The sequence below is a fragment of the Bufo gargarizans genome, chromosome 2 (assembly GCF_014858855.1).
Source record: "Bufo gargarizans isolate SCDJY-AF-19 chromosome 2, ASM1485885v1, whole genome shotgun sequence".
Classification (NCBI taxonomy): Eukaryota; Metazoa; Chordata; class Amphibia; order Anura; family Bufonidae; genus Bufo; species Bufo gargarizans.
In genome coordinates this window covers 714,116,849-714,238,744 of record NC_058081.1, presented here as the reverse complement: position 1 = coordinate 714,238,744, position 121,896 = coordinate 714,116,849, and the positions used below count along the sequence as shown (strand labels likewise).

Here is a 121,896-nt window from a genome sequence, read left to right as displayed (position 1 = left end):
TACAACTCCCACCATGCCCTGCTGTAGGTTGATAGCTGTAGGCTGTCAGTGCATGCTGGGAGTTGTAGCTTTTCAACAGCTGGAGGGCCGCAGTTTGAGGATGCCTGCTCTAAAGGAACAACGTTTAGTAAATGAGGCAGTGGAAAAATGGCGGGGTTTAGGCGGAAACCCTTCTGTCCTGTGTGGGGGCCCTGGTTTGACCCTTGCTATGGGGCCCTTACTTCTCTGTGTACGTCACTGCTGCCATGGTGATGAAGGAGGTCATCAAGAAAACGGGCCTGACCGCCAAAAGACAATGGCGCAAGTCTAGTCATTCTAACCTCACCCATGGCTTGGACCGACACCTATCATAGGTTGTCATGGCACATACTGGACCTCCGGGGGGTCCAATCCCACTGATTCAACCACTGCAGCCATATCATAACAAGGGATTGGGGGGACGGGGACTGAGAGCTCAAAAGGGATTGAATATTTTTGCAAACCGCCCGCCATGCTGGTTGAGTTTCGTCCTTGTCTCGCTTTTTAGCATCTGACTGACATTCTTTGTTTCCCCACAAACCAGTTTGACTTCAGCTTCTCTGTAAACATCGCACTGACCCCAACAGTAGAGGAAAACCAGTCTGGAGCCGGGGAACTGGTGCACAGGTGGAGGAGTGGGGAGGGAAGACGCGGCAGCTCCTGTCTCCTCCTTCCTGTGTCTTCTGCACCCCATAAGACACAAGACCTGAGTGGACCCACCTCAGATGTAAGCAGTGCTGCCTGCGCTCCACACACCTGACGCTGGGCTGTGGCTGCAGGTGAGTACATCCCACAGTCCTTTCATGGTTGAGGGCTCTATTACGTGGGCAAAGCCGGTACTTTTTTATTATGCCTATTTTATCTTTTTTTGTGTTTTTTTGGGCTTGTGAAACTACAACTCCCAATGTGTGGTCATTTACAGGTTCTAAAATTCTCAACACTATGGGTTGCAGACCAGTCAACGGGGGTCATTAACGAAGCGTGCAACACCTGTTACACGCGTAACAAAAAAGGTTGCCTGCTCCTTTTTTGCAGCTTTTTAAATGCTTGTACAATATTTTGCGCCGTATTCATCATTTGGGTGTGGTAAGGGAGTGACAGGGGCCGGAACGTTTTCCTGACACATTCACTAAAAACGGGCATAAAACGACTCCTCTTAGGGCTCGTGCACACGGACGTATTTTCTTTCTGCTTCAGTTTCGTGTGTGTTTTTTTTTTTTTTTTATATATTTTTTTTTTTTTTTTTTTGCGGACCGTATGCAGAACCATTCACTTCAATGGGGCTGTAGAAACTGCGGAAGTTACTGTGTGCATTCCTTTTCCATATGGCCGTTCTGCAAAAAAGTAGCGCATGTCCTATTATTGTCCACAAATCACGGTCCGAGGCCCCATTCAAGTCAATGGGTCCTCAAAAAATACGGAACGCACACGGAACATATCAGTATTTTGCGGATCCATACTGTAGAAATGCCCAGCCCATAATGCTCATGTGTTTGGTGATGAATAAGTTACTGTTTCCGATCCGCAAAAAAAAGGATCAAATACGGAAGCCATACGGATATGTTCTGTGCAATAACGGAACGGAGGAGGACTTAAATCAGAGGGGAAAAAAAGCCTCAGAAACAGAACAACGGATCAGTGAAAAAACGGACCGCAAAACAACAACAGCCGTGTGCATGAGCCCTTAGGGAGTGGAGTAGTTTATACTCCTGGCGTCCGACGCTGCAGATCCGCCTGATTTATGACGAAGCGCTCACTACAACAGCGCAGAGGGGTAACAAAAAGCGGTAAAAAAAGCTGTTGTTTTCGTAAATAACCTCCAATATTTGTGCGGTGCAGCCCCCCATGTCTGCAGCAACTATTAGCGCTGTCTGGGTGTATGCCGCGGCTGCTGTGTTCACCTGTTGAACTGATTATTTGACAGACACGCAGATGGAAGGGTTGGCGCAGTGCGGCACCTTACAGTGAGCTGCGGGTGTCACAGGGCGAAGACTGATCTCTTTAATCAATGGATGTAAACCAATATTCGAGGCAGATAATGGCGGTGCAGCAAATATTCGCATTAGGGCTTGTTCACACGAACGTGCCGTATTTTGCGGGGCCACGGAACGGAGCAACGTGTGCTGTCCGCATTGAAGTGAATGGGTCCGTACCCAAGGCGCAAAAAAAAATTTGGCTCGGATGCGGAACCAAACCTCGGTCGTGTGAATGAGCCCTTATCTGGATGAACGCCATGGCAACTGCAATCGCCTGTCGACTGGCTGATGGTCTGCAGCTCATGAGATGAACACGCAGGTGCACTGTGCATCCATTACATGACCAGGGAAGATTGGTAGCCGCCTGAAGCAAACGGTGAAGGTTCCTGTTCTATGACAGCAAGCAGAGCTCTTGTGATCGCATTTCTACAGAAAGTACTGGGGAATTGTATAACCATTGTATGTTATGATTTGCGGCCTGTTGCCGGAGAGCAGTTTTCTTATTGTGGGCTCATTTACAAGCGGCGATCGTTCTTACGGATTCTCGTTATCCGTCGGATTTGAATGGTTGTTGCCTTGTGTAATAGAAGGTTTGGCATTAAGGCAGGGTGAGGCTATTAAGGTAGTGCTGGGACTTGTAGTTCACAAGAGCATATCATTTACATGAGCGTCTGGTTAGATTCCGCTCTGTGGGCGATGGGGTTTTGCTAGGATCTGCTCTCTTCTCATGTAGCAGAGCTGAATTTGTCATTTAACTCTTTGACGCTAGACCGACTGCAGTAGATAACAGTTATCTGTATTAACTCTCTGAGTACAGATCATGTAGTAGATGTCACCTGCAGTCCTATGTAACACCACAGATAACAGTGATAACCTTGTGTACAGATAATGTAGTAGATGTTACCTGCAGTCCTATGTAACACCACAGATAACACAGTGATAACCTTGTGTACAGATAATGTCGCTGGTCCTGTGTGATAAGTTCAGCTCTGCTATATCTGTACCTGAGTGGAATCTTGTTGGGTCTGTTTGTCAGGAAGCCTAGTCTTACATTAGTATGTGAGGGCCACACCCGGCTGGAGCGGAGTATCCGTATTGTGTTCTTTGTAATACTGCACAATACTGTTTTGATGCGCGTTGTAGGCCACGTTCACATTCGCGCCTCCATTTATTCCTAGGTAGATTTTGCCACAATTACATGCAGCACAATTTGAAATCTGCGGTCGTGGATACGTTGCAGAATTTGGCTAGGTCTACACGACGACATTTGTTGCGCAACATTTTTTTATAATAATGGTCTATTGTGTCGCACTGCGACATACTGCGACGAGATGGATTTTTCTGCAACTGTCGCATCGCAGCACGACACCATAGACTATAATTATAAAATTTGTCGCGCGACATTGGTGCGACAAATTGTTGCGGTGTAGTTGTGCCCTCATTGCGGAGCCTACGTGTTCTCGGGTTTGCTACAGGTTTCCAGTGGATTTGTGTATTCGGACAGAACGGGGAAAACAGAGAGGCAAAAAAAAAAAAAAATGCAGTTTTGATGAATCTAGAAAAACTGGTGCGACCTGACTGAGGACCTTGTTTTTTATACAGTTTTAACTGCGCCACCTGAACACACCTAAGGCTACTCTCACACTGGCGTTTTGGCTTTCCGTTTCTGAGATCCGTTCAGGGATCTCACAAGCGTCCAAAACGGATAAGTTTTGCCCTAATGCATTCTGAATGGATAAGGATCCGCTCAGAATGCGTCAGTTTGCCTCCGTTCAGTCTCCGTTCCGCTCTGGAGGCCGCCTGCAGCGTTTTGCTGTCCGCCTGATGAAGCGGAGCCAATCGGCACACAATGTAAGTCAATAGGGACGGATCCGTTTTCTCTGACACAATAAAAAATGGATCCGTCCCCCACTGACTTTCAATGGTGTTCAAGACGGATCCGTCATGGCTGTAGAAGACCTAATGCAACTGGATCCATTCATGACGGATGCATGCGGTTGTATTATTATAACGGAGGCGTTTTTGCAGATCCATGACTGATCCGCAAAAAAACGCTAATGTGAAAGTAGCCTAAGTCTGAACAAAGCCTTCTGGAATGTATTTAACCTACTCATAGTGACCTCATCCGTGCAGAAAAAAGTGCGAGCTGACAGTGCGTACATACACAGGGCCGGTCACCACCAGCAGTGATTTGTTACAATGTATCAGTCATTTATTTCACAGATGATTGTTTAATCTGAATACAAATGTAACAAGCTCTTGGCCTCGGGCGGGTAACATACATAAAATGGGGATTGGTGAAGATGGATCAAAACTGGTGCAAAAAAATAAAAAATTGGAAACCGATCTTAGCTGCAATCAGACAATTTCACATATCTCCCTATCGTGGTGTTAGATGAAAGGTAGAAGACTTTGTGGCATTAGGTTTTTAAGTGAATCCTGGGCTGATACAGTGTTCAACATATTTCTATCTCACTTCCTGATACAAACCTCCGAATCCCCTGAATAGACCTAAAATGACATGATGGGCTTCTGCCTGCCTGCAGCCACCACTAGAGGGAGCTCTGGAGCTTATTGCATACTGAACTTAGTAATGCAGGAAGCTCCCCCTAGTGGTGGCTGCAGGCAGAGAGAATTCAGAATCCGTAGACAAAATGGGGCAGATTTACTGACATTGGGAGCCGTTTATCTGCCCCCCCCCTGTGGTGCCAGAGGATTCACCTAATTTGTGAATCATAAATTAGCTGTGTCCTCCGCCAGTCTCTGCGCCTGGAGTGAAAAATACTGGACTGGAGTAGTTTTTTGTCATCATTTATGCTTGTTTTCAGGTGTTGGTGAATTTGCCAGGGTCTATATTCTGACCCTGGCCTAGCCCTTGCCACCCCCCGATGGCGTAGAAACTCCCATGCGATAAAATTTTTGTTTTACAGGCGTTTAAAAAGTCACAAAACGGGGTCTTGTGACTTTTTTTTTATAGCCTTCTGTGTAAATGACTTCATTATGGTTCAGAAAGGCGCCAAATTGTTCCTGATCCTGACAAAAGACAAACTAATGTAATCGGTTGTATCTATTACAGGTGACGTCCCAAGATGTCAGGCAAGGGTAGCAGTGGCCTTGTGCCAGTCATCATCTTTGGCAATGTCGTGATTTTGGTGAGTAGAGGCCTAGTGAGAAGGTTTGGCATAGATATATTCAGAATCTCCTGCAGGTTAACTGGAGCATGAGGGTCTTTTAAACAGCCCGAAGCACCACCACCATCATCATCATTACTGATGAGACAGATGGGGGTAATAATCTTTATGCTGTGAGGTTAAGACATGGTCTTCAGCTGCAGAGACAAATCCTTTATGCCCATGTACCACCTTCATTCTTTGCTGAAATAACGCTTGTACTATTAAAAGGGTGCTACACCTTTATAGAGTTACAAGAAAAAGTATGTGAACCCTTTGGAATAATATGGATTTCTGCACAAATTGGTCATAAAATGTGACCTGATCTTCATCTAAGTCACAACAATAGACAATCACAGTCTGCTTAACTAATAACACAAAGAATTAAATGTTACCATGTTTTTATTGCACACACCATGTAAACATTCACAGTGCAGGTGGAAAAAGTATGTGAACCCCTAGACTAATGACATCTCCAAGAGCTAATTGGAGTGAGGTGTCAGCCAACTGGAGTCCAATCAATGAGATGAGATTGGAGGTGTTGGTTACATGCTGCCCTGCCCTATAAAAACACACACCAGTTCTGGGTTTGCTTTTCACAAGAAGCATTGCCTGATGTGAATGATGCCTCCCACAAAAGAGCTCTCAGAAGACCTACGATTATGAATTGTTGACTTGCATAAAGCTGGAAAGGGTTATAAAAGTATCTCCAAAAGCCTTGCTGTTCATCAGTCCACGGTAAGACAAATTGTCTATAAATGGAGAAAGTTCAGCACTGCTGCTACTCTCCCTAGGAGAGGCCGTCCTGTAAAGATGACTGCAAGAGCACAGCGCAGACTGCTCAATGAGGTGAAGAAAAATCCTAGAGTGTCAGCTAAAGACTCACAAAAGTCTCTGGCATATGCTAACATCCCTGTCAGCGAATCTACGATACGTAAAACACTAAACAAGAATGGATTTCATGGGAGGATACCACAGAGGAAGCCACTTCTGTCCAAAAAAAACATTGCTGCACGTTTACAGTTTGCACAAGAGCACCTGGATGTTCCACAGCAGTACTGGCAAAATATTCTGTGGACAGATGAAACCAAAGTTGAGTTGTTTGGAAGAAACGCACAACACTGTGTGGAGAAAAAGAGGCACAGCACACCAACATCAAAACCTCATCCCAACTGTGAAGTATGGTGGGGGGGGCATCATGGTTTGGGGCTGCTTTGCTGCGTCAGGGCCTGGACGGATTGCTATCATCGAAGGAAAAAAGAATTCCCAAGTTTATCAAGACATTTTGCAGGAGAACTTAAGGCCATCTGTCCACCAGCTGAAGCTCAACAGAAGATGGGTGTTGCAACAGGACAACGACCCAAAGCATAGAAGTAAATCAACAACAGAATGTCTTAAACAGAAGAAAATACGCCTTCTGGAGTGGCCCAGTCAGAGTCCTGACCTCAACCCGATTGAGATGCTGTGGCATGACCTCAAGAAAGCGATTCACACCAGACATCCCAAGAATATTGCTGAACTGAAACAGTTCTGTAAAGAGGAATGGTCAAGAATTACTCCTGACCGTTGTGCACATCTGATCTGCAACTACAGGAAACGTTTACATGGGGTGTTCAATAAAAACATGGTAACATTTAATTATTTGTGTTATTAGTTTAAGCCAGGCATGCTCAACCTGTGGCCCTCCAGCTGTTGTAAAACTACAACTCCCACTATGCCCTTCAGTAGGATGATAGCTGTAGGCTGTCAGGGAATGATGGGAGTTGTAGTTTTGCAACAGCTGGAGGGTCGCAGGTGGAGCATGCCTGGTTTAAGCAGACTGTGATTATCTATTGTTGTGACTTAGATGAAGATCAGATCACACTTTATGACCAATTTGTGCAGAAATCCATATCATTCCAAAGGGTTCACATACTTTTTCTTGCAACTGTATATCCATTTCTATAAACCCTGCAACCTGCACCATTCGGAGCCCCAGAAATAAATGTGGAATGTTGCTTTACTGGTGAGTCCAAGCTCGTAGAGATGCATGGGAGCGGCCAGACCTGAATGTTTGTTTTTAATGTAGGAAACCTTCAAGAATACAATTTCCCCCCCTCCCCCTTTTAGCAAAATATCTGACATATTTCTGACATCTGGCATATTTCTTCAGCATTTGTCTTTCACTTTTATACTGCTTCCTATGTACAAGAATATATCTACTATAATACTGCCTCCTATGTACAAGAATATAACTACTATAATACTGCTCCTATGTACAAGAATATTACTACTATAATACTGCTCCTATATACAAGAATATAACTGCTATAATACTGCCTCCTATGTACAAGAATATATGTACTATAATACTGCCTCCTATGTACAAGAATATAACTACTATAATACTGCTCCTATGTACAAGAATATAACTACTATAATACTGCTCCTATGTACAAGAATATAACTACTATAATACTGCCCCCTATGTACAAGAATATAACTACTATAATACTGCCTCCTATGTACAAGAATATAACTACTATAATACTGCTCCTATGTACAAGAATATAACTACTATAACACTGCTCCTATGTACAAGAATATAACTACTATAATACTGCCCCCTATGTACAAGAATATAACTACTATAATACTGCCTCCTATGTACAAGAATATAACTACTATAATACTGCTCCTATGTACAAGAATATAACTACTATAACACTGCTCCTATGTACAAGAATATAACTACTATAATACTGCCTCCTATGTACAAGAATATAACTACTATAATGCTATTTCCAGTGAGCGTGCTCCTACCAGTTCATAGGTTTTTCTCTGTATTTATTCCATTGCTGTGCTATTTATTTCTTGCCCTGAGTCTAGATGTGATCTTGACCTTGTCCTCCATTTGTATGCAGCTCTGTGGCTTGGCCCTGTTTGCTGAAACCATCTGGGCCACCACTGATCCTTACTACGTTTATCCAGTTTTGGGGGTAACAGGAAAAGATGACGTCTTTGCTGGGGGCTGGATCGGAATATTTTGCGGATTCTCCTTCTTTCTTCTGGGAAGTTACGGAATCATGGCTGCAGTGAAGGGCAGTCGGACAATGTTCATGGTGGTAAGCTCAAGGTCTATGGAGGTGGTGGCAATATAAGGAATAGCCAGGTTATGGTGGGAGAAGAAGAAAGGGCGGTGGGGTGGGCATTTACCTGTACTGACTGATGTCCAACAGAGATCATCCTCCTGGTTAAGAAACCATTTCTGCTCCACTCTGTGGAAGGCATTGTTCTAGCTGTGTTGGAGGCCCCGCACTGCTGCAAAGCATCATGATCTCAGATTTTAAGACCATTATAAAAGGCATTTTGGGTATAAAATACATAAAAAAAAAAAAAAAAGGATATAAATACCTGGATTCTAAAGGGCCTCCGTACGTGTGGATATGTAGGGGACATTGATGTGGAGAAGGAGACTAGGTGATCAGATTCTCTCAGTAGTGCAGCCTCATGCTTTGGGCCTTTTACTACAGCCAATCAGATCTCTGCATGATGCTGGTTTGATCTCTTTATCTCCTCCCCCGCAGTACCTGGTGCTGATGATGATCGTGTACATTTTCGAATGTGCTTCTTGTATTACATCGTTCACACATCGGGATTACGTAAGTTGCAGGAATCCTATTTGCGGCCATTTCTATGTTGTTAGATTTCCAACCATAATTTATGATTTCCCCCCCCCCCCCCCCCCCCCATGCAGATGATAAACTCCAATGTCATCAAGAACCAAATGTTGGCCAATTTTGCGGGCAACACCTCCCAAGGCATCGAGATCACCAACTTTTGGAAAAGAATCATGATGGAAGTAAGTGTAAAAACAGCCCTATTTTAAAGGGGCCCTCTGCTTTGAACCCCTTTATTTCACTCATGATGACATGCAGTGTAGTTGTCCGTACTATAAGCCCCCGATGTGAACTGTGCACAGTATGGCAGACCTATGATTCAGTGATCTAGTGCACCCAGGGTCGGCAGCCCCACCTGGGTCCTGGCCATAAAGGGGCTCCACTAGGCAAAATACCACACGCAACCACTCTTACTGATTGGTGGCAGAACTCCTGGTCCCCGGTCTCCAATTTGACCAAAGTCTGGTGAAAATTGTGACACATGGTGGGTTTTTATTTTAAAATATTTATTATTATTATTATTATTATTATTATTATTATATTATTCCACCTGCCACTTAAAAAAATAAATGGGTGGAGGTGAGGCCTCCCATGCACTGGCGGATTTAGCATAGTTTAATTTAACACCAAAAACTGCCCTTGTGCTTCTTAATCAGAAGTGTGCTGGTACCAGATTTTAAGAACACTAATGTATCCATCCTTAATAAATTGGTCAATAAATTGGCTCCATCATTCTGGGCGTGAGGAGAAGAGTCCGCTGTGTAGCTCTTCCCACCCTGCTTGGTTTGATTGACAGGTCTCTACCTATATGCAAAGAAGGGTTAAGAGCAGTCCCGCAGCGGACTCTTCTGCTCATGCCCAGCCTGTTTTTGAAACATATATTTTTTTGGTGTTTCAAATTTTAGATCTTGATAAATGTTGTGCATCTTACTCCAGCACACATGTGACTGACGTATGAAGCGCTAGTCTTAGTAAATCCTTTCCAATTTTTTACCAATGGGTTGGGTACGGGGAGAAGAGTCCAGGCTTGGAGAGAAGAGTCCTCTGTGTAGGTTCTCTCCATTCTTGTTATCTTGATTTGAAGAGACTTCTTAATCGAGCCTAGCAGGGTGGGGACAGCAACAGAGTGGACTCCTCATGCCTGGACTCTTCCCCTCATAAGCTTGTGTTTACAATGATGGAGGTAATTAATTAAGAACAGTTACATTAGTTACCGCCATTGTTTTAAAAGCAAGCTGGGCACGAGGAGAAGTATTGCTCTCCCCGTGTTGCTTGGGTTGACTGACCAGTCTCTTTCTATATTCAAACAGGGAGAGACTAGTCAATCAAGCCACAAAGGGTGGGAAGAGGGCAGAGGACTCTTCCTCTTGTACCCGGAGTCTTCTGCCTGTATCCACCTTGTTTTAAAAATATTGGAAGGAATTTATTAAGGCTTACATTTGGTATGTCCGTCTTAATCAAAAGTGCCCTGGAGTAAGATCAGAAATGGTAGTTTAAAAAAAACAAGCTGGTCGTGGTGAGAAGAGTCCAGGCTTGGAGAGAAGAGTCCTCTGTGTGTCTGTCTTTCTGTCCTTCTTGGCTTGATTGTCAAGTCTCTCTCTGTTTGCATAAAAGGGAGAGACCTGTCGATCAAGAACAACACAGGACTCTTCACCCTGTGCCTGGACTCTTCTCCCTGTGTCCGGTTGGTTTTTTAAGGGCTATGCTACATTTCAGAGTAAACTACCAGCTCTCGTTGATGAGGGAATCCATGGGGAGATGTCATGCTGGCTGTGGTTCAGACCGGATACACCGGAAGACAAGTTCCCTTTTAAGATGATATTCTTCAGTATTAAAACTCGACTTGTCTTTGGCAGAGGCAGTGCTGCGGAGTGGACGGACCCCTGGACTGGATTAATTACCACTCCGTTTTTCGCGACCAATATAAAGAGGGTGTTTACCCGTGGCCGTTATGGTGCTGTAAAAGGGACAGCAATTTCCAGATCCTGAACCAGAATGGCTGCCGCGTTGGACTGCCAGACTACTTGAATACTGAGGTAATGGGATCACAATTGGGCTGTGGGATTTCAGCATGCCCAATCCTTTTCTTTTAGATGGTTCAGAGCGGCTTATTCTCATCTTCCCATCCCAAACACATGCCCACTTGGCTGGCCCGAGAATGCATAATATGGGGGTTCGGCGGGAATGGCTACCTGGGTATACATACTCTTGTCAAGCCGAGGGTTTTCTAGACTCTGACTATTGTCCAAGGTCCCACGTACAAATGGCACCGGTGGCTTTGACGTGTAGTCTGCTCCTATTGGGTATAGGAGCTTAGTCCAGTATAGATATGATGGACCCAATAACGCCTAAGAGGCATAAGCTAAGTCCATCATTTAAGAGCTGAAGAATTCCAAATAGTGGCATGCAGAATTGTAAATGCAGCTCTGGATGTGACTGGTGTAGTGTACCAGCAGATGTTGTGATCTTGATATGTAACGGTTGCCCTATTAATATTTCAGGGGTGCTTTCAGCACATTGGGCATGCGATCGACAGCTACACGTGGGGAATCTCCTGGTTTGGATTTGCTATTCTCATGTGGACGGTAAGCTGAACTGTGGAGGAAAGTTTGGATGGATGATTTAAAGGTGTAGAAAATGGATCTTTGCCTATAGATTTTTTTTTTTTTTTTTTTAAACCATGCAGTTTTCACATTGGCCACTAGATGGCAGCGCGATAGTTAACCACTCCTAGGGGACTTTCAACAACAAGTCCTCAAACTTGCTTTACAGCCTACTGTAAACTTTTGTCACCTTTTCTCCATGAATTCTAAGAGTACCTCAATAAAAAAATTGCGCAATGGCTGTGCTTCTGTGAACCATCATGACTGTGAGGGAACAAGTGTTGACAGTATGATGACCTCGTCTACATTTCCGGCGCCATCTGCTGCCTTATAACCGCCCTTGTCTCTCCACAGATGCTGGTCATGTTTGCGACGATGTATCACTACTTTACCATGTGAGCCGGATCCAGAAACTGCAGCAGCAAGAACACAGGAGGATTACCACAGGGATTTGGGTCATGAAGATACACGCGACTTGGTCATTTCCTGCGAATCGCAGCTTGTAACCGTTTCCTCCATTGTGGGTGATTCTGTATTAAAGTATTATTGCCCATCAGATATGTACAGTTAATATTAGAGAATGGGTGTGGCCTCCATTTTATTATACGGGTCATCTAATTCACTTTTTTTTTTTTTTTTTTTTTTTATGTAAATTGATCACGTGATGTTTCATATACTCCCCCCTTGTACAGATGACTTGGACTCCGGCTGAGAACGGACAATTTAATGAAGCCAACCTTCTTGCTCTATAATTTTTTTTATTATTTTTTTGTTATATTATGAATAAAGCTGAATGTTTATTCAAAAAAATTTAGGGTCAGGTGACTTGGCTTTTGTGATGAAGGGTTAAATGTATGCATAGTGTGTCTGAACAAGCTTGTGCCAATTTGAACAAGCAGAGCTGCAGTAAAAAGCATGGAGGATGGTCAGAGCACTTCTGGCCTGTCTGGGATGGATATAGACCTTGGCTTTTTTACCTTGTGTTTTAAAGTTAGTCGGACATTGTATCCATATGGTTCTCTTTCTCTGGGAGATACCTCTTTGAATACTTCTTTCTTTTGGCTGGATATACGGTAGTTTGCCCAAGCAAACAAAATTGCAATTGTAATGCACAGTAGTAGTACCACTTCTCCTGTATACTGGGTGTAATCCTCAGTATCTGCCCTTAGGCCTCGTGCACACGACCGTTGTGTGCATCCGTGGCCGTTGTGCCGTTTTCCGTTTTTTTTTTTCACGGACCCATTGACTTTCAATGGGTCCGTGGAAAAATCGGAAAATGCACGGTTTGGCAGCCGCATCCGTGATCTGTTTTTCCTGGCCGTGAAAAAAATACGACCTGTCCTATTTTTTTCACGGCCAACGGTTCACGGACCCATTCAAGTCAATGGGTCCGTGAAAAAACAAGGATGCACACAAGATTGTCATCCGTGTCCGTTTTTTCCTATCATTTCAATGACAAACGTGACTTAGATATTTTTTTTTTTTCATTTTTCATGTCCGTGGATCCTCCAAAAATCAAGACCCACGGATAAAAAAACGGTTGTGTGCATGAGGCCTTATTCTGTATATATGGACACTGCACAGTACCACTTCTCCTGTCCTGTATACTGGGTGTAATTCTCAGTGTGCAGGAGTCAGTGGTCGGGTGTGGTTGTGTCTGGAGGAGCTCCTGCTGATTGCAATTAGACTTCCAGGGATTGTTCCATCTATCCCAACCCAGGCCCTGCCTCTCTCTCCCCAGGGAGGTGGTGGGGTCCTGGGCTATGAAGCGACTCAAGACCCAGGATCCTTCTTCCCGGGGTAGGCCGGCGGGAGGTAGGGGAGGTGAGCTACCGGCCTCAGTTCCATCTTCCGCCCCGGGGGTCAGAAGATCCAGCAGGAGTCGTGGTGCAGCGGCCCCTGCAGCCCCCGGAGGTGAAGCCGTGTCCATCGCCGGCGGTTCCAGGAGGGCAGACAGTAGCCCTCCAAGAGGTACGCGGAGTGCTCCTGGGGATGGGCCGGTTCCGGTTGAGGCTGACTGGGGCAACATGAAGCCCCGGGAACTAATCGCCGTTTACAGCTCCCGGATCACGGCCTACCTCCGGGAGTTCGAGGAGGCGAATAGGACCCTCAAGATGGTGAGGGAGAAACTAAGGCTTGAGAGGGGGAAGGTGGACAAAGCGGCCAGAAAAAACAGGCCGGAAATATCAAGAAAAATAAAAAGCTTAAAAGAAATTGTTAAAGAGCTGCAGGAAAGAATGGGGGCCATTCTGGAAAACAGTGGCCCCTTTAAGGAAAAGCTCATGAACGATCAAAGGTTTAATGAAATGGCTGGAAACCAGAAACAGCAGGAAGATGACTCCTCTAGTGAGGAGGAAGAGTCGGACATGGGGGGGGCAACCTGCGGAAACTGGCATCACCGCAGAGCAGGTATGCCTGCCCCCCACTAGTTCCGATGAAGAAATAGACTTCACTGAGAGCAGCGGAGTTGGGGGGCAGCTTATGGCTGAAATACGCCACCTGGAGTCCCCCAAAATTTGTGACGACATTTGTTTTGGTGACGAACTACCTGAAGATGAGCCGGTGGGAAAGAAAAGAAAAACAAAGACATTAAAGCCAGAGGTGAGGTATGTCTATGTGACCCTCCCTGCGTGCCCTGGGCCAGCTGCAAAGCCAGCTCAGGGCACGAACCCCACCATCCTCCCTGGCCCGGTCTCTGCTGTGGGACCGGTGCGTAGGAGTGGGGAGACAGACGTGGTAAAGATGGTGCAGGACGCCGTCCCTGTTTGCGGTAACAGGGGCGGTGAGGAGAAGCAGGAGGGGCCAGACAGGAAGGCTCCCGGGGCGAGTGGCGAGGGGGGCATGGTTGGTGGTCGGAATGGCTCCGCCCGCCTCTGCTGGGGCACTGGACAGGTGCCGGGTGGAGGTGCGGCGGGGCGATGTGGCTGCCACTGCCCCCCTTGCAGAGGTCGTTGCCGGGATCCCTGTCCTGGGGTCTGCGTCCTCTGCCCCGGTCTGCTTCGCCGCTCCCGTGCGCCCTGCAGTCCCCCCTGTTGGTTTTGGCATGACGGAGGGGGGCAGGGGTGGTGGGGGTGGCTGTGGGTGGAGGGGGTGCGGCCGCGGGTACAGCGGTGTCCCGATCCGGAGTTGCAGGGGGAGGGTGCGAGGTGGCTGCCTCCGCCCCTCCCAAGTTGTGTGCCCAAGTCCTTGCCGGGGTTCCAGTCTGCTCTGCTTCGGTCCCTTCCGCTGGTATTGTTGTGGCGGCAGGGACTGGAGGCACAGTGGGAGTGGTCAGGGGTGGAGGGGGTGGGGCTTCGGCTATCCACAAAGGGGCTCAGAGCAGCGTGTGTGTAGGCAGAGAGGAAGGGGGCGGTCCTGGTGCGAGTGTGGTGCGCACCGCCCCTCCCTCCTGTGCTGTCCGTCAAGTGGATAAGGCCGGCGTGGCTGGGACCAGTGGTTCTACAGCCCGCCGGCCTGAAAAAACAGGAAAGACTGTTAACAATGTGTCCAGCAAGGAAATGATGGACAAAACAAATAAAGTGACCTCTGTCCCCTCTGGCCCAGCAGTGTGTGTGGGGGGAGGGGAGAGTGCGGTAGTGGCCACTGAAGAAGTGGTCACTTGTGTGAATACGGTTTATGTTAGTGGTGTTGCCCCGGGCCCTGATGGAGGGGTGAATGTTGGAGGTCGGCCGGCCACTGTACAAGTGGCCGGTGCGCCTCATGTAGCCCATTCAGAGGGGTCTGGAGTGGCACCTGCTGTAGATAGGTCTGGGGGGGTGGGGGTGGGGATGGGCCCGGTCCGGTTGCCCCTCCTGCGTCGGTTACGCCTGGCAGAAGTTATGCTGGTGTGGTCGCCGGCGCAGGGGGGGAGGGGCGGTCCCCATTGTCCTCCCCATTACCAATGTCTGGTGACGGTAACTTGCAGCGGCAACTTCTAGAGGCTCTTAGGAGAGGGGAGAATTCCATTACAGTAGGGGGGCAGCAGGTGGATCTATCCTTCTGTATAGACAGGCATGGCCTGCGTGCCTTCCGAGAGCAAGGCGGGGGCGAGACCACCTGGTCCTCACCCACAACCGGCCCTGGGTCAGCCAGACGGAATGTTGTCTGTCTGAAATGGAGAGGCAATGAAGCGTGCCCTACCAGGAAGAGGGTGGCAGAGCTTCTTTTTCAGATGGGCATCAGGGCATGTGACATCTTTGCCCTGATACATCCGTATGGCACCCGGGAGTTTGATGTCAGTTTTGCCCGGCCAGAGGGTCTTGAACTTTTCTGGTCTGGGTATGAGCTGGCAAAAGACCAGCCGGACTGGCAGGGGTTTTTTGTGCAAGCGATAACCCGCCAGAATGAGGTCAAGAAAGTGACCGTTCTGACCCGTAATGAGTCACTTTCTTGTGTTGACATCTTGACCTGGTTGAGCAGGTACGGGGACGTCCAGGGTCTTCCTAGCAAGAACCTGGATGAGTTTGGCATCTGGTCGGGTGCCTGGACGTTTCAGATTAAGTTGAAACATTCAGGGATAGGATCATGGTGTTCTACAGGGGGCAGCCTAAGCCGTGTTACAAGTGCGGCAGCCCTTCGCACTTCAGCGCCAGCTGCCGAGTGCAGAGGTGCGCGTTGTGCGGGGGTGAAGGCCATCTAGCTGCATCTTGTGGGCAGATTAGATGCAACCTGTGTGGTGAGCTAGGGCACCCGTTCAGTCGTTGCCCTCGCTCTGTCGCCAACGTGGCTCGTGCACGCGCAGAGGCGAGCCGGGAGGCCCCCACTGCCGAGGCGAATGCTGGCGAAGGCGACAGGGCAGTGGGGTCGATGAAGAGAAAAGAAAGCCCGTCCCAGCAGAGACTGAGGGAGAGGCGTCAAATGGAGAGGGGGCAGGTGGAACCCCCTCCTGGGGTGATGCCTGTGCCCTCCCAAGAGAATGCTCCTCCTAGAGATGAGACCCTGGGGGATATCGAGGTGAATGAGGAACTCAGGAGACTAGACCGTTCCAAGGTGACTCTGTCCTCTTGCTACGAGAGTGCAACAGAGGAGAGTGAGACAGAGTCTAAAAGAACAAGAAGGAAACGTCTGACCAAAAAAAAATCTAGCCCGGCTAGAGTGCCTGTGGAAGGCAAAGCCAGCTCCCCCCTGGACCTCTCTAATCCTGACTCTCTTCCCCTGGATCTTTCCAACCGGTACCTCACCTTGGATGAGATCTCTTCTTCCGGGGAGGAGGTTGAAGGTGGGGAGCCGGAGGGGCAAGAGAAGGAGCCTCTGGAAGGGCCCGCGCCTCCCTCCGGTGAGGATGCAAGGTCCTCGGGAGGTGGGGCGGGTCCAGACGCTGGTAATGGGAATGACAAGGGTGGTGCGAAGGGGGAGGCGGTGGTGACTAATGAGATGGACACCACTGTCTCTCTCAAAAGAGATCGTGCCACCTTAGGGGGTAGCCCCAAGAGGGGTAAGAAAAAGAACAAGAAGGGGAAGGGAAGGAAGAAGGCCGTCTAACTTAATCACTCTGTATGGCGGCACTCACTCCGTTGACGCTGGCGACCATTAATGTCGCCAGTATTAAAGGGACTCTGTCACCAGTTTCTAACCCCCCCCTTTTAAAACTATTGTTCTCTCCATGGTGCCCTTGTCATTACAAAGCTGTTGTTATAAGATAAATCCGCCGTGTAGTTTTGATAAAAATCGCTTTTATCTAACCTGTCAATCTTCTGGATAAGGTGCCCAGGGCGTTTCTGAAGGTCTGAATCTGCCGCTCTCCGCCGCCGCCGTTGGTACCCAGCTCCTCCCATGATCCTTTCAGCGCCACCTCGATGTAATGAAATCCGCCTCCGGCTCTCCTCAGTGCCCCCTCCTGCTTTTCAAAGATCCCGCGCGTGCGCACAGGCCTGTGCCTGATGCGCCCGTGCGGACTTTTAGATTCTGCCTCGCACTTCGCTCAACGAGGCAGAATCTAAAAGTCCGCACGGGCGCATCAGGCACAGGCCTGTGCGCACACGCGGGATCTTTGAAAAGGAGGAGGGGGCACTGAGGAGAGCCGGAGGCGGATTTCATTACATCGAGGTGGCGCTGAAAGGATCATGGGAGGAGCTGGGCACCAACGGCGGCGGCGGTGAGCGGCAGATTCAGACCTTCAGAAAGGGCACCTTATCCAGAAGATTGACAGGTTAGATAAAAGCGATTTTTATCAAAACTACACGGCGGATTTATCTTATAACAACAGCTTTGTAATGACAAGGGCACCATGGAGAGAACAATAGTTTTAAAAGGGGGGGTTAGAAACTGGTGACAGAGTCCCTTTAAATTGGATGCGGCTAGCCTTTGATTTTCTCAGCCGGGTTGAAGCTGACATTTTATTTTTGCAAGAGACCAGGCTGCCAGATTTGGCGGCTGTGTATAAAGCAAAAAAGGAGTGGAGGCGTGGTCCATCATATTGGTCTCTTGCGGCTGAGCCGTATAGCGGAGTGGCGGTTCTTTTTACCGCACCAGTAGAAAGCCGACGAGTGATTGAGTTAGAAATGGGGAGGTGTTTGATTTTAGATGTCCTCATGAAGGGTCAAGAGCTTCGCCTGATAAACATCTATGGTCCCCAAACCAGGTGGGATCGGAAGCGTCTCTTTATGAGGATCAAACCTTTCCTTTTTAAGAGTTGGCAGGTGGTCTTTGGAGGGGACTTTAATACAGTCACAAGGTCCCAAGACCGGGGAGGCGCCAGAAATCGGCTGGCTTATGATAGTGTATCCCTGAATAGCATAGCTAGCGAGGCTCGCCTAGTGGATGTCCACATTAGTCACACCCCAGGCCACGGTGGTTTCACTTATTATAGAGGTAGTCAGATTAGGTCTAGAATAGACAGGTTTTATTTAAAGGAGGAGACTACTTTTTCACCTTTAGAGGTGGAATTCTCTGATCACTGTATGATTATGTTCTCTTTGAATGTTGCAGAATCCCCCAAATGGGAAGAGGCTATTGGAAGCTAAATTCGGCCCTCGTGGAGGAAGCAGAGGTGAGACAATCCTTTAAGGACTTCCTTCAGAGTCGGGTAGAGTTGCTGGATCTTTGTGACACTAAGTCTGAGTGGTGGGAGATATTCAAAGATTAGGTGGCAAAATTCTTCCGCCAGCTCTCGAGCCTCAGGTCCCTGGACAGGTACCGCTTGTATCAGGGTCTGAGGAGGAAACTCGAACAACTGGTCTCGACTGGAGGTAGCCGATAGGATATCTCCAGGGTGAAATCTTTGCTTAAGAGGTGCCAGTACGATAGGCACGCATCTTTGGTTTTTGAGAGGGATTTCGGGAAGTACCGCTCGCCCGACCCTTACAGAAACTGTAAGATATCAGTGAAAAGTAAGTTGGTGACGGGACTGGTCGATGGTATGGGATCTCTGGATAGGTCCAGATCAGGGATCTTGGAAATCGTCAAGTCCTTCTACTCGTGCCTCTTGAGGAAGAAGGATCTGAATCGGGACAGGATTTCGGCTTTCCTGGCTGAAACCATCCCTGAGTCAAGAGTAGACCTCTCTCTTGGCGTTTTGATAGAAGAAATCAGAGAAGAGGAAGTCAGCCTGGCGATCGAAGGGCTTGCCCTAAAGAAGTCGCCAGGCCCGGATGGCTTAACATCCGAGTTTTATAAGACCTTTAAGGACTCCTTGGTTCCCCTCTTGACTAAGGTATTCAATGAGTGCCTTTCCTCGGGTGCTCTGCCGAAGTCAATGAGGAGGTCAGCTCTGATCCTTATATCAAAGGGTAAAGATCCGAGCCGTATTGAAAATTGGCGTCCCATAGCGCTTCTCAATACGGACAGAAAGATCCTGGCCAAGATACTGTTTAAACGGTTGGTGCAGTTTGCGCCCCGGCTCCTTTCGGAGACCCAACATTGCTCAGTTCCAGGCCGAAGCACGTTTAGTGCTGTGCTCGGTGTCCGAGAGGCAGTGGAGCAGAGTAGGGTGGGTAACTGGAAGGGGTACATGCTGGCTTTAGATCAGGCAAAGGCTTTTGATCGGGTTGACCACGAGTACCTCTGGGCAGTCCTTCTGAAATATGGCCTGCCGGGGGGGGTTTGTCGATTGGTTAAAGATCTTGTATGCAGGGGCAGAGAGTTTCCCGCTGGTGAACGGTTGGTCTGGCAGCCCTTTTGAGGTCGGGTCTGGAGTCCGCCAGGGTTGTCCATTGAGCCCGCTCTTATACGTGTTTGCGATTGATCCTTTTATTAGGAGGATTGATCGGGGACCGTTGGCGGGAGTCAGGATGATCCATCTTTCGGTCTCCCGGACACCCTCCCAGAGCCCCAGTCGTCAGCCAAAGTCCTAGGCGTTCACTTCGGCCATGGGGATTATCCCACCCAAAATTGGGACAGCAGGCTCACGATCGCCGCTCAGAAGGTTGACCAGTGGAAGGGTTGGTCTTTGACCCTCAGGGAAAGGGTGAACCTGATCAAGACTTACCTTCTCCCTTTGCTTATCTATTTGGCCAGTGTATGTGTCTTGCCAGAACCTCTCTGGACTCGGGTTTACAGTCTGTTCTTTCAACTGTTATGGGGGAATAGGCTGAACCTAGTCAAGAGAGAGGTGACTTACCGTACGAGGAGATTAGGGGGGTTGGGTATGGTCAACCCAGTGGTGTTCCTCGTGAACACCTTTGTTAATATCAACCTGGCAAACCTCTGGAAAGAGAGGGCTCCTCCGTGGGTAGTCTCTTGCAGGGGTTGGTTTCGGCCTTTCTTCCAGGAGTGGGAGACAACAGAATTTGCGTACACCTCACGGATATCTTCCGGCTTATGTCACCCCGATTCTGAAGGTGATCCACCGGTGGGGTTTGGGAGTGAGGGAAATCAAGACCCAGTCAAGGAGATCCCTTGACGAGAGGGTCTTGTTGACCCACTTCCAAAAGCCCCTGGCCCTTAGGGATTGCCCAAGCCGGGATCTAGACAGGGGTTTACAGTTGTTAAATTCGGCAAGGATCCCCTTGAAGTTTTGGGACTTGGCTTGGCGCTGCTTTCACGGGAAGCTGTATGTAAGGGGCAACTTGAGGTATAGGAACTCTGATGAAAGGGGTTGTCCCCGGGAGGAGTGTGGCGACATACTGGAAAGTATGGAGCACTTCCTGCTTCAGTATCCCTTTAATACAGAGGTATACAAATGGGTGGGCGCATCCATTGGCTGGCCTAGGCTAGCCAACCTCTCCTATGTGGAATGGGCTTATGCAGCATTTAAAGGTTTGGGAAGAAGGGACCCATGCACAGCTTTTGTAGTTAACATAGTGGTCAGGTACTTCACATGGAACGCACGGTGTTTAGTTTCAACACAGCAGAAAGTCCTCCCTGTGGAAGAGGTGTGTAGGAACATTCTAGGTGACCTGGCGAAGGTTCGCTCTCTTGAGTGCGAGAAGGTGGGTACGGATGGGGTCTCTTACCTCTGGAGAGGCTTCACCTTTGATGTGCCTTAGCCTCAGTAGCACTTTTCCTGGTGTTGGGCTGAGGCTTTCACATTAGGTTTTTGTTTTGTATTTAAGATGAGTTTTTGAAGAAAGGTTTGCAAATGACTGAACTTGGGCCTTCGGGTGGATTTTAATATTGGTTTGTATAGATTGATATGGTTGTTATAAGATGTATATATTGTATGATAGGGTAAGTGGGGTGTAGTTAGGTTGGGTGGGATGGGGGGGGGGGGGGGGGGGGGTTCATATTCTTTTTTCGTGTGGGGAGGCCTGCATCCAGCCCTGGACTATGCGGACATAGGAGGACATGAGGCGAGGGGCTGGGTGTGGGTGGTGGAGGAAGGGCTGGCCTCATGGAGGGACAAGAGGCGGAGGTTGGCCCTGGGTGAAGGTGATGGGATAGATAGATTAGTAGGGTTAGTATAGGTTTGTTTCTTGTGACAAGTTGTCATTTTCTGTTAGAAACAATTTGTATAAATTTGCATATAGTCAGGGTTCAGCCGGATCAGATGTTTACGTTAGGCTAGGTTTCATTTTCTCTTTTTAGTAGGTATGAATGAGATAGTATGCATGTAGCTGGGCCAGTAGGGTAAGTGTATATACTGTTTTATATCTTGTTTGGAAATTTTATGGCAACCTTTTTGTATTTTTGTATAAAATTAAAAAGAGTTCCTCAGTATCTGATCCTATTCTGTATATATGGACACTGCACAGTACCACTTCTCCTGTCCTGTATACTGGGTGTAATCCTCAGTATCTTCTCTTATTCTGTATATACGGACACTGCACAGTACCACTTCTCCTGTCCTGTATACTGGGTGTAATCCTCAGTATCTGATCCTATTCTGTATATATGGACACGGCACAGTACCACTTATTACCCAATTTTCCCTCCATATTGATATCACTTTCACAAATCCTTTATTATCTTAAGTTAATATTTATTGATGGTGAGAGTTGAAAATACAGCAAAATTGTATCATCGTGATTATATTCAGCAGTCGTCATGTCACACTGGCGAACGTAGTGGCCCCTATGTTCACCCTGAATACACAACGGTGACCCTGCCAGGCGCACTGGGCCCTATGTTCCAAACCTAGTTCAGGCAACAGCCTATAGTGGTGGTTCAATGCATCCAATCAGATCACTTCTTTCATTTTCAATCCTGCCCTAGAAACATGAGACCTACAATCCCATTGGATACTGCCTCTTCACTCAGATTACTGCCTTTTTCCCCCACACTGAAAAACGAAACAAGTAATCTGATTGGTTGCTAGGGAACTTCTGCTCCAATCAGATTTCAACTTACATTTTCAAGGGCAGCCGAAGACAATAAAATGAACTAGCTGATTGGTTGCCCCTAGGTTTTGACTCATTGAGGCCCTCTGCTCCTGGTCATTGACATGTTAACGAGCACAGTAATTAACATGCACTGATTAGGATTTACAGGCCTCGACTTTTCACTTTGGAAATTTCCATGACTGTATTTACAAGAACCATTTACCGCACGTGCTTTGTAAGATGGCGAGCAAATGATCCCTCCTGTTTTGGCGGCTTGCAATGCGCCTGCCGTACGGAATAGCTCTATCGCGCTTTCGTCTCACTTTTTTACGGTGGTCGATGGGCATGGGGCAGATCGATCGGGTCGCTAGTTGCGAATTCTACAATATACATGACGCTCGTAGCGTTAGGGACAGGATTAGGAAGCAAAATCATTAACTGCGACCCTAGGCCTGATCCACACGGGTGATTTTACAAATGGCGTGATCATGATGCCGAAACTCCTAGATCAACTGCGTTTTTTAGGACTTGTCTACGTTGGATAGTTTATGCCGAAATTTTGCACTACTAATTCAGTTCCAAACGGATTCGGTAGCGAAATAACATTACTGGAAGTCGCCTGTTCTTAAAGGGGTTGTCCATTTTTCTTATTTTTTTTAGGCAACTATACCTACCTGCTGCTAGTTTCCGACTCCTTCACTGCACTTCTGGCACGTAAATATTCAGTATGGACGGGATCACATGTGCCATTACAGCTAATGACTGGCATCAGTGTTGACGTTCTCAAGCAGGACACCACTGCTGAGGCCAGTCATTGGCTGCAGTGGCGCATGTGACCCTGTCCATACAGGAAGTTTAAATGCGGGGACTGGAAGTGGATTGAAGGGATCCTGGGACCCAAAAATTTGGGACAGTGTAGGGGAGCGGGTAAGTATAGTTACCTTTTACAAGTCCCGCTGGCTGGGGGAATTAATAAAATATTGTGGGCCTGACTTGGCTGACTTCTATGAAAAATACAATGGGAAATGTTTTTGGTGTAGTGACCACTGGTACGTGAGCTGACAGGCGTTCCCCTAATGCCTATGGTTAATGTCTAGAGTCACGCGGTTAAGAACGTAGTCAGATGCAAATTTTTACAACACTGACAACTAAAATCTAGTCTCGTAAAGTAGTCGTATCATGGGAAAGGCGTAGATGGAGCCAGAATGAAAACAAACAAAAAAAGGGCTAAAATGCGTATGTACAGATGTATATACAACACCTATCTCCACACTCTAAGACACGTGGCCAGATGGGAGCGTAATAAACTAAATCGGGCAGAAAGTGGCCTATAGGAAAAGGGGGGGCCACTGCCTATGGTAGAGGCAGCCATTTTGATCTCGTGACCAACAGGGGGCCAGTGGTTGAATCCACTCCTAGGCTTTCCTAAAATTTAAAGGGGAACTCCATCATACATGCATTGATCATCACGGCTGGCACATTTGTAACTGCAGAAGCAAACAATGCTGTTTTCTAGAGTTATCTTTTAATGGTGGCCCCCCATTCATCTCACCTATAGCTATGTAGAACTGAAGTACTAGTTGTGGGCGTGTCTGTGACCACCTCCAGAAATGTAGTGGTCACTGACGTTCCAAACATTTTGACAACACGGGGAGCTGACAGAAAAACATCCATGCCGTATGTAGGGACACTGATTACTGCTGCAACTACCAGTAGACTGCTTCCTTTTTATGGAGTTGCCCTTTAAATGCAAATTAATTATTGATAAAAAAAAATAAAAAATGATTAAAGTCTTGAAACACTGGACCATCAGTCAATGGGAAAAAGGGGTTGTGGTCAATACATGGATAATTATTACCTGTGGCGGGTTGCTATGATATTGGCGTGCAAGGACCCCACCGCGGACGTGTCGAAAGTAAATAAATTATAGAGGGGGGGATGTTGTGAAACAGCTGGACGCCGATGAACCACACTGACCCCTGGGGTTTGCTGCAATGCAATGCTGGTCTCTGCGATGGATATTAGGGCTGGGGGGGGGGAGGAGGAGGGCGCTATAGCTGAGATGTCTCCCACAACCATAGGTTAATGCTGAACAGTCTCTTTTCCCTTCTCAGTCATAAATAATTTAAGTGCATTTACAGGGGCGAGAGACGAGAACGTTAACCTGTTGTGCTCAACGCGTTACCGGACGGAATTCGGGTGGACGGTTCTCCTATCTTGCAACATCGTTCTTGGGGGGAGGAACAGGTAATCCGCCGTTTCAGTCGCTCCCAATTTAGTAATTATTCCCTGTATACCCGTGTCCCCCACCTCACCCCCAATAGTACCTCCCCTAAAGTAAAGCCCCCTCCCCCTTGCCCCAAAATAATAAAACCCAGCCTGGACGCTCAGTTGTTCTCTTCAAGGTATCTGTAGGTTGGGTTTTCGTAACCTTGGTTCTGCATCTTGCTCAGGTGCTTGTCTTCTGGGGTCCTGGAAGCTTCCACCTGGGGCAGGAAACGGTAACACAAAAAGTTGCATCAATTCACATTTATAAGAGTCTTTAGGCTGCCCCCCATCTTCCCACGAAAACAGCAGCAAAACCTCTCCAGCTGCTGCGGAACTACAACTTCCAGCATGCCCTGCAGACGCCAGACCTTACTGAGAGCTGTAGTTTTGCAACAACTGGAGAGTGACGGACCACTGAAATTGCAATACCGCCGGTGACCACTAGGAGCAGGGTCATTCCTGGCAATGTAAGGCCTCTTGCACACGAAAGTTTTTTATTTATTTTTTTCCGTTCCGTATACGGAACCATTCACTTCAATAGATCTACAAAAAAAAAAACGGAAGGTACTTGGTATGCCTTCCATTTCCGTTCAAAGATAGAACATGTCCTATTATTGACTGCATAACGGACAAGGATAGTGCTGTTCTATCTGGGGCCAGCTTTTCCGTTCTGCAAAAAAAGGAATGCACACAGATGTCATCCGTTTTTTTTGCAGATCGTTTTTTTGTGGAACGCAAAATACTGAAAAAGCCATACGGTCGTGTGCAAGAGGCCTAATTTGTATATAGTTTATTAACCCCTCGTGGGCTGTCCTAGTGTGTAATAATATAATACTGTTCTGCTCCATTGACTAAGGGCTCACTTTTTGTCCGTGTCCGCTCCGTTTTTTTTTTTTTTGCGGCCCCATTAAAATGAATGGTTTCGCAAAAAAAAAAAAACACGGAACAGTATTAGGCTACTTTCACACTTGCGTTCGGGGCTCCGCTTGTGAGTTCCGTTTAAAGGCTCTCACAAGCGGCCCCGAACGGATCCGTCCAGCCCTAATGCATTCTGAGTGGATACGGATCCGCTCAGAATGCATCAGTCTGGCACCGTTTGTCCTCCGCTCCGCTCAGCAGGCGGAGACACCTGATCGCTGCTTGCAGCGTTCGGGTGTCCGCCTGGCCGTGCGGAGGCAGTGCGGATCCGTCCAGACTTACAATGTAGGTCAATGGGGACGGATCCGTTTGAAGTTGACACTATATGGCTCAATTTTCAAACGGATCCGTCCCCCATTGACTTTCAGTGTAAAGTCTGGACGGATCCGTCTGCGGCTACTTTCACACTTAGAATTTTTTCTACAATATAATGCAGACGGATCCGTTCTGAACGGATCCCATCGTCTGCATTATATGAGTGGATCCGTCTGGGCGGATCCGCTCTGAACGCAAGTGTGAAAGTAGCCTTATATTATTACACACTAGGACAGCCCACGAGGGGTTAATAAACTATATACCATTCATTTTAATGGGGCCGCAATAAAAACGGAAATTACTCTGTGTGCATTTCGTATCCGTATGGCCTCATGGGTCCGCAATTCCGAAGATACGGAACGGAACACCGGAAGCACTACGGAGTGCTTCCGTGGTGTTTCTTTCAATTGTTCCTCACCACAAATAAATATGACATGTCATATTTTTTTGCGGTGCGGACAGACCACGGACCCATTTAAATGGAATGTGTCCGGTCCGTGCATTGGGGACCTCAATTGCGGTCCCCAATGCATGGAACGGCCGACACAACAGGCGTGTGCATGCTGCCTCTGTCCGCAAGTCTGTTCTGCAAAAAAATGGAACATGTTCTATTCTTGTCCGTTTTGCGCACAAGGACAGGCATTGTTATAATGGATCCACAAAAAAAACAATGTAACTCGGATTTCATCAAAAAAAAATTGGGGCGGATCTGTGTTTTGCAGAGACCTCCGGCTGTCACCACATGTCACAAGATGACCGGGACAGTGTCCATCGTACTCCACTCCGCCTTACCTCTATAATCCCGTGGCTGATGGTCCCGTAGGGCTTGCGTCTGATAAGAAGTAGGCTGATAATTATAACCATCGCCACGGCAACCGCCACCACCAACAGACCAATCAGAGCTCCTCGGTTAAACGTGACCAGGGTGTCTGGTTCCTGCAGGATAAATCTTTACTTAATTACTGGTAAACTAATGAGCATAGTGTCTCTATGGCGACGGGAATGTTGTCAGCGCCTGCTTTCAATTAAACTCTATTGGTACACATCTCCCTTACACAGCATCTGTCAGCAGTTTTGTACCTATGACCCTGGCTGACCTGTTACATGTGCGCTTGGCAGCCTTAAGGCATCTGTGTTGGTCCCATGTTCCTATGTGCCCGCATTGCTGAGAAACATGATGTTTTAATACATGCAAATTAGCCTCTAAGAGCAATGGGGGTGTTACCATTACACCTAGAGGCTCTGCTCTCTCTGCAACTGCTGAACCCTCTGCACTTTGATTGACAGGGTCAGGTGTAATGACTTTCTCACTTCTGACCGTGTCAAATAAAATGCAGAGGGCTCAGCAGTTGCAGAGAGAGCAGAGCCTCTAGGTGTAATGACAACGCCCCTGTTGCTCCTAGAGACTCATTTGCATATAGATAACATAATTTTTTTCAGCAATGTGGGCACATATGAACATGGGACCATTACAGATGCCTTCAGCTGCCAAGTGCACATGTAACAGGTCAGCCAGTTTCAAAGGGAAAAAACTGCTGACAGATGCCCTTTAAATCAGGCCGGATTATCCAACATTCTAGAATCTAGATGATCAGACAATTAACCTGTTCGCTACCAGTGCCGTACGTATACAGCGCTGGAGAGATGTGTGAACATGGCGTCCGCTCGCATGTGCAGCGGGCGTCATGGCCGGCAGATCTCTGCTGTTTCAAACAGCAGAGACCTGAGGCTAATTACTGTGACTGGCAATAATGCCGATCACGGTATTTAAATGCTTTAGATGCTGTGACCAAGTGACGTCACTGCATCTAAATTCGCAAAAACCTGGAAGCTTGCGCTTCCCGGCTTGCTTCCGATGCCCCTGGTGGCCAAAGGGTGCATCGATAGTTGCGCTAAATACTTTTAGCCTTGCTGACGAGGCTGAAAGTATTCATGCTGCAATTTTTATTTTGGCCACCAGATGGCAGGCCAGGATAAGAATTTAAAAATCCCTGCTAGAAGAAAATCGAAAATTAAAAAACATAATTTTGAAGCTATTATATGAGCCTATAAATGAGGGTACTTTCACACTTGCGTTTTTCTTTTCCGGCATAGAGTTCCGTCACAGCGGCTCTATGCCGGAAGAATCCTGATCAGTTTTATCCCCATGCATTCTGAATGGAGAGTAATCCGTTCAGGATGCATCAAGATGTCTTCAGTTCAGTCGTTTTGACTGATCAGGCAAAAGAGAAAACCGTAGCATGCTACGGTTTTCTCTCCGGCGAAAAAAACTGAAGACATGCCTGAACGCCGGATCCGGCATTTTTTCCCATAGGAATGTATTAGCGCCGGATCCGGCATTCAGAATACCGTCGTTCCGGCATGCGGATCCGTCGTTCCGGCATGCGCATACGCAGATCGGTAAAAATGAGAAAAATGTACAAGACGGATCAGTCGGTCCGCATGACAAGTGGAGAGACGGCAGATTCAGTCAGCGGCAGATCGGTGGATCCGGCGGCCAGTTCCGACGACGGAACTGCCCGCCGGATCACACTGCCGCAAGTGTGAAAGTAGCCTGATCACACAAAAAAATAAATAAAAAAAAATATTAAAGTTTAAATCACCCCCCTTTCCGTATAATAAAAAAATAAATAACAATAAATATAAACATAATGGGTATCATCGCGACCGAAAATGCCCATACTATTAAAATATTTAAAAAAATTGGGAAAAAAGGGTCAAAATGGCCAATTTGCCATTTTTTTATTGCTTCTCTTACCCACATTTTTTCTATAAAATGTGATCACGCACACTACAAAATGGTATCAATAAAAACGACAGATTGTTCCGCAAAAAATGAGCCCCTAAACAGCTCAGTAGACATAAGTATAAAAACGTTATGGGGGTCTGAATATGGTGATGTGAAAACAAACTACACATATGGGGTATTGTTGTAATCGTACTGACCCAGAGAATGAAGGGCATGGGTCAGTTTTCCCATAAATAAAACGCTGTGGAAGCAAAACCCATAAAATGGTGGAGGAATTGCGTTTTTTTGCCAATTCCACCCTATTTGGATTTTTTTTTACCTCTTCCCACTACATTTTATGCTATAATTAATGGTGGCATTGGAAAGTACAACCTGTCCCGCAAAAAAGCCCTCATACAGCTATGTGACCGGAAATATAAAAAAGTTACGGCTTACGGTAATAGGGAAGAAAAATAAAAAAGGCAAAAACCTCCGGTATCCTAAGGGTTAAAGGGCAGCTCGGTATAAACACTAGTCCGGACCTGCAGTAAATGAAAGGGCTTCAGTGCTGAGGCTGGAAATCTCCTACCATATCTAGGCAAGGAACAGATGGTGGACTGCTGGAATTCCTGAATGATCTCATTTTTCATCATTGTCAAAAGCCCCACTTGCTGTCAGTGAATAGAAACATTCTTGAGTTATATCCAGAGGCTGAAAACTCATTCTGACTTAATGCTCTTCACAGCTGAGGGTTTGTTACCATTGTACCCAGCCTAGACAACTCTCTCCTGGTCCTGATGGTTTGTTACACTTCAGGCCTCATGCACACGACCGTATGTATTTTGCGGTCCGCAAAAAATATGGATGACATCTGTGTGCATTCCGTATTTTGCAGAATGGAACAGTTCTATCCTTGTCCGTAATGCGGACAATAATAGGACATGTTCTATTTTTTTGCGGAACGGAAATACGGACATACGGAAACGGAATGCACGCGGAGTACCTTCTGTTTTTTTGCGGACCCATTGAAATGGATGGTTCTATATACGGTCCGCATAAAAAAACGGAACGGACACGGAATGAAAATATGTTTGAATGCATGAGGCCTCACTCTCACCGATACATTGTGCCAGGCTGGAGTGCACCGAGGATTCACAGTCTGGATACAGCTGTATCTAACCCTCCGCTGTGGGTATTAGGTCGGGACAGGTTTCTAGCTTCTGGATAGAATCTGTTGCTGTCACTCACTGACAGGAAGTAGAGATCTTTGAAATATCAAGGAACTGAGTGACTATGGGGAGGGATTGTATCAGTGATGTACACACATTTTTTTAAAGTATATAAATGTAAAGTTTTTTTAGGCAGGCTGCACCTTGTTTAAAAAATTTGCAACTTTTTGGGGGGGATTTTCAGCTGTTTACGTCACCTTTCAAAAAATCTACATGAGGATTAGCATATCATCCAAATTTATCATAATTTACTCAAGAAAATTTGTGAAAATTACAGCTTAAATTAATGCCAGCCCACATTGTTGTGGACGGACAACCCAAGATGTAACAAATTTATTAAAGGGGTTTTCCGGGACTAATACTAATGGTCGAGCCACAGAATAGGTCATCAACATGGGATCGATGGAGCTTTTTGCAGCCGCTGATATTGGCAACTATACAGTGGACGGAAGGCTCCACCCACGAGGAGCTGAGCTGTGGTACTTGGCACGGCCACTATACAGGGGACAGAACCTTATGCTCCTGGCTCCGTCCACTGTATAGTCTCCGATGCCAGCAGCTGCCCAAAACAGCTGATGTGGGGGTGGGGGGGAGGGGGGTGCTGGGTGTCAGATACCCACCAATAAAATATTGATGACCTATCCTGAGGATAGGCCATCAATATCTAAGTACAGGAAAACCCCTTTAAGGGTATTCTGGTTAGATTAAGTTAATCTTTATCCACAGGATTATTAGGGTCTGAACGCTGGGACCTCCACCGATCACAAGAATGGGGGCCTCTACCTCTGAAATGAATGGGGCAGCATTCCATTCCATTTAATCTCTACAGGACGAGTACAAGCGCTTGGTTATTTCCAGCTGTCCGCTAGAAATGAATGGCGCAACATGTGCGGTATGGAGGGGTATGGAGCAGTCAGATCTAATAGTGATCCCCTGATGTGTGGATAGGAGATAGCTTCATCCTATCGGAATACCCCTTTAATAAATTTGCTGCATCTAAGTAAATCTGCTCTAACTAGAATGACTGATACCTAAAACTAGAATTTTTTCCCAGTGCAAGTCCGACTGCAGATTTCACGTCAGATTTGTAAAATCTCATCCCCAAGGCTACTATAGTGCAGTCGGACTTCGGATAATGGTGCAATCCAAGAAGTAAAACCCATCGTAATTCCGTCCCATGTGGACCTGCCCTGTAAGGATACGAGCTGACGTTATACTCAGACCCGCCAGCAGGGGGAGAGCGTGTGTTCTACTCACCAGTTCATCACGCTGGATGTCTTCGGGATTGGTAGTGGACCTGCTTTACCGATCCGTTATCCTAAATATGAGGGGGGGGACACACCTTTAGTCATACCCCGTGGCCACACATATTCACCCTAAAGATATATACTGTCGGGGTGCCTCACCTTCTGTCCTGGGAAAGTAATAGTCCGCTCACTAGGGGGGAAATCTGAGTACATGTCCCAGACCGCTGAGCCTACGGGAAACACAGGAAGACCCCGTCATGAGGGGACACACGGAATATAGGGGGTCACATACTAAAAACACTGCTAATAGGAACAGCGCTGTGGCTCATAGCAACCAATGGAAATTTATTTTGTTTGATAGCAGCCATTTTGAATTCATTAGGACTGGGTGGACTTGTGAAAAGGAGCAGCAGGACTGAGTGGGGTGTATCCAAAATCTTTTTTGAGGTGGGAGGGAACGAGGCAGGAGAAACCTGTGGGAGCCGTAATGGCGGCCATGTTGGTTGTAGCCCAGCTTTCAGCAGGATCGAAGCAATTTTTGAGCATGAATCTGATTGGTTGCCATGGGCGACACTACTGTTTTCACTTTCTAAAGTATACCCAACGGGCAGCAGGCGGAAGAGATTTAAAGAGACAGACGCACGACCCAAGCACTGACCTTTCCGTTCTATCTGCTGGGAATCTGATGAGGCGTCCCCCAAAAGGCAAAAAGTAACAAGGAGACAAAGCAAGCGGAGAAGACAAAGAGAGAAAGGAAGACAATGTTCATAAGAGACAACACAGACTCAAGATTTAAAGAGAGAGCCGAGAAAAGGGGAAGGGGACGGGAAGACTGGCAGACAGGGCTTCGGCCTCCTCCTCACCCTCTCCTTGAGACGTCTCGGCGGAGTTTTGGGAGGGCACTCTCATCTCGGGGTAGTCGCTGTCTTCGCTCAGCTTCTTCTGCGTTGAGCTCAGGAGATCGCTAGCTCCAACCCATTCTGTGCGCAGCCAGCTCTCTGCCAAAAATGCCATAATGAAACAGTTTTAAGATCTCTGCTGGCTGTCAGTGAATACCACCATTCTTGTTAACATCCAGAGGCTGAAAACCTGTACTCACCTAGCCTAAACAAACATTAAGAACTCATGCACATGAACGTGTCTCCAATGCACGGGCACCGTCCGCGGGCTGGCATAGACGGATGCATACCCATTGAATGGGTTCGTGATCTGTCCGCACCGCAAAAAACATGTTCTATTTTTTTGCGTATGCACCGACAGAAAACCACGGAAGCGCTCTGTAGTGCTTCAGTGGGGGTCAAGTTAATGGGTCCGCATCCGTGATGCAGTGCACAAACGGCCGGTGCCCGTATATTGCGGACCAACTGTTTGCGGGCCACAATAGAGGCCCAGCTGGCACCCGTTCGTGTGCATGAGCCCTAACTTGCTAAACATGCTGATACATTTTAGCTGCACTGATACATTGTAACAAGCTATCAGGGCAAGAGAGAGATTTGTGCTATAGATGCCTTTAAATAACAGACTGGATGCATTGGTGGCACATTTATGAAACTCGCCTTTTTTTGGAGTAAAAAAGAACAGGTGTATTGGCAACGCATGTCGCTAATTTGAGGCTCAGGTTTTTCTTTTTCGGTTTAGGTCTGACCTCTAGTCGGTTGTGTTCTTGTAAGACGGGTTCATATTCACTTAGACTTGTCTCATTGGTTTACGCAAGTGACTAGAAAAAAGTTGCATGTTTATCTCTTTCAATGTAAAAAATTGTGCAAGTTCCCCCTTAAAACAGGTGGGAAAATAAGCCTGGTCAGGAGTGGAGTAGAAATAAGACAGGCGCAAAAAAGGCGCACCTACATACATAGGTCAGAAAAAAGTCACAAAGGTCTGAAAACTTCTGAATTAGTCTTAAAACTAAAAATAAGTGAACGAGGTGCAAAAGCCTCCAAAACAGGCGCAAAATCAGTTGATAAATGAGACTTAGCATTTAGACAGTCGGAAACAGGCACAGACACTATAGTAAATGTGCCCCATTGTGTCATGGCCTCAGCTGTGAGCAGGGCTAGGTGTGTACAGGCTCTGGACCAGTGGACAACATGCCTTTCCGTCTTCTCTTATGCTGATTATTTCCTCTCTGGGAGAAGGAATTCACTACATTATGGGTTCTGTACGGGTGGCATGAAAGTGCCATATAAGTAGTGTGTGGGTGTCATATGTGTATGATGAGGGTGCTGTATGTATACAGTGTATGTGTGGTATGAGGGTGCTGTATGTATACAGTGTATGTGTGGTATGAGGGTGCTGTATAGGTACTATGCGGGACATTTATGAAGACCCATGTTTTCTCAAGCCCCTCTGTGCTGCCGGAGGAAGCACCAAAGTTACATAAAGGTGTAGGCCTCTCCTTAAGTTTGATGCTGTACAACAGACTTAAAGGGGTGTTCCAGTTTGAATAATTTATCCCCTATCTCCATCACCGATCCTACTGCTGGGACCCCCACTATTCATGAGAAGCCCCCCTGAAATGAACAGAGCAGCCAGTCGCACATGTGTGCATGCTGTATGTGTACAGTGCGCGTGCTGTATGTGTACAGTGCGCGTGCTGTATGTGTACAGTGCGCGTGCTGTATGTGTACAGTGCGCGTGCTGTATGTGTACAGTGCGCGTGCTGTGTCTGGGATATGTTTACTTTGTGGGTGACATACTGCAGGGTCGTTGCTAAGTCAAAACATTCGGGGCCTGGACCCCTGATGTTTTGTCCCAGGCTCCGAATGTCCTGCCTATTAGATATAACTGTATTGCCGTCCTCAAGACAGAAATACAATTGACCCTAATGCACTGCAAGAGCTGAAGGACCTGTGATCAGTTCTAAATGCAGTAGCTGAAAAGGACCTGGGATGATGTCACAATCATGTGACCAGTGCAGGAGGGGACGGCTCAGCAGTGAAGAGAAGTCCTGGGAAGAGGCTTAGGTGATGTCTGCTACATGAGGAGAGGTAAGTTATTTAACTGGGACTGTATATTAGGGCTGAAGGGAGGGAAGTTATTTACATGGGACAGTGAGGTGCAGTGATGTTAATTACATGGGACTGAAATTTGGAAGTGGCTGGGGTAGGGTGATGTTATTTACATGGGACTGTATGTTGAGGGGTAATGTTATTTATATGGGACTGTATGTTGAAGGCGGCTATGGGGCGGAGTGATATTAGTTACATGGGACTGAATGTTAAGGGATAATGTTATTTACATGGGACTGCATGTTGGAGGTGGCTGGGGAGGGGTGATATTTACATGGGATGGTATATTGGAGGGTGCAGGAGAGATGGTGTGATGTTATTTGCATGGGGCTGTTTTTTGGAGGGGGCTGTAGATAGAGGGGGATGTTATTTACATGGGTCTGCATATTGGAGGGGGCAGGAGAGGTGGTGTGATGTTATTTACATGGGGCTGTATTTTGGAGGGGGCTGTAGATAGAGATGGATGTTATTTACATGGGACTGTATATTGGAGAGGGATAGAGAGATGGTGTGATGGTATTTATATGGGACTCTATGGCGGAGGGAGGGAAATAGTGTTATTTACATCGGACTGTATGGCGGAGGTGCTGAGGAATTATGATTTTTGAGGACACTAAATGGAGGAATATAACTACAGGGGGCACTGCAGGCGGCATTATAAATACTGGGGGCGCTTCAGGGCGAGCATTATAACAGTAGGGGGCGATATAAATACTGGGGGCACTGTGGGGGCATTTTAAATCCAAGGGACATTAGAAGTTCTTATTACTACTGGGGGCTCTATAGGAGGGACTTATAGATCTGCATTATTTCTACTAAGAGCACTGTGGGGGGCTTTATTACTACTGAGGGGTCTGTAGAGAACTTTGTCACCACTGGGGGGACAATAGGGGCCTTATTTCTACTGGGGGCTCTGTAAGGGTATTATTAATACTGGAGGTCTCTTCTACTAATGGGCGCACTCTTGGGGAGCATTATTACTGTTGGGGGCACTGTAGGGGGCAGTATTACTAATGAGGGCATTCTAGAAGGGAATTGCTATTGGTTGGACTATGAGGAGCACTGTTACTATGGGGGGCACTCATTTTTCATCAGGATAGTATTTGGGGGTACAGAAAAGTAAGGAATCCAAAAATGTCTGTGTGTCACATTCTGCAGAGACGAGGCGGCTGAGAGAAGTGTCCGGACCGAATGGACTTTGTGGGTGCCATACTTGTCCTGTGTGGGTGCTGTATGTGTACTGTGTACGTGTCCTTGTAGGTGCCATACTTGTCCTGTGTGGGTGCTGTATGTGTACTGTGTACGTGTCCTTGTAGGTGCCATACTTGTCCTGTGTGGGTGCTGTATGTGTATTGTGTGGACACTGCATATGCACTGTGTGGGTGCCCAAGCACTGGAGAGACGCTACAGTGCATGGTGTGAGGTCCGCCATGTGTCCACATTCCTCACCGATCTGCTCCCGTAGCTCCGGAGTCAGCTGGGGGTTCCGGTACAGCAGTGATAGGGACTGGTTGACTCGCTCCTCAATGACGCGGAGGTGGGTCAGAACCTGAAGAAGAGACGGTACCACTGTAACTGACAGAGGAGACACCAGCCACCAGTGAAGAGACAGACCACAGAGGGCAGACCCCGGTACCTGGAACTGAATGGTCTCGGCTCTGTCCGGCTCCGCGCTGCTGACGTGCTGGTAGTGACGCACCGTATGGCGCTGGTCTTTCTGCTCCGCATGTATGTATTTCTTCAGGGCCAGCAGAACCTTCTCCGGCTGCTCGAAAACAGACACAACACATTGTTCTGATTATAGCGGTTCTGAAAAACGTCTCTGGGGGTCTGAAGAGGTCCGAGGAGGAGGGGCTTACATCCAGGGGTGTGGTCTGCACACTGGCCAAGTAGTTCTCCAGCGCCGCCCTGCGGTTATCATTGAGAGCTGCAACCACCCGACCCAGGTGTGTTTCCACCAGACGCTGGCGCTGAGCTGAAATCTGACTCTCCAGGGTTTGTAAGATGGACTGAAAGTGCTGAAAAAAGAACGATGGTCAGAGATAAGTCACAACAAGAGCCACTGGATTAGATACAGGCTTAGATACACAGCTCAGCAGAAAGAATCATGCATGATGAGCTTAGATACACCATCTGAGGGGACATTTAGACTTCATACACAGGACCGTATGAATGAGTCCGCATCCGTTCCGCAATTTCACAGGTGCAGACCTATTCGTTTCAATCGGGCCGCAAAAGATGCAGACAGCATCCACCTCCGTAGTTCCAAAGTGCGGCAAGATTATGCATTTTCTATGGTAGAGGCGGCATGTGTCGTCCGCAAATTGCGGATTCGCGAAACACCGCGGTCGTGTGAATGTAGCCTTACACACATGATAGGTTTAACTATATAAGCGCAGCAGACAGTACCACACATGATAGGCTTAGATACTGAAGATCAGAGGAGAATCTCACACATGATAGGTTTAGATACAACAGCTCGACAGATAATATCACAGGCTTAGATACACCAGCTCAGCGGCAAGTATAGCACAATATAGGCTTAGGTATAGCAACTCAGCAGACAGTATCAAACATGACAAGCTTAGATACAGCTGCTGCGTTTAGATACAGTGGGTGAACAGACTGTATCATACATCACAGGCTTAGATATTACAGCTCAATAGACAATATCACACAGGATAGGATTAGATACACAGCTCAGCAGACAGTATCACACATCATTGGATACAGTATCTCAGTGGACAGTATCGTATATGATCGGCTTCGGCTACTTTCACACTAGCGTTGTTTGAATCCGGCGTTCAATTCCGACACCGGAACTGCCCGCCGGATCCGGAAAAACGTGTGAAAACTGATTACATTTGAATCCTGATCAGGCTTTCGATCACAATGGAAAAATGCATTGGAAAAAACGGTTCCGCCATTTATGGACTTTTACTTTTTTTTCCTATTTTTCGGGTTTAACATGCAAAAGCCGGATCCGTTTTGACTGAACACACGGCGCCGGATCCGGCGTTAATGCAAGTCAATGGGAAAAAAGCCTGATCAGGCGTTCAGTCAAAGTGTTCAGGATTTTTGGCCGGAGGTAGAAATACAACATGCTACGGTTTTCTGAAAAGCCTGATCAGTCAGAAAGACTGAACTGAAGACATCCTGATGCCTCCTGAATGGATTGCTCTCCATTCAGAATACATGGGGATAAAACTGATCAGTTCTTTTCCGGATTTGAGCCCCTAGGTGGGAACTCAGCGCCGGAAAAGAAAAACGCTAGTGTAAAAGTAGCCTTAGATACACCAGCTCAGCAGGCAGCATCACACATGATTGGCTAGGATACAGCACCCCAGTGAGCAGTATCACATGATCAGCTTAGATAAAGCACCTCAGCAGACAATATCACACATCATAGGCTTAGATACAGCACCTCGGCAGACAGTATCACAATATACAGCACCTTAGTGGACAGTATCACACATGATAGGATTAGATACACAGCTCAGCAGACAGTATCACACATGATAGGATTAGATACAGCAGCTCAGCAGACAGTATCACACAGGATAGGATTAGATACACAGCTCAGCAGACAGTATCACACATGACAGGATTAGATACACAGCTCAGCAGACAGTATCACACAGGATAGGATTAGATACACAGCTCAGCAGACAGTATCACACAGGATAGGATTAGATACACAGCTCAGCAGACAGTATCACACAGGATAGGATTAGATACACAGCTCAGCAGACAGTATCACACAGGATAGGATTAGATACACAGCTCAGCAGAGAGTATCACACATGACAGGATTAGATACACAGCTCAGCAGACAGTATCACACAGGATAGGATTAGATACACAGCTCAGCAGACAGTATCACACAGGACAGGCTAAGATACACAGCTCAGCAGGCAGTATCACACAGGAGAGGATTAGATACACAGCTCAGCAGACAGTATCACACATGATAGGATTAGATACAGCATCTCAGCAGACAGCATCACACCTGATTGGATTAGATACACAGCTCAGCAGACAGTATCACACATGATAGGATTAGATACACAGCTCAGCAGACAGTATGACACCTGATCAGATTAGATACACAGCTCAGCAGACAGTATCACACATGATTGGCTTGGATACACAGCTCAGCAGACAGCATCACACCTAATCGGATTAGATACACAGCTCAGCAGACAGCATCACACCTAATCGGATTAGATACACAGCTCAGCAGACAGTATGACACCTGATCGGATTAGATACACAGCTCAGCAGGCAGTATCACACCTGATCGGATTAGATACACAGCTCAGCAGACAGTATCACACATGATCAGATTAGATACACGGCTCAGCAGACAGTATCACACCTTATCAGATTAGATACACAGCTCAGCAGACAGTATCACACCTTATCAGATTAGATACACAGCTCAGCAGGCAGTATCACACAGGATAGGATTAGATACACAGCTCAGCAGGCAGTATCACACATGATCAGATTAGATACACGGCTCAGCAGACAGTATCACACCTTATCAGATTAGATACACAGCTCAGCAGACAGTATCACACCTTATCAGATTAGATACACAGCTCAGCAGGCAGTATCACACAGGATAGGATTAGATACACAGCTCAGCAGGCAGTATCACACCTGATCAGATTAGATACACAGCTCAGCAGACAGTATCACACCTGATCAGATTAGATACACAGCTCAGCAGGCAGTATCGCACCTGATCAGATTAGATACACGGCTCAGCAGACAGTATCACACCTGATCAGATTAGATACACAGCTCAGCAGACAGTATCACACCTGATCAGATTAGATACACAGCTCAGCAGACAGTATCACACCTGATCGGATTAGATACACAGCTCAGCAGGCAGTATCGCACCTGATCAGATTAGATACACGGCTCAGCAGACAGTATCACACCTGATCAGATTAGATACACAGCTCAGCAGACAGTATCACACCTGATCGGATTAGATACACAGCTCAGCAGGCAGTATCACATGATACACGATGGGAATGTAGAAACGCGAGGCTCCTTTTGGCGGCTCCACATGACACCACAGACGGCACTCATCTTGATCACATCGTGAATCCTCCACATTGCTGATTGGTAAGAACACGCCGTAAATTCACCCAAATAATAGCGGCGGCTGAAGGGCTTATACACGGAGACGGGGCGAAGTCCAGAGCGCCGTGTAACCGGATCCGTTATTACACAAGCTCCCGCCCCCCCGCACCGTCATGTCCCATATTTTGTTTTTATAACAAGGATCAGATCCGCTTTCATGATATCTCCCCTCGTCCCCTGTCATCTCATCTCTGCTGCTCCGCGGTAACACGACCCCCAGATAGAGACTAAGTGGGACTAAAAGCTATCGCTTTCCCCGGACATCGGGGATTTGCAAAATAAATGACTTTTACATCTGTCTCTCGTATAAGTTTTCACTGCTAATGGCTTGAAAACCCCAGGATATTATCATGGGAAAATTCTCCTGTCGCTCTGAAATAATTAATATTTTCTTCTGTATGTTTTTTTTTTTCCTGTCGGTGGATGTGGGGGTGGGGGTGAGGGGGGCAATTAAATATTAATGTCACCATCCAGCCACATTATGCTTACCTGGTGTCTCCAGCATCTGAAGAGCAACCACTCAGACTAGACAATTAGTGGACAGATGTAGCAGTGCTCAATGTGTTATTTAACTTGAGTGAGGTGAATACAGGAGGGTTACTGTCAGTCCTGTGACATGGTCGGCCCTTCTACATCTGTACACGGTATCAGGAACTACCAAACACGATGGACATATTCAATATGAATCTGGAAGACTGGCACCGAACATGCCCATCATGCCCATTCTAGTGCAGGCTGTGATATTGGGAAGGAGGGGAGAGGGTCGTCCTCCATAAGCTGGTCATAAATGGAACCCATCATCCATTTCAACCTCCAACTAATCCCAAAAAATTACCATCATCCTTTCATGTTGGAATCGGTAACCAGAATCCTACCAAACTAGTAGTTGACATCTCAGTTATGATAGGGACTGATAGCAACGTAGTCGCCTACCGTACCGCCAAATCCCAGTGATGATAGGAATTTAAGCATCCCGTTAGGTCTCATCCCATTAATGATGGGTTTCCTTCCCAATGGTGACTTGTGAGTTAATAGAGGGAGGTCTTCTAGACAGGATCCTCCAGTATCCTTATCTCTTGGGTAGAGTGGAGAGCGGCTGCAAAGAGTATCTCTCGTTCTGGAGGATCTGTCCTGTCCTATGTTACACAGACAACTCACTGTTATGAATGGACGCTGTGTAATGCTTAATTTCCCCTGTGGAGGTGCTGCAGGAAAACTGACCACCTAAACGAGCCATACGCATGAGAGAAATGTTGGCTGAACCCACCCGGAAGTAGCTCCCATATTTACAACTTGCCTATCAAAGATCCCACCACTGTCCTAACAGTCTCCCAACCAGCCATGAAGGTACCATCAAGGGCTTGTGTGTCTGTAGCTCATTCATGATGGGGCCACCTTCTTCTGGTGACACCCATTAGATAATTGTTGGCAGAGCTTCAGTGGGACCGGATGACCATCTAATGTGTAGGATGGTGTCCTGACTTTCCCTTGACAGTAGACAGGTAGGACATAGAAAGATCAGGGTGTTGGATTACAACACATCTGATCCTTTTGTTGTCAGGGTAGATAAGGCTGCAGCGGCTTAGGCCGACTGACAGCTTTTGAGTGAAATCTAGTTTGTCATACAGACATCATTGCCAATCTCCCTATACACATGCATGCTCTATTCAAGAATGCATGTGTTCTCAGTAAGAAGAGGGGAGTCAACTTCCGATGGACTCTACTGGTGGTGGCTTCTCAAGAACCAAAGGATTGGACAGTTAAAATCCGAGATGCCCCATCCTTAATTTTCCTAACACCTGTTTTTAGGGTATAGTCGGGAGACACCATACCCATTATATGCTTGATCGGCCCTGCCAAAAATCGGTGGGCTTGGTTGACATGACCTCCACCATCTACCATAAAAGAGGTCTCATTTCAGATACAATATGACCACAACCCTAACAGTTCTCATCCAAGATATGATGGGGCCTTCACCGTTCTGAAACCTTGTCCAAACCTGATAGTCCAATCTATTGCCCATTACCTCAACATGATAGATAAGACTGTGCACCCTGATGTTTACAACCGGAGCGCACAACCTTCACTTTACACCCTTCATTATTTCACATGGCAAGTGACAGTCAGGGCACAAACATATCAACAACGTATGAAATGCATTAGTCAGTGACTACATACCTCATTTAGAGCTTGACGGTCGGACTTGGGTAGGTTCTTGGCTTGATTATCTGCTTCGGCCCACTCCTTCATAACCTGGAAGACCAATTCCTAAATTTTTAACAAAATTCCTGCCATCCATTTACGATTTAATGGGGCTATCCAAACTGCTGGCCTTGTATTTCCTGCCCTTAGTCATTCGCTTAGTTTCTTAAGTGATCATTTTCTCGTTAGATCATTCTCCGCTCACCTCGTTGATCTGCTTCATACGTCTTTCCTCCAGCTCCATTTTTGCTCGCAGGAAGTTGGCGTGTTCAGATCCGTCCCGTGGTGACTCGAAGTAGATATCCACCCCGTCGGTGGGACGAGAAACTGCAAAAAAACAGCAAGTTAGGTAATTATTATTATTTTATTTGGTCTCACTCCTGTTTGGATTTGACACTTGGGCTTAGTAAGAGTGGCCGGAAAATATCAGGAAGATACACTGAGCTTTACAGGATCATGTCCTCCATGATGGCCTGTATTTACCTACGTTGTAATAATGCTGCCTCAGTACTGCTGAAATAATGCTACAGTACCTAAATAATACCACCAAACAGTGCCTACTTAACAGTACTACACTGTGCCTATATAATACTGCTACATAATGTCTGTATAATATTACTATACTGAAAATAACTAATATCAGCAAACAATGCTTGCTTAATGATACCATACTGTACCTAAATAATACCACCACACAGTGTATATTTAATAGTGCTATACTATACCCAAATAATACTACAAAACAGTGTCTAAATATTACTGCTACACAATGCCTGTATAATAGTACTATACTGTACCTAACTAATATCAGCAAACAATGCCGTCTTAATAATACCATACTGTACCTAAATAATACCACCACACAGTGTATATTTAATAGTGCTATACCATGCCTAAATAATACTACAAAACAGTGTCTAAATATTACTGCTACACAATGCCTGTATAATAGTACTATACTGTACCTAACTAATATCAGCAAACAATGCCGTCTTAATAATACCATACTGTACCTAAATAATACCACCACACAGTGCCTTCTTACCAGTACAATACTGTGTCTAAATAATACTGCTACGTAATGCCTGTATAATTTTACTATGCTGTACTTAACTATTATCAGCAAACAATGCCTGCTTAAGGCTACTTCCACACTAGTGGCAGCCTTCTCCAGCAAGCTGTTCTGTAGTTTTATTGCGGCCGCCTCTTGGCATGTTTGCCACACTGGCCCACCCCCATTATAGTCAGTGGGGCCGGAGCGGACCTCCGGCGGCACACATGCACTAACAACAGCACGGATTCGGCAAGCTGTTCATCCGCCGGAACAACCTGCCGGAGAAGGCTACCGCTAGTGTGAAAGTAGCCTAATAATACCATATTGTACCCAAATAATACCACCACACAGGGTGTATATAACAACACCATATTGTACCTAAATAATACCACCACACAGTGCCTACTTAACTGTACAATACTGTGCCTAAATATTAGTGCTACACAATGCCTGTGTAATAGTACTATACTGTACTTAACTAATATCAGCAAACAATGACATGCCTCAGCTACTAACAAATGGGTTAACATATGGTACATTCTGCTGAAACTGAGTCCCAAGCTGAGATCTCGGAGGCATGGACATGGTGTGTATGGTTACATGCCCATACCGAAAAAACTCATGTAGGAGCGTCTGACCTTTAACCTCTGGTGGCAGTGTGGGGGCGCTGCTAGTCGTTTCCTCTTCTTCCCCATTTCCCACAAAGTAGTCATCCCATATGGGTGGGTGCTGGTCCTCACTGGCCCCTGCAGTGTCCTCTCCTCCGTCGTCAATGATGTCGACATTGTCATCTTCAATCTCCACATCATCCCTGATGAGAGCAAGCAAGTCAGAAACAGCGCCCCCTATGACTTATGCCGTTGTGTGCACTTAGACTGTTTTATATGTTTACTGTAATACAGGTCCTTCTCAAAAAATTAGCATATTGTGATAAAGTTCATTATTTTCTGTAATGTGCTGATAAACATTAGACTTTCATATATTTTAGATTCATTACACACCAACTGAAGTAGTTCAAGCCTTTTATTGTTTTAATATTGATGATTTTGGCATACAGCTCATGAAAACCCAAAATTCCTATCTCAAAAAATTAGCATATCATGAAAAGGTTCTCTAAACGAGCTATTAACCTAATCATCTGAATCAACTAATTAACTCTAAACACCTGCAAAAGATTCCTGAGGCTTTTAAAAACTCCCAGCCTGGTTCATTACTCAAAACCGCAATCATGGGTAAGACTGCCGACCTGACTGCTGTCCAGAAGGCCATCATTGACACCCTCAAGCAAGAGGGTAAGACACAGAAAGAAATTTCTGAACGAATAGGCTGTTCCCAGAGTGCTGTATCAAGGCACCTCAGTGGGAAGTCTGTGGGAAGGAAAAAGTGTGGCAGAAAACGCTGCACAACGAGAAGAGGTGACCGGACCCTGAGGAAGATTGTGGAGAAGGACCGATTCCAGACCTTGGGGGACCTGCGGAAGCAGTGGACTGAGTCTGGAGTAGAAACATCCAGAGCCACCGTGTACAGGCGTGTGCAGGAAATGGGCTACAGGTGCCGCATTCCCCAGAAACAGCGGCAGAAGCGCCTGACCTGGGCTACAGAGAAGCAGCACTGGACTGTTGCATGTCATTCGGAAATCAAGGTGCCAGAGTCTGGAGGAAGACTGGGGAGAGGGAAATGCCAAAATGCCTGAAGTCCAGTGTCAAGTACCCACAGTCAGTGATGGTCTGGGGGCCATGTCAGCTGCTGGTGTTGGTCCACTGTGTTTTATCAAGGGCACGGTCAATGCAGCTAGCTATCAGGAGATTTTGGAGCACTTCATGCTTCCATCTGCTGAAAAGCTTTATGGAGATGAAGATGTCATTTTTCAGCACGACCTGGCACCTGCTCACAGCGCCAACACCACTGGTAAATGGTTTACTGACCATGGTATTACTGTGCTCAATTGGCCTGCCAACTCTCCTGACCTGAACCCCATAGAGAATCTGTGGGATATTGGGAAGAGAAAGTTGAGAGACGCAAGACCCAACACTCTGGATGAGCTTAAGGCCGCTATCGAAGCATCCTGGGCCTCCATAACACCTCAGCAGTGCCACAGGCTGATTGCCTCCATGCCACGCCGCATTGAAGCAGTCATTTCTGCAAAAGGATTCCCAACCAAGTAGTGAGTGCATAACTGAACATAATTATTTGAAGGTTGACTTTTTTTGTATTAAAAACACTTTTCTTTTATTGGTCGGCTGAAATATGCAAATTTTTTGAGATAGGAAATTTGGGTTTTCATGAGCTGTATGCCAAAATCATCAATATTAAAACAATAAAAGGCTTGAACTACTTCAGTTGGTGTGTAATGAATCTAAAATATATGAAAGTCTAATGTTTATCAGTACATTACAGAAAATAATGAACTTTATCACAATATGCTAATTTTTTGAGAAGGACCTGTATATCCTGTTCATTTCCACTGTATCTGCACTGGGCTGTGGAAAGGGTTAATGCACAGCCAGCTAATACTGAGAGACTTTCTATCTAGGCACCGGGAAATTAGAAATATCCCACCGTTTTACTATTAGAAACTATTCAAAGTTTTGGAGGGAAAAAACAGATACACTGACCTTCTGACTGTCTGGTTTAGCTCTGTTGTTTATATCTGAAGACTTGTTTATGTCTGGAAAAACTGCTTAGTCATTCCCATAGACTTGTATTGAAACTTTATACAAGTCTATGACAGACTGAAATTGCAACATTGTTTCTGTCTAGGCTGTGTTTCTCCACTCCACCTCTCCCACTAGAAGGTTCTGTTTCAGTTACAAACTGTATATAGTTGTCTGCAGACAGGGACCAGTGTTTAGTAGGAGAGACTCTGCCAGTCTGCAAAGGTGACCAGAAGAGGACACTGAGATGGAGATACTCCTCTGCAGATCCTGGGTTACCAATCTGTTGACCAGGGAGCCATTCGGATGACTGAGCCACTGACCCTGGACCACCAGCCCTTTGGCCAGGGAGCCAGTCTTCTGAGAGAGAGAGGAACAGCTAGTCTGGACATTTCCTAAGCACAGAACCTTCTTCTCTCAGACTGGAGGAGTCAGCTCAGTGCATCGCCTGTATTGTTTTGCACATGAGTTCCTCCAGTAAAAAAGCACACTGGTTAATGGCAGACTCTGACTCTCTGGATTTATTTCCATTGGGGTGCACCATGCCTTACAATCCCTTCCGGAGAGCAGCAATACGTGGTGACACCTCAATGGTGTCCGGGGGACCCAGCATAGCGTTGGGACCTTCCTAATCCCAGGCCACTACAAACATTTCATCAATGATGTCATAATTAACCCTAGATCTGGGAACTACTAAGGGTGAAGAGATAAAGGGTTTCTTAAATATGCTACTCAACAGTGGTCCAATTCCCTCCTCTTTTCTTACCCTCTGTCCGGGTCCAGCGGCTCAAGCTCGGTGACAGGCTGTCCTCTTGTGGGCTCCACTTGGTGGGGTGTGCGAGTTGGACAGCAGACGTACTCCACTCCTCGAAATCTTTCTGGGCGGCATGGCAGCAGCATCCCGTAACTGTGCAGATCCAGGTCTTCTGTGGCACAGGCCTGGGCAGGGAAGAGACACAACAACTTAGTGTTAAGGAAGTCTGTTCCTGCTTTATGCAAGCTCATCAGGGGCAGACAGTCACATAAAATACATGAGAGAATTGCTTAAAAGACACTTCCCCATACCTGGTACGTAGCAAGGTAGTTCTTTCCCCTTTAATTCCTTGTAATGCAGGTGGTTACTAGTACTAGGTACTTGGCCGCGTTCCTGAGGTCTGAAGTAACTGTGCATGCGTACTACACACAGAAGACCTTTAGGGGGCTCTAGGAGGGGCCAGAAAACTAGAAAACATCTAGCTAATTTAAGGGGTTCTCCAGGAATTAAAAAATGAAAATACTTAAATATTATTTTATAATAAATATATTCTCAAATACCTTTCATTACTTAGAATGGCTTGTTTTTTCTGGGGAGCAATCATTAGGAGAAATAAAATGGCCACCGTCCTATCAGTACACACAAAACCTGTCCTAATCACACAGGAGGACAAGTGACTTCACCACAATGAGCTATAGTGTTGCCTCATCCTCCTCTCTGCTCTACTAGTCAGGAATCATGATCCTGAATACAGGTGAATCTCTGAGAGGAGGGTGGGGATGTGGGTAATGAGCAGCAGCACTTGTTTACAGTCTCCATTGCCACAGCAACACATTACCGCAGTCTGTCCTGTCCGTCTTCTCTGTACTTCATGTCTCCTCATGAACTAAATTCCCCAAAGATTCAGCTAAAGTTCTTATCATCTGTATGCAGGATCATAATCCCTGACAAGTAGAGCTGAAAGGAGGATGAGGCAGCTCTTTACCTCAGTGCTCTGAAGTAACTTGTCCTCTTGTGTGATTAGGACAGGTTTTGTGTGAACTGATGGGATGGCGGCCATTTTGTTTCCCCTGATGATTGCTCCCCAGACAAAATGAGACAGTTATTTGAGAATTTATTTATAATAAAGTAATATTTAAGTATTTTCATTTTCTTAATTCCCGGAGAACCCCTTTCACAAAGAGCTTAGCTCCATTGACAACATCTTCAGGGTAAGATGTGTCTTGCTACCACTACCTCTCTGTATCATATGGGTGTTGGCCAGGTACCATGGGGGAACTGGTCAATGGGGAGCTGGCTCATTTGTTCACAGCTTTGGTGATTTACTTTAATCTGTATGTTATATTTTGTATATATCTTATTATAGTTTAGTACATTTTTTATGCCCCTGTCATATTAAGCCTATTTATTCCCGGATCCCAGAATTCATGGTAATACACCTGGCCACCTGTAGCTCTCAGGGCATATAAAAAATACAATGCATCGAATGCCCTGATGGGAGTTGTCATTGCCGGGGACTATAGAGGGATAGATGTCTCACCGTGCGAGCCGTCTCATGCCAGTGCTGATAGCTCTCACACACGTCCATCTGTTCGCGGTGCAGGAAGCGACATTTATCTGGGACCAGCAAAGCATCGCTGACAAACTCATTCACTGCCAAAGATAAAGAAAGAAGGACATGAGAGGGCCAGTCCATGACATATGTAAATACATTGTGACGTGTTCTGCAGCTTGACGTGTTCTGCAGCTTAGCCTGTTTTGCAGCAAGGTCTCTGCTTGCTGTCAGTGAATAGAAACATTCTTGTTTATATCCTAAAAACCCTGTACAGACCAAATATTTCTCACAGCTCCGGTTTTGTTACTAAAGTATGTACTCTAGACAATCCTCTGGGAGCTAAACAGTCTGGGCTCCGGGCCCATCTACCCCTGAGTCACTAAATATATGGAATGGGCTTTAAAGGGGTTGTCCCAAGAGTTAAACTTTCCGCAAGATAGGGAATAAGTGACTGACTGGTGGAGGTATGACCGCTGGGAACCCCCATCATAACAAGGGAGGTCCTGTGTCCCCTGTATCAGTGGAGTGAAGGTCAACCATGTGCTATATGGGGGGTCCGATCATTGGGACCCCCGTAATCACTAGGATGGGAGCCCCATGGCCAGTGTGCTGCTTCTCCATACATTCTCTACGGGATTGCTAGATGTACAGTAGTCAAGCACATGACTTGGCTGTACAGGGGTCCTATCATTGGGACCCCCGTAATCACTAGGATGGGAGCCTCATAGCCTTTATGCTGCTGCTGCATTCATTCTCTAGACTGCCGCTTCATTCATATGGGGGCACCCAAACCCTGTTGTCAGGATCGGTGGGGGTCTCAATGATCAGACCCCCATCGATCAGTCATTTATACCCTAGCCCAGGCATGGCCAACCTGCGGCTCTCCAGCTGTTGTAAAACTACAACTCCCACCATGCCCTGCTGTAGGCGGATAGCTGTAGACTGTCCGGGCATGGTGGGAGTTGTAGTTTTGCAACAGCTGGAGAGCCTCAGGTTGGCCATCCCTGCCTTAGCCTGTGGATAGAGGACAAGTTTAAGTCTGGGGAAACCCTTTTAAGGTGCCACATACATTAGTGGAACGTTGGTCAAGCACTGGTTCTGGTGGCATTGCCTGACTCACTGATGTGTATGGGGTGTCCTGACTCTTCAGATGCTGGGAGAAAGAAGGATCGGACATGTTGGGTTTCTGAATGTCCGATCCTTTGTTTTCACAGGCAATGAGCCCTCTCCCGTTGAAAAAACTTTGTTTCAGTCCACCCAGTGTGCAAGTGTATAAGATAGTCGGGCAGAACCTTATTGAAGGAGTCTGGGCAGCTTTAAAGGGTGCGTCATGTTACTGGCCACCACTCACCAAGGCAGAGATAGGGGACTACAATATGGAGGCGACGCTTGCACTCAGGCTTTTGATTCTGACACCAGTTTGTCACCGTGACCGGCTGAGCGGCTTCTGTCACCCCCGTGATCTGTAGCTCTGGATACATCTGCAGAAGAACAGATATGGACACTCAGACATGACTAGCGGTCAGTATCACATATGAGAAGCTCAGCAGACAGTATCGCACATGGCAGGCTTAGATACTTTGGCGCAGTAGCAGTGTTCCTGGTCCTCACCTGTCTGCAGTACTGTAGGATTTCCTCATTGCTTCCTGGGCAGCTGGGAACTCCACGGGGATCCGCCACCCAGTCTCCTCTCATGAGGTCCATGTGAAGGGGGACCCGGCCACAAAAGAGCGCCAACTGGGGTCGCCATGCTGCGATACTCTGCAGACACAAGAGAAAAGGCACGAGTTATGCATGATCACAGTTATAATTATAGCAGTACAGAAAGTATTATACAGAGTATTACAGAGAATATTACAAGGAGTATTACAGGGAATAAAGGAATATTATAGGGAATATAGGACTATCACAGGAAGTATTATAGGGAATGAAGGAGTATTACAGGGAGAAATACAGGGAATAAAGGAGTATTACAGGGAGTATTATAAAGAACAGTGGAGTACACTACGTGCAGAATTATTAGGCAAATGAGTATTTTGACCACATCATCCTCTTTATGCATGTTGTCTTACTCCAAGCTGTATAGGCTCGAAAGCCTACTACCAATTAAGCATATTAGGTGATGTGAATCTCTAATGAGAAGGGGTGTGGTCTAATGACATCAACACCCTATATCAGGTGTGCATAATTATTAGGCAACTTCCTTTCCTTTGGCAAAATGGGTCAAAAGAAGGACTTGACAGGCTCAGAAAAGTCAAAAATAGTGAGATATCTTGCAGAGGGATGCAGCACTCTTAAAATTGCAAAGCTTCTGAAGCGTGATCATCGAACAATCAAGCGTTTCATTCAAAATAGTCAACAGGGTCGCAAGAAGCGTGTGGAAAAACCAAGGCGCAAAATAACTGCCCATGAACTGAGAAAAGTCAAGCGTGCAGCTGCCAAGATGCCACTTGCCACCAGTTTGGCCATATTTCAGAGCTGCAACATCACTGGAGTGCCCAAAAGCACAAGGTGTGCAATACTCAGAGACATGGCCAAGGTAAGAAAGGCTGAAAGACGACCACCACTGAACAAGACACACAAGCTGAAACGTCAAGACTGGGCCAAGAAATATCTCAAGACTGATTTTTCTAAGGTTTTATGGACTGATGAAATGAGAGTGAGTCTTGATGGGCCAGATGGATGGGCCCGTGGCTGGATTGGTAAAGGGCAGAGAGCTCCAGTCCGACTCAGACGCCAGCAAGGTGGAGGTGGAGTACTGGTTTGGGCTGGTATCATCAAAGATGAGCTTGTGGGGCCTTTTTGGGTTGAGGATGGAGTCAAGCTCAACTCCCAGTCCTACTGCCAGTTTCTGGAAGACACCTTCTTCAAGCAGTGGTACAGGAAGAAGTCTGCAAGGTAAGAAAAACATGATTTTCATGCTCCATTCATTTCATAATGCTCCATCACACGCGTCCAAGTACTCCACAACGTGGCTGGCAAGAAAGGGTATAAAAGAAGAAAATCTAATGACATGGCCTCCTTGTTCACCTGATCTGAACCCCATTGAGAACCTGTGGTCCATCATCAAATGTGAGATTTACAAGGAGGGAAAACAGTACACCTCTCTGAACAGTGTCTGGGAGGCTGTGGTTGCTGCTGCACGCAATGTGGATGGTGAACAGATCAAAACACTGACAGAATCCATGGATGGCAGGCTTTTGAGTGTCCTTGCAAAGAAAGGTGGCTATATTGGTCACTGATTTGTTTTTGTTTTGTTTTTGAATGTCAGAAATGTATATTTGTGAATGTTGAGATGTTATATTGGTTTCACTGGTAAAAATAAATAATTGAAATGGGTATATATTTGTTTTTTGTTAAGTTGCCTAATAATTATGCACAGTAATAGTCACCTGCACACACAGATATCCCCCTAAAATAGCTAAAACTAAAAACAAACTAAAAACTACTTCCAAAAATATTCAGCTTTGATATTAATGAGTTTTTTGGGTTCATTGAGAACATGGTTGTTGTTCAATAATAAAATTAATCCTCAAAAATACAACTTGCCTAATAATTCTGCACTCCCTGTATTATAAGAAATAATATAGGGGTATTACAAGGAGTATTATAGAGGCATTACATGTAGTATTATAGAGGTATTACAGGGAGTATTATAAAAAGTATTATTGAGGTATTATAGGGAGTATTATAAGGAGCATTATAGAGGTATTGCAGGGAGTATTATAGGGGTATCCCAAGGAGTCTTATAAGGAGTATTATACAGGTATTACAGGGAGTATTATAGGGTTATTACAGGGAGTATTATAAAATATATTACAGAGAGTATTACAGGGAATCTTATAGGGATATTACAAGGAGTACTATAAGTAGTATTATAGGGGTATTACAGGGAGTATTATTGGGAGTATTTTAGGGTTATTACAGGGAGTATTATAAGATATATCACAGAGAGTATTACAGCGAATCTTATAGGGAGCATTATAGGGATATTACAACGAGTATTATGAGTAGTATGGGGTATTACAGGGAGTATTATTGGGAGTATTTTAGGGTTATTACAGGGAGTATTATTGGCAGTATTCTAAAAATAATATCAGAGTATTACAGGGAATATTAGTGGGATATTACAAGGAGTATTATAAGGAGCATTATAGGGGTATTACAAGGAGTATTATAGGGTTATTACAGGAAGTATTATTGGGAGTATTATAAGATATATCACAGAGAGTATTACAGGGAATCTTATAGGGATATTACAAGGAGTATTATAAGGAGCATTATAGGGGTATTACAAGGAGTATTATAGGGTTATTACAGGAAGTATTATTGGGAGTATTATAAGATATATCACAGAGAGTATTACATAGAATATTATAGGGATATTACAAGGAGTATTACTGGGCATATTCCAGGGAGTATTATAAGGAGCATTATAGAGGTATTCCAGGGAGTATTATAAGGAGGATTATAGGGCTGCAGCGGGTCGTCTTTGCACACAGAATTGTTGAAGATGCTGCAGTAGGACACTGACAGGGATGGGCAGTGACATGATCTGGCGGTACATGTGGGTCACGTATGTCCGTCAGTCTGCATCCAGCCCCATCACTTTGCTCTTCCTCAGTTGTCAGCTGCTGGTTTTGCTCAGGAAAATCATCCAGTTCTTCCCCACAGCCGTTTACACATAAAATGTGGAGCTTAGGTTTTTCCATTGGGGCCCCAAATCCATCTCCAGCCTCCGGGGCCCCAAACTTCCCATGTTAGACCCGCTTTACCTGCTGTCACTACATCCTCACAGATATGGATTGGGTAGAAACAAAAAGGCTGTATTTAGATACATTTAGGTGAGATCCCTATGTCAGTACTTCCTGGCAGGAGGGCCTGCTTGTACCTACAGTCCTGTACATGACTATAGGCAGACGACATGTAGTGCTCACACAAGTGCACTGGGTGAATCCCCCAAAGGTTGGCTCCCTCTGTCAGTTCCGCCTGGTCACAGACTGGCAGAGGATAGGGCATTTGAGCCTATGGTATGCCATGAGAACCCGCAGACCGCGATATGCCCCTCCGCAAAACCCCATAAAAATATGCTAAAACAATCAAGTGTAATCCTGTGAAGCCGCGAACGATCCGGCCGCAGCCACTTAAAGAAATTGAAAAAATGGAAAAAATAAATAAAAATGATTACTGCAGATTACAAGCGGCGACCTAGATACCGAGCGAAATATTGTGGAAACAATCAGCATTATGGAGGGAGATAAACCGTTATATAACAGCAAAGAGAGGGCGGTCTGCAAATCCGAGAGCAGCGATCCTCGAGCGATATACAATTTATATCTAGTGACTGGTTGGCAGTATTATATAGACACTGTATGGCAGTACTATGTGGATACTATAGGGCACTACTAGACTGGCTCTCTTTTGTATTCACTATATAATGCTCTATTATATACACTGTGCGGCAGTATTACACGGGCACTGCAGAGCAATATTATTCGGACACTGTTATGTGTTCACAGTATGGTAGTATTATGTAAGCTAAAAATATGGTTTGGCACTCTTCTGCGTTCACTGTTTCTGTGTGGCGCTATTATATAGGTATAGTGTGACAGTATTTTATAGGCATTACAGAACAAGGTTGTTTTGGCACAGAGTGGGACACTGCATGGCACGGTCATATCAGGTGCCGTAGAGCAGTATTATATGGACACTTTATACCACTGTATTTGGACACCATGTGACATTCCTATACGTTACCTGTATCTGCATGGCGCTATTATATATGCAGCGTATGGGAGGGTTATTTGGGCACTGTTATGTGTTCATGGCTTTCATGTAGGTACTGTACAGCAGTATTATATGGGGACCCTATGGCAACATTATTTAGGTACTGTATGATTATGTGTTCACTGAATCTGTATGGCACTATCATATATATATATATACTTTATGGGAGGGTTATTTGGGCACTGTTATACAGTATGTCCATGGCTGTCATGTAAGTACTGTATAGCAGTATTATATGGACACCCTATGGCAACATTATTTATGTACTGTATGATTATGTGTTCACTGAATCTGTATGGCACTATTATATAAGAACTGTATTGGAGAGTTATTTGGGCACTGTTATATGTCCATGGCTGTCATGTAAGTACTGTATAGCAGTATTATATGGACACCCTATGGCACTGTTATTTAGGTACTGTATGATTATGTGTTCACTGAATCTGTATGGCACTATTATATAAGCAATGTATGGAAGTATAATTTGAGCACTGTCATATGTTCATGGCTGTCAGGTAAGTTGCCGTATAGCAGAATTATATGGGCACCATATTATTTATTTATGTGCTGTATGATTCTTATGTGTTCACTGATTCTGTATGGCACTATTATATAAGCACTTTATGACAGCATTATATGATTAATGCTAAATGTTTACTGCCTTTATATAGCAGTGTTATGAATATGGCATTGTATGGAAGTATTGGTTGTTGGAGGTTACAGAACATGCTGTAGGTACTGGCAGAATTATGGAATTATTACTTGATTCAGAGTGGTGGTATAACGGTATAGTAACTGTGAATCGATATGGCCATAATATTTGGAAACTTGTATGTGGGTATTGCTATGTTCCGGCAGCTCAGTATGGCGGTATAGTTAAGCACAATGTGGCACTATTATTTGGACAGTCTCATAGCAGTATTAATATTTTCGTATTTTCCTGAAACACAAAATGGAAACTGAGTCCTGTCTCTATTTCCATGGTCAATATGTTCTAATACTCTGCCACATGAAATCCTTGTCGATTTTCGAGGCAAAACAATGGCGTTTTTGTTTTTTGTAGGTTCATATTTTGTTTTAACGCTCGTCCCCTTCTCCTCCTCTGCTCTGTACAATTAGTCAGATTGTGATGTGTGAGTATGGCGGCCGTTTGGAAGAGGGGGCAGGGTTGTCAGAAGATAAGATAACAGCGGTCATTTGTCAGGGAGGAAAACAGCAATAGGTAAAAATAGAATGAAGATTATTTCGCAGGCAGCAATTTCCATCCCATCACGCAGGATGGTGGGCTACGCCGGCCCTCCTCAAATTCCCCCCAAAACCCTCATAGAGGGGGAGAGTTATCAAAACTAGTGTAAAGAACTGGCTTAGTTGCTCATAGCAACCAATCAGATTCCACCTTTCATTTTTCAGAGCTCCTTTGGAAAATAAAAGCTGCACTGTGATTGGTTGCTATGGCAACTAAACTATTGAACTGATCTCCCCCATAGTGTACAAACTGTCGTTCATGAGTCACAAAATGGCAGCCAAGATCTCTATAAATATGGCGCACACACGTGTAACTGTGCCAGTGGTACTTCTTCAGGGGAAAGGCAAAATGGTGCAGTTGCCTATAGCAACCAATCATCTCACTACTTTCATTTTCCAAAAGGCCTATAGGGGTAGATGTATGAAACTGTCTAATTAAAGCTGTCTTGCACCTAGCAACCAATCACAGCATGGCTTTCATCTTTCACAAGAGCTTTAAGAAATGAAAGCTGTGCCGTGATTGGCTGCTATGGATAATACAGACAATTTAAGAGACACTGCGGGTGCGCAGTGAGTGGTAGGGAGATTTAACAGAACAAATGGCCATCAGAACTCCCTACCCCCACAGTGCACAGGCGTGGTGTATCCCGACGGGAGTAGTTAGCCGCGCCGCCGGTTTCCAACTGAGAGGTAAGGCGCAATCGCTTCAGGTGGCCCCTTCTCCCCAACTCGCCCACCTCCTTCCAAAGCTGGGAACGTCATGTGCGCCTGCGCGTCATGTGCGCCTGCTGGGCATATTACTGAGGGCACAGCTGGGCATATTACTGGGGGCACAATGTGGGCATATTACTGGGGGGCACAGCTGGGCATAGTTCTGTGAAGACACAATATGGGCATAAATACTGTGCAGTTGAATGAGGGAGGAATAATTACTATGTGGGGGAATAATTACTATGTGGATACTATGTGGGTGCGATTAGGTGGATAGTTATGTTTAGGGTGGAGTTAGAGGCGTGGCCTAGTGCTGAAAACATTTGCTGTGGTGCGCCGCACAATGTGTCCCGTTCGTTTACAAAGTTGGGAGGTATGCAGTCACGTCATGCACGTTCTTCCATTCTATATTAGCGTCATTACCTGCTAACTGCCTTTTCTCCACCACAGTCGGTCACTCTGACTACAAGGGAGTATGATGAGGTGGTCAGAGTCACTGTTGTCAGCCATGTTGTAGAGTGTGAGGCGAGGTGGCAGGAAGGTTGGAATACCCCCCGACGCCTCGCTGTACGGTCTCAGGGTCTACATCCCCGGCCTACTCATTCTCCGCCTCTATCGCTGACTTTCGAGGATAAGCTGCCATGGTAACGAGATCCCGGTGGAGATGATCTATCTTTCTTCGTTGTCATGACAACCTTTTCTCAAATGGATGTAAAGGCTTGATCTTGCCCGCCCCCCCGCCCCCGTCACCACTCACGTCTCCTGCCCTCCCAATCCCATATCTGCTTTTTTCATCTCATATTCCTGGGCCTCTCGATTTCCTCGCTCCTCCAGCTTTCATCCTCGTCTCGCATTTACAACATGTTTTTCAAATTTCCTCTTGACTGACACCTTCCCACCTCGCTACCAGCCTCAACCATTGTAATCCCGGCCTGGCGGCTCACCTCGCCTCTCTCTTCTTATTACAACAGCCTGTCACATCTGTCGCCAACGTAGGCCCTATATTTATACATTGTGTCATCTGCCGCATCTCCTCTGGGATATGAACTCAGCTTCCTTCGAGGCCGTCCGTTCAATTATAATGTGGAAGTGATTTGTGTATTAAAAACAAACAACCCCCCCCCCCCCCACACACACACACAAAAAAAGCCGAAAAAATAAAATAGGTAAAAAATAAAAGATAAAAATAAATATTGTAATAATATAATAATACTAAAATAACATTTTAAGGTACATATTAAACTCGGTTCACATGTTGGTTTTTACGCTACTCCTGGCATTTGCCATAGGCTCCCGACCAGTTGGCAGAGGCCAGAATAGAGTCCTTTTAGCAAGTGGTACACGTCGGCATACCCACTGCTAAAAAATATTTAGAAAAGAGTATACGTCTTTTTAGCATTGTGGTCAATGGCTGATATATGCCCCTGTATGGCACAGTAAATTGGCATACGTCGGCGGTATGCGACGGGGACTGTATTATGGGACTGTAGCGCCACAATGCGTACTGCAAGGAATAAATGTGGTAGACCGATAAGGCTGGAGGGGGCCACTATTATTATAATTGATAAGTAGTTTCCATAATTCCCCCTGACCCCCATGATGACTACTCTCTGTCACATATCCCCAGTGCTGAGAACCTTCATACAATTACTTGTGTGTGACTACTGATACCAGCCACTCGTGTAATAACTCTCCAGCATTATTATAAGTTGCTGGCGTTGGGGACAGTTATTTTGTTTATCTCTCTCTCTCTCTCTCTCTCTCTTGCGCTCTCTCTCTCTCTCTCTCTATATATATATATATATATATATATATATATATCTATAGTATTTCAAAAGATTCCAGTTTAGATGGTACGATTTATTAATGTGCAGGTGATGTCAATCTATTCCTCGGGGGAGGGACATTTCAGTGCTGGGTCTCTGCCCCTGCTTATGTCTTATTTTGAGATCCCCTCTGTGTACACTACTAAACATCAGATATTTTTTCCCAAAAAATACACACAATAATAATTATTATTTCGCTATGGGGTCCCCTGCCTGGAATTGACTGGAGCTATTAACATCAATTGAACCAACCTCCTTATGAACCTCCACATAGTAGCTAATGGACAGAGACGTAGCGCCTAGTGTTGAGGGAGCATCGAGTGCTCGGCCGAATACTGCGGGTGCTCGAGTACAATTTATTGCAATGAAAGTCAATGAGAGACCCGAGCATCAAACCAGGCACCCCCTGCTCTGAAGAAGAGATGGTGTCTGGTTCACTAAAAAGGGTTAGAAATTGATAGAAACCCCATCAAAATGGTTTGGAAACAGCATTAGGAGGATGTCTGGAAGCATCTTGGACTCCCATTACCTATGACATACAATAGACAACCACACAAAGGCTATATGCCAAAAGCCAAGTATGTGCCCAATCTATCCATGAAACAGATACAGTCAGCACACCTTACAATGGCAGCCTTGTGCACTATGAGACATTCCAAACCAGTTCTCATCTGACTGAGAGCCAGTAAGCCTCAAAGTTGGTTCAGATCTGTTGGATTGCTTGGGTGGACCTGCGCACCTAGATCAATATCATTAGGTTTTCTGATTGTCCTAACATAATATTCAATAACCTTTCTATACAGTTTTGTCATGTAAACTCATTTGCATAAACATGGGCATATGGGAAAGACATGCAAATGAGCAGAATCTGCCTTGTTTTTTAGCTGAAAAACCATTTGCATAGAAATCTGACTATGTTACGATAATACAAACGGATCCGTTTATGACGAATGCATGTGGTTATATTTCCACACAAAACGCGAGTGTGAAAGTAGCCTTACTAGCACCCCAACAAGATGAACAGCGCCATCTATTGGTTTCATAGTCTTATGACAAGACTGATAGTCTTGTCATAAGAATTATAGTCTAATAGTCTTGTCATAAGACTATGAATCCAATAGATGATGCTGTTCATGAGTGTAGATGCGAATATTGTAATTGCAAATTTTTATCGCTAATTTTCCATGCAAATGGTTTTTCAGCTGAAAAACAAGGCAAAGTCTGCTCATTTGCATGTCTTTCCCATATGCCCATGTTTATGCAAAAGAGTTTACATGACAAAACTGTATAGAAAGGTTATTGAATATTATGTTAGGACAATCAGAAAACCTAATGATATTGATCTAGGTGCGCAGGTCCACCTAAGCCATCCAACAGATATGAAGCAACTTTGAGGCTTACTGACTCTCAGTCAGATGGGAGCTGGTTTGGAATGTCTCATAGTGCACAAGGCTGCCATTGTAAGGTGTGCTGGCTGTTATCTGTCTGGGGGGGGGGGGGTTTCCATAATTTTTTTACTTTATTTTGTGAACCAGACACCCTCTTCTCCTCTGAGCAGGGGGTGCCTGGGGTTCTCCCATTGACTTCCATGGTGCTCGGTAGAGCACACGAGCACTTTGGTGCTCGATCAACACTAGTAACGCCTCGTACCGCATACATCCTGTGACTTTCCATGGAACGCAACCGTTCCGTTGTGTAATGGTTCTGACCTGAGCCGTAATCATCTGATCCTGGAATGACGGTAATAATTCAAACCAAGATAAAGTTACTGTCAAAGCAATGAAGTCTCTTTCGTCGTACTTGTCAATGTGTAAATCATAAGCATATGACGAGTCATCACAAAGGACCAAAGTGATGAAACTAAAATGCAAAGAAATACAGTCCATCTAATCTCTGCTGTATGGAAGAATTCAGGCAAGAATAACTAGACCAGGTGACTACAAGCGGTCGCTCGCTGTTATCAGCCATGTCAGGCTGGGGAGAGGCTGACCGTAGGGTTCTTCAATAAGAAGTCTGATGAAACCTCCCAGCCCCCCATGATCACTACTTTGGGACTAGTGGCCCTTTAGTATATATATTACACCGCAATCTCTTGCTGAATGACGTGGCTAATCTCACGCCTAAAGAATCTGGGAAAGCTGTTGTTGTTGTTCAGGAGTCTGGGAAAGCTGGGTGAGCTGTGTATTGGCAGCCATGTACAGTAAGATTCCATTCTTTACCCTGCAGCCGTCCTCACACTGAGCCTTAGCTCCCCGCTCTGTGCTTTGTGTAGGGCTTTTTACAAGCCTTATAAAGCCATGAGAGGATTTTTAATCATTTCTGCTCAGAATTGTTGTGGTTTCATTATACAACCTCAGTGCCCGGGCCGCAGCCTGAGAGAGTAAACCAGGGATATAAAAGCCGATCTGGCTCAGGGTCAAGATGACGTTATTACTTGGGTCATGAACACCGGGATGGGTCTGTAAAGCAACAAGGGTCCGCTGCAGCACAGGTGGGATAAATCGCCATTCACAACAAAAGCTATGAAAATACGCATATACGTTTTTTTAAATCTGGAACCAATCAGCAAGGTGCTGTTGACAGATCAGTCATATCCATTATATACCTATAGTTCAGCGCAAAAGTCTGCATTGATTGATGGTTTTTATTATAGATGTTTATTACAATTATTATGTAAATATAACAGGAGAGACAGATCTGTGAACAGCAGCCAGTTGATGGTATATCTTCTAATATATAAGTGTATGTGTGTGTGTGTGTGTATGTCCGCTAAAGGAATCCGTACCTTCGCATTTACAATCACGATATTTGGCACACAGGTACATCAGGTGTCTGGGAAAGTTTTAGACCAGCTCTCTAGGATGTACCGTTCCTGAGATAGTCCCCAAAAATTCATTAGCCAATAGAAGCTTGGTCACATGTCCCTTATCAGTCAATAGAAGCTCTCAGGTCCTCCAGCCTCCACATACACAGCTTTACTCCAGGTTTCCATAACAACCCAGCCATTTATCTTCACTGCTGTAGGAGAGCTTTAAAGGAAATCTGTCACCAGGATAATCGCTATTGAAGTAAAGCCACGGCCTAATAGCACTTAGTACCTTATTTCCAGATGTGCCTTTGTTCCAGCCATAGATGTTTTTATCCTCTGAATATTTGGTATGCAAATGAGCCAGTAAGGTGCCAAGAGGGGCGTCACTCTTGCAGGGAGGAGCCCATAAACGCCCCCTGCCCCAATGTGTCCACCCTCAAAAGATTTAAAACCACGCCCACAGGTCCCTAAAAGCCATGCCCATATCTGGTTAAGCCACGCCCCTTCTCACTCCTGAGCCGACGGGGATAAAAAAAAATGAAGGTAAAAATCAACTTCTGTCAGCTGCAGGGGTGGGAGGGAGGGTGACTTTCTCCCTGCAGATCACACTCAGACAGCACAGTGCTGCTATCTTAGAGTGAGCGGTTCAAAAGGACATGCCCCTGATCCAGTTAGGCAACGCTCCCTCCCACTCAGCTGACAGGGATTGAAAAAATTAAGTTAAAAATCAACTTCTAGGTCCTGCTAAGCCACGCCCCTGACCCAGTTAGGCCACACACCCTCCCACTCCTCAACTGACAGGGATTGAAAAAATGAAGTTAAAAATCAACTTCTGTCAGCTGCAGAGGTGGGAGGGAGGGAGGGTGACTTTCTCCCTGCAGCTCACACTCAGACAGCACAGTGCTGCTGTCTTAGAGTGAGCTGTTTAAAAGGACACGCCCCTGATCTGGTTAGGCCACGCCCCCTCCCACTCAGCCAACAGGGATTGAAAAATAAAGTTAAAAATGTACTTCTAGGCACAGTCTGAGAGTGAGCTGTTCAAAAGGACATCCTTGTGTCCGTCCAGACCCTGCGCCAGACAGAGGACAGGGAGTCTGAAAGCCGGACTGTCCGGCCTAAAACTGGACCTCTGGCCACCCTAGGGGTAGGCTGCTGTGGAGGTCACAGTTAAGGGATGGTCTGCTATGGAGGTCAGTGTTAAGGGGCAGATTGCTGTAAAGGCCACTGTTACAAGGGGATGGTGTGCTGTGAAACTCACTGGTAAATGGCAGGCTGCTGTGAAGGGGGTGGGCTGCTGTGAAGGTCCCATTTTAGGGAGACGGGGCACTGTGGGGGGGGTCAGTGTTAAGGGGTGTGGGGCTGTGGAGGTCACAGTTAAGGCGGTGGGGTGCTGTCACTGTTATAATGGATACTGTCGATATCTTTTAACGACACACAGAAACATTAAATTAAATAGATTAAATATACCCGAGCGAAGCCGCGTCCTTCAGCTAGTATATATATATATATGATCACAAAAGACGAGGCAGCACTCCAAATTTGGTGAAAAGGTAAGGACACGTTTATTCCCAAGGCAACGTTTCAGCCCAGCACAATGAGTAGTAGTGGCAAGTGCAGGTATAAATACCCCATACATAATTAGTGATTGTTTATCCACATAATTAGTGGTTGTTTATCCACATAATTAGTGACATTGTTATCATGATTATTCAAAATAGTGACTCCTATATTCAGTGATAGTAATAAATGTATACAAGAAAAACATACAAAAAAAGCTAAATTCATATTAATAATTCATGAATCCCAGAAGTGAATATTCAAGTGCATAAAAAATATGCATGTTTTTTTTTTTTTTACTTATTTCATCCAATATAAGAAACATAATATAAAACTGAAAGGATTGGTGCATAGTGGGTTAAAATATCCATCGATTTGGATAGCACAGTCACAGCTGTGTAAGATTAAATGCAAAAATAAAAGTAAACAAATCCAGGTCACCATTGGTGGTTCCAGTGGATAGACGTGAACTTCAGCGTCCCTGTCGGACTACTGTGCAGGTGCGGGATGTCGACGAACCACCCCCCATGTGCGGCACAGCACACCTCTCCAGAGCGCTCTGACGTAATCGGAGGCGCAATGACAGAGGATGCGCTGACTGCATCTAGGGGAGGGGTGGATCGGGTCATGTGATACCGCCTGTGCCGGCCCGGGCGCATACCATATGTCCCAGGAATGCAAACTTTGTCCCGACGCGTTTCTCTGAACCGCTCTCTGGGGTCAGGTCATCAGGGGACCACATGTAACAAAAAAACTCCACAAAGCAAACAATACAAAAGTGGAGGCAATAATATGTGTGCGAATCAGATTAAACTATTGTGATAATGACCATATGATAATAGTAATTCCCATGGCCAAAAAGAATAACAATTCCCACAAATTTGGGACCAAATATAATGCATCTGCATCACATCCAATGTCCACAATGTTGGTACTAATAAGCCCCTTTTAAAACATACCGCAGACCAGTTAATTACTGATAGTACAAATATGGCTTTGTAAGTAAAATTGGAATAACAGCAGGAAAGGCTAATCAAAGTAACTATCGATGTAACAGAGAGGGGGCAAATATGGTTATACTTCCTCTTAGTCCCAACTGAAATGCCAGGCCGGGAGAGGGTATGATAATTAGGTCATTCTGGGTCAGCACAGGAACATTGGTGATGCAGTGGTGGCCATCTAGATGGAAATTCCGGTCTCTGTCCATACCTACATGCAGTCAGCGTCGCTCTAAATACCCACGCGCCGGAAACCGGAAGTCACGTGACCGGAAGTCGGCGGTGGACCACATGGTGGAACACAAATACAAGAAGTGAATCACAGATTTACTGGTAATACAGGAGGAAGGACAAAGAAACCATTGGGCATAAAATTTAAAAAAGTCACTGTACTCTACTAATACAAGAGGATTGTTTGACTATTTGAAAGTAATATTTTACCATAAACTAGTGTCACTTTATACCAGCTAATAGGACGGGGGATGGGGAGGTAAAATAGGGGCAAGGTTACTACCCTCTGTGTGGGTACTGTTGTTCTGGGATCCGCTCCACAGTTTCCTCTCAGCCCTGGCCATAGCATGCTTGCTGCTTGTTTCATGCAGCACTTCCTCAAGGGCCGGCGTGCATCACTTCCTGGGCTTTATGGGTTAGGTCATGTGACCTCGCTGACCAATCCTAGCCCTACTGCGCATATATACAGTAAGTGGCTCAGCCCCCTTCCCAGATGCCTCAGTGTCAAGGTCCTTGTGTCCTGCTAAGGTTCCTGATTTCCACTTGTGTTCCTGTGTTCCTGACTTGTACCTGTATTCCTGGACTCTGCTACCTGTTAGATCCCTGCCTGCTTGCCTTGACTCTCCTGTTGCCGATCCGGATTGCCTGACTTGTACCTGTGCCGCCTGCCCTGACCTTTTTCCTGTCTGACTACGCCTCTGCCTCATCCTTCGGTCCTGCACCTCTGGTACCTTTCTCAGGTACCTCCTGGTCTGCCTGGACCAGCTGCCTCGTGTGCCTATCCTCCTCAAGAGGTAGCAACCTGGTGTTCCCCTCGGGAAAGTCTATCCCCACCATCAGGGGTACTGTGAAGATTGAGGGGTTCACTTAGACAACGCCCTTAGAGGAGGTAGGACACGTGGCACAGTGGGTTCACACCCGCTGGTTCGTGACACCCCACATATTATAAGGTATATATTGGGTGCACCATTTCATTATAAGTAGCACCCTACCTCGCCCATAGATAAAAAATAACAATAGACGGACTAGTCCAAAAAAGTCATTATTTTTTAATAAAACACGCAAAATCAATATACTCATTAAGGCCACAAGGGGTGATAGTGTTCAACCTATATGTCCATCTAGCTTCTTTTTGTTTCAAAATGGTGACAAGATCTCCACCTCTAATACCTGTCCTGATCGTCTCTAACACACAAAAGGTATTACACCCTCAGTATTTCAGTTAGCAAAAGAGCGGATATGGTATACCCTATGTCTACCAGAATGTGAAAACTGAGACCCTCTATCAATAAATTGACACGCTTTCCAATGGCTGCAACGAAAGGTACCAGCCTGTCTATTGGTCAGCCATGTCTCGTTTTTATGAGTCTCAAAGTGGCTGTGAACCAAGGTATCTCTTAAGTTGCGCCCACGTCTATACATAATTACTGGAAAATCTGGAATGAATCCTGAGATGTCTGGATCTGCTTTCAGAAGTGACCAATATTTACCAAGTATATTTCTCACTTCCTGTGCCAAGGAATCAAAAGTTCAAATAATACGTATGGGTTTTATCATCTTGTTTTCCGCTTTTGGGGGTTAATAGCTTGGTTCTGTCGCATTTCCTTGCAAATTCCCATGCCTGATTTAATGCTTTTCTCGGGTATCCTTTTTTTCAAAATCTCTGATATAGAATAGAAACCTCCTTTCTCAAAATCCTCCTCCCTTGTATTCTGAGGAACTGTCCCTTTGGGATCCCCCCTTCTTTAGTGGGGTGGGATGAAAACTCCCCCATTGCAGATAACTGTTAGTGGAGGTCTCTTTACGATGTAAGGATGTCTGAATCATATTATCTTTTTTCCATAGCCGAATATTAGAAAAGCAATAGAATCTTTCTGTATCTCATGGGTAAAAAACAACCCAATATTATTCCGATTTAGTGCCTCGACAAATAACAGAAAATCTCGTTTCTCACCTGACCACAATATGAGAATGTCATCGATATATCTTACCCACAGTAAAATATGTGAGACCCAGTTGGCATATTGGTCAGAAAACACTATTGTATCCTCCCACCAGTCCAGGAACAAACTGGCATAAGTTGGGGCACAGGGACTCCCCATAGCGGTGCCCCCAAGCTGGTGGTAATACTTAGAATCGAATACAAAATAGTTATGGGTCAAGATGAATTCCAGCAAACGAAGAAGAAAACTGTAATGGCCCTGGTAATGATTGATTTTGGTACAGTCCTGATCAAAAGTTTAAAACCACTTGAAAAATAGCAAAAAATCATATTTAGCAAGGCTGGATCTTAACAAGGTTCCAAGTAGAGCTTCAACATGCAACAAGAAGAAATGAGAGTGAGACAAAACATTTTTTGAGCATTCAATTTAATGAAAACAACGACTAAACTGAAACAGGCTGTTTTTCAGATGATCCAAAGTTTAGGACCACATGCCTTTAAAAGGCCAAATCTGTGCAAAGATGTGGATTCATTGTCATTCTCTGTCAGGTAGTCACACGTTGTGATGGCAAAGGCAAAAAAACTCCCTTTTTGAACATGGTCGGGTTGTTGAACTGCATAAGCAGGGTCTCTCACAGAGCGCCATCGCTGCTGAGGTGGGACGCAGTAAGACAGTCATTTGGAATTTCTTAAATTCTAAATGATCCTGAGGGTTATTGAACAAAATAGTCAAGTGAAAGACCCCAAAAAATGTCATCAGCACTGAGCCGGAGGATCCAATTGGCTGTCCGTCAAGACATAGGACGATCCTCGACCCAAATTAAGGCCCTTAATGGTGCTGACTGCAGCCCCATAACCATCAGACGGCATCTGAGACTGAAGGGCTTCAAAAACAAAAAATGTCTTCAAAGACCTCGTCTCCTTGAACGCCACAGAACTGCTCGTTTGGACTTTGCAAGAGAGCACCAAACATGGGACATTCAAAGGTGGAAGAAAGTTTTATTCTCTGATGAGAAAAAATTTAACCTTGATGGTCCTGATGGTTTCCAACGTTACTGGCATGACAAGCAGATCCCACCTGAGATGTCTTCTACGCGCCACAGTGGAGGGGGCGCCATAATGGTCTGGGGTGCTTTTTCCTTCAGTGGAACAATGGAGCTTCAGGAAGTGCAGGGGCGTCAAACGGCCGCTGGCTATGTCCAGATGGTGCAGAGAGCATTCCTCATGACTGAGGGCCCTCGTCTGTGTGGTAACGACTGGGTTTTTCAACAGGACAACGCTACAGTACACAATGCCCGCAGGACAAGGGACTTCCAGGAGAATAACATCACTCTTTTGGCCAATCCTGCGTGTTCCCCTGATCTAAATCCAATTGAGAACCTTTGGGGATGGATGGCAAGGGAAGTTTACAAAAATGGACAACAGTTCAAGACAGTAGATGGCCTTCATGTGGCCGTCTTCACCACTTGGAGAAATGTTCCCACTCACCTCATGGAAACGCTTGCATCAAGCATGCCGAAACAAATTTTTGAAGTGATAAACAATAACAGTGGAGCTACTCATTACTGAGTTCATGTTTGGAAGTTGGATTTCTGTTTTGGGGGGGGGGGGGGGGGGTTAGTTTTTTTTTTTGGAGGTGTGGTCCTAAACTTTTGATCAGCTGAAAAACACCCTGTTTCAGTTTATTTGTTGTTTTCATTAAATTAAATGCTCAAAAAATGTTTATCTCACTCCCATTTCTTCTTGTTGCATGTTGAAGCTCTACTTGGAACCTTGTTAAGATCCAGCCATGCTAAATATAATTTTTTGCCATTTTTCAAGTGGTCTTAAACTTTTGATCAGGACTGTATCAAGAAAATGCTTGGTAGCCCTCAGTCCCATTTGGTGTGGGATGATGTATAAAAGGCCTCAACATCAACCGAGGCAAGCCACACATCAACCACTATTCCTTCGAGTTTCTTAAGCAGGTCCATCGTATCACGTATATATGAAGTAAGGGATAGAACAAAGGGATGTAGAATTCTATCAATGTAAATTTAGATGAGTCAAATTTCCAACCCCCGAAACTATTGGCCTCCCTTTTTAGGGGATGTAACCCCTTGTGGACTTTAGGAAGTCCATAGAAGGTATCCATTTTCAGATGTTGGGGTAATAGGAATTCATACTCATTTCGATCTATCCAGTGATAATCTGCAGCCTCCTTTAATATAATCGACAGTTGCGTGGTAGGATCCCGCACCAGAAATTCATAGCTTTTTGTATCAGAGAGGAGTGATAGACACATCTGTTTGTACTGGTCACAGAAATCACAACAAAAAAGCAAAAAAACATTGTGCGGAATTTCTTGCGCCAGACATGACCCATGAGATGCACGATAGACTTCCACATGAGATGTGTGAATTACAGGCATTGTGTCTGGTCAGGGTTTTATCTCATCCGATTGGGACTCATAAAATTACAAAGCAATTCATCCAGGCTGCAGCCAGGACCGGGGAACGCCTTGTAAATCCTAATGCATGATGGAAGAAAAGGGTTAACCCAGAGCGTATCTCAGCTCCTCATATCTGATACTGTGCTTGCTACACAGCGTATCTAAGGTGTACTACATGTATCTAACACTATCATGTGTGGAACAGACTGCTGTATCCGTGTATCCAATTCTTTCATGCTTTATACTGTCTGCTGAGCCATGTATCTAAGCTTATATCTGATACTGTCTACACAGCTGCTGTATCTAATCCCATGATGTATGATATGGTCCTCTGTGTTAGTGTATCTAATCCTATCTTCTGAGCTGCTGTATCTCGCACTATCTTGTGTGATACTGTCCACCAAGCTGCTGTATCTAATTCCATCATGTGTGATTCTGTCTGCTGCATATCTAAGCATATATCTAACACTGTCTGCAGAGCTGCTGTATCTAATCCAACAGTGTATGATATGGACTGCTGTGTTAGTGTATCTAAAACTACCATGTGTGCTACTGTCTGCTGAGTTGCTGTATCTAATCCTATCAGGTGTGATACTATCTTCTAGGCTCCTGGATCTAATCTTATCACGTGTGATACTGTCTGCTGAGCTGCTGTATCTAGGCTTACTGTATTAGATACTGTCTTTGGAGCTACTATATCTAATCCAATCATGTGTGATACTGTTTTCTGCATATCTAAGCTTATAGCTAATACTGGCCTGTCTGCAGCGCTGCTGTATCTAATCCCATGAAATATGATATGGACTGCTGTGTTGGTGTATCTAAAACTATCATGTGTGCTACTGTCTTCTAAGCTTCTGTATCTAATCCTATCATGTTTGATACTGTCTGCTGAGCTGCTGTATCTAAGCCTATCATGTGTGATACTGCCTGCTGAGCTGCTGTATCTAATCCTCTCATGTGTGATACTGTCTGCTGAGCTGCTGTATCTAATCCTCTTGTGTTATACTGTCCGCTGAGCTGCTGTATCTAGGCTTATCATATGTGATATTGTCTTTGGAGCTGCTGTATCTAATCCTATTATGTGTGATACTGTCTGCTGAGCCAATGTATCTAAGCCAGTCATTTTTCTCTACTGTCAAAGAACTACATGGATCAGCAACCTTTCAGTTGTGAAACTACATCTCCCAACATGCTCCGTTCACTACTTTGGGAGAACAGCCAAGCAAGTGTGAATGCTGGGAGTTGTAGTTTCACAGCAGCTGGAGTGCTGGAGGTTGCAAACCTTTCCTGTACTACATCCCCATCAGTACTATATGGCATGTTACTTATTATCCGTCCTTTTGCTCCAATGCTACCTATCACTTAAGGGTCAGTAGCAATTACTACAACCCCCATCATGTATTCTGGATCAATGCAATTTCATAACTATGGTACCTTATGCTGAGATTTGTAGTTCCTGTCTGATTGATTACCCTGCCTCTGATTGATGTCGCCACATTCTCACCAGGTATACAGCCCGCACGTCCCCTGGCGCCAAACAGTGTAATATTGTAAATGGAAGGAGCAGTAAATCCACGTCACCCTAATGACGGATCATAAAAAACAAGTCCTGATTCACCAGAACCAGCATTAACCCCCCGAAAATCAATCCAGTCCCTGCCAGCGACAGGTATGATTCATGTGTTTACTGCATCTATAGCTGGAACCTGCACTGAAAGGACCATGCTGGTATAACCTGGGCATCTCCTGTATATAATTATATATGTACAGCTGGTATAAGTTATACATCTTCTTGTATATAGTGATATGGAGCATGCTGGTATAACCTGGGCATCTCCTGTATATAATTATATATGTACAGCTGGTATAAGTTATACATCTTCTTGTATATAGTGATATGGAGCATGCTGGTATAACCTGGGCATCTCCTGTATATAATTATATATGTACAGCTGGTATAAGTTATACATCTTCTTGTATATAGTGATATGGAGCATGCTGGTATAACCTGGGCATCTCCTGTATATAATTATATATGTACAGCTGGTATAAGTTATACATCTTCTTGTATATAGTGATATGGACCATGCTGGTATAACCTGGGTATCTCCTGTATATAATTATATATGTACAGCTGGTATAAGTTATACATCTTCTGTATATAGTGATATGGACCATGCTGGTATAACCTGGGCATCTCCTGTATATAATTATATCTGTACAGCTGGTATAAGTTATACATCTTCTTGTATATAGTGATAAGGACCATGCTGGTATAACCTGGGTATCTCCTGTATATAATTATATATGTACAGCTGGTATAAGTTATACATCTTCTTGTATATAGTGATAAGGACCATGCTGGTATAACCTGGGCATCTCCTGTATATAATTATATCTGTACAGCTGGTATAAGTTATACATCTTCTTGTATATAGTGATAAGGACCATGCTGGTATAACCTGGGCATCTCCTGTATATAATTATATCTGTACAGCTGGTATAAGTTATACATCTTCTTGTATATAGTGATATGGACCATGCTGGTATAACCTGGGCATCTCCTGTATATAATTATATATGTACAGCTGGTATAAGTTATACATCTTCTTGTATATAGTGATATGGACCATGCTGGTATAACCTGGGCATCTCCTGTATATAATTATATATGTACAGCTGGTATAAGTTATACATCTTCTTGTATATAGTGATATGGAGCATGCTGGTATAACCTGGGCATCTCCTGTATATAATTATATATGTACAGCTGGTATAAGTTATACATCTTCTTGTATATAGTGATATGGAGCATGCTGGTATAACCTGGGCATCTCCTGTATATAATTATATATGTACAGCTGGTATAAGTTATACACCTTCTTGTATATAGTGATATGGAGCATGCTGGTATAACCTGGGCATCTCCTGTATATAATTATATATGTACGGCTGGTATAACCTGGGCATCTTTGGCTTCATAATCATATATGTATAGGCATGTGTATATTATTCACCGGCGAGCATCCTGATTTGTTTGTCTTCAGGGGAACAATCAGTCATGACATCTGTAATCATTGCTCTAGCCCGGGCCTTGTGGACGGGTCTTACTACATCTCACATGACCGCTAACAATAGACAGAGGCCTTGTTTTCTTTTTTCTTTTTTTTTTTGTATTATGTATAGGAGAAGTCTGTACCAGGAGGAGACAGTGAAAGGTTACTGGGACCAGTTCACTGTGTCCTCTGTCCACAGCCACCTGTTACAAGACAAAATTGTTATGACCGTACCGTTATAAGAAAAGCGGCTAATATCCGACAAATAGGTTATGAATAGCTTTAGAAAGTTTAGAGGATCTCAGCTCTGGAGATGTGACATACAGTAGTGATCATGGGGGGCAGGGCTCTTTTTCTAGTCTCATTCATTCCTCCTACTGGTCATATATCTGTTTAGCTTTAAATGGCTGATAACAGGGAGCTATAGATGTATCCACCTGCTCTGCATTCAGGTTTGGTTTTATGTTAAATGGGGCCGTGGTCAAGAAGCTTTTCCACATAATACTGCCATAACGTGGCAAGGTAATACTGTCACATAACAGCCTAAGTAATACTGCCATACAGTGTTAAGATAATACTGCCATATTCAGCCCACACAATACTGCCATATAGTCTCCAAATTCCACTTTTGTATATACAGCCCAGATAATATCGCTATGCTGCCATATAGTTCTAATATAATACTGCCATATCAGCCCACATAATACTGTCATACTGCCTTATAGTGTCAAGATAATACAGCCATATAAAGCCCACATAATACTGCCAAGATGCTACTGTCATAAATAGCCCAAATAATACTACTATGCTGCTATATAGTGCAAGGATAACACCGCCATATGCAGCCCACATAATACTGCCAAGATAATACTGCCATATACAGCCCACATAATACTGTCATATATGCTTTATAGTGGCAGGATAACACAGCCATATAAAGCCCACATAATACTGTCATCATGTAATGCCCAGATGCTACTTTCATATACAGCCTACATAATACTGCTATACTACCAAGATAGCAATGCCATATACAGCCCACATAATACTGTCATACTGCCATATAGTGTTACGATAATCTTGCAATATGAAGCCCACGTAGTACTACCATACACTGCCAAGATGCTGCTGTCATATACATGCCCACACAATATTGCTACACTCCCATAAAGTGCTAAGATAATACTGCCATATACAGCTCACATTACACTGCCATGATAATACTGACATACACAGCCCACATAATACCACCACATGATGCCTAACAAATATACAGTACCCAAATAATACTCTCTTCCAAAGCTCGCAAAATATATACCACCATACACTGCAACATATTACTAGGTAGTTTTAGTTCTCTTTTTGGGGTCCATGTCCTCGAGGACCCCCTATGAAACTGCAATTGCCCATCTTACCAACCCCTTAATCTATCCCATCCACTCTCGGCCTCTCCCGAGCCTGTAATGGCTGATAACAGAGAACAGTAGATCGTATTCACCTGCCCTACAGTCAGTCTCACCCGGGCCTGACATAGCTGGTGCCAACAGACTGCAGTCACCTGTCCTAACGCCGGCTCTACCCCGTCTGAAATGGCTGATAACAGAGAACAGTAGATCGTATTCACCTGCCCTACAGTCTCCCCCGGGCCTGACATAGCTGATGCCAACAGACTGCAGTCACCTGTCCTAACGCCGGCTCTACCCCGTCTGAAATGGCTGATAACAGAGAACAGTAGATTGTATTCACCTGCCCTACAGTCAGTCTCACCCGGGCCTGACATAGCTGGTGCCAACAGACTGCAGTCACCTGTCCTAACGCCGGCTCTACCCCGTCTGAAATGGCTGATAACAGAGAACAGTATATCGTAGTCACCTGCCCTACAGTAAGTCTCCTCCGGGCCTGACATAGCTGATGCCAACAGACTGCAGTCACCTGTCCTAACGCCGGCTCTACCCCGTCTGAAATGGCTGATAACAGAGAACAGTAGATCGTATTCACCTGCCCTACAGTCTCATCCGGGCCTGACATAGCTGATGCCAACAGACTGCAGTCACCTGTCCTAACGCCTGCTCTACCCTGTCTGAAATGGCTGATAACAGAGAACAGTAGATCGTATTCACCTGCCCTACAGTCAGTCTCCCCCGGGCCTGACATAGCTGATGCCAACAGACTGCAGTCACCTGTCCTAACGCCGGCTCTACCCCGTCTGAAATGGCTGATAACAGAGAACAGTAGATCGTATTCACCTGCCCTACAGTCAGTCTCACCCGGGCCTGACATAGCTGGTGCCAACAGACTGCAGTCACCTGTCCTAACGCCGGCTCTACCCCGTCTGAAATGGCTGATAACAGAGAACAGTAGATCGTATTCACCTGCCCTACAGTCTCCCCCGGGCCTGACATAGCTGATGCCAACAGACTGCAGTCACCTGTCCTAACGCCGGCTCTACCCCGTCTGAAATGGCTGATAACAGAGAACAGTAGATCGTATTCACCTGCCCTACAGTCTCATCCCGGGCCTGACATAGCTGATGCCAACAGACTGCAGTCACCTGTCCTAACGCCGGCTCTACCCTGTCTGAAATGGCTGATAACAGAGAACAGTATATTGTATTCACCTGCCCTACAGTCAGTCTCCCCCGGGCCTGACATAGCTGATGCCAACAGACTGCAGTCACCTGTCCTAACCCCGGCTCTACCCCGTCTGAAATGGCTGATAAAAGGGGTGCATAGTCCGCGACTCCCCAGCCTGAACTGGCTGACAACATGGAGCAACATATCGTCTGCTGCCATCCGATATGTGGCATGAAGCTGCAATAATAGGCACAGAGTCGCCAATGGCTGACAACAGGGACGATAATGCTGGCAGATAGACTGCAAGCTCTTGGGCCCAGCCCCTACCAGATTTTATACAGAATGCAGACCGATTAGATTAGACGGATGCGGATCCACATGGCGACTTATCCATGATCTTTAAAACATGCGTCAATTCACTACAATGGCCGCCCCGTCCTGGCTGAAGTCGCAGCATTCATTTTGCTTCCTATATGGCGATGCCAGCGGCTCCCAGCCTCTCATTACTTAACCGGAGGGAGGACATGGCCCCCACCGCCGTCCGCTCCTGACATTATCTGCTCTTCCATTACAGACCCATCTCCCAATTAGTAATTCCATTAATCTCCATTCTGGCATCAGGCACCACCTGCTATTTCAGTCCAGCGCCCGGCTGAACCATTTGCGCCGTCCAGACGCATCCCCGCATCCTGCTGTGCACAGGCTCTGATGTGAGATCACTTAACCCCTTAACCGCACGCCAGCAATGCCCTGCCGTGCCCTGGCGTGATCCTTAGCCATGCCCTGCGCCCAACCCCCCCTTCACCGCCATCCCTTTCCATCAATATTGACACATGACCTCAGCCGTTAAGGCAACGATTTTTCTTAAAAATGGCAAATTGGTTTTTTTCCGCTGTTTACTTGGCGGATTATGACGATGGCAGCAATTTTCGTACCAGCAAACTGTTGGTCTGATGGCTTGGGTGCCATGATTGTCCATAAAGGACGCTCGATATTGGTTGAAAATATTTTTTTTACCGATCCCCTCAATTTGGCGGTATTCAAAAAAAAACAACAACAACCTGTCCTTGCACACCAGACGCCAGCAGGCAGCCTGTGTTACGATGTCGTTCCGCACCTGTGCCCAGTTCCGCCACCTTCGGCCTGCAACCAAAATGGGCTGTAAACCCTGCATAGGAAGAGGTTAATAGATGCTACATTGTATCACTGCTCTCTCGATTGGCGGTGCCACCGTTTACCTTACGGCTGCCATGCAGCACCAGCCTTCTGCCGTGAAAATGTAGCAACTCCACCCAACCCTGGAGATGTGCATTGCACCTCTGCTCTGCCACCGCCGCCGCCACCACCACCACCACCACCATCTCCTCACCTGGACACCCAAGATCAGGACGCCGCTCAGGCACAGCCAAGCGCTCTTCGTTCTGTCCCAGTCGCCCATCCTGCCCGTCTAGTCTGGTACCGGTGATACCAGCTGTTGTGATGTGTGAGGCAGATGTAGTGGGGCACCGGGAGCTGCGGTCGGGGGTTGCGTCTCGCTGTCACAGGGGCATCCAGCGCTCAGTGTGCATGTCACGCAGATGTTGGGTATCTATCTGAACGTCTGTCTGATGAAGCCTCGTTCTGCTATACAAAGACGTATCCCATCCCCCCCACCCCCTCGTCATCTGTCTCTCTCTCCTTCTCTCTCTCCTCCCATCACTCCTTCACTTCCTCCTCTCCCTCCACCTTCTCTCCTCCCAGGGAGAATTCAATCCAAGGAAGGAAAAACATGAAAAGGGAAAAACTACATGAAAAATTCAGTGAGAATGCGGAATGATGGGAGCAAAGAGTCAGCGACGAATACCCCAGATTCACAGCACCAGTAACCTGACCTATAGTTCTGTTATGTCCTGATGGCACTAACAAGAGAGGAACTGTCATTAGGGCACCGTATACCGAAGCACAGTGCCACCACAATCATTCTCAGTACCTGTTCTGCTCTGACAGTATATATATATGTAATATATTCTATATATATGTACACTGCACAGTACCACTTCTCCTGTCCTGTATACTGGGTGTAATCCTCAGTACCTGCTCTTATTCTGTATATATGTACACTGCACAGTACCACTTCTCCTGTCCTGTATACTGGGTGTAATCCTCAGTACCTGCTCTTATTCTGTATATATGGACACTGCACAGTACCGCTTCTCCTGTCCTGTATACTGGGTGTAATCCTCAGTATTTGCTCTTATCCTGTATATATGGACTTTTTATTAAAAAACTTAACAGAGATCTTACAGAAATCATACAAAAACATTTCCAATAAAATAACTTAGCCCGACCAGTCACCCTCCCCCTCCCCCCCTACACTCATAATATCCACTCATACTGATCCATACACTATTTACATATTTTCAAAAGCGCAAAATAAACAAACATAAATATAAACATAAACATATTTACATACCCTTCACCCACCCACATATAGCACAAAAAGCCGATCTCCCAACAGAAGTTCAAAAGAGGAAACCTCGAGCTTCTTCAGTCCCAAAGTTCAATTCCCCAGTAGGACTTGGTTAATCGACTTGATAAACAGACATAACAAATATATATATATGTATTTGTTTTAATTTTTAATTTGTATTTTAAATTATTATTATTATTTTTTTCCTCCTCCTCCTCCCTTTAACCCTCCACCCAACCTAACTAGCCCCCAAAACCACAAGACCATAAAACAAACTATCTATACACAATTTATAATATTATATAATACTATAATATTTATATATATTTTTTAAATAAATATATACATATTATACACATGTCATACCATTATCTTATAATTCATTGCCAAAACATAGACAATACCTAAAGCCAAAACCAACTTTACAGCTATGGTTCAGTGCCTGTAAACCAAACCATCATGTTTCAGCTCAAAACAAAACAAAAGGCTAAGAAAGTGTCAAACTATCCCACCACCGGGATTGAGGACTACTGAGTTAGGGTACCCCGAAACAAAAGCCCCTCCACAGTCCAGAGGCCTTGGGGGGACCCAACCTTTCGTTCTCAAGAGAGAGTACCTTATCCAGGTCACCCCTGATGCTCCTATACACCGTCTCCACTGGGAGGACTTTATGACCCGTCGATACTAAACACCTTGCGCACCAAGTGTGATACCTGACCACTGCGCTGACTAGGAATAAAGTGCAACGGTCCCGACCACCTAAGTCTTTAAACGTACCATAGGCCCACTCTGCATTGGACAGGGCAGCCAGCCTAGGCCAGCCGATGGAAGCTCCCACCCTTTTGTAGACCTCTATATTGAAAGGGCAGTGAAGTAAGAAATGGTCCATGCTTTCCAGCACAGCACCGCACTCCTCCCGGGGACAACCCCTTTCCTCAGAGTTTCTACACTTCACATTATCCCTTACATAGAGCTTACCATGGAAGCAACGCCAAGCCACATCCCAAACTTTCAAGGGGATCCTTGCCGAATTTAATAAGGTCAACCCACCCTCTAGATCCTGACTTGGGCAATCCCTCAAGGCCAACGGAGGTTGAAAGAAAGTAGACAGAACCTTAAAACCAAGGGTGAACCTCGACCTGGTCTCTATCTCCCCTCTCCCAAGCCCCCATCGCCTTATAATTCTCAGAACCGGGGCAACATAAGCCGGGAGATATCCCTGCCTTGACGAGCGTAGGTCTTTCACACGCCCTCCTGTCTCCCATTCCTGGAAGAAGGGCCTAAACCATTCCCTACAGGAATTTACCCACCAAGGAGCCCTCTCCATCCAGAGGTTTGCAATGTTGGCTTTCAAAAAAGTATTCGTTAAGAATACTACTGGGTTGACCATTTCCAACCCAGCTAGTCTCCTTGGTCTGTATGTGACCTCTCTCTTGACTAGGTTCAGCCTGTTTCCCCATAACATCTGGAAAAAGAGGCTGTAGACCGTTCCCCAGAGAGAGCCTGGCAGGACACAAACAGTGCCCAAGTACAATAGTACCGGGATCAGATAAGCTTTACACAGGTGAACCCTTTCCCTGAGGGTCAAAGAACAACCCTTCCAGCGATCCACCTTTTGACCGACATTTGCATTCCCAATTCTTTTGATGATAGTCCACATCCTGGCCAAAATTGATGCAGAGAACCTTTACCGTTTTCTGAGGCTCTGGGAGAGTGTCCTGGAGATCAAAATCAGGATCTCCTTCTCCCAGCCATAGAGTCTCACATTTATCACGGTTGATCCGAGACCCAGAAACCTCTGAATAGCGGTCCACTTCCGACATCATCCACCCCACCTCCTAGAAGAGGCGAAAATAGTGACAACATCCGCGTACGCTATCACCCTCAGAGGCGGCACCCTTGCCCCAGCCAGTTCCATCCCCACCCCCGCCAATGGTCTGCGATCTACCTTTCTAATGAAGGGATCGATCACAAACATGTATAGCAAGGGGCTTAAAGGACATCCCTGACAGACGCCGGAAGCCATCTCAAAAGGCTGCCCCAACCAACCATTGACCAACGGGAAACTCTCAGCCCTCTTGTACAAAACTTTCAGCCAATTTACGAAACTCCCCAGCAGACCATACCACAAGAGGACGGACCACAGGTACTCGTGATTCACCCGGTCAAAGGCTTTAGCCTGATCTAAAGACAAAAGAAACCCCTTCCAAAGGCCCGCCCTGCCCCTCTCCACAGCCTCTCGGACACTGAGAACGGCGCTAAAGGCGCTCCGACTAGGAACTGTGCAATGCTGAGCCCCCGAAAGAAGCTTCGGTGCAACCTTCACCAATCTATTGAAAAGTATTTTCGCCAGGATCTTTCTGTCCGTATTGAGAAGTGATATGGGTCTCCAATTCTCAATACGGGATGGGTCTTTATCCTTTGACAGAATAATCAGAGCTGACTTACCCATTGACTTTGGTAAAGTGCCCGAGGAAAGACACTCATTAAAGACCTCAGTCAACAGAGGAACTAACTGTTCCTTGAAAGTCCTGTACCACTCAGATGTTAAGCCATCTGGAAATGGCGATTTCTTGGGCCTGAGCCCTTCAATGGCCAGTCTCACTTCCTCTTCCCTGATTGGTTCAGGCAAGAGAGGGGTCCATTCCTGCCCTGGGAACCGCCTCAGCCAAGAAAGCTGAAAGCTTGTCCCGATCTAGTTCTTTCCTACCCAAGAGGTGAGAGTAGAAAGGATCCCTGATTTGGACCTGTTCAGGGATCCTGTACTATCAATCAGGCCTGTCACCAACTTACTTCTTACTGACATCCTGCAGTTGCCATAAGGGTCAGGCGAGCGGTACTTTCCGAAATCCCTCTCAGCAACCAAAGATGCGTACCTATCATACTGACACCTCTTAAGCAAGGACTTCACACGAGAGATATCCTCGTGGCTACCTCCCGTCGAGATGAGGCTTTCAAGTTTCTTCCTCAGTTCCTAATACAGATGATTTTTGTCCTGGCTCCTGAGGTACGAAAGCTATCGGAAAAACCTCGCCGTCCTTGTTTTGAACATCTCCCACCACTCTGACTTACTGTTACAGAGGTCCATCAATGGTTCCTGGCCCTGATAAAACTCCTCAAAAGATTGTCTTATTGCCGCATCTTCCAAGAGAGATGAATTCAGCTTCCATAAACCCTGACCCATACAGGGGGTCTCTGCAACATTCAAAGAAAAACAAATTAAACAGTGATCGGAGAAAACCACTTCCTCCGTTTTTAAGACCGAAAAAACAGCTTCCCCCTTCAAATAAAACCTATCTATCCTAGACCTTTTACTACCTTGATGAAAGGTGAAGTCCACATGGTCTGGCTTATGCCTCAAATGAGCATCCACCGGAATAGCTTCCTCAAGTATCTTACTCAGTGCAACGCCATCAGAATTCAGCCTGACTTTGGAGCCTCCCCTGTCACAGACTCTTGTCACATTGTTGAAGTTTCCACCAAAGATCACCTGACGGCTGGAAAAAAGGTATGTTTTAATCCTCATGAGAAGACATTTGCGGTCCCACATGGTTTGTGGACCATAGATGTTAATGAGCCTCAGCTCTTGTCCTCTCATGAGCACATCCAGGATCAGGCACCTTCCCATTTCTAGTTCGATTACTTTCCTGCATTCCACTCTCCCAGCGGTTTTAAAAAGTACCGCTACCCCGCTACATGGCTCGGCCGCAAGAGACCAGAAGGATGGACCATGGCGCCACTCACTCCTCGCTTTCTCTATTAACTCTGTGGAAGTCAACCAGGTCTCTTGCAAAAATAAAACATCAGCATCAAGACGGCTGAAAAAATCAAAGGCCACATAACGAGCCACGTCTGACTTAATGCTAGCAACGTTAATGCTTGCTAGCGCCAACGGGGTGAATTCCGCCATCATAAGTGATTGAACTAGATACCTTTCTTCTTACCCCTCCCACCACCCTCACCATCACCATCATCAGACCCCTCGCTTTCCTTTTGTCTTTTTAAGCAATGTGAAACATCCATTTCACACTTATCTTTGCCCGCAGGATCTGACTTAGCCCCTCCTCCAGAAGATGGAATATCCCCTGAAGGGTCGGACCCGGCAGCCTGCAAAGAAACCCTATCGCCCCCCGGCACTGCATCCCTCGCACCCTCCTCAGCCAAGTTAGCCGCAGAGGTGTCACTCAGGACACAGTACTGGTTGGAGACCTCCACAAGAGGGGCCCGGCCAAAACCTCCCTCGGTATCTGGTCTAGGGAGAGTGGGATGGATGGATCCTACTCAAGAGAGGCCTTCCTGCTCTCTCCCTTCTTGTTTTTATTCTTACCCCGCTTGTTCCTCCTCCTCTCCTACCATTCACCACGCTCCTCGTTCACATTCTCCCCACCTGAGGAGGCAGAAACAGCGGAGAGGTCAGCCTCTTCAGATTGAACTCCGGGGTCCCCATCATCACCGATGTCACCCGAGTCACTATTGACCAGATCCTCAGCCAGGGTACCAGTTGAGGGATCAGCTGCCTCCTGCTCCCTCATCTTACAACGTTGTTCCCCCCGCTGGCCTTAGCTGCTGTAACTCGCTAATTCTTACTAACCAGATCCTTTTTGCTTCCTCCAGTGCCAGAAGCCCTAGCACTTGTCCCCTCGCCAGCCAGCCCAGTCCTGGCAGCAGATTCTTCCCCAACTACAGGCTCAGCCTCGCGGCTAGTACCTGCCTGGTTCTGGGTCTGTCCCTGAGCATGGTTGGCAAAGGCAAGTGGACAGCGGCTAAACAAATGACCCAGGTCACCACACAGATTACACCTGATCCGCCGACAGGTTGCGGCAAGATGGTCACTCCCCCCGCATTTCACGCATTTCTGGGTCTTACACTGTGCACTAAAATGCGTGGGATCGCCGCACCTGTGGCAGACCTTTGGCTGCCCCTGGTAGAAGACCATTATCCGATCCCTCCCTATAAAGGTCGAGGAGGGGATATGGGTAACAGAATTTCCCTGGGCCCTCAACATCATGTTAAAGGTCCAGGCCCCTGACCAAATACTGTGCTCATCCAAGACCTTGGCTGGATAGCCCACCTCACCATAACAACCTAACCAAGTTGCTATGTCAACACAAGAGAGAGACTCATTACAAGTTAGCACGGTCACTCTCTTCACCATGGTCTGGCGGCAAAACCTTGCCACTCCGGGGTGTTCTTTGTCAGCTCATATCTGGACCAGAAGAGCTCAAGCCCATCTGGCCGGACAAAGCTGACGTCAAAGAACTTGGTCCCGTAGGGATGGATGAGGGCAAAGATCTCTTTTGCCTCAAAGCCCATCCGCAGGAAAAGCTCCACAACAACCTTTCTGGAAGGTGCTGCTTCCTCACCTTCCCAAATCAGACGGGCCACATTCCTATGGTCCCCCCCCAGCTGTGGGGTGAGTCCAAATGGTCTCATCCCCTCTTTTTTCTCGGAAGGCCCATGTCTCTCCGTCCAGAAAGACAGGTTGACCGGTTCACCCTCTACCTGTATGGAGATCCCAGTGCCCTCCTTCAAGGCCCCCACAAGGCGCCGTTGCAAGTTACCTTTGCCAGATCCTGCGGGCAAAGAATCCCCTGCTCCCCCTTTCACGGCATCTGCAAAAGTTCTTTTTGCTTCCGCCAGTATTTTTTTCCTCTTCTTTTCCTCCCTTACTCTCTCCTCCTCTGCTTCCTCCTTTTGGAGCAACTCCAACTTCTCTAAAGACAAAACCCTGTCATCATTTTCTTCCATGTCTACATTACTATCTTGCACTACATTTCCACTTGCCTTACCATTCGCACCCGCATTTGTATTAGTTCCCGCAGTCCCACTTCCATTCTGGCCTCCTTTCACACCACCATGCATACCACTCACACCACTATTCTTACCACTCTTACCCCCTTTTTCTGGGACCCCACCACTTACTCCCCCCAAACTGGTCGGGCCCCCCCCCCCCACACTATTTGGGGATACAGCAGTTACATTGGGTTTCTTTGATTTTCCAACGGACGTGTCGACACTATGTTCAGTATCATCGGATTTGGGGTTAGATTCATCCCCTACAGCAGTTGCAGGGGATGTCTCACCCCTCTCACCCTCAACCAACACCATGTCCTCCACCATGATCTGCTGTGCCTTGTCATTTTTTTCCAACAGCAATTTTGTCATTTTCTATTGTCGCCATCACCTCCTTGGATTTTAATGACGCTTTTGTAGCCCTCATCACCCCTTTCTCCGCAGAAGGGGTTCCCTTTGCCTTGTCCGCCACCAAAGAACTCTCCCGCCCTGTATGACCCAGCTCCACTTCAGAAGCTGGGCCGGGCCCAGCAGCGGGTTCTAGGAGTGTATATACCATGACCTCCTTCTCTGTGATTTTACTTTTGTTTTTACTCTTCCTTGTTTTTACCATTTCATCTTCAGGAATGTCATCATTTCCAAAGTACAGTTTTGCTACTGGAGATTCTAGTTGTTTGATTTTTCCAATTATCAGTCCTCCAGCAGACCCTCCTTCCTCCCAAGACGCTATTTCCTGGCTCCAGGAAGGTTCCCCCTGCCCTGCTGGCAGGGTGTCGTCCCCAGAATCTTCACCTACTAGGGTCTTACTCTGGCTCCTGATCCGCGGCCCTAATGGACCAGGTGTACCAGACCCAGACCCTGACATGCCTTCAAAACGGTTTTCATTCTGGAACTTCTCTATAAACGGGCCGCCATTTTTTTCAAGTGCGGTCCTGATGTGAGTGTGATGCCCCTCCCTCCTGCACTGTTCATCAAGTGGATAAGGCTGGCGTGGCTGGGACCAGTGGTTCTACAGCCCGCCGGCCCGAAAAGTCAGAAAAGACTGTTAAAAATGTGTCCAGCAAGGAGATGCTGGACAAAACGAATAACGTGACCTCTGTCCCCTCTGGCCCAGCAGTGTGTGTGGGGGGAGGGGAGAGTGTGGTAGTGGCCACTGAAGAAGTGGTCACTTCTAGTAGTGTAAATACAGTTTTTGTTAGTGGTGTTGCCCCGGGCCCTGATGGAGGGGTGAATGTTGGAGGTCGGCTGCCCACTGTACAAGTGGACGGTGCGCCTCATGTAGCCCCTTCAGAGGGGTCTGGAGTGGCACCTGCTGTAGATAGGTCTGGGGGGGTGGGCCCGGTCCGGCTGCCCCTCCAGCGTCGGTTATGCCTGGCAGAAGTTATGCTGGTGTGGTCGTCGGCGCAGGGGGGGGAGGGGCGGTCCCCATTGTCCTCCCCATTACCAATGTCTGGTGACGGTAACTTGCAGCGGCAACTTCTAGAGGTTCTTAGGAGAGGGGAGAATTCCATTACAGTAGGGGGGCAGCAGGTGGATCTATCCTTCTGGATAGACAGGCATGGCCTGCGTGCCTTCCGAGAGCAAGGCAGGGCGAGACCACCTGGTCCTCACCCACAACTGGCCCCGGGTCAACCAGACGGAATGTTGTCTGTTTGAAATGGAGAGGCAATGAAGAAGCGTGCCCTACCAGGAAGAGGGTGGCAGAGCTTCTCTTTCAGATGGGCATCAGGGCATGTGACATCTTTGCCCTGATACATCCGTATGGCACCCGGGAGTTTGATGTCAGTTTTGCCCAGCCAGAGGGTCTTGAACTTTTCTGGTCTGGGTATGAACTGGCAAAAGACCAGCCGGACTGGCAGGTTTTTTTTGTGCAAGCGATAACCCGCCAGAATGAGGCCAAGAAAGTGACCGTTCTGACCCGTAATGAGTCACTTTCTTGTGTTGACATCTTGATCTGGTTGAGCAGGTATGGGGACGTCCAGGGTCTTCCTAGCAAGAACCTGGATGAGTTTGGCATCTGGTTGGGTGCCTGGACGTTTCAGATTAAGTTGAAACATTCTGGGGGGTCGGTTTCCCACATACCATCATCTGCTTTCCTTGGTCGGGATAGGATCATGGTGTTCTACAGGGGGCAGCCTAAGCTGTGTTACAAGTGCAGCAGCCCTTCGCACTTCAACGCCAGCTGCCAAGTGCAGAGGTGCGTGTTGTGCGGGGGTGAAGGCCATTTAGCTGCATCTTGTGGGCAGATTAGATGCAACCTGTGTGGTGAGCTAGGGCACCTGTTCAGTCGTTGCCTTCGCTCTGTTGCCAACGTGGCTCGTGCACGCGCGGAGGCGAGCCGGGAGGCCCCCACCGCCGAGGCGATTGCTGGCGAAGGCGACAGGGCAGTGGGGTCGATGAAGAAAAAAGATGGTCCGTCCCAGCAGAGACGGAGGGAGAGGCGTCAAATGGAGAGGGGCAGGTGGAACCCCGTCCTGGGGTGATGCCTGCGCCCTCCCAAGAGACTGCCTTTCCTAGAGCTGAGACCCTGGGGGATATCGAGGTGAATGAGGAACTCAGGAGACTAGACCGTTCCAAGGTGACTCTGTCCTCTTGCTACGAGAGTGCAACAGAGGGGAGTGAGACAGAGTCTAAAAGAACAAGCCAGCTCTCCCCTGGACCTCTCTAATCCTGACTCTCTTCCCCTGGATCTTTCCAACCGGTACCTCACCTTGGATGAGATCTCCGCCTCCTCTTCTTCCGGGGAGGAGGTTGAAGGTGGGGAGCCGGAGGGGCAAGAGAAGGAGCCTCTGGAAGGGCCTGTGCCTCCCTCCGGTGAGGATGCAAGGTCCTCGGGAGGTGGGGCGGGTCCAGACACTGGAAATGGGAATCACAAGGGTGGTGCGAAGGGGGAGGCGGTGGTGACTAATGAGATGGACACCACTGTCTCTCTCAAAAGAAATCGTGCCACCTTAGGGGGTAGCCCCAAGAGGGGTAAGAAGAAGAAGAGGAAGGGGAAGGGAAGGAAGAAGGCCGTCTAACTTAATCGCTCTATATGGCGGCACTCTCTCCGTTGACGCTGGCGACCATTAATGTCGCCAGTATTAAATCAGATGCGGCTTGGTTTGTGGCCTTTGATTTTCTCAGCCAGGTTGAAGCTGACATTTTATTTTTGCAAGAGACCAGGCTGCCAGATTTGGCGGCTGTATATAAAGCAAAAAAGGAGTTGAGGTGTGGTCCATCATATTGGTCTCTTGCGGCTGTGGCGGTGGCATATAGCGGAGTGGTGGTTCTTTTTACCGCACTAGTAGAAAGCCGACGAGTGATTGAGTTAGAAATGGGGAGGTGTTTGATTTTAGATGTCCTCATGAAGGGTCAAGAGCTTCGCCTGATAAACATCTATGGTCCCCAAACCAGGTGGGATCGGAAGCGTCTCTTTATGAGGATCAAACCTTTCCTTTTTACGAGTCGGCAGGTGGTCTTTGGCGGGGACTTTAATACAGTCACAAGGTCCCAAGACCGGGGAGGCGCCAGAGACCAGCTGGCTTATGATAGTGTATCCCTGAATAGCATAGCTAGTGAGGCTCACCTAGTGGATGTCCACATTAGGCACACCTCAGGCCATGGTGGTTTCACTTATTATAGAGGTAGTCAGATTAGGTCTAGAATAGACAGGTTTTATTTAAAGGAGGAGACTACTTTTTCACCTTTAGAGGTGGAATTCTCTGATCACTGTATGATTATGTTCTCTTTGAATGTTGCAGAATCCCCCCAAATGGGAAGAGGCTATTGGAAGCTAAATTCGCCCCTCGTAGAGGAAGCAGAGGTGTCTCACCTCTGCTTCCTCCAGGAGGGCCGAATTTAGCCTCCTTTGAGGACTTCCTTCAGAGTCAGGTAGAGTTGCTGGATCTTTGTGACACTAAGTCGGAGTGGTGGGAGATATTCAAAGATCGGGTGGCAAAATTCTTCCGCCAGCTCTCGAGCCTTATTTTTCCTGGACAAGTACCGCTTGTAACAGGGTCTGAGGAGGAAACTCAAACAACTGGTCTCGACTCGAGGTAGCCAAGAGGATATCTCCAGGGTGAAATCTTTGCTTAAGAGGTGCCAGTACGATAGGCACACATCTTTGGTTTTTGAGAGGGATTTCGGGAAGTACCGCTCGCAGAAACTGTAAGATGTCAGTGAAAAGTAAGTTGGTGATGGGACTGGTCGATGGTACGGGATCTCTGGATAGGTCCAGATCAGGGATCTTGGAAATCGTCAAGTCCTTCTACTCGTGCCTCTTTAGGAAGAAGGATCTGAATCAGGACAGGATTTCGGCTTTCCTGGCTGAAACCATCCCTGAGTCAAGAGTAGACCGCTCTCTTGGCGTTTTGATAGAAGAAATCAGAGAAGAGGAGGTCAGCCTGGCGATCGAAGGGTATGCCCTAAAGAAGTCGCCAGGCCTGGATGGCTTAACATCCGAGTTTTATAAGACCTTTAAGGACTCCTTGGTTCCCCTCTTGACTAAGGTATTCAATGAGTGCCTTTCCTCGGGTGCTGTACCGAAGTCAATGAGGAGGTCAGCTCCTTATATCAAAGGGTAAAAATCTGAGCTGTATTGAGAATTGGCGTCCCATTGAGGCACTCCTGAGGAAGCCAGCAAGCCTGGCGATACGCGTGGGGCTTTCTCTCTGATCGCCACAGATACCCCCCATCATGCCAATACCATGATAAGTATCTATTAACTCTTATTCATTGTTGATGGATCTCATGCACTTTATATTTTGATATGTTGATGGATGTGGGGGTTCATACATGAAATTGTGGTGATTCAGATGGGCATGCGCCGATACACGGCTTACATGGCCCGGATTTGTTGTATACAACGATTTTAAACTTTTTTATGCTGTGTCTGTTTCCTAAATAAACTTGTACATTTTGTAGATGTGCGGCTCCTGTTTCGGTATTCTTTCTTCTCTTTTTTGTTACATTGTGCTTTATATACCGAGGGCCGGCACTCTTTTCCTTGATTTTTGGATGTGCCCCTATTTTTCTTAGATTGCATGAGAATTGGCGTCCCATAGCGCTTCTCAGTACGGACAGAACGATCCTGGCCAAGATACTGTTTAATCGGTTGGTGCAGTTTGCGCCCCGGCTCCTTTCAGAGACCCAACATTGCTCGGTTCCAGGCCGAAGCACGTTTAGTGCTGTGCTCGGTGTCCGAGAGGCAGTGGAATGGATTAGGGCAGGTAACTGGAAGGGGTACATGCTGGCCTTAGATCAGGCAAAGGCTTTTGATCGGGTTAACCACGAGTACCTCTGGGCAGTCCTTCTGAAATATGACCTGCCGGGAGGGTTTGTTGATTGGTTAAAGATCTTGTATGCAGGGGCAGAGAGTTTCCCGCTGGTGAACGGTTGGTCTGGCAGCCCTTTTGAGGTTGGGTCTGGAGTCCGCCAGTGTTGTCCATTGAGCCCGCTCTTATACGTGTTTGCGATTGATCCTTTTATTAGGAGGATTGATCGAGGACCGTTAGCGGGAGTCAGGATGAGTCTGTAGGAGCCAGAAGCCACTCTGAGGGTGGTGGCGCATGCCGATGACGTCACTGTTTTCATGTCCTCGGGAGGGGAGGCGGAATACGAGATGTCGGAGGTAGAACGCTACTCGGAAGTCTCCGGGTCCGTGATTAACCGGGATAAGTGTGAGAGTCTCTGGCTGGGAGGGGGTGATCCATCTTTCGATCTCCCGGACACTCTCCCAGAGCCCCAGTCGTCAGCCAAAGTCCTAGGCGTTCAATTCGGCCATGGGAATTATCCCACCCAAAATTGGGACAGCAGGCTCACGATCGCCGTTCAGAAGGTTGACCAGTGGAAGGGTTGGTCTTGGACCCTCAGGGAAAGGGTGAACCTGATCAAGACTTACCTTCTCCCTTTGCTTATCTATTTGGCCAGTGTATGTGTCTTGCCAGAACCTCTCTGGACTCGGGTTTACAGTCTGTTCTTTCAACTGTTATGGGGAATAGGCTGTACCTAGTCAAGAGAGAGGTGACATACCGTACGAGGAGATTAGAGGTGTTGGGTATGGTCAACCCCGTGGTGTTCCTTGTGAACACCTTTGTTAAGATCAACCTGGCAAACCTCTGGAAAGAGAGGGCTCCTCCGTGGGTAGTCTCTTGCAGGGGTTGGTTTCGGCCTTTCTTCCAGGAGTGGGAGACAGGAGGGCAAGTGAAGGATTTGCGTACACCTCACGGATATCTTCCGGCTTATGTCACCCCGATTCTGAAGGTGATCTGCCGGTGGGGTTTGGGAGTGAGGGAAATCAAGACCCAGTCAAGGAGATCCCTTGATGAGAGGGTCTTGTTGACCCACTTCCAGAAGCCCCTGGCCCTTAAGGATTGCCGAAGCCGGGATCTAGACAAGGGGTTACAGCTGTTAAATTCGGCAAGGATCCCCTTGAAGTTTTGGTACTTGGCTTGGCGCTGCTTTCACAGGAAGCTGTATGTAAGGGACAACTTGAAGTACAGGAACTCTGATAAAAGGGGTTGTCCCCGGGAGGAGTGTGGCGACATACTGGGAAGTATGGAGCACTTCCTGCTTCAGTGTCCCTTTAATACAGAGGTATACAAATGGGTGGGTGCATCCATTGGCTGGCCTAGGCTAGCCAACCTCTCCTATGCGGAATGGGCTTATGGAGCATTCAAAGGTTTGGGAAGAAGGGACCCATGCACAGCTTTTGTAGTTAGCATAGTGGTCAGGTACTACACATGGAACGCACGGTGTTTAGTTTCAACCCAGCAGAAAGTCCTCCCTGTGGGAGAGGTGTGTAGGAACATTCTAGATGACCTGGCGAAGGTTCGCTCTCTTGAGTGCGAGAAGGTGGGTACGGATGGGGTCTCTTACATCTGGAGAGGCTTCACTTTGATGTGCCTTAGCCTCAGTAGCACTTTTCCTGGTGTTGGGCTGAGGCTTTCACACTAGGTTTCTGTTTTGTATTTAAGATGAGTTTTTGAAGAAAGGTTTGCAAATGACTGAACTTGGGCATTCGGGTGGATTTTAATATTGGTTTGTATAGATTGATATGGTTGTTATAAGATGTATATATTGTATGATAGGGTAAGTGGGGTGTAGTTAGGTTGGGTGGGATGGGGTGGGGGGTTCATATTTTTGTGTGGGGAGGCCTGCATCCAGCCCTGGACTATGCGGACATAGGAGGACATGAGGCGAGGGCCTGGGTGAAGGTGATGGGATAGATAGATTGGTAGGGTTAGTATAGATTTGTGTTTTTCTCATAAATGTGTGTGTATATATAAAAAATATATTTTTTTATTGTTATTTGATATTTCTATTATGATTTCTATTATGATTATTTAATTTGTGTTGATTATTATTTATTGTGACAAGTTGTCATTTTTTTTCTGTTATAAACAATTTGTATAAATTTGTATATAGTTGGGGTTTAGCAGGATCGGATGTTTAGGTTAGGCTAGGTTTAATTTTCTCTTTTTAGTAGGTATGAATGAGATAGTATGCATGTAGCTGGGCCAGTAGGGTAAGTGTATATACTTTATACAGTCATGTGAAAAAATTAGGACACCCTTTGAAAGCATGTGTTTTTTTGTAACATTTTTAATAAAAGGTTATTTCATCTCCGTTTCAACAATACAGAGAGATTAAAGTAATCCAACTAAACAAAGAAAACTGAAGAAAAGTATTTTCAAGATCTTCTGTAAATGTCATTCTACAAAAATGCCTATTCTAACTGAGGAAAAAGATAGGACACCCTCACATGTATTCCCTCTTAAATTGGCTCAGATCTCACACAGGTATATCACACCAGGTGCACATAATTAGTAGATCGTTACTCTGCATGTTGAATGAGGCTTGCCCTATTTAAACCTCAGACATTTAGTTTGGTGTGCTCCTGACTGTTGAAGTGAGAGTGAGCACCATGGTGAGAGCAAAAGAGCTGTCAGAGGACTTCAGAAAAAAGATTGTAGCAGCCTATGAGTCTGGGAAGGGATTTAAAAAGATCTCAAAAGATTTTGAAATCAGCCATTCCACTGTCCGGAAGATAGTCTACAAGTGGAGGGCTTTCAAAACAACTGCCAACATGCCCAGGACTGGTCGCCCCAGCAAGTTCACCCCAAGAGCAGACCGCAAGATGCTAAAAGAGGTCTCCAAAAACCCTAAAGTGTCATCTCGAGAACTACAGCAGGCTCTGGCTACTGTTGATGTAGAAGTACATGCCTCTACAATCAGAAAGAGACTGTACAAGTTTAACTTGCATGGGAGGTGTGCAAGGAGGAAACCTTTGCTTTCCAAGAGAAACATCGAGGCCAGACTGACATTTGCCAGAGATAAAGTTGACAAAGACCAGGACTTCTGGAATAATGTTCTTTGGACAGATGAGTCCAAAATTGAATTATTTGGACACAACAGCAGAGGACATGTTTGGCGTAAACCAAACACAGCATTCCAAGAAAAGAACCTCATACCAACTGTGAAGCATGGAGGTGGAAGTGTCATGGTTTGGGGCTGCTTTGCTGCAGCAGGACCTGGTCAGCTCACCATCATAGAATCCACGATGAATTCTACTGTGTATCAGAAGGTGCTTGAAGAACATGTGAGACCATCAGTTAGAAAATTAAAGCTGAAGCGGAACTGGACCATGCAACATGACAATGACCCAAAACATACTAGTAAATCAACCAAAGATTGGCTGAAAAAGAAGAAATGGAGAGTCCTGGAATGGCCAAGTCAAAGTCCAGATTTGAATCCCATTGAGATGCTGTGGGGTGACTTGAAAAGGGCTGTACGTGCAAGAAACCCCTCAAACATCTCACAGCTGAAAAAGTTCTGCATTGAGGAGTGGGGTAAAATTTCCTCAGACCGATGTCGAAGACTGGTAGATGGCTACAAGAACCGTCTCACTGCAGTTATTTCAGCCAAAGGAGGTAACACTCGCTATTAGGGGCAAGGGTGTCCTATCTTTTTCCTCTGTTAGAATAGGCATTTTTGTAGAATGACATTTACAGAAGATCTTGAAAAGACTTTTCTTCAGTTTTCTTTGTTTAGTCGGATTACTTTAATCTCTCTGTATTGTTGAAACGGAGATGAAATAACCTTTTATTAAAAATGTTACAAAAAACCACATGCTTTCAAAGGGTGTCCTAATTTTTTCACATGACTGTACCTTGTTTTATATCTTGTTCGGAAATTTTAATTGCAACGTTTTTGTATTTTTGTATAAAATTAAAAAACTGTTCCTCAGTATCTGCTCTTATTCTGTATATATGGACACTGCACTTCTCCTGTCCTGTGTACTGGGTGTAGTTCTCAGTATCTGCTCTTATCCTGTACAGTATATATGGACACTGCACAGTACCACTCCTCCTGTCTTGTACACTGGGTGTAATTCTCAGTATCTTCTCTTATTTGGTATACATGGACACTGCACTGTACCACTTCTCCTGTCCTGTACATGCAGTGTCCTAGAGCAGGGGTACTTTGACGTTTGGACATTTGCCTATTTCCCCTATGCAAAGTTATAAATGTCTTACTGTATTTCAGGATTAACTTTCGCCGTTTAATACTTTGTAATTACATCTAATATGTTGTGATACATCTCCTGTTTATTTGCACTGTATTTGCAAGGCTTTGTAGTAAGGGTTATTGAATACTGAAAGACTTTTGGGACTTTGAATAAGAAGCTGGTAATTTTCCACTGTTGCCAAAAGGTTTAAAGAAGAGCATGTTTTGTAAGTCTATTCAGTGACGGAAAGTGTTACAATGTATCTGTTTGTGCTGAGCTTCTCCACCCCACCCCTTCCACTAGAAGGTTCCAGTCTAGTTAGAGATGGTATATAAGGAGAGCAGTCAGAGCTCCTAGTGTTCTGCAGTTAGGGACTAGTGCTTGGAGGGGAGACTCATGCCAGTCTGCAGGAGTGACCAGAAGAAGACGCTGAGATGGGAATGCTGAGTCACAGACCATGGGTCACCAGCCCTGTGACCAAAGAGCAACCCAGAATACTGAGCTACAGACCGTGGGCCTTTGACCAGGGTACCAGCTTTTTGAGAAAGAGAGAGGGAGAGCTTGCTTAGGCCTTTCTTCAGCATCAAACCTTATTCTGCCAGGAAGGAGACTGTAGAAACCAGCCCTATTCTTCACCTGGATTGTTTTTCACCTGAAGAAGCACACTGATTTACTGCAGACCCTGACTCTCTGGACTTATTTTCCATTGTTTTGCACCATGCTTTACCACCCTTCTGGGATGGTAATTCTCAGTATCTGCTCTTATTCTGTACATATGGACACTGCACAGTACCACTTCTTCTGCCCTGTATACTGGGTGTAATCCTCAGTATCTGTTCTCATTCTGTATGTATGGCCATCTGGCCTGTGTATGTATGGCCATATATGGAAAATCTAGCAGACTACATTTAACAGTGCCCATAGATAAATACAAACATCAGACCTTGAAATACACTAGGGGAAACTGAAAGAAGCATACCTGGAAAACTTAACGCGATTGACCTGAGACTGAAAAGTATAAAATGCTTGTGGAGCTTGGTCACTGGTCACACAACTAAGGTGGTGCCCCCTTTATTTTAGGTTCTGCAGCAGAGTATATGATGAGGTCTCATTAATACTGGTTGACATCTCCCCTTGTTGGGATACAGGTGGCCACTCTGACATCCCATCAGACGGTAGGCCAGTACACAGTCCAGTTCTGGACCCTGGCTTCTGAACTAGACTGGAATAATGAGGCACTAGTGGCCGCCTTCTGGAATGAGCTGGCCAGTTGGGATGTCCCCTCTACCCTGAATGACCTAATTTCCCTGGCCACCTGGATTGATCTGCGCTTTCAGGAACGTGCCAAAAAGGTAGCACGTGAAAGAAGATCATCCAGCATCCTCTTTCCAGCGGTCTTCGGTCTAGTGGACTCTGCCTCTACTGTGGAGGTTCCGGACATCTCCTCCATTCTTGTCCTTGGAAACCAGGAAACTTCTTAGCCTAGGGTCTGTTGGAGAGGTGACCTTAGGAAAAGATAATTTCTATCTCCCTCTGACTCTGCCGGCAACCTTGTCGTTGGGGGATGTTCGAGTCACAGAGATGGCGCTCCTGGATTCTGGATCTGCAGGGAACTTCCTGCAACAAGTGGATTGTCATCAAATTCCTGTTCCACGCCTGCAGAGACCTTTGATGGTATCCTCCGTTGATGGAAGGGCTCTATTAGAGATTTAGTTTCTGATTCTCCCAAGTTTGTCCCATCCTCTCCTCCTGGAACTTCTGTGGCTTCGTACTGATGAACCTGTCCTTGACTAGAGGACCGGAGAGGTGCTTCGTTGGGGATAGTCTTGCCAGTTCAGTCACCACAGGTACCACTCAATCTCCAGGGTTTGCCTGCAGCATATCACGCCTGCGCGGATGTCTTTGACAAGAAAGAGGCTAAGATGTTAACACCACACAGGCCGTATGACTGCCCGATTGGTTCCATGCCTAACATCCTTAAAGGAAAATCTTGACAGGGGATTCCTCCACAATTCTTTGTCTCCAGCTGGCGCAGGGTTGTTCTCTGTGAAATAAAAGATGGCACCCTACATCCATGCATCGATTTTAGGGTGCTCAACAAAATCACCATAAAGAACAAATATCTTCTTCCTCCGAATCCTGAGTTGTTCGACCGCCTCAGGGGAGCAAAGATCTTCTCCAAATTAGATCTATGTGTAGCCTATAACTTGATCAGAATTCGTCAAGGGGATGATGGCTTTTAGCAACTGAGATGGTCACTACTAGTACTTGATAATGCTCTTTGGGCTGAGCAGTGCCACAGCAGTCTTCCTAGAGTTTGTGAATGACATCTTCAGAGACTTGCTCTATTCCTGCGTTGTGGTGTACCTTGATGACATTCTTGTTTTCTCTCCAGATTTGGCTTCCCACCAGAGACAGGACCATCAGGTCTTGCAAAGATTAAGAGAGAGTTGTCTGTATGCCAAGTTAGTAAAATGAGCAGTCCTCCCTTCTATTTATGGGGTACATCATTTCTGATACTTGAGAAGCTGTCAGCGATTTTAAAGTGGCCTCATCCTGAGGTTTGGCAACTATTGCTGCCACTTTGTGCCTCATTTCTCTTCCTTGACAGCTCCCATCTCAGCCTTTACCCACAAAGGAGCTAACCCCAAACTCTAAAAAAGGCCTTTTCTATGGCTCCTCTGCTCCATCGTCCTGATGCTGCTATGCAATTTGTTTTTGAGGTGGATGCATCGTCTGTTGGAGCAGTGCTTTCACAAAGATCTTCCTCTGGAAAGATAACATCCTGTGGCTTCTTCTTCAGGGCCTTCTCTGCTACTGAGTGCAACTACTCAATTGGGAACAGAGAGTTGTTAGCCATCAAGATGGCACTGGAGGAATGGCATTACCTTCTGGAGGGAGCAGCACATCTAGTGGTGATCTATACTAACCACAAGAATCTTACCCATTTGCAGTCTGCACATAGACTTAATCCTTGTCAAGCTAGATGGTCCTTGTTCTTTGCCTGCTTTGAGTTAATTCTCCAATTCCGTGTGGCAGATAAAAACATCAACGCCGATGCTCTTTCCAGGTCTTTTTTATTGTACTGATCAGGGGGAGGAGCCTCAAAACATCATTGATCTGGCTAAGATCGCTGTCTGCCCTTTCAAGTTTTATATGAGATCCCACCTGGAAAGAATTTTATGGCTGAGTCTCTCAGGAGATGGTTCCCACACTGGGGTCACTCCTCGAAAGTTGCAGGTCACGGCAGTCAGCAAAAGACCTTCCAATTCATCGCTCAACGGTACTGGTGGCCATCCAGGGGCGTAACTAGAAGTGACTGGGCCCCACAACAAATATTTGTAAGGGCCCCTCCAGCGCGCTTCGCACCTCCCTCCTCCTGTGTAAAACTCACTCCTTGCCCCGAAGCAGCCGCTTCCCCGGTAGTTACGCCACTGTGGCCATCCATGCTGAAGGATATTTAAGATTTTGTCTTGGCTTGTCCCTTGTGTGCACAGAATAAGACACCTAAACAGCGCCTGGCTGGTCTCCTCCTTTCTCTTCCTGAGGCTCCCTGGCAGCATATAGCCATGTATTTTATCAGAGGTTTTCCTGTTCATCCATCTTCATGGTTTTCCTCATCATATTGTCTCCAATAGAGGTGTTCAATTCACTTCTAGGTTCTGGAGGGCTCTTTGCAAGCTGTCAAACGTGTCTCTGGACTTCTCGTCGTCATATCATCCTGGTCCTACCTCCTCTAAGGGCGTTTTTTAAGTGCAGTGTCCCACTAGGTGTTATATGTGGGCACTTTAAACTTTTGATATATGTGTATTTAATGTATTATGGTATCAAGCTGTAATTCCTGTTATCAGGCTGTTAGAGCCTCTTTACATCTATTCGCCCCGAGGTGGTGCTGGCATCACTTGCATATATATAGTCTGGGGTATGCTAATAGGGAGAAGTGAGAAGTTGTGGAGAGTGTAGAGTTAAGGAAGTAAGTTAATGGAGGAGCAGAACAGCTGCTATTTTAGCCCCTTGGTTCTGGCCAGGCTAAGGGAGTATAGAGAACAGTATTACAGCAGCACAGCACAGACCAGTGAGTCAACGTCTGGATATGGAGAAAGTCTAGTGGAGATTAGAGCTAAATTAGTCCATAGACTTCACAAGCAACAGTGACCAGGAGGAACCTAAACGTACCTGGACACAGCCGGATGATTAGTGCGCAGAATTATCCTTTACCACATGCCTGTCTGCCATAGTGGACCGTAGTTCTTCAGTGAGCATCCTTTACAAAGAATGGGGCAGAAGACTGATGTCTGCCATTAGGGAGCCGCCCTGTGGATTGCTACTGACCAGTAACAAGTTTATTATATACAGTACCTGAGTGCTAGAGAGTGGACAAAGTATAGACAGATATAGAAAGAAGGAGAACGCCTCAAATGACAATTGCCTGTTATAAGGATTATAGCTGAACCAATATTTGGGCGATTGCTTTGCCATGAACTGTACTGACTACCCGGAGACAAGTGATTTAAGTAAAAGTTCAACTGTTTTACTACCACCGACTCCTCATCTTTTCCACCACCAACCTTTGCACCTAACGGTGCTGGCGTCACGAACACCAGGCTCCCAGCCTCCAAAGCACCCTAAACACCTATACCATCAAGGGCACCTCAACTACCACCTGGCTGGTGATCCCTGTACTAGGGAGTGCCCCGGAGAATTTAGTGCTGTCTTCCCCATCACTGCACGCCAGCCCAGGGAGGCTCTACTAACTGTGAGTACAAACTACTACTACCCCTATCGGCCCACTGTAGCCACTGCATATAAATTGGTGTCATGAACAGGATCAAAATCCTGTGCACCTAGGACCCCAAACCATATGTGCTTTGTAAAAGTCTTTATATGTGCTTTACTCCTAACTGTTAGAGGAGCAACTTTAAATGTCTTTATTGTACTGAAAAAGTGTTTCTGTGGGTTACAAATTATATGGGGATACTGTACAAGAACCCCTCTACAAAACCGCATTGTCAAATGTGAAAAATCACAGTGTCGGGAAAAATTGAGTGCCGCCCATTTAAAAGAGCAGGAAAAGGAATTTCTGCTGCACCACCAAAGGCTTTACATTATGTCTCCAAATGTTTGCGCCGCCCCCCTTATACAAGTGAACCTAGTGGGCGGCCTGGTGAGAAGGTAGGACCTCTGTGAAGGGTGGAGAAACGTGCTGAACGTCTTGGTGTGCACCCAGCCAGAGGAAGTGAGCGTCATGGCGGATCGCCACTCATCACGGCCACGAAGAAGAGAGAGAGACCCGATCTCCGCTCTGGAAATGGAAGAGGAGTGATCCCATAATGACGAGGCCTGGGCCGCACGCTGGAGAAGCCGAGGTGTCGGGCCCCCACCATATACCAGCACCCCTGACCCGGCCGATCCCCGGGTGTTATCGCACCAGCGCTCGATGAGAGAGGGACCATTAACCTCAGCCGTGCACTCCCTATTTAAAGCCAACGACCTCACTTCCTCCTTGCCTGATTATTGTGCTCTCAGCCATAGTCAAGCTCTGCCTCCTCCCAACTACTTGAATTACAATCCTGTGAACTAACCGCTGCCTGCTTACCGACCACGCTTTTGCCTCATCCTTCATTGCTTGAACTACGATCCTGTGTACCGACCGCCGCCTCCTCTTGACCACGCTTCTGCCTTCAAGCACACTTTGGGACCTGCTGGTCTCCCTCCTGTTCCCAGTCCAGCACTCCGGATCCACTGTTACATACTGCATCCATCCCTGCACCTCGTTTCTAGCAGTGTCACCGCCATTGGACTCCTTCCTCTCCCTGTGCGATACACCACCCCTCGCCAGCAAGGGGCTACAGTATCGTATACCCCTAACACCGGTCCTCATTCGGCACAGGCACTCTGAGAGAAGGACGCTCGCTTGCCCGCTCCTTCCTCAGTGCGCCTGCGCCGATGACGTCAGCCTACACCCAGAAAAGTGTCCTTCTCTCAGAGCGCCTGCGCCGAATGAAGACCGGTACTGCGCAGGCGCGGGATTTCATGGGCAGACAGGGCCAACGGGAGGAGGAGAGCGCTCGCTGGCCCTGTCTATCAAGTGGAGGAGGGGGCATGTTTATAGTCCGAGGATGCGGCGGCTACCAGCAGGTAACCGCCCAAGTTGCTGGTAGTGAAGTAATTAGCATATTATAAAAGTACGATTTTTAAAGAAATTACAGCACAGAGAGGTAAGAGTGATATATATGGACTCAACTGACATTAGCAAATAGCTAATGTCCGATACTGAAAATTGCCAAATGGGGGGTGACAGAAGCCCTTTAAAAAGGTCACTGGATAGCTTCTTGCTATATTTGTGTAACATCCTGAAGTATGTCACTAAAACTTCTGTCACCCTGCTTCATAATGTTAGGTGTATATGTGTATTTCCATCTTGTGTTATTCAACTGTGCATTACCAATATATGTATTTTTAGGCCTGTATTATGTAATACTGTCGTTTCAATGTACACCAGCAGGTGGCAGCAGTATGTAGCAGGTCATAGTTAGTATCTCTAGCCTGGAATAGTCCATTCCAAGCTAGCTCCCCCCTTTCTGAGGAGGAGTGGAATGTTCCCACTTCCTACCTCATACGGAGGAAGGAAAGTTCTTAGGCAGTGTGAACCAGCCCCCCGCTGGGAAAGGCTGTGTTAGTTAGAGCTCCCAGTTACAGGGACTCCAACCTAGGATCCAGCCTCGGCTGTGGTAAAGATCCATCTTCCCAGTCTGAGTCACCTATCTTAGCTGGTGGACAAAGAAAGCAGCCATCTACAGAACTAAAGATCTCCAGGAAGACACCACCATACCCTGCGAGCAGTCCGGTAAGTACAGATCCACAGACAAAGAGAAGATAGATACCTCTTCAGCTAGTCAGGCCCAAACAAAGCAGACTAAAGACAGAGCAGAAGATAGATACCTGCCAGATTCTACTAGGCGTATGTACAAGAAGCAGAATAGATAAATTCCTGCCACATATTGCCAATACCTGCTGGGACCCTAGACTATTGCTGTACCTGTATGGATCAAAGCTGCATATCACCAAGTAAACTCAAGTTGGACTTTATTACCTGTTTGGATCTCAATTATTCCTCAATTACTCCTGCTAACCACTCTCAATTTATTGCGAGTGAGCCAGGAGTCCAGCCGTACCAAGGTATGAGACACCGTTGACACTATACCTACTGCTATACAGAGACATTATCCCCCTCTGGCATTTCTCACTTGGTACGTGAGTTATAACATCTTAAAGGGCCCTGCAACAGTACCTGCGCAAGCTGAAATTGGCGTCACAAACTATTACACTTATATACTGACACACTGTACCGGTGTCCTGCTCACTGCATTTGCTGCGCCATCAATTGTATGCGCCATCAGGTCAGTCCTCAGCAGGCATGGACTGGCAGTTCTTACAGGTTACACGGCTGCAGTAGTAGTTAGTAGGCTTTGGTCTCTCTCTGATGCAATTTCCATCACACTGCAATTTTCTCTCAAGCATCCGGAAGTTGGGGTGCAACACTTCTCACTATAATGCACCCAAGGGGTGGACCCCAGCATCAAACTTCGGCATCTTTTCTACAGGTTGCTGCACTTACATTAAATGTTTCCACAATCTTCTCAGTGGGATGTGGATCTTTAGCAACTACCACAGGTTCTGGCACCATAGGAAAAATGTCCTCTATGGAGTCTAGAAGTGTCTTTCCTGCAAGTGTCGCCTATAAACAGGGTCAGTCGGTGTTCCCCTATAACAAGTATCGGTCACTTTTGTTTCTTTCATCAGAAGTGACTCTGGATTTTGTATCCGTGCAGAATCGGGAACAATCATCAAGTACTTGTTACATATACTCCGTCCACTAGGGCTGCAGCTAACGATTATTTGAATAATCGATTAGTTGCCGATTAATTTCTACGATTAATCGATTAATCGGAAAAAACGACAAAATTACCAAACAGAGAGGTTTATATGATCTTACTTGAAAAATTATGTTCAAAGGCCATATTAAAACAAATTGTGGACGACACTATTATGGGGGATCTGTGGACGACACTATTATGGGGGATCTGTGGACGACACTATTATGGGGGATCTGTGGACGACACTATTATGGGGGATCTGTGGACGACACTATTATGGGGGATCTGTGGACGACACTTATGGGGGATCTGTGGACGACACTATTATGGGGGATCTGTGGACGACACTTATGGGGGATCTGTGGACGACACTTATGGGGGATCTGTGGACGACACTTATGGGGGATCTGTGGACGACACTTATGGGGATCTGTGGACGACACTTATGGGGGATCTGTGGACGACACTATTATGGGGGATCTGTGGACGACACTATTATGGGGGATCTGTGGACGACACTATTATGGGGGATCTGTGGACGACACTATTATGGGGGATCTGTGGACGACACTAATGGGGGATCTGTGGACGACACTAATGGGGGATCTGTGGACGACACTTATGGGGGATCTGTGGACGGCGTAGTTATGGGGGATCTGTGGACGGCGTAGTTATGGGGGATCTGTGGACGGCGTAGTTATGGGGGATCTGTGGACGGCGTAGTTATGGGGGATCTGTGGACGGCGTGGTTATGGGGGATCTGTGGACGGCGAGGTTATGGGGGATCTGTGGACGGCGTAGTTATGGGGGATCTGTGGACGGCGTAGTTATGGGGGATCTGTGGACGGCGTAGTTATGGGGGATCTGTGGACGGCGTAGTTATGGGGGATCTGTGGACGGCGTAGTTATGGGGGATCTGTGGACGGCGTAGTTATAGGGGATCTGTGGACGGCGTAGTTATGGGGGATCTGTGGACGGCGTAGTTATGGAGAGGGGGATCTGTGCACTGTTATGGGCATAACAGTGCACAGATCCCTTTCCTCATAACAGTGCACAGATCCCTTTCCTCATAACAGTGCACAGATCCCTTTCCTCATAACAGTGCACAGATCCCTTTCCTCATAACAGTGCACAGATCCCTTTCCTCATAACAGTGCACAGACCCCCCTCCCCATAGCAGTGCCATAGACAGATCCTCCCCCCCTTCCCATAGCAGTGCCATAGACAGATCCTCCCCCCCTTCCCATAGCAGTGCCATAGACAGATTCCCCCTTCCCCCTTCCCCCTTCCCCCTTCCCCCTAACAGCCCCGGCCCCGATGCTTGCATCTTTATTTTACCTTTTTACAATGACGCTCCCGCTCCTGTAACAGCCAGGCAGAGCGGACGGCGGCGTAACGTCACTCAATCACGTGACGCGCCTGCTCCGCCCACTTCATGAATGAAGGAGGCGGAGCAGGCGTGTCACGTGAGTGAGTGACGTTACGCCGCCGTCCGCTCTGCCTGGCTGTTACAGGAGCGGGAGCGTCATTGTAAAAAGGTAAAATAAAGATGCAGCGACCGCCCGCCCGCCCGAATAGCAACGAATCGGCGATTATTCGATAACTGGATTCGTCGACAACGAATCCAGTTATCGAATATAATCGATTACATCGATTAATCGTTGCAGCCCTACCGTCCACCATGCTGCACTTTCCCACATCTCATTTCTTGTCTCTGTCTCTCAACGCAAACATGATCTCCTGCATCATCACAACTAGGGGTGAGCGAATCGCCTTCAGATGAAACATCCAAAGTCGATTCGCACAATACTTTGTTTGAATACTGTACGGAGAGGGAGCTCCGCACAGTATTAGAATGTATTGGCTCAGATGAGCCGAAGTTGCTACTTCGCGAAGTCTCGCAAGACTTTGCATAATAACCTCATGAATTAATTTCTACTGTAAAAAAAACATTTGAGACATGCGAAGTCTCGCAAAGTAATAACTTTGGCTCATTTGAGCCAATACATTCTAATATGTAACGGAGCTCCTGCTATGAAGTTTTATGCAAATCGATTTCGGATGTTTTCATCCGAAGTCGATTCGCTCATCCCTATTGGCAACCCTATCTACACACCATACAGAGAGGGGAATGCCCGCCCTGGCTGCACTGCCTAGCAGTCCCTAAAGCAACTAGAAATACGGGCAAAGACTGCAAGAGGTTACAATGACTTTGCAGTTTATTAAGAAGGTGGGGCCCTTTAAGAGATTGTTAAGATGTGTGACTTAAGGATATAAAGGAGGAGGAGTATTATACAATAGACCTCATCAGGCTACATCCAGGAAGCTCTTCCCCTTCCGGATCCTGCTCGCGGCCTGTCGTTCCCCCACCCCCCCGCCACCTGTTCGCGGCCTGCTGCCCCTCCTCGGCCGTCCTTACCAGGCTGAAGCCACCCTGCCCCATTTACAGCCACCACCATGCTTATGGGCGACTGGCGCTGCCACGCTCTGACTCCTCCCGCTGCAAATGGCAGGGGGAGGAGCCGGAGCATCTCTCCTGCATAGAGTGCGCCTGCTGCACGGCTGCCACATGGTGATCCCTGCGCCGTGCTGGCAGTGATAAGGGCACAGGGGTGCACCTAGCCTCTCTGCTGCACCTAGCCTCTCTGCTGCACCTAGCCTCTCTGCTGTCTGAGGCGAAAATTGTAACAGCGCCCCCCCCCCCCTTCCCCTCCCAAATAACCTGATGCCAAATTCTGAACCTAACCACTTCACGGCTAAAATGACATACAGGTCCTTCTAAAAAAATTTGCATATTGTGATAAAGTTCATTATTTTCTGTAATGTACTGATAAACATTAGACTTTCATATATTTTAGATTCATTACACACAACTGAAGTAGTTCAAGCCTTTTATTGTTTTAATATTGATGATTTTGGCATACAGCTCATGAAAACCCCAAATTCCTATCTAAAAAAATTAGCATATTTCATCCGACCAATAAAAGAAAAGTGTTTTTAATACAAAAAAACTCAACCTTCAAATAATGATGTTCAGTTCTGCACTCAATACTTGGTCGGGAATCCTTTTGCAGAAATGACTGCTTCAATGCGGCGTGGCATGGAGGCCATCAGCCTGTGGCACTGCTGAGGTGTTATGGAGGCCCAGCATGCTTCGATAGCGGCCTTAAGCTCATCCAGAGTGTTGGGTCTTGTGTCTCTCAACTTTCTCTTCCCAATATCCCACAGATTCTCTATGAGGTTCAGGTCAGGAGAGTCGGCAGGCCAATTGAGCCCAGTAATACCATGGTCAGTAAACCATTTACCAGTGGTTTTGGCACTGTGAGCAGGTGCCAGGTCGTGCTGAAAAATGACATCTTCATCTCCATAAAGCTTTTCAGCAGATGGAAGCATGAAGTGCTCCAAAATCTCCTGATAGCTAGCTGCATTGACCCTGCCCTTGATAAAACACAGTGGACCAACACCAGCAGCTGACATGGCACCCCAGACCATCACTGACTGTGGGTACTTGACACTGGACTTCAGGCATTTTGGCATTTCCCTCTCCCCAGTCTTCCTCCAGACTCTGGCACCTTGATTTCCGAATGACATGCAACAGTCCAGTGCTGCTTCTCTGTAGCCCAGGTCAGGCGCTTCTGCCGCTGTTTCTGGGGAATGCGGCACCTGTAGCCCATTTCCTGCACACGCCTGTACACGGTGGCTCTGGATGTTTCTACTCCAGACTCAGTCCACTGCTTCCGCAGGTCCCCCAAGGTCTGGAATCGGTCCTTCTCCACAATCTTCCTCAGGGTCCGCTCACCTCTTCTCGTTGTGCAGCGTTTTCTGCCACACTTTTTCCTTCCCACAGACTTCCCACTGAGGTGCCTTGATACAGCACTCTGGGAACAGCCTATTCGTTCAGAAATGTCTTTCTGTGTCTTACCCTCTTGCTTGAGGGTGTCAATGATGGCCTTCTGGACAGCAGTCAGGTCGGCAGTCTTACCCATGATTGCGGTTTGGAGTAATGAACCAGGCTGGGAGTTTTTAAAAGCCTCAGGAATCTTTTGCAGGTGTTTAGAGTTAATTAGTTGATTCAGATGATTAGGTTAATAGCTCGTTTAGAGAACCTTTTCATGATATGCTAATTTTTTGGAGATAGGAATTTTGGGTTTTCATGAGCTGTATGCCAAAATCATCAATATTAAAACAATAAAAGGCTTGAACTACTTCAGTTGTGTGTAATGAATCTAAAATATATGAAAGTCTAATGTTTATCAGTACATTACAGAAAATAATGAACTTTATCACAATATGCTAATTTTTTTAGAAGGACCTGTATATCACTACAGAATGTAAAATGCCGCTATATAGTACCCTAGTAGATGCCCCTATAATGCTCCTCTTTCCCCCTTCCCCCTTCCCCATAGTTCCCCCCATAATGTGTGCCAGTATAAAAACCCCTTATATAGTGCCCCCAGTAGATGCCCGCATAGTGTCCGCCATAATGTGCCAGTATAAAATCCCCCTTCTTAGGTTCCCTACTAGATGCCCCCATAGTGCTTCTGTCCTCCCCTTCCCCATAGTGCCCCAGTAACGTTATATTTCCCTACCTCGTGAGATTCCCCTACCCTCGTCACTTCCGGTCACACCGCACATGATGTGAGGAGGTGTGCCGCGCTGCGCAGGCGCACAACGGCGGGGTAGGGAAATTTCACAGCAGAGTGCGCATGTGTCGGGAGCCTCGCCAGTGGTTAGGGTAGGGAAAAATTACGGGCCAGTGCGCAGGCGCGGTGATTGGATGGATGTTCTCTGCCAACCGGCCGACATTGCGCATGCGCTGGGAGACTCACCAGCGGTTAGGGTAGGGAAAAAACACTTGCCCATAATTTTTCCCTTCCCTAACAGCTGGTGAGGCTCCCGGTGCATGCGCAGTGTCGGCCGGTGTCCGGCTGAGAACATTTATCCGATCACCGCACCTGCGCACTGGCCCGTAATTTTTCCCTACCCTAACCGCTGGCGAGGCTCCCGGCGCATGCGCACTCTGCTATGAAATTTCCCTACCCCGTCGCTGTGCGCCTGTGCGGCTCGGCACACCTCCTCACGTCATGTCCGGTGCGACCGGAAGCGACGAGGGTAGGGAAATCTCACGAGGTAGGGAAATATAACGTTACACCCCCCATAATGTGCTCAACAGCATTGTGCCAAATAAATAAAAAGTAAACAGGAATACTCCCCTCCATGCTTCTGGCAGCGGTGTGATGCAGGCCTCTTCCGGCCTGTTTCCCGCGCTGTACATTGCCCAGCTCAGGCGGCGTGATGATGTTGACGTCATTGCGCCGCCTGCGCTGGCCTCTGATATGCTGCAGGCCTATTGCAGAGGAATGGGGTAGGAAGATGCTTCTCCTCTGCCCCGCCGCAGCATCCGGCTGTATCACTGTCCTGAGGACGGCGATACAGATGAATGTAGAGAGATGAGCGCTTTCCCAACTTATCCCGGCCTGCTTCTAGGGGCAGTCCAGACCCGCTGGACCCCCCTGTGGGTGCGCCACTGCCTCCGGGTACAACCACACAGTCTGGTTGCTGCATGCCATTTTGGAATCCAAAATCAGGGGTGGTTTTGTCTCCCAGAACTGCATCAGGAAACCTGACCATGTAGCCGTACCCTTAGACTCCTGTGAATTACGATCTGCGATGGTTTACACAATCACTGCTTCACCAGGAAAAAAAATCAGCTAATCCCATATCCCTATAGGTTACAGTGATGTCACGGGTTCTTAAAAATGCTCAGCCTGGCAGTTTATAGTTTACCTACAAACATGCAATGACCAAGAAGAGTGTTGCCATCTGGTGGCTGCACCTGGTAAATGCACTATTATTTCTCATACAAATAAACTCCCAGAAAATAATAATGATAAAAGAACACATCGTTACACAAAAAAAAAAAGGCCTATTTTACAATATGGCGATGCTGGGGGTGTTATATGCAAGGACTTTTTTTTTTGCTTGGCATCACTGTTGTTTTTTGTCCTGCACAGGACCTCAGTCATGCGGCGAGATGCAGGCGACGGCCGACCTGCCTCTGAGGGGTCGGCAATTTAGGGCGGGCCACAGGAGTCTATGGCTCCTATCCCTGCGGTTCAGCCTCATAGGTTGCAGGCCACTAGCATGCCTCTCTTTTTGACCCAAGTCCCTCTGTCCTTGATTTTTAGGCTACTTTCACACTATCGTTAATATTTTCCAGTATTGAGAACCGTCATAGGGTCTCAATATCGGAAAAAAACGCTTCAGTTTTGCCCCTATTCATTGTCAATGGGGACAAAACGTAACTGATCAGAATGGAATGCTCCAAAATGCCTTCCGCTCCGTTCTCATACCTGAGAGTAAACCGCAGTATGCTGTGGTTTGTTTTCCGTCCTGGGATGCGGAGCAAGACAATGCAAGTCAATGGGGATGGATCTGTTTTCTCTGACACAATAGAAAACGGATCCGTCCTCCATTGACTTTCACTGGTGTTCATGACGGATCCGTCTTAACAATGTTATAGATAATACAACCGGATCCGTTCATAACGGATGCAGACGGTTGTATTATCAGTAACGGAAGCGTTTGCTGAACCCTGTCGGATCCAGCAACAACGCTAGTGTGAAAGTAGCCTTAAATGTCCCTCTTTTTGACCTGAATAATTCATTCTTAAATGTGCATTAATAAACGTAGTAAATTGCTCCTTACTATACTATCTGTACGGTTACTACCTGTATATTAGACCAGAACTTCATTATTTGGTGCAGTTTGGACTTTAAATTATCTATAATCTGATGATCGATGGGCTTATATTTACATGGATATTGAAGTGCAAGAAAAAAAATTGTCCCAGGGGCTCCACGTGCTGTAAAGAATAAAGAGACCAGTAATTATGTTTTGGGCGGAGTTAGAGGCGTGGCCTAGTGTGAAAAAAATGGTTGCGATGCCGGCATTAACTGTCCCTCTTTGCGATTTTCAACAGTTGGGACGTATGCACTAGGCTTGAACTCTATCAGGTCAGTTAGTCCATAAAAAAGAAAATGGCTGCACCCCATTATACATACAAACAATAGAGCTAAAAAATGGGGATCATTCTAGATAAAAGTGGTATTATACCTACTATAAATGAGTCAATGGAAGCTCACATACAGTCAGGTCCATAAATATTGGGACATCTGCAGTGTCCCAGGGGGTCAGTAGTGTATGCTGGGCTTTGTAGTGCAGATTGACTCACTAACCTGGGATCCACGGTCGTCTTCAATTGGGGCAAATACTGGAACAGGCAGGTATTTAACAGTTCGTGACGCCAGTGTCAATTAAACGGTGACACGCCGTGTATGGTATTGTAGAAGAATGAAGCAAGCATAGGATAGCCAACCAAAAACTGGAACATTTACTGAATATCAGTGAATACAGCTGGTTCTTGGGAGTACAGAATGGCCGGTCTTAGCAAGGCATTATACAGAGTGTTGATTACAGGAGATGCAGTACAGGCGGCTTGCACACTATTCCTGACTGGTCCTGCTACATGTGACTTTCTCTCCAAGGTCTAATGCCCTTTATCTGGCGTACCCTTGAAGCTGTCCTTATCTAGTACCTCCTCTGTTATCTTGAGTACCTCTTGCTTTATCTGATCGGCCTCTGTGGTATTCTGTGTCTTCAGGCTGTTTAGCTATGCCCCTCTGACTTCTATGCATACGGACTCAGGAGGGAACCCTCTCTGCACTGAGTCTGGAAACTTCTCATCTTCCTGAGCTAGGCCCTAGCCTATTTATACTGAACTGGGGGCTCCCTCTGCTGGCTGTGATAAGGATTGCCGGTAACCGGCCTGACTGGCTTAAAGGGAACTACACACTCAAATCTAGCAGTGTCGGGTAGCCTACCCGTATGCTGCACACCCCCAGACTTTAACGTGAGTAAGGCCTCGGACTCACACACATGCCTGAACCAACATAAGCTGATGCGTAATTTAAACATGACATTATAAATATGATAAACAACTATTTCACACAAAAATATAACATTTGCAACAAATGACGCAAGAAAAAGGGGCGTCTTCTTTCTTCTTAGGCACGGCCGCTGACCTGGCACAGCGGACTTAAGGTGAACCAGGTTAGTCTATTTTTCTTGACTGAAGTATAATAAGGAACTACACAGGGTTTCCCCGTGGGTGTAGAACAGGCAAGGGCTCACGTGGAGGAGTCCATTCTTGCGCACAAACATCAAGCAGGCTATTTCCGATAGTAACTGTTCGGGAGGAGACACCACCAGCATAGTCAAAGTCTCTTAAATGGACTGGCGGACGTCCCCTGGTCATCCGGGTGGACCTTCTCAACACAGGGGTTTCCTCTTCCCTTAGCACCGAGGTAGAAGAGAGAGGAGCAACAGGAGGATCTCCATCCGTGAGACCTTGGTCAGGAACAACGGGAACAACAGGAACAACAGGATCCACTAGAGGGGGAACTGGATCCGGGGCATTTTGAACCGGTTCTTCTGGAAGTAAAGGTACAGTAGGTGCCGGAGCGGGCACCAACAAGTTCAACCATGGTGTCAGGAGCCAATGCATGGGGTCAGCGTCATACCTTAAGTTTCGGACAGCCTGCATAGGATCCTCGGGCTGTATCGATGACTCTGACACAGGGGGTTCAGATATAGAACTCTCGGCACTGGGTCCTGGTGTCAGGCAGAGCTTTAACCGGTTTCGGTGCACAATTTGGGATCCCCTGCCCTCCCGGGTGATCTCATAAGTGTGAGTTCCAACATTTGGGATTGCAGTGACAACATAGGGACTTTGCTCCCATTTACTGTCCAGTTTACTGGTACGGCGGTTATTTTTTAACCATACCACAGCCCCTATCGTCAGGGGTTCTGCATGGGCTGCTTGGTCATAGTCTCTCTGCTGCCGGTCTCTAGCATAGTCCATACGTTCCTGAACAATAGCTTGGGCTGTATTCAATCGCCTTTGGTGTTCAGCAACCCAGTCGGTATTAGGGAATGGGTTGATGCAATCAGGTACGAGTACATCCAAGGAGTGGTCAGCAGGCAATAATCCTTGGCGCCCAAACATCAAATAAAAGGGGGTATACCCGGTGGAACAGTGTATGGTATGATTGTATGTGAACATGAGCTGTGGCAACAGATTAGGCCAATCTCCCCTGGTTTCAGGAGGCACGGTCCTCAGCATCTCTATCAAGGTCTGATTCATTTTTTCACATAATCCATTACCTTGCGGATGGTAGGCCGTCGTCCGGATCTTCTTACAGTTATGCAGGCGGCACAGTTCATGGAACAGGTGGGACTCAAACGCAGGACCTTGATCGGTGAGGATCTTTTCTGGACAACCGTAGGGCAGGAGGAAGTGTTTCCAGAACAGTTCGGCTGTAGTCTTGGCCGTCTGGTCTCTCACAGGCACCGCTACAACAAACTTAGTGAAATGGTCAATAATAGTCATAGCGTACACATACCCTGAGCGACTAGGCTCCAGTTTCACATGGTCGATGGCGACAAGTTCAAGAGGACGAGTACTTACAATGGGTCTCAGTGGTGCCCTCTGATCATGGTGTTCACCTCGTTTCAAGGCACAGGCTACACACTCCCGACACCACTTCTCCATGTCTTCTCTCATGCCCACCCAGTAAAACCGCTGGCGGATATTTGCCTCAGTCTTTTGGACCCCAAAGTGACCGGATTGATTGTGGTACATCTCCAACACCATACCTGCATCTCGTCGGGGTATGAGAATTTGATGCACTCTTTCGTTGGACACTGGGTCTAGGCTTCTCCGTAGCAACAGGCCCTTTTGTATGAAGAGTTGATGGCGCTGTCTCCACAGCTTGATGAGCTCAGGATCTGTACTCTTACGCCGAATCCTCTCAGGGGCTCTGCCACTGGTAATGAAGTCCAACAATTCACCTATCACTCTACTTTCAGACTGTAGTTTCACCCACCTTTCTTCTTTGAGTTCCGGCCTACTGGAGGGTGAAGGAACTGCAGCTCTGTTACTGGTAGCCCGAGCCTGATCCTGTTGAGCAAATTTATGGTAGAAGGCCGGCATCTCTACATCTTCCCAAGCATCTCGCACATCATCAGGAGCTGTCTCTGTGGGAAGTCTAGATAAAGCATCAGCATTGTCGTTAGTACGTCCAGCGCGATATTTTACAGAGAAATCATAGTTGGCGAGACGAGAGGCCCATCTTTGCTCCAGAGCCCCCAATTTAGCTGTATTTAGATGTGCCAGAGGGTTATTATCAGTGAATGCAATGAATGGGGTAGCGGCTAGATAATCTTTGAATTTTTCCGTCACTGCCCACACTAATGCCAGGAACTCTAGTTTGAAGGAACTATAATTCTGGTCATTTTTCTCAGCTCCTTTCAGGGAGCGGCTTGCATAAGCTATCACTCTTTCTTTTCCCTCTTGAATCTGGGCTAACACAGCCCCCAGGCCCCGCTTGCTAGCATCAGTATACAGATGGAAGGGCTTGCTGTAGTCGGGATAACCTAACACGGGAGGCTCGGTCAGTTTCTTTTTTAACAACTGGAACGCTATCTCTCTCTCTTCATTCCACTCAATGAGCACTGGAGTTCTAGGACTTTTCTTGGGCTGCCCCCTCAAGAGTTCCTGGATAGGATCGGCTATTTGAGCAAAATGGGGGATGAAACGTCTATAGTAGCCGGCAAAACCAAGGAAACCCCTCACCTCTTTGACGGTAGTGGGTACTGGCCAGTTACGGACAGCCGCTAACTTATCAGGGTCAGGTTGTACGCCCTCTCCGCTTACCACATGCCCCAGGTATTTTACCGCAGGCTTGAGCAAGTGGCATTTAGATGGCTTTACCTTCAGGCCATATTTGACAAGGATTTCAAAGACCTCTGCTAAGTGTTTCAGGTGGTCTTCATATGTTTTTGAGTACACAATGACGTCATCTAGATACAGCAGCACTGTTTCGAAGTTTTTGTGACCCAAGCACCGCTCCATTAGTCTCTGGAAAGTTCCTGGGGCATTACATAACCCGAACGGCATACAATTGAATTCGAACAGGCCCATGGGAGTGGTGAAAGCAGTCTTTTCCCTATCTGCCGGGGCCATGGGTACTTGCCAGTAGCCACTGGTCAAGTCCAATGTGGAGAAATAGGCAGCGGAGCCCAGAGCAGTTAGTGACTCTTCAATGCGGGGCAGTGGGTATGCGTCTTTGTGGGTTATTTGGTTAATTTTTCTATAGTCCACGCAGAAACGGATACCACCATCCTTCTTCTTTACAAGGACCAGGGGTGCCGCCCACGGGCTACGACTGTCCCGGATTACATTAGAGTCTTTCATCTCTTGGATCATTTCTTTTACAGTCTGATAAGAAGTAGGCGGTAAGGGTCGGTATCTCTCCTTGATAGGAGGATGAGAGCCAGTAGGTATGGTGTGTTGTATGGCACTAACCTCTCCATAATCAGCAGCATGTTTACTGAAGGCCTGGTGGTGCTCTTTGACAAGCCGTAGTATCCCTTCTTGTTGATGTTGGGGGGTAGTCTCGTCCCCGACATGTAGCTCTTCCCACCAGGGTACTTGTGACTGGGGTACCGGCGGACATCCGCTGACTGCAGCTGGCGGCTTTTCTGTCACTGGAAGACGGATGATGTCTTGGAAGAACACCTGAGAAAGCTGGGCAACAGGGTAATGCTTAGTAAGCGCCACAGGATGATCACTCAGGTTAATCAGACGGACAGGTACTTTACCTTGGGAGACGTTCACCAGGCACTTGGCAGCTCTCACATAAGGGTAGTTCTCCATCTGGATTGGCTCCACCAGGGCTGGATAATCTTGGCCTTGGACTCCCAGGACAGCACGACACCATAAGAGAGTTTGGGAATTAGGAGGCAAAGTCACAGGCTTATTATCACGAATCTTGGCAGTACAAATTTCTCCTTTCCCGTTAGCAAACCTCTGCTGGGCACTTAACACAGTGATAGTCTTTTGAATCACCCTCTTGGATGCAGAGGAAGCGGTGGGCAGAGTCTGGTGTAATACGGCAAGGATTTCTGCATAACAGTTTTTGAAGACATTGGTGCCTAGAATGACAGGATGTCCTCCTCTGTCGCCAGCCTGTACTACTATCACCCCCTGTTGAGGCAAGGTTACTTCTCCCACCTGCAGGGTGGGTTCCCAGTATCCATGAATCTTTACGGGTTTGCCATTGCTGGCGATAATCTCTACCCAGGATTCAGGCGGCTGGGTCAATTGGTTGGTGTCCCAGAATCTTTCAAAGGCGGGCAGCTGAATAGTAGTGACCTGAGACCCAGTATCTAATAGGGCTTCAAAGGGGACCCCGTTAATCTCCACATTGATTTTAGGATGGGATCCTACATACCGTGGCATCCAATTTGGATCTTTTGGACCTAGTGTTCTACCTCCCGAGGGGTGGTCCTCAGCCTCAGGGGTTTCCCGTTTAACTGCCAGCAAGTGGATTCTGTGTGTCCCATCTTTTTGCAGTATGTACACACGGGCCGCTGGCGACCCCTATTGCGCCTCCCAGGATCCCTGGGGTGAGTCTCTTGGTATGGAGGTGGGAACGGCTTAGAGGGTGACAGGAACTCCTCTTCTAACATCATAGGTTTTTCCCATTCCTCCATTTTTCTGCACACTCTCTCTAGGCTTTTAGTGAGGTGATTTACTTGCTCTGTCAGCATGGCGATAGTATCGGTAGCTGTAGCTTGAACAGCTTGACCGGCCTCAGCTCGGTTAATGATAAGCGGTTTTGACCTGCAGGCTGATAACTCAGGTGGTGTGCTCAACTCTGTAGATACTGCTGACCCCAGAATTTTTATAGCCAGCTCTTTAAAGTCCAGAAAGGTACTGTTAGGGTGTTGGGCGGACAGCATCTTTAATTGGGTCCTTATTTGCTCACTAGACACTCCGGTAATAAATTGTTCCCTCAGGGTCTGATCCTGGTTATCAGCTTCCTTGGGATCTATCTGGATTACAGCCCCCAAAGCCTCCTGAAGTGATAGGGCATAGTCACGGAGGGACTCACCGGACTTCTGTTTCTTGCCAAAGAAGTGCATCTTTATCTCTGAGGCAGTCCTCGTTTCAAAAGTGGCCCTGAGGCGGGTGAATATCTGCTCCAGAGTACTCCTTTCAGCAGCAGGCCAGGATAATACCTCTCTGCGGGCAGCCCCCTCCAGTTGCGCTAGCAAGATTTCCATTTGCTGATCGGCATTTATGGGGTACAGTTTGAATAAGGCCAGCAACTTTTCTTTAAAGTCTCTTAGGGTATGGGCCTCTCCGTTATAGCGAGGAAACCATGGGGCCCCAAAGTAGTAAGGCATGGTAAAGGGCATCATGCTGGGGGCTATAGGATGATTAGGAGCCGCAAGCTCTCCCGGGTCCGGCCGCTCGGCAACTCCCGGATCTGACATGTTAACTTATTACGAGGTGGCTGCTGGTGACTAAAGGGGCCGGAACAATCCCCTTCCCTCCGGGTACAAGTTCTTACCGGTATCGCCGGGTTCGCGCAGGCCAAATCTCGTGAGACTCCGGACGTCCTGTGTACGCGGTGACGTTGCTGACGCAGGAAAAGCAGGGCCGCGGCGGTGCGATGATGAAGAGGGGCGGGATTCTCTGTGTCTTTGAAGGGATCCGCCCACGGAGGTCCTCAGCAGCGCGGGAAACTTTACTCCAGGCGGCCGGTGGCCATCTTGATCACGATTCCCTGACAGCAAGCAGGGTGTTGCAAAGTCCAATAAATCACAGTCCACAAATACGATTTTCTCTCTGGGGGTAGCGCAACACAGTACAGCGCCTCTGATTCCTCCCAGGCACAATTTCAATCCACCGGCTTGGAAATAAAGGGTACAGTCTTTGTAATACGGTGGTGGAATAGTTAAAGCACACAGTTCACACTTCTCTGCACTGTAGAAGTATGCGGATCCTGTTCGTGACGCCAAAAAGAGCGATGCAGTGTCCCAGGGGGTCAGTAGTGTATGCTGGGCTTTGTAGTGCAGATTGACTCACTAACCTGGGATCCACGGTCGTCTTCAATTGGGGCAAATACTGGAACAGGCAGGTATTTAACAGTTCGTGACGCCAGTGTCAATTAAACGGTGACACGCCGTGTATGGTATTGTAGAAGAATGAAGCAAGCATAGGATAGCCAACCAAAAACTGGAACATTTACTGAATATCAGTGAATACAGCTGGTTCTTGGGAGTACAGAATGGCCGGTCTTAGCAAGGCATTATACAGAGTGTTGATTACAGGAGATGCAGTACAGGCGGCTTGCACACTATTCCTGACTGGTCCTGCTACATGTGACTTTCTCTCCAAGGTCTAATGCCCTTTATCTGGCGTACCCTTGAAGCTGTCCTTATCTAGTACCTCCTCTGTTATCTTGAGTACCTCTTGCTTTATCTGATCGGCCTCTGTGGTGTTCTGTGTCTTCAGGCTGTTTAGCTATGCCCCTCTGACTTCTATGCATACGGACTCAGGAGGGAACCCTCTCTGCACTGAGTCTGGAAACTTCTCATCTTCCTGAGCTAGGCCCTAGCCTATTTATACTGAACTGGGGGCTCCCTCTGCTGGCTGTGATAAGGATTGCCGGTAACCGGCCTGACTGGCTTAAAGGGAACTACACACTCAAATCTAGCAGTGTCGGGTAGCCTACCCGTATGCTGCACATCGACACAATTCTAACATTTTTGGCTCTATACACCACCACAATGGATTTGATATGAAACAAACAAGATGTGCTTTACCTGCAGACTGTCAGCTTTAATTTGAGGGTATTTACATCCAAATCAGGTGAATGGTGCAGGAATTGCAACAGTTTGCATATGTGCCTCCCACTTGCTAAGGGGCCAAAAGTAATGGGACAATTGTCTTCTCGTCTGTTCCATGGCCAGGTGTCTGTTATTCCCTCATTATCCCAATTAGGCCGCATGCACACGACCGTGGTGTGTTTTGCGGTCCACAAATCGCGGATCCGCAAAACACGGATGGCGTCCGTGCACGTTCTGCAATTTGCAGAATGGCACGGACAGCCTTTACATATAACTGCCTATTCTTGTCCTCAAATCGCAGACAAGAATAGGACATGTTATATTTTTTTTGTGGGGCCACGGAACGGAGCAACGGATGCGGACAGTACACGGAGTGCTGTCCTCATCTTTTGCGGCACCATTGAAGTGAATGGGTCCGCATCCAAGCCGCCAAAACGGCGGCTCGGATGCGGATCAAAACAACGGCCGTGTGCATGAGGCCTAACAATGAGCAGATAAAAGGTCCAGAGTTCATTTCCAGTGTGCTATTTGCATTTGGAATCTGTTGCTGTCAACTCTCAAGATGAGATCCAAAGAGCTGTCACCATCAGTGAAGCAAGCCATCATTAGACTGAAAAAACACAACAAACCCATCAGAGAGATAGCAAAAACATTAGGCGTGGCCACAACAACTGTTTGGAACATTCTTAAAAGAAGGAACGCACCGGTGAGCTCAGCAACACCAAAAGACCCGGAAGATTACGGAAAACAACTGTGGTGGATGACCGAATAATTCTTTCCCTGGTGAAGAAAACACCCTTCACAGCAGTTGGCCAGATCAAGAACACTCTCCAGGAGGTAGGTGTATGCGTGTCAAAGTCAACAATCAAGAGAAGACTTCACCAGAGGGAATACAGAGGGTTCACCACAAGATGTAAACCATTGGTGAGCCTCAAAAACAGGAAGGCCAGATTAGAGTTTGCCAAATGACATCTAAAAAAGCCTTCACAGTTCTGGAACAGCATCCAGATGAGACCAAGATCAACTTGTACCAGAGTGATGGGAAGAGAAGAGTATAGAGAAGGAAAGGAACTGCTCATGATCCTAAGCATACCACCTCATCAGTGAAGCATGGTGGTGGTAGTGTCATGGCGTGGGCATGTATGGCTGCCAATGGAACTGGTTCTCTTGTATTTATTGATGATGTGACTGCTGACAAAAGCAGCAGGATGAATTCTGAAGTGTTTCGGGGCAATATTATCTGCTTATATTCAGCCAAATGCTTCAGAACATATTGGACGGCGCTTTACAGTGCAGATGGACAATGACCCAAAGCATACTGCAAAAGCAACCAAAGAGTTTTTTAGGAGAAAGAAGTGGAATGTTATGCAATGGCCGAGTCATTCACCTGACCTGAATCCGATTGAGCATTTCACTTGCTGAAGACAAAACTGAAGGGAAAATGACCCAAGAGCAAGCAGGAACTGAAGACAGTTGCAGTAGAGGCCTGGCAGAGCATGACCAGGGATGAAACCCAGCGTCTGGTGATGTCTATGCGTTCCAGGCTTTATGATGTAATTGACTGCAAAGGATTTGCAACCAAGTATTAAAAAGTGAAAGTTTGATTTATGATTATTATTTTTATTGGGATAATGAGGGAATAACAGACACCTGGCCATGGAGCAGCTGAGAAGCCAATTGTCCCATTACTTTTGGTCCCTTAACAAGTGAGAGACACATATGAAAACTGTTGTAATTCTTACACCGTTCACCTGATTTGGATGTAAATACCCTCAAATTAAAGCTGACATTCTGCAGGTAAAGCACATCTTGTTAGTTTCATTTCAAATCCATTCTGGTGGTGTATAGAGCCAAAAATGTTAGAATTGTGTCAATGTCCCAATATTTATGGACCTGACTGTATTTGATCAAACGTGTGACATCTACCAGGCGTTAAGGTGTCTTCCGCAGATGGGTCCCTAACACTAGTATACTGCCTCACTTTGGACTTACCTAAGCCTACATTATTCAGGGCAGTGTAGGAACCAGCTACAAACGTACTCTGCTCAGAAGTCCCAGGTAGAGGGGCGAGTCCAGTCTAAAAGAGGCGCTACCCTCAATTAATACTACAAGACAATTTAGACCAGAACATTCAGAATCACAGGTGCATATCCATCAAGCAAACATTATTGATAAAAAAGAAAAAGGCTGCACCCCATTATACATACAAACAGTAGAGCTAAGAAATGGGGGTCATTCTAAATAAAAGTGGTATAATACCGACTATAAATGAGTCAATGGAAGCTCTTAGCGCACATATTTGATCAAGTGTGTGTCGGTCTCGTCTACCAGGGGGTAGCGACTCTTTTAGACTGAACACGCCCATCTACCTGGGACTTCTGAGCAGAGTACTTATGTAGCTGGTTCCTACACTGCCCTGAATATTGTAGGCTCAGGTAAGTCCAAGAGAGGCAGTATACTAGTGTTAGGGACCTATCTGCGGAAGCCACCTTGACGCCTGGTAGATGGGCCCGACACACGTTTGATCAAATATGTGCGCAAAGAGCTTCCATTGTCTCATTTATAGTCGGTATTGTACCACTTTTATCTAGAATGACCCCCATTTCTCAGCTCTATTGTTTGTATGTATAATGGTGTGCAGCCATTTTCTTTTTTATCAATCATGTTTGCTTGATGGATATGCACCTGTGATTCAGTTAGTCCATAGTCTAGTGTAAATGCTGCGGTCAGTCAGTCCATAGTCTGGTGTAAATGCTGCGGTCAGTCAGTCCATAGTCTGGTGTAAATGCTGCGGTCAGTCAGTCCCCATAGTCTAGTGTAAACCTAGCGATCAGTCAGTCCATAGTCTGGTGTAAATGCTGCGGTCAGTCAGTCCATAGTCTAGTGGTCTAGTGTAAACCTGGCGATCAGTCAGTCCATAGTCTAGTGTAAATGCTGCGGTCAGTCCCCATAGTCTAGTGTAAGTTCTGCGGTCAGTCAGTCCATAGTCTGGTGTAAATGCTGCGGTCAGTCCCCATAGTCTGGTGTAAACGCTGCGGTCAGTCAGTCCATAGTCTGGTGTAAATGCTGCGGTCAGTCCATAGTCTGGTGTAAATGCTGCGGTCAGTCCATAGTCTGGTGTAAATGCTGCGGTCAGTCCCCATTGTCTAGTGTAATTGCTGCGGTCAGTCATTCCATAGTCTACTGTAAATGCTGCGGTCAGTCCCCATAGTCTAGTGTAAATGCTGCGGTCAGTCATTCCATAGTCTACTGTAAATGCTGCGGTCAGTCCATAGTCTGGTGTAAATGCTGCGGTCAGTCCCCATTGTCTAGTGTAAATGCTGCGGTCAGTCATTCCATAGTCTACTGTAAATGCTGCGGTCAGTCCCCATAGTCTATTGTAAATGCTGCGGTCAGTCCCCATAGTCTACTGTAAATGCTGCGGTCAGTCCCCATAGTCTACTGTAAATGCTGCGGTCATTCCCCATAGTCTAGTGTAAATGCTGCGGTCAGTCATTCCATAGTCTACTGTAAATGCTGCGGTCAGTCCCCATAGTCTAGTGTAAATGCTGCGGTCAGTCATTCCATAGTCTACTGTAAATGCTGCGGTCAGTCCATAGTCTGGTGTAAATGCTGCGGTCAGTCCCCATTGTCTAGTGTAAATGCTGCGGTCAGTCCCCATAGTCTACTGTAAATGCTGCGGTCAGTCATTCCATAGTCTACTGTAAATGCTGCGGTCAGTCCATAGTCTGGTGTAAATGCTGCGGTCAGTCCCCATTGTCTAGTGTAAATGCTGCGGTCAGTCATTCCATAGTCTACTGTAAATGCTGCGGTCAGTCCCCATAGTCTAGTGTAAATGCTGCGGTCAGTCCCCATAGTCTACTGTAAATGCTGCGGTCAGTCCCCATAGTCTACTGTAAATGCTGCGGTCATTCCCCATAGTCTAGTGTAAACGCTGCGGTCAGTCATTCCATAGTCTAGTGTAACCGCTGCGGTCAGTCAGTCCCCATAGTCTGGTGTAAATGCTGCGGTCATTCCCCATAGTCTACTGTAAATGCTGCGGTCATTCCCCATAGTCTAGTGTAAACGCTGCGGTCAGTCATTCCATAGTCTAGTGTAACCGCTGCGGTCAGTCAGTCCCCATAGTCTGGTGTAAACCCTGACATAAATGTTCGGATCTCGGGGGGTATTGGGAAACACAGCCTGCCAGGGGCTCTATAGTGGGAGAGGGGGGGGCGGGGGGGGGGCAAAGGGAAGTCACCACTAAGGGAGGTGAGTGGATAAATGAGAGGCAGTGGGTAGCAGGGGGCTTTAAGGGGAGTACAGAGGTATACAGAAAAAAATAATTAAAAAAAAAATAAAATATTTACTCAGACAGGCAGCAGCTTCAGAGGCCCTCCTGCAGGCCCTTCTGGTTGTTGGGAGGGATGGACAGCTGCACAATTCCTCTACCTCTCCTCAGTTCCTGTGTAGTATACTGCCACCTACTGGCTATGGTAATTATCTATCATCTAAAACAGGAGAGGCAATTACTGAACGAGCAGACTGCACATATAGCACTCACTATTATTTTGGTATTAGTTCAGCAGCATTGGCGTCTGCAGGTTCAGCGGGATCAGTCCGAACCTGCAGATCTGGTGGAGGCCTCAGATCCTCTGTAATGCTGGAGGCCCGGCCATAATGGATGATAGACATTTATTATGGCCTGGGCTCTGTAGAAGCCGCGGCAGCTGCGGCAGCTGCTGGGCATTATACTACAGGGCAACGGAGGGGAGAGTATTATATACACTACCACAGGTGGTAATATGCTACAGGGGGACTATGGACAGGCAGCATTATATATACTACTACTATAGGGAAGCAATATACTACAGGGAGGCTATGGAGGGGAAAGCATTATATATACTACCACTATATGGAAGCAATATACCATACCTCCCAACCTTTGAAAATAGCAAAGAGGGACAATTTGTGTGGCGCCTATAACGGTTTTAGGGGCAGTTTTTTTTCATACTAGGCCACGCCTCTAACTCCACCCAAAGCACAATTACTGGCTCCGTCAGAACTGCCGCAGCAGGGGATCGGTTAGGTGAGTAGAAGTTCCTTTATTTTTTTTACAGCACGTGTGCAGTGTCCTACTACGTGGGAAAAGGGGACACTTCAAACTTGCGTTTGTCATCAATTTCCATTCTTAATTGCTATGTATTAAGCTGCTGATTCCTTACAACAGGCTGGTGTCTGTATTACCAACATTCGCCACTAGGTGGTGCTGTCCCATCATTTATATAGGACAGCTCTGTACCAGGTTGAGAGTTAGTGGGGAGCAAGGAGGAAAGCAAGTAACTTAAGCTGTGTGCCCCGGGGTATTACCCAGGAGAAAGGCAAGAAAGAAAAGGGAACTGAGCTCAAGGATTACTGGATCACCTTTGTGTAGTGCCACTGTCCTGGAGTCAGAGACTAAGTGGATCAAGTGTATGGAAGCAACCTGTGCAAATAATGGAGCAGAAGACTGATGCCTGCCGCTAGCGAGACCGCCCTGTTGGTTGCCAAGCGCTAAGATCCAAGTACCCTAAAGGCTGAATTCCTGAAGCAAGTGCGATAAGTTGAAGGAAAGTGTCATCCTCTTGTAGTTTGAGCTGAAACCTGCAATCTACCACTGTCCCACGTGCCTATTGTAGGAGGTCGCAGCTCGCCTACCAATTTGTACCAAGGAGTCATCTGTATGGATATCACTTATTTCAAGGCAAACCTTATCAAGTAAAAGTTCTGTGGTTACAACAATTGACTCCTCACCCTTTCTCCACCATCTCTCAACGCACCGTACGGTGCTGGCGTCACGAGCACCAGGGACCCTGCCACCAAGGCACTCAAAGCATCTACACCACCTCAACTTCCATCTGGCCAAATAGTGCCCCGAGGGATTTTGTACCGTCCAGGGAGCTACAGAACAGTGAGTAATTAACTACTACACCCATCGGCTCACCATACACTACACTCACATTGCGCCCTTTTTTTTCCTGCGCTTCAGTATTAATTTATATATTAGCACATAAATCATCAAATTATAGATATTTTATGGTCCAAATTGCACAAAATAATGAAGTTCTGGTCTAATATACAGATAGAAACCATACAGATAGTATAGTAAGGAGCAATTTAGCAAATTTAGTAATTCACATTTATGCATTCATTCCCCAGGTCAAAAAGAGGGACTGTCCCTCCAAAAGAGGCATGATATACTACGGGGGGCTATGGAGGGGAGAGCATTATATAGACTACTCCTACTACAGGTGGTATGATACTACAGGAGAACTACGGAGAGGAGAGCATTATATATACTACAATGGGGAAGCAATATACTACAGGGGGCTATGGAGGGGAAAGCATTATATATATACTACCACTATAGGGAAGCAATATACTACAGGGGGCTATGGGAGGGAGAGCATTATATATACTACTACTATAGGGAAGCAATATACTACGGAGGGCTACAGAGGAAAGATCATTATATATACTACTACTATAGGGAAGCAATATACTACAGGGGGCTATGGAGGGGAGAGCATTATATATACTACTACTATAGGGAAGCAATATACTACAGGGGGCTATGGGAGGGAGAGCATTATATATACTACTACTATAGGGAAGCAATATACTACAGGGGGCTATGGGAGGGAGAGCATTATATATACTACCACTATAGGGAAGCAATATACTACAGGGGGCTACAGGGGAAAGATCATTATATATACTACTACTATAGGGAAGCAATATACTACAGGGGGCTATGGAGGGGAGAGCATTATATATACTACCACTATAGGGAAGCAATATACTACAGGGGGCTATGGAGGGCAGAGCATTATATATACTACTACTATAGGGAAGCAATATACTACGGAGGGCTACAGAGGAAAGATCATTATATATACTACTACTATAGGGAAGCAATATACTACAGGGGGCTATGGAGGGGAGAGCATTATATATAATACTACTACAGGTAGTATTATACTACAGGACTATGAAGGAAAGAGCATTATATATACTACCCCTATAGGGGAGCAATATGCTACAGTGGGACTCTGAAGGGGAGAGTATTATATATACTACCAATACAAAGAATAGTATACTACTGGGGAACTACGGTGGGGTCAGAGCATTATACATACTACCATTACAGATGCGCATTATAATACAGGGGGCACTAAAGAAGGGCATTATACATACTGGCACTACAGGGGGTCATTATAACTATAGAGGGCCTACACAGAGAATTGCCAGACCGCTTATACTATTCAAATTCTTTATTACAAAAAATCACAATTATTTGCATGATTAGACATAAAAACAATAAAGTGCAGGAGATAAAAACGACATCACTGGAGGAGATCTACAGCGGATCTAAGTCCATATGTATTCGACATGATTTTCACTTTTTAAAGTGCATGTGCAGCAGAATGACATAAATGTATAGTAAATATTTAGTAAGTCTTTGGACATTTACCCATGCTGTTTCTCCTCCAGGATGGCGCCAACCCCAACGCGCGTTTCGGCGTACCTTCGTCTGGGGGTAGCGTCATCACTGGAGGACCCGGTTTAAGTACAGATACTGCCCAATCAGTACGCACCATCCATTGCTGATTAGCCGCATCACTGCGATCGCGCCGGAAATACGCCCTTGCATTGAGCGCCGGCGCTCAAGGAAACCATGCGATCCCGGCCGGTCACATGACCTTGCCGCAATCACATGGTATGGACGCGTCACGTGGCCGCGCACAGCCGTCGCGACCACGTGACGTCATCCTGCATCCGCATTTGAGTCGCACAAAAATGATCACATGAATATATTCGATATGCAGCATTCTAGATATGCAATAGATGTTGCGATTTCTGAAAACAAAAGATAAAAAGGGATAGACAGGTGGCCACCTTCATTAGACATAAGGGAGAGGAGAAATATAGAAGGGGAGCAACAATTTTTTAAGAGGAAACACAGATTTTCGACATAGAGCAGATTACACTACAGAGATTAGAAGTATTTTGGTGCTCATTACATAAAATTTATATCAGTGATTATAAACGTTATCCAGTACAATTTGCACAATACATCATATATTATATTGCACCAATTTACCAATGGTAATTGGTGCTATATCACATTCATACCAAACATGGTGTCTTTATAAAGTGCTCACGTGCATGTATAGTCAAAATATGGTGGTAAAGAAAATAATGGAATGATAAAAAAATAGAATAATAAAAGTAAATGGGTGATAGTATCAAGGAGATCGATATCATCATATCATCAATATCCCAGATATTTATCAGAGACATTAATAGTATCTCAACTTATACGTGAAAATACACTCAATGAAAGTGAGAATTACAAAAAATGCAAAAAATCTGTCGCTCTACCAGAATGATGATACATCCCATGCTGGAAAAGGGTAGAGGCTGTCTCCCTCGATCCCTACCATAAAAGAAAGAAAACGAAAGAGAGACCTCCATCCTCTGCCAGCCCAGACTCTCTTTAGAGCCTGTTGTCCCATCTCCCTCAATGTATTCTATGAAGGAATAATTGTATATGGTCAAACAGTGATGACCCTTAAGAATAAGGGTTAAATATATATTTCTAAAATAACGTTAAAACTAAACAAAAACCCCTTTGGGTGTGGAGACCCGTGAGCCCCATATTATAGAAATGAGGAGAAACCAGTGGATTCATTGAGACCACTCGGATGCAATGTACCCAGCTTCCAAATCCATTTGCATTCGAGCTGTCCCAATCTTTTAGTTATGTTACCACCCCTGATATTTTTTATAACACAGTCTATCGCCCGCACCTTAAAGTGTAGTGGACTGCAGTCGTGATACGCCTTAAAATGCCTTGCCACCGGTTTTAGATTGGACAGATCTTCTTCACTGGCTGCTGCTCTTATGTCCCTAACGTGTTCTCGTACTCTCACCTTTAGTTCTCTTGTGGTCAGACCCACATAAATTTTTGGACAAGGACATTTTGCATAGTATACGACTGCAGTACTGGTGCAGGAGAGACACTGCGTTATTTTGAACGTTTTCATGTGGGTCGAATCCTCAAAAGAATTTGCTCTTTCCATATTTGGACATGCTATACACTTTCCACATGGGACAAAACCCCATTTGGGTTTTCCAAT

The 121,896-nt window shown here is 46.4% G+C and overlaps 2 protein-coding genes across 2 annotated transcripts; one reads left to right on the top strand and one right to left on the bottom strand.

Annotated features, from left to right (window-relative positions):
* The first annotated feature begins 5,083 nt into the window (after positions 1-5,083).
* Positions 5,084-11,825, top strand: UPK1A (uroplakin 1A). Its single transcript, XM_044277724.1, has 7 exons — positions 5,084-5,146; positions 8,068-8,268; positions 8,731-8,805; positions 8,901-9,005; positions 10,680-10,859; positions 11,325-11,408; positions 11,781-11,825. The coding sequence occupies exons 1-7, from the start codon at positions 5,084-5,086 to the stop codon at positions 11,823-11,825; spliced, it is 753 nt and encodes a 250-aa protein (XP_044133659.1).
* Positions 11,826-21,741: 9,916 nt separating this feature from the next.
* Positions 21,742-74,001, bottom strand: APLP1 (amyloid beta precursor like protein 1). The gene is given in 18 exon segments (XM_044282586.1): positions 21,742-24,588; positions 26,396-26,539; positions 30,818-30,841; positions 30,843-30,878; positions 30,967-31,037; positions 31,466-31,489; positions 31,671-31,805; positions 35,265-35,364; positions 35,452-35,580; positions 35,675-35,833; positions 41,154-41,228; positions 41,383-41,504; positions 42,870-43,042; positions 45,652-45,824; positions 47,180-47,292; positions 48,546-48,675; positions 48,806-48,955; positions 73,733-74,001. Coding segments are annotated over 18 exon segments (1,926 nt in total). The 5' UTR covers positions 73,802-74,001; the 3' UTR covers positions 21,742-24,489.
* Positions 74,002-121,896: the final 47,895 nt, after the last annotated feature.

Excerpts from the sequence above, each read along its gene's own strand:
- UPK1A (XM_044277724.1), top strand. The coding sequence starts at position 5,084 with ATGTCAGGCAAGGGTAGCAGTGGCCTTGTGCCAGTCATCATCTTTGGC. Across the intron at positions 8,806-8,900 it reads CGTTCACACATCGGGATTAC|ATGATAAACTCCAATGTCAT; the intron begins GTAAGTTGCAGG and ends CCCCCCATGCAG. Across the intron at positions 9,006-10,679 it reads GGAAAAGAATCATGATGGAA|AGGCAGTGCTGCGGAGTGGA; the intron begins GTAAGTGTAAAA and ends TGTCTTTGGCAG.